Here is a 144,179-nt window from a genome sequence, read left to right as displayed (position 1 = left end):
GATACGTGGGCAGAGAGAGGGTGTTGATATCATCGGCTGTGCTGACGGTTTTCTTGGTGTCGGTACCGATTTAAGTGAGAAAGGCCTATAAACAAGTGAATCTGTGAATCGTCTAACGCCAAACAATTTTGAGCGTTGGTTCGGTGGTGTATGTGACCATGGACATCGCCTGTTGTTTCGTCCCATGGGTAATAATTGAGTCTCCACCGGTTGTGTAATCTCGGTGTGCTGCTAGCCTGTGAACTGCGTGTGGGAAAGATACTTTTGCAGCTAATGAAAAGTGGGGAGAACGTGTGTCCATAACTAGTTATACAAATGACTTACACTTTGTATGGAGATAAGCAGTCACTGATGGGTTGAAGTTTGTGTACTGGGCTGCTGTCGTTTTGGTCTCGAGAGACACTGAGATGGTTCAAATGGCTCTGAGCACTGTGGGACTTAACATCTGAGGTCATCAGTCCCCTATTCTTAGAACTAGTTAAACCTAACTAACCTAAGGACATCACACACATCCACGCCCGAGGCAGGATTCGAACCTGCGGCAGCAGCAGCAGCAGCGCGGTTCCGGACTGAAGCGCCTAAAACCAATCGGTCACAGCGGCCGGCAGAGACAGTGAGATTTGTGAATAGTTGCTATTGTATTTGGAAGCTGAGCATATTTTGTTTACGTGCAGATGCCTTTATTCCCCCCCCCCCCCCCCCCTCTCTCCCACCACGCCTCCGCGTTCCTGGGTAGCACTTGACCAGATTTGTGATTTTTATTGTGTACTTTGGCACCGCGCCCTTCAGGCGCGCTTAACCATGTGCCGTTAATTCTCAAAACGCAAGAGTAACGGTTGCGGTGTAAAGTGCCGACTGGTAGTGGTATGAGACTGGGGTGTTGTTCAAATAAGGATGTAAGCTGGGTCTTAACCAGCGCTCTGCTCTTGCATTAAATCTTGGTGTGGTTCTAAGTAACTGATATTTTACGAGAGAACTGTGGCATATACCCTAAGTTCCATTGAGACAGTAACTGAAGCTGGAGGGCGAGTAGAGTTGTACTTTTGAATTAAATTTTGAACTGATTCTAGTTAATTCCACCCTTAGTGGAGCACATTCGTACGCACCCTAAATTCCACTTAAACATAATAATTGAAGCTGGTGCTCGACCAGCATTTATGTCATTTGGTAGAATATTGTACTGATTTCTAGACAGCTTAACTTTTACTTCAGAATTTTTATATGCACCTTAAGAGCGATTCAAGTAGTAACTGAAGCTGGAGATTGACCAGTGTTTGGTCCAATAGGCTAAGATTTGTATTGATTTATGAGCTTCTTATATGTGAAACTGTGTCTTGTGTAACATTGTCAGTGACCGTAGAATGCTGAAATTTTTGATTAAATAGATTAAGAGGATAATTATATTGAGGAACTGCTATGTTTATAATAGTAAGTGGGTTCACACCCTTTTCGGGATATAATTTTTATGTCTGTTTGTGAAATAAAGATAATCTTAAAATGCGTGCCCATCTCTGAACTCACCACCACAGTTCCCCAGTGACCATTTCTGTTACACCTCTCTCTGTACCTTAACTGCCTCTAGTGAGAAAATTAGTAATCAGCCATCAAATAACCCGTGCATAAAATCTCTATTATATACATCATGCTGCTTCTTGCTTGCATTCTTTAACGTCCTCTGCCTATTAATTGTGTGAGCGGTTCTCCAGACTGGTGACTATTCGTCTGAATGACTTACCTTTCAAAGTCTAGTGTTCTACGTACCTGATTTTCTTATTTTGTTAACCTCACGCTTATAAGTTCATCTTATTTTGTGTTTACTCATTTTTCTCCAGTGTATATGTGTAGACCTATCGTAATATGAACCATAATTAGCTGGTATTTCTTTCATTATGTGTGAACATGCTTGTTTATAGTCTAGTGCCCACGCTAGTCCCACAAGTAGTTCTCAGCATCTCTCACAGTTACCTTCGTACAGCCCCTGTTAATAATTATTTTTTTTAAAAATATTATCAGTTATAACTTAGTTTACTTGACAAAAATGTATCTTGTTCAATATTCACACATTTTTCTAGAATCTTGTGTCACTCTTGCCATTTTAGAAATGGAGGTAGTTAGAGAAAAATTGGCTTTACCCTTTGAAACATTTAGGAAGAGAATAAAATTGCCTAGTGATACATACATCTAAATTGGAGGAATATCGTAAGTAATTCGGTACTTTGCAGTCATAAAGTATACATTTTTAAAGTAAAAAGTCCCTGACGTTATCAGATTGACAAGCCATGACCTAGAAGCCTCCTGTTACTACCTTCTTTCCAGTTTAACGTGACGTGTATGCCTTTGTGTTGGTACCGCCTCATTTTTTACTCCAAGTTTGCCTAACGGCTCTGCGTTCAGTACGCTTGGTATTCATACTTTAACTAGTTGGCTATAATAGGCATCCTACTGTCCATTTTACAGTGAAAATATCTCAGATCGAAATGAAATTTTCTTCTTTTCTCATTCCATTTGGTTTTGCACAGATCTCTGCAAATTTTTAAGTAAAATGGAGGTTTGAATACTGTTTTCACACTGAAGCATTGCTGTATGCGAAAGCTGACTATTCTCAATTCATTTTTTATTTTCTCTTAACGGAACATCTCTAACCATTGAACCAGCAACTTGACGTTCGTTTGCTTAAATGACTTCTTGATTATAAGTAGATATCGTTTGTGACACGGCATCTTCAAGACAAATTGAGTTTCCAAAGTGATTCGCTTTCTTCCCAGTTCTTAACTCTTTTTTCTCATGAGATGCTGGAACTTCTTTTGTTTGGTCAATAGGTTCATTATTTGTATTATCTTAGACTTATTAATAACTGCTGCCCAACTATTAATTAGTTATAATTTTGTTCAGTAATCTAATTCTTGAATTCTTGAAGGTTTTTCTGACATTGTTCGCAAGATTTCCCGAATTCTGTTCTCCATTCTCTTTATTGCACTTAGCAGTACTTGCTACATAGCTTTCATGAACCATGTTTAAAAATGAGATTGATATTGACTACTATTGAAATGTATTACACTTCCGTTCTAAGGTTGCATACCGCTCTACGTTGCATTGTGGCGCTCTGTCACTCTACAGGCCCTGGGGCACTTAATACAGAGAGAGATCGGATAAGCGTACCATAAAATTTACGATGTCTCCCTTGCGCACTAGAGCAGCGAGTTGTCTTCCTCTCTCGACTTTCTGCGGTGTCCCTCTGGTGTGAAGACTGTCCGCCAGTCCGTCTGCTAGCTACTGCGGCATGCCGTGACTTTGACCCTGCTGCTGTGCCGCCTGTCTCATGCGTTGCACCACGAGAAATTTTTTTTTTGCCCGTCTTTGATTGCTTCCCACATTAAAAATCTATTGCAATCCACATACATTTCACAAATGCAACAACAAATGTCACTGAATCACTGTCACATTTATACTGCTTAATTTTCGACCATAAAAAGTTTTCATAGTAACTTTCATCGAACATCAGCAACAATGTACCATTTAGGAAATATACTCTCTTTTGTGCAGTCATTGTAGTCAGTGTTCAGCCCCTTACAATCACTGTTCCAGTCTTTACGTCAATGTTGTTGCAAGTCGACTGTTCATTTTCACTAAAATACTTCACTGTCACAGATGTTCAACATCGTACCTACCAGGGATCTCATACACAACACCTCCATAACTTTCAAAAACGTGTCCAACTAGCGGGGTGGTAACAAACTTGGGAGTACACTCGAGGGCTTCATTTGGAAGTGTGCAACATCAGTCGCACCTTGCAATCCCTGGTTCTTCGAAAGATGATGATGTCCCGTCCACTGCAGAAGATAATGCTCGGTCATAGTTTCAATTGTGAGGTCGTTCTAGGATAGTGTTGATTGTAACAAGAAAATATCGGTCTACTTCTTCGTAAAGAGGACTTCATTTTAATTATACAGTACTGGTTTTATCTCCTGCCGCAGATCTCGAAAAAGCAGCATTGAAACAGAGAATGCCTATATTAAATGTTTACACAACATGTCGGTGGCGTAAATCTCCGCCACACGAGTCCGAAATTCGTAAACAAGAGTCGATCATAAATATTCTGTACAGAGAACCAAGTTATGAGCAATATAGGTTAAATTCTTAACGAACATTACAGTCTCGGCAGCAGTTCGGTTCAGTCATGACATACGCATCCTTTCTCACCAATGGCCTGCACCCACTTTAATAATGCAGTATTTCTTTACAGAGATCTTGAATGTGCGACAGCGTTCTGCAGCTGCTGCCACTTGACTCTATAGATACACCATTTAAATAAAAATATACATAGTTTGAACAAACATTATTAACTTGTGCATCAGCAACAGACTAAGGCGTCACATACATGAGGACTCATGACGGTGGTCTGCGTCGCCCCACTTTTACGAACAATGACGTCAAAGCTGCTGCCTCCAAACTTTCAGGCGACGAGAGGCCAGGAGAATTCTCACTGCCTCATAAGGGGCGTGTCACCTGAGCCAATATAAAGCGAAGATGATGACGCCACAACTCGCCATCAGCACTCCTCCACCTCTTAATTTCTCCCAGACTATACAGGTTGCTACATATTGCGCGATATTGACATTTTATTGATACTAATTTGCGGTTAATGTGACTACGTGATGAGTTGCTTGCCACAGAATACGTATACACCAACCTTATCATATCTCTCTCAGAGTTCCAAAATCATTAATGTCATCATTAATAGGTTATTATTTTTATTCACAACACCCGTAACTCTGTCACGTTACAGGCGGATCTAGTTAACACTCCGCTGGGGTCCGTCTTCTCTGAGGATATGCTTTGTGATTAATCTTGTTATCTCTCGCGCATTGCAATTAGAAGTACGTCCGTTTCTTGATTTCAAAACGTGTGTGGAGCAACGTCAACTGATTCAAAAAATTTGCACGCCCATAATGTTTTCTGTTCACAGTCTGAAGTGGTATCTAGAAAATGTGTTGTGGATTGGCAAGAGGGCCAACCCACTAATGTAAGAGGAAGCCGAAAGGCACGCGTTTTAGCTCACGCAGGCTGGCGTGAGGTCTGGAACAGGACAAGGAAGTTAGACTAGAAAAAAAAGGATGTAGCTGGTGGAATACTTAACTTTAATCCATTAATGTTGAACGTAGCTCTTGTCTGTACATTCTTTACAATATCAATAGCAACTGATAATGGCGCCTTGCTAGGTCGTAGCAAATGACATAGCTGAAGGCTATGCTAACTATCGTCTTGGCAAATGAGAGCGTATTTTGTCAGTGAACCATCGCTAGCAAAGTCGGTTGTACAACTGGGGCGAGTGCTAGGAAATCTCTCTAGACCTGCCGTGTGGCGGCGCTCGGTCTGCAATCACTGATAGTGGCGACACGCGGGTCCGACGTATACTAACGGACCGCTGCCGATTTAAAGGCTACCACCTAGCAAGTGTGGTGTCTGGCGGTGACACCACAAAATGGACGTTAACAGCTAGTGCGATTGTGTAGCCCAGAGAATCCGAAGACGGTTAGAGCATGTACAGCGCATCTGTCGACCCAGTCCCATTACAGAGGGAGAGAGTGTGTGTCAAATAAAACTGTAACCTAGTTACCAATCGTAGGTTCCGAATCTTATACAGGTCAGAGTTAAATGGTAGGAGGCATGCGGCTGCACACTAATTAATTTTAAAAAAATCATTTAGTTTAGTACGAATTTTTCACTCTACAGCGGAGTGTGCGCTGATATGAGAGTTCCTGATAGATTAAAACTGTGCCCGACAAGGACTTGAAAGTAGGACCTTTGCCTTTCGAGGACAACTGCTTTACAGACTGTGCAATCACGGAACGACTAATGAATCTTCCTCACAGCTTCATTCCCGCCAGTTGATTCCTGATCCGACATACAGTTTTAATCCACCAGGAAGTTTCGGCTAATTCAGTCTTCTTTTATATATCTTAAACTACAGTCACCGGTAGCTTGCCTAAATAGAGGTTTCTTGAATGGAGGCTGCAGACCAATTATCTTGGTCAGCAATCATTTCATTCATAAAATAAACAATGTGAGACACATATGAAGAAGTTTCAGTGGCCGTTAGTTTCAAATTCCAGTCAAGACAACAGAGGTGCGGAAGGAGTCTTATCCTTCCCGCGGTTAGGTAACTGAGAACATCCCACGAGCATCAATCTGTGCATGGTCGGTCGGAATTGATCCTCGGTAGAAACCCTAAGTGATCATCGGCATTTCCATCCGCAGCCAAGTTGGCACCACGAACAGTTTTGTTATCAAGGAAGGTACAGTTGTGCAGAGCCCCACGTAAGAAAAATAGTAACACATGCCGTCTTGGTCTCAGTCTGTTGCTGTCGTTGGTAGGCACCATTTCGTTACTAACACTATTGTGATAGTTGCCGCATGTTTTGCAGTGCACGCGTAGTTTTCTATTACTTTGGAAGCAGCCAAGCACAGTTACATTTAGCTTTAGTCATGATATTCACGGTAGAATATCACATGCAGAGCTATAAATTAGCATCATGTTATATACAATGCTAGAGCGGAAAACTTGTTGTGCAGCCCAAAATCTGCGTCTCTCAATTCATGATTAGTCCTGGCTCATTACTTTCATTCTTCATTCTAAATTCTATCGCTCTTCTTTGATTTTCTAATGATGCTCTCTCAAGCGTTTGAACACATTATTATTTGTAATGTTTATCTGTTTGTTTTCATGTACAATGTGTTAGATCCACTGCAAGCTTGCGGATCAGCACATAGTCCAAAATTGTGGGCTGTCAATTTCCCACTTTAAGGAACAAGACTGCCTCTCATCTCTTCGTTCCATTAGAAATATATCTTAATTAATTACAATTTTCTGTATGTTCTGATCTATACTCTTCCCCCTATTCCCTCCATTAACCGATTTATTAACTTTTCTCGGCATTTGAATCACCTGCAGCAAGAGAAGGAATCCGCTGCCTTCACGGTGCAGGAAGCAGAAAATTATTAGGAGAGTTCAAGTTAATCTGATGGGAGGGAGCTCAATGACAGGCAGAGGTCATTTATTTCTCGCAGTTCAAGTCCTCCAACTCCAATCATCTACGATTACACTCGTGCATATATCATGTCGGGGATGCCATTGGTTGTGGACCTATGTCTATTAAGATTATATGCTTTTTTTATTGTCTTCTGCTCCTCTTTCGATTTATCTGTAATTGACGCTCTGTATAGTAAACTATACTTCGAACATTAGCATTAGCATGAAAATTAAAATCTCGATATTTTTGGTTTGTGACATAGAAATGAGCTTTTTCTGGGTATATTAATACTTAATCTACTTAGTCCCCTATTAACGATCCAGTTTTTCAAAACCGTAATATCCACTTTGTTCAATTAACTCAAATGAATAGTTTCGATTTCTTTATTTTGCTTGTCACACATCAGAATTTCAAACGTAATCCTCAACAATCATGTTAAAAAAAATCGATGTTTTGTTTCATTTACTTTTGGCATAGCTGAACTAGTCTTCATCGAGATAAATTACATCCTTACATTGTTGTTTTATCATGATAGAGTGAAGTAATGAGTTCTGAATTCAAGATTATTTAACAGCTTGCTTACTAACACGCAAATATAAGTTAATTTACTACAGATTGTTTCTGAACTGAAACGTGACTACATTGCTCAGCATGATTGGCAACTAAGTAGTTTATGGTTTAAACAACATAGTAGTTTGCGACAGTATAAATCTGTTTTCCATTCATTTGCAACTTACGTAACATTACTTTTATAATTATTTGTTTTATTTATCAGCAATGATTTTCCAGTAGGTTTGAAATTTACGAATTTTGTTTTTTACAGTACTATTTTTAGCAAATATATTATCATTGCGGCTCTTTCTACTCGTAATGGATAAATTTCTACAAATATTAACGTAATATTTAAGTTGCTAATTTGATTTGGGAAGCCAGACTAATGAAATTCTATTTAATCTAAAATACATAAATCAGTAGAGCTATTCCTCGAAAACCATTACTTTAAATAATTATATGGAAATACTGTCTCTTACCAACACTTTCCATGTCTTAACAGTAATAAACTTTAAGTATGTGGATAACTTGAGAATACTACAGTTTCTACAAAATACGTTAGTACAATTGGGTTGCTTTCCTTTACAGACTCAGTAAATATATGTCAGTTTAATCAACAGAATTTTCTTCCATGAAATACGAAACATGTATTTTTTTGTGAAATATTGTTTGTTAATCTATTACTGATTCATTAAACTGTAAGATGGGTTTTAAGGCTAATTTAAACAAGGACATAGGTCAATTATGCTCAAAGCTAAAGTTCGACTTGGCGAACATCGCTCTGGTCAACACACTTAAAATAATTGACCGACCTAGGTCAATATGTAGTTAAAGAACTAGTATAAATTATGGGAGAATGACCGGAAACGGTTAAATTATGATGCTATTTGGGGAGCAATGCGACAAGGACACCTTTAAAAGGACATTTAGTAGGATCAATTCAAACTGATCCTGCTAATCTGAACCAAAACTTCGTATCCAGTAGATTGTGGCAAGAGAACGAGAGGGAAATATCCCCCAGGCTGTGGATAAGCCATGTCTCCGCAACATCCTTTCTTTCAGGAGTGCTAGTTCTGCAAGGTTCGCAGGAGAGCTTCTGTAAAGTTTGGAAATTAGGAGACGAGGTACTGGCAGAAGTAAAGCTGTGAGGACGCAGCGTGAGTCGTGCTCGGGTAGCTCAGTTGGTAGAACACTTGCCCGCGAAAGGCAAAGGTCCCGAGTTCGAGTCTCGGTCCGGCACACGGTTTTAATCTGGCAGGAAGTTTCATATCAGCGCACACTCGGCTACAGAGTGAAAATCTCATTCTGGAAACATCCCCCAGGCTGTGGCTAAGCCATGTCTCCGCAATATCCTTTCTTTCAGGAGTGCTAATTCTGCAAAGTTCGCAGGAGAGCTTCTGTAAAGTTTGGAAAGTAGGAGACGAGGTACTGGCAGAAGTAAAGCTGTGAGGACGCAGCGTGAGTCGTGCTTGGGTAGCTCAGTTGGTAGAGCACTTGCCCGCGAAAAGCAAAGGTCCCGAGGTCTCGGTCCAGCACACAGTTTTAAATTGCCAGGAAGTTACATATACGCCCTTTTCCGCAGTTATACCTTTTATTTCACTTTACTAGTAAATTCAAGGTCAGGAGTTAAATTCCCGTCTTGTCCCAGCAAGTCACTATCATACAGTTTATGCGCAGGCGCAAGGCATTGTGTCCGCCTAGACGGGCCTCATGACGCTACAGTCAGTTCCAGTACAGCACTCGTGGCTGCCGCTTCGTGGCCGAGAAGTGGGGCCGAGGCAATTCCAGATGAGTTTTATAGTCTGACGATAATTTATTGATTTGTATTTTTAGCTTGACGTTGTCCTCTATGGACAAACGGTAGTTACTGTTATTCTGAAGAAGATTGGGTTATCCCGACTGAAACCTAGGTAAATTCTAGGTAAACGGTGCAACTGAGGCTGTTGATTACTAAAATTAACATTAATATTTATACAGTTGCTGACAGCGGACGCGAAATGTGTAAGATAGTTAGATCCTGCACTGTTTATCATCGCCCACCCTCTTACAGAGAATACCACTCTTAACAACATACTCATCCGACAGCTATCCTGCCAACACAGGTTGCTCAATGGGGGTCCAAACAGTGTCCTGATCATGATGTTGAGCCTCATCTTCAAACAAGAGGAAATTTCACACAACATCATACAATTAAGACTGTTTCCCTTTACCTGCTGGTTTCTTTCACTAGGTGTAGTTTCGGCGAACATCCGGCTGAGGAGCCCTTCACAGGTTTAACTTCAAACTGAAATACCGAAATACGTACTGCCCACCTGGCAATACGGCCAGATTTATGCGGCCTAGCTAACACCCAGCTCGAAGCCTGATTGTCGGTTTCTAATTGGAAAACCCGATGATCAAGGTAAAAGCGGTACTTCTCTAATGCAAATAAAACGGCCAAAGCCTCGTACTCGTAGATGGAGTACTTGAGTTCGACATCAGTTAATCGACGAAACCCCTAGGCAAATGTCTGTCTCTATCCCTCAAACTCCTATAGGAGAACAGCCGAAATACCGGCTTTAGAAGCGTCAGTTTGAACAACAAACTTTTTATTAAAATCATGTACCCCAAGAACCGGAGGATTGCCTATTGCTGCCTTATTTATGCTCAAAGGCAGCCTCCTGGGCGAGTCCTCCATTCCGGCGTAACTGATTAAGGGTGCCGCCAAATGAGCAAAATTGGGAACGAAACGCCTAATTTGCCATGCCTATGAATTCAGCAATTCCCCGCTTATCATTCGGCGGAGGCAAAGCCCATAAGGCTTTAGTTCGCTCTTGGTCAATGCGAATACTCTGACCCAACACTATATGCCGTAAGAAAGATATCTGCTGCTTGGCTAGCGTCGTCTTACTAAGCTTAACGGCCAGTCCGGCTCCCTGTAATCTCAAAAGAACTTGCTGGATATGCACCAAATGATCCACAAACGAACGACTTTAGATAACAATGTCGTCCAAATAGTTATACACACAGACTAACTTCATGTCGACAGGGATATTATCCAACAAACGAGTAAGCTCGGCCGCTCCAGTTGCTAGCCCAAAAGGAACTCTGTTAAACTCAAACAAGTTCCAATCAGTACAAAATGCGGTAACATGTTTACATTCTTCAGCCAATGGAATCAGAGAATAGGCCTAATTCAAATCAAGGACCGAAAGCCAATTAGTGCTGGCAGACTAAGTAAAAGAATTATGCAGATCAGGTAGGTGTACCATTCAAGGACAACCTTAGCGTTTAAACGGCGGTAGTCAACCAAAGGTCTGAAATCACGCCCCTGAACTTTAGGTACAAGAAATATTGGGGAAGCATAAGCAAATGTAGAAGGCCTAATCACTCCTTGTTGGAGCATCTGAGATATTTTAACCTTGAGTATGTTCATCTTAGGGGATGAGAGGCGGTATGGGAACTGCCTAACTGGAATATTGTAGGACAGACGGATATGATAATGAAGAACGTCATTAACACCCAGGTTATCACTAAAGAGCTGGGGAAAACTGTGCAACAAATCGCGTAACTGAAGAAACCTGGTGGGGCGAGAGATGGGCCAGATTAAACTCGTTAGCTACGGCCTCAACGGCCGACGCCCAACAGTTGGATGCACAATAGGTTTAGCGCATTCGCAAAGGCCAAACTCGTCTTCAGGAGCGAAATTAAAGGAAAAGATGTGTCCGGAATAATCCAAGACCAACCCGGTTTTATTGATGAAATCACACTCCAAAATTAGATTAACGGGCAGTTCCTTAACCGAGGCTAAGGACATAGGCCAGGAATAATCGTCTACCGATATACTCCCCCGGACCCAACCATACAGAGGCAACACCTGGCCATTAGCCACCCAATATCTCTGCACCGGTGAAAGAACCGACCGAAGTTTCGTATGCCCAAATTCCAAAAAAACACTTGAAGCTCAATAATGATAAGGAGCTACCAGAATCCAAAAGAGCACAAACCGGCTTGCCACCTACCTGAGAACAAACGTAAGGCATGTGGGGGGGGGGGGGGGGGGGGGGATGGCCGATGAAGCAGCGGCGACAACCCAGGTACACCAAGGTCTGAAACTCCAACCCGAGTCTGCAGCCCAACTCGGCGTCGTCTATTGGCTCTGGGTGCACAAGGCTGATCACAAGAGGGCACCAAATGAGCCATACTGCCGCACCTGAAACTACGCCGGGGTCCCCATTTGATAACTTCAGCGGATATAGATACTCCGGAATCAGTGCCCTTAACCTCGTGACGTACATGGTTCTCAAGTGGTAATGTGTATGCTGCTACGACCACGTCACGGAGCTCTTCGCAGGTTGAAGGCTGCTTACAGAAGACAAAATGCGACTTATCCGTCACACGTATTCCCCTAAGAACGATAGAGACCAATTCTTGTTCATATATTTATATGGATATGGTGTCTGTTCTTTTGGCCTTGTCCGAAAGAACAGACACCGTATCCATAAAAATATATAGTTCTGACAATACTGGCCATGACCTTCTTCTTCTGTGCGGATGCACACATAATACCCGAACTCTTACGGACTTGGTAAGAATGTCTTCCACGAGCAATGAGTGTGTTGGGCAGGGACACTACAAACGTAGTGTGTGGACATGTAAGGTGAGAATGTGGTCTCGCTTGAAGCGTGCGCCAGATAGTCCCTGCAGTCGCCCTGTCCTCGGTTCCCTCGGTGGCTCAGAAGGATAGAGCATCTGCCACGTAAGCAGGAGCTCCCGAGTTCGAGTCCCGGTTGGGTCACACATTTTCACCAGTCCCCGTTGATGAATATCAACGCCCGTCAGCAGTTGAAGGTATTCATATATAATTCTAATTTAATTCCTGTTCAGTTAAATCAATTAGCAAGGTCAAAGTGTCTGTCTGAACTCTATGGACATACTGATGTAAGTGCTCCTCGCCCAGCTGCACTTCGCAAATGTAACAACACTCAAGCTGTTTACGAACCCCCGTGGTCAACCTTTCCCTAATTACGAGCTCTCTTAATTGCTGCAAAGAAAATCCCTCCGCCATGGCTGGCGAGAAGGTTCTGCAACTCATATCTAGCTAACAGGTACAACAACTACAAAATTACTTCGTGCGAACGCGAAATGTGACTGCGTGTTGTTCTAGGTGAACCAATAATCACAATAATTTTTCTACCTAATCAAGTCGCTCCACCACCAATAAAGTAATATCTCGCAAGAAATAGGTCAGAGCATTAGGCAACTTGCGAAACGGAGAATCTAACTTGACAGAAGATGTAACAGTACCACCCCGGGGCTGCCTCTCACCCTCTCCCTGACAGCGCAAGTCGCTATCTTCAACCTTCCTCCCATCCAACTCCAAACACGTAAGCTTAAACTGTAATGTGATCACCAAAGTTCCCAACTCATCGGTTGATTTTTTGTGGTGCTCCTCCAAACCTAACGTGCTTAAATCCGCTTTACGACTTGTTAAATGCACTAGCTGTACCCGCACCATATGCAGCTCACTTTCACTAGGTTGTGTTCCCTCCAAAGGACAAATAGTGTCCTCAAGGCCTTTAAGAGCCTCAAACAAAAATTCTATTGCCGCTCTAGTCTCACCCACCACCGCCGACGTGACGTCAACCGGCTGAAGAACGGCACCACGCAAACGGGCTATCAGTTGCGGAACAGTGTCCTCAATCGGTTGGTGCCTTATTGCCAACTTGTAAACAAGAAGGTCCTTTCTGAGCAGTCCGGTCCCCGGACACTGTCTGACTGCCATTACAATAAGCACCAGAAACAAGTAACAGCCAAAACAATATCGTGCCACAAAACACAAACCAAACAAGAATGACAAGCACAAGCGCAACCACGCTCTACTACCAGTGAGACGCTCTGCTAAACCCGCAGGACAGGACAGGTAGTTTAAATTGTGGAAATGGGCCAAAATGAGCGGCTGTCAGTTACACTCGAAAATACAACTTTATTTATTTGACCAAACATTACAAGAGCCAAGAAATTTAAAAAAAAGCATAGCATTAACTTTTGGATCTTAATAACTAGCTGAATACGCCATATAATCTCATGCCTTAAAGCTAAGACCACTTTAATTTAAAATCGGCTGAAAGCCAATAACTTAAGACTCAAACAAAAATCAGAATTTTTAAATGGCCAATGGCATTATATTAAAACAGTTCCTTAATTAGCCTGCAGGCCCAAACAATCTGACACCTTAAGGGGCTCCGGAAAGGCTCAAAATCATGAAAAGTTCAATTTTTACTTTTTTGCGTTTTCTGAATCTGCAGACTATTACCTTTTAATAGATATATAATTTATTCAATTCCGAAGACTACAACTATTTTTAATTTTTTTTTGAAATGTGTTCTACATGGGCGTGACCCACTGTGGCGCTGTTAAACTGCTGTCAAATGGTGTTATTATTAACGTCCGTGTTCATCAGGTACATTATAGTGATGTGAGATAAAAAATGTGTTGTGGCTAACCTGTAATGGTTCAATATATATCGCTGGTGTGATTGTCGATTGTTTCATGTTTATTTACTCTGTCGTTATCTCGAAAATATTCGTAATTAATTCTGTTTCTTGAGTCTCTGTTTTGTTGAAGTATAATAATGAGTAAAAGTAAAGTTATTAGAAATCCTCTGAAGGCTTTTAAGAAAAGGAGAAATGTTGGAAAGCCAAAGGTATGTGTTATTACTGTAAACAATAAAGACGATAACCAAGTGAGATAACCTAACCTCTCAAGTACACCTGCCCATAGCAGTCAAAGTGGGAAAGAAAATACTTCACAGAAGAAGCTTGGTTCAATGAGTGAAAACTATGAATGTTTTATGGGCGAATCGGATGTGAATGAAATATTTGATATGTCGGTTCTCAAAGGAATTTTTTCAAACTGTGTAAGATGTATTCATTGTAGTGAAGTTGCTCTGGAACTCTCCATAATAAAGCACGTAGGACTTGCTAGTCAAATACAACTGAAATGTGATAAGTGTTCATACATGACCACCTTTTGGATCAGTGTTGCAGTAACTGCAACTGAAGAAAATGGTAGCAAAATCTACGAACACAACAACGAGCGATGCTTGCTTTAGACAAGGAACGCCTTCGGGCTGCAGACAGGGTTGTAAAGAGTCTAGAAATACAAGCAAGAGTAAACAGGAGGAGGAACAAGAGGAAGCTGGAGGAGGAGTTTGCAGAGGATGAAGATAATCCATCCTATGGACCTGGAATGCACTAAAAAGTTAATCCAATCTTTGTCGCTCGATTCCCAAAACTTTTATTTTCTCATACTAATTACATGTTTTCTAAGGATCTTCCAAACATATTTGTTTCAAACTTTCAGTAAATGTTACACAGTACCTTCTGCATAATTTAACACAGCCTTTTTCCAAAACACTGTATATTTCTGAATATATAAATAAAAAATTGCAAAAAAATGTTGTGAATTTTCATTACAATTGAAAAAAAAGTCATCTTTAATAACTGAACTAAAATTTTGTAAACTCCCTGTGTTAAGTTGTAGCCCATATTCCAATAAATAATCTGTAAAAAGTTCAACTTCCTACCTCAAATACTTTGTGAGGAAAGATGTAATTTATAAGCGTTGTTTTAACATTGCAAGTATAGGGCGTTCCGGAGCCCCTTAAGAGCAAAAGAACTTTAATTCAAAAACAGCTGAAGGCCCATCACTTAAGACTCAACAAAATTAAATTTTTAAAAAGGCCGAAGGCCTTACTTAAAACAGTTCTTTTAATTAAGCTGAAGGTCCAAACAATCTTAAGCCTTAAGGGCAAAACAACCTTAATTTAAAAACTCGGTTGGAAGCCGTACAAATACAAACAACAAGAACAAATAAGAAAAGGCAGTATACCAAACGGCGCGCAGAAGTTACCGAGGGTTCGCCAGGAATGCAAACACAATTGCTCGCTTAGGTGAGACAGGCAGTCGGCCCAACCATTCTAATCCGACGACAACGCAACCAACAGACAGCCAACGGACCCACTGACAAGACAACTTCCGCTCCACCCGACCAGCACACAACAGGGAGTTCAATGGAGCAACGTATAAGGTATTGGAAGCCACAACCAATTATACACTGAGCTGTCAAAGTACACACCATGCTGGACAGCGACAACACGATAAAGAAAATACACTGCCTGAATTTATGTCAACGGACAGAGCAGGTAACAGGAACGTTAACGGCCAAAAGGCAGAAATTTCCACTGGCCCACTTCAATTAAAAATAGCCAAGTACAGTTACACTACACCATAGGGTGGCTAAAATTTGCCACCTTGAAAACACACGTTGTTGCTCGCTGGAATGTCTCAGCAGTCGACAACGACATCCAAACGACATAATATTAACAGTCGTGACTTGCTGGTAGATTAAGTCTAAACTCAACTTTCGTGTCCAAGATCGGTGAGCCACGGACGTCGTAGCAATGGGAACAGCACCACACACTCCGACTGCGCGTAGACGCTACCAGCAGCCCTGGCCAAACTACGCGCCGCGGAGTTTCCTCCCTGCTCTATTCCAACCGCCCAACTGGTCGCACACAACACAGTCGGAAACTACACTCCTGGAAATGGAAAAAAGAACACATTGACACCGGTGTGTCAGACCCACCATACTTGCTCCGGACACTGCGAGAGGGCTGTACAAGCAATGATCACACGCACGGCACAGCGGACACACCAGGAACCGCGGTGTTGGCCGTCGAATGGCGCTAGCTGCGCAGCATTTGTGCACCGCCGCCGTCAGTGTCAGCCAGTTTGCCGTGGCATACGGAGCTCCATCGCAGTCTTTAACACTGGTAGCATGCCGCGACAGCGTGGACGTGAACCGTATGTGCAGTTGACGGACTTTGAGCGAGGGCGTATAGTGGGCATGCGGGAGGCCGGGTGGACGTACCGCCGAATTGCTCAACACGTGGGGCGTGAGGTCTCCACAGTACATCGATGTTGTCGCCAGTGGTCGGCGGAAGGTGCACGTGCCCGTCGACCTGGGACCGGACCGCAACGACGCACGGATGCACGGCAAGACCGTAGGATTCTACGCAGTGCCGTAGGGGACCGCACCGCCACTTCCCAGCAAATTAGGGACACTGTTGCTCCTGGGGTATCGGCGAGGACCATTCGCAACCGTCTCCATGAAGCTGGGCTACGGTCCCGCACACCGTTAGGCCGTCTTCCGCTCACGCCCCAACATCGTGCAGCCCGCCTCCAGTGGTGTCGCGACAGGCGTGAATGGAGGGACGAATGGAGACGTGTCGTCTTCAGCGATGAGAGTCGCTTCTGCCTTGGTGCCAATGATGGTCGTATGCGTGTTTGGCGCCGTGCAGGTGAGCGCCACAATCAGGACTGCATACGACCGAGGCATACAGGGCCAACACCCGACATCATGGTGTGGGGAGCGATCTCCTACACTGGCCGTACACCACTGGTGATCGTCGAGGGGACACTGAATAGTGCACGGTACATCCAAACCGTCATCGAACCCATCGTTCTACCATTCCTAGACCGGCAAGGGAACTTGCTGTTCCAACAGGACAATGCACGTCCGCATGTATCCCGTGCCACCCAACGTGCTCTAGAAGGTGTAAGTCAACTACCCTGGCCAGCAAGATCTCCGGATCTGTCCCCCATTGAGCATGTTTGGGACTGGATGAAGCGTCGTCTCACGCGGTCTGCACGTCCAGCACGAACGCTGGTCCAACTGAGGCGCCAGGTGGAAATGGCATGGCAAGCCGTTCCACAGGACTACATCCAGCATCTCTATGATCGTCTCCATGAGAGAATAGCAGCCTGCATTGCTGCGAAAGGTGGATATACACTGTACTAGTGCCGACATTGTGCATGCTCTGTTGCCTGTGTCTATGTGCCTGTGGTTCTGTCAGTGTGATCATGTGATGTATCTGACCCCAGGAATGTGTCAATAAAGTTTCCCCTTCCTGGGACAATGAATTCACGGTGTTCTTATTTCAATTTCCAGGAGTGTATAAGCGCCATGCCAAAGATACTTCAAGGTGCGAGTATCTAAACACAGCGCTTCTGCGACGGCTCACTATTGTAGTTGCTGCATACGTTTTACTCATTTTTCTGTGTTTTCATACATGTCTGTATTGGTTTTATCGGTCACATTTACGCGTTTTGTTGTAGTACGTAGTATACGGCTTAAGTTTTTGCGTCCAGCTCTAAATTCTAAGCGTCAACTAATCACAGGTAGGAGGTTCGTCCACTGTTGGTTCGAGGTGCGTTAAAGGTGAAAATTTTAAATCTGACGGCTATCAACCTCGGAAACTGTGTTTACATTCAATAAGACGTCATATTCTGACGAGGCCAAGAAGAAGTGCGTGTTTATTTCGGTGTTACAATTATTACTGAACAAAACTGTAGCAATTTCTTAATTATTTGGCAAATTTACTTGTGGGAGACATCGTGTTTAATGTTCTTTCGGTGTTCGTGGGCAGACCCTGACGTGCTTACATTCGTTAAATTGGGAAATAAAACAGGTTCTTTTGTATTTAATTAAACAATCGAAATTTAAAGTCAAAGTTAAGTAAAGTATTGCGCAGATAACCGTTTTCATCACATATATCAGATGTGATGTGACAGGACAGTGTAGATTTAGTGCTGTCCCGACTGGATGTGTTAATTTCTGGATATATGTCCGAAAGTTAGTAATAAGGATGATTTGTTGTGATTGGTTTGTATTAATTACAAAATGACGGTTAAGGAGGAAAAATATTGTAGCTACTTTCCACACATGGGGATGTGAACAGGTGGTAGATAAAGATACAGGACCTATGGCGGAAAATGTAGAAAATGAATTAAGAATTATCTTGGAACGAGGCGCCAAAAGAGAAGTAGATGGGAAGGGGAGATTAGAAGTTATCTTTGCATTGCTGTTAGCGAAAATGGAGGAAGGACAGAGAGAATTGAAGAAAGAACTGAGTGGGCCGCTAGATAATTTTAGCAAAAGGTAGATGAATCACAAAAGAGAATGTGAAACAGTAGATCAGACACTGAAAGAAATTAAGAGCACAATGTATACAAAACGAGCTAAGTCATACACATAACTGAACAAAATTAAAGCCACTTCCTTACTTGGTATTCGTTGCCAAACCCTAACGTGGTAAAGTTCGTTAAACTGGCAGATAAATAGGGTTCTTTTGCGTTTACATAAACGAAATTCACGATCTAAATTACGCAAAGTAGAACTCTAACGTTTCCTTCACACAACCATCCACAGGTAATGACACTATTTATTAAGAATCAATAGCGCCGTTTCAGATTTCGAACTGAAGGCTCACTTTCAGACTAATATTCAAGTTCATAATAACAATTATTTTACTGTGTACGTACGATGTGGATCGTGTTTGTTTGTGCACTAGTTCCTTCGGATGGGGCACCTAACTTTTTAAAATGATGGACTTGTGTAAGTTAAAGCAGCAGTTAAATTCCTACGATAAGACCTGATTTCTTTACTTACATTGCAATTCCTCCGTCGTTCTATTGCATTACTGACTGCTTTTGAAAAGGTTTTTCCGCGGAATATGAAGTGCTTCAAAAGCAGTAACAAGCCTCCATATGCTCTGCCACACCCGTTCCATGAGGGACAGCAGCACAAAGCGTATCATCTTCGGCCTGTAATCTCATTGAGTGGAGCAGAATTATTTTCCGTGGCAAGTCCCGCTTTGAACTAAGTCCCGATGACAAGTGACGGCTCGGAGAGCGTTAGGACAATAACCTGACCATCACCCGCTTTACGGCACGGCAGCCAGTAGTGATAGTATGGGGCGGCATTTCTTTTCATAGTAGGACCTCTTAGGTTGTCATCCGCGGTACACTAACAGTCCTAAAGTCCATCTAACGTTGACGATATTCTACGCCGCAGTTTGTTGCCATTAACAGCAAACAATCCTGGGTTTACATTTCAGCCCTCACACGGCGTGAGTTTCTATTGTATCTCCTCGTGATTGCAAATCCCTACCTTGGCCAGCAAGGTCACCGGATCTCTCCGCAACTGGGAATGTTTACAGTGTTTTGGGCCGGGCCCTCTGAACAGACTGGGATTCTGCTGACTCAACCTGCCAATTCGACAGAATTGGAGCGCTTCCAACAACTTTGACAGACAAATTCAATCCGAACATCTGCTTGCATAAGGAGCAGAGGTGACTAACGTGTTATTGACTTGCTTAGTTTATGAATCTCTTTCTCTTGAACAAATCACCAATTTTTCCTGAAATTGTCAACATTTATTTGTCTCTTCTTTTCATAGTATCTGTCGATTTCCGTCACATTCGTATAATTCGAATGGTTCAAATGGCTCTGAGCAGTATGGGACTGAACTTCTGAGGTCATAAGCCCCCTAGAACTTAGAACTACGTAAACCTAACTAACCTAAGGATATCACACACATCCATGCCCGAGGCAGGATTCGAACCAGCGACCGTAGCGGTCGCGTGGCTCTAGACTGTAGCGCCTAGAACCGCTCGGCCACTCCAGCTGGCATTCGTATAATTCCTTCATGGTTCGTCGGTTTTTGTATTACAGTGTAATTTACTTTTATTTTAGAAGGTGGTAGGTTTCTATCTCTGTCAGGTCATCTTCAGACGAATTACTCAATAGTGACTGTTGGAAACGGTAGCAAGAAACAGTAACAGCTGTGGGAAGGCGTGAAGGTCAACTGTTAATCAACTATAGATGATCTTCACATCTTCTCACGCTACCAACAGGCATCATCAAGTAAAACTGGTCTGAATATGTTCTCACACGATTTGAAAACTGTCACCTTTTAAAATAAATATAAATTATTTACCTGTCAAAACTATTTTGTACTATAAATTTTAATAGGCCAATGACAGCCTGCGGGAAGTGGCACACTTATGCTAATAAATTAAGGATAACTGCAGAATGTGGTGCCACACAACGTGGCACTACAAAAAACTGACGCTAATAGCATAAGCACATACGGAACACACACGACACAGATCTGTAAGTCCACGGTATTGGTGATAAGTTGAGAAAATCGTCCCGAAACACATGTGCTACAGAACGCCACTGTTTCCTGCGCATGTACCGCGACATCAATATGGGATATGATCACCATGCACAAGTATACAGGCCACACAACTGGTTGGCATACTCTGGATCAGGTGGTCGAGAAGCTGCTGGGGTATAGCGTCCCATTCTTGCACCAGTGCCTGTCGGAGCTCCTGAAGTGTCCTAGGGGTGTGAAGACATGCAGCGATACGTCGACCGAGAGTATCCCAGGCCTTCTTGATGGGATTTAGGTCTGGAGAACAGGCAGACCACTCCATTCGCCTGATATCTTCCGTTTCAAGGGACTCCTCCACCATGGCCGCTCGGTGGGACCGTGCGTTATAATCCATCAGGAGGAAGGTGGGACCCACTGCACCCTTAAAATGCGGACATACTGGTGCAAAATGACGTCCCGATACACCTGACCTGTTACAGTTCCTCTGTCAAAGACATGCAGGGGTGTACGTGTACCAATCATAATCCCACCCCACACCATCAAACCATGACCTCTATACAGGGCCCTTTCAAGGACATTAAGGGGTTGGTATCTGGTTCCAGGTTCACACTAGATGAAAACCCAGCGAGAATAAATGTTCAGACTATACTTGGACTCGTTCGTGAACATAACCTGGGGCCACTGTTCCAATGACCAGGTGCTGTGTTCTTGACACCAGGCTTTACACGTTCTCCTGTGACCAGGGGTCGGAGGAATGCACCTTGTAGGTCTCTAGGTGAATAAACCATGTCTGTTCGGCAATCTGTAGACTGTGTGTCTGGAGACAACTGTTCCAGTGGCTGCGGTAAGGTCCCGAGCAAGGCTATCTGCAGTACTCCGTAACCGTCTGCGGGCACTGATGGTGAGATATCGATCTTCTTGTGGTGTTGTACCCTGTGGACGTCCCATACTGTAGCGCCTGGACACGCTTCCTGTCTGCTGGAATCGTTGCCATAATCTTGAAAACACACTTTGTGGCACACAGAGGGGCCGTACTACGACCTACTGTGTTTGACCAGCCTCCTGTCGCCCTAGTATTCTACCCCTCATAATGTCACCGACATGTGTTCTTTGAGCCATTTTCAACACACAGTCACCATTAGCACGTCTGAAAACGTCTCACTAGCTGCACCGTACTCTGACATGCACCAACACACTTCTGCACATGTGGACTGCTACCAGCGCCACCGTGCGACGGCCACAGGTCAAATGCACCATATGGTCATACCCTGAGGTGATTTAAAAAAGCAAACCACCCACCAGAGTGTTGTTTCACCATGTATCAGCATTATCCCTAATTTATAAGCATGAGTGTAAATTGTGATATATAATATTCCTTGCCTGTCTTCTTGGCTGCTCTGCTTGTGTGTTTCTCCTGATTCCCCCGTTCACTGGTACGCAGCAAAGTGATATCTGCTACTCTTGCTCTTTCAAAAAAAGCCGTTTGTCTTGCATTAACTGCATGAATTTCTCTGCTCGGTACGTTTACTGCATTGATTGTAGGCCACTAAGGGAAGCCAATCAGATGAGATCTACTTAGTTCTGAAAATCCTTCACCTGTACGGTGCTGACAGGATCGTACCGACTGAGGGAGGAAGAGCCATGTAAACTGGACATCTGATATGGCATCCAACATTTTTCAACCTTGCACATCTATGAAAACTAGAAAGGAAAAACGACTGCATCGAGATGGTTGTGTGTGAGAGTGACTGAGATGAATTGCTTAGCGCAGATTGGAAACGATGGCGGACAATCGAAAGATTTAAGGGCACACATATCGGACCGGTTATTCACTGATCGAATCTACCTTTATGCTTCTTTGCTACAGCATAGCCGCACGACGGGGATGCCCCACAGCTCTAGAAGGGACTGGTTGGCAGCTAGAGATACTTTAGTGCGAAGGAGTAAGTTAGTAGCGCCAGAGCCATCACGCATGTAGGAAGCGTATGAATTTGCGAAAGTCGTGGAAGTTGTGTGTATTATGAGAAAAAGCAGACTGTTTGTATGTTTGCCACTATAATCATCTGTTCATATCTGAACACATGAGTGATACGTACCTTTGGCTAAGAGAGGTGGAGTTATTCAATAGAGCCCCGGAAAGTAAGTGAATCAACTGCAGAGAGGGAGAGTTGCGTCGCGCCTGAGTGGGGAGTTTGGATGTCAGATGTGCTGCACAGGTGGTACGAGAACGGCGCTCACAACCCGAACCACACGCCACTGTTAAGCACTAATGAAAGACTTGGTCGCTTAATTCGATTGCACATAATTCATTAAGGTCATCCAACACATTTATTTCAAATAACATAAATGAAGTTACATTTGACTCTGACATTAAACAGGAATAAAAGAAAACGATTTCAAAAACAGCTGATTTAATGCGTGAAGCGCAAGTTAAGCAAATAACGAGATAAACTGAACAATTTGCCGTAATTCAAAGAAAGAGAAAAACAGATTTGAATCAATACACCCCACTGAAAAATATCTAAAAAACCTGCGACCGTAGCGGCCTCGCAGTTCCAGACTGACGCGCCTAGAACCGCACGGCCACACTGGCCGGCCCCGAGGCAGGATTCGAACTTGCGACCGTAGCGGTCTCGCGGTTCCAGACTGTAGCGCCTAGAACCACATGGCCACTCCGGCCGGCGAATTGCAGTGTCCCAAAGAAACAGGCGCTTATTCCGATAGAACAATTTTTCTACATATGTTTAAATTACAGCATTAAGGAATTCCAAATCTCTCCCCTTTCTAGGCGGAGGCTGAGCCAGAAACACAGAGTGCCACAAAAACACAGTTTTGCTGTGAAATCTTACAGGACACCCGGAAGCAGTAAGAGACAAGGGGTCGGCACCCCACAAATAACACAGGCTAAGAGTCAGGCTGAGATCACATCCTACGAGAACTTGTTCCCATTATGCTCACCACAAACTGTAGACATTCCGGACGAACATCCGCCTGCGGTGGCTGCCAGAAGGACGAAGCAACCAACAGGCCCACGCCCTGCTTCTCACACAGGCACCTCAATTTGTACAAACATCTAACACTAACACTAACTCCGTACTCCCCTCTCACTGCCAGGCTTGGCACATTTTATATCAAATGCCTTCCAGGCAGGAGTTTCACGATTAGCAAACAGGCCCAGCGTAACAGACATCACACATATGCTTACTCCCGAACCACCACTCCGCCAGTCTCACCGGCTGCCCCAAACCGACTGTCTGTCGTCGACCCGCGCGCCCCAGCCGAAAACGCAAAGATGCACATGCCCGGGGACGCGCCAAAGATAACAAGCCGATCGCTGATGATCGACCAGCGATCTGGCTCAACAGGGAAAGACTTTTATTTGAGATGCTGCTGATGTATGATTAAGAATAAAGGATGATTTTTAAGAGGTCTGTATAGAGACACAGCACATTTCGTCAAACGTGATCTGCACTGAGTATATTTGCTGCAAGCACAATCCGAGAAATTACTTTAGCGTAAAAGTTTCATTGTGTAAGAATGCAGCGTGAATTACACGTTAAGTTTATTAATTATCTTTCTACCACTACGGTTAGTTAAAAAGATGTCATTAGAAATGCAAATAGAAGGTTTTACGTTATTTGAACATTGTGTGTAAAATTAATTTTTATAATGTATGACAATACTGAGGAGTAGTAAGAATTCATTTTAGAACGGTTCACTTTAATCTGATATTAAAATACACTTTATTTATTTACAAATATTTTACTGAAGTTGCGTAATTCATACTATTAAATCAAAAGCAAATACGGTAAGAATTTCACTACTATGCCTTGCCCTATTGCATGTACAGTGAGCTGCATTTTTATAAATAGAACAAAAGTTTGATTTAAGAAAGCAGCCAAAGGTAGAAAAAGGTAGTGTGCCATGCAGTGATTTATTTCAGATCATGAAGCTCTGCAATTCCCATTTTCGCAGTATGGAGGCACAGTAGAGCTGAATTATTCGAGGCAAAGGTGAGAAATAATCCTACGGCCTAAACGAACTTTTATAGAGAAAATTAGGAACAGTATTCATTTACAAAATTTCAAATAAATTCAGTAGATGCCTTTTTAACAGGGCGCAATTTTCAATACGTAATCGATAGCCATGGTGTGTGGATGTTTCGTATCAAAGCCTATCTGAGTATTATTGATGACCATTCCTTATTTTCGGTTTCATTTACAGATAGATGCCGTTCAGATTCATTGGTATCACAATCATCAGAAATAATTTGCATAAATATGTTCGTGTTCAAAAGCAGATTAGCTAAGGCTGTTCTATATCAGAATACGTAATCCGAATGTAAAGGACGCGTTTTCACATTGGTAATTAGAGGTCCTGTCACACACATAGTTTCCTATTACTAAGCCAAACTTTTAGAAAGTTTCTAGCGGCTGTGGTTAAAGCACTAAATTTGAAAATTGAAATTTTTATTTTCGTGTCGAGCGAGTTGTTATGCTATTAAAAAGTTACCTTACTGTGAGGAATCGGCAAGGGGAAACTCATATAAGCCCGTAATAAATGACTGACATTGTAGTGTGAGTGCGATCACAGTAATTAGGGATGTAATACTTGACATTAAAATAAAATAAGTTAGATATGTCGTACAAAGGTGTTCACATAATACAACCTCTTCACTAGTATTAGAATATTTGCGTTAATTGACTGTTTCGTCAGCTCATGGTAGAATATATTATAAGTTATGAATAAAACACACACAACAGTTGTGTAATATTTTACACTAATTGTTACTGGTTTCACGAACCGGTTTTCGGTTGTTACGCCTTCATCTGGTAAAACGACAACTATGTGGTGTATAGTGTCTCCAATTCCAGAGATGAAAAGTACTGATGTTAGAATTAGAAATAAAATAAGATGGATTATTTCAGTAAAATTCGATGTAAGATTATTTAACTAATATAAAATACTTGATATTAAATAGACAAATTACAAAAACTGTACATAAAATAAAATAATTGAACTATAAAATTTGTTATCATATGCCAAAGGTGTGGCTTACCAACTTAAAAAAGGCGACTACTTTTGCAGAGAACCTGCATAAAGAAGGCAGTAGTTATGAGTGGAACATGAAGTATTACCTCACATTCATAAAGCAAGGAAAATGAACTATATTGAAATAATGGAAATTAATAAACACATATCCTCCAACCCAAGCGTAATTGTTCACACAAAGTTCCGTTACTCGCCACTTCTAACTGCAGTTGCTGCTCATAATCCCATCCAGGCCATCTGGTAAATTACCTGTCTTACTCACATGCCACATTTCCTTCATTTCACGTACTTTCTCTCTTCCTGTTAAAAAAACTACTTTGTGATATCGCGCTCGATTCACTCAGTGGTTCAATATCACTATCATATTTTATCTGTTTGTGAATTAGAACCTGTTAACGACAAGACAAGTGTATTTTGCTGAGCCACGTCTTTGGAATATGTCAACGAATTTTTTGCTCAGTTATTTACCTCTATGTAATTTGTCTATAGCTCATTGTGTAATGTGTCAAATGTTTTATTTTCGTTAAATAATCGTACATCGCATTTACACTTAAATAATCTCTCTTGTTTTATTCGTGATTCTAACATTAACAGTTTTCACCTAACGAAATGGAGATATCTTGTACGTGCAGTAAGTTTAAAATCTTTAAACTAATAAAATTTCACGGCGCCACATACTTATCTTTGAATCTGATGATGGTGTAACAGCCGAAAACCGATTCGTGTAATCAATAATAAGTACTGTGGAACATTACACCATATTGTGTGTGTTTCATCCATAATTAGAATGTTTTGTAATTGATTGGGTTGTAGATCAGTGTGGAATATAGGGTATAAGTCGTGCACACGGTCAGAACTCTAGCTATCGGTGCATGTACCTTGGGAATAAGATCGCCTCTCCAGAACTGGCTAATTATGAATGTACTACACCAAATCCCCCCCCCCCCCCCAACCACACTACCGCACTAATAAGTATAAATCAGCAGATAATACGGAATCACAGCTCACAAGGTAGATGACGTAAATTAATATAATTGCTTATCTTCACTTACTTTTCAATCTTCATCTTTTATGAATACAATAAGGCTATGAGCTTAGATCAGAAATCTTGTAGTAGGAGACAAAGTCCTTATCGTACGCTGCAGAGAACACACGTATATGGACAAACGACCTGTCGTTACTGGCGCCAGTGTTTGTACAGAGTGGGAATCGCGCTATGAGGGTGCGCAGCCATTTCGTGAGAGTAGCTATTCCCGGCACCTCTGTCCCGTGCTGTCACATCGTCCTTTGTCGTGCGCTGAGAGCTGCTGGGGGTTGGTGATGGGACGGGCCTTAAAGGGCGACAGATAGCCGTGGATTAATGCAGGCTCCAGATAACGTCAGCTACAGCCGTACGGCGGCGCTGATTGCTGACACGTGTTCCCAGCCCTCACGCGAAGGGCCGTGTGACTGTGACTGCCAGCTACTGTTGACACACGTGTTTCAGTTTGCAGACTTCGCTGACAAAGATATTTTAGTTTATTGTCTTCCGAATAACCTTATAGTTAGGGGTAAAGGGAGATATTTTCGTGGTACAAGTAATTTCGTGATAATTTGTGCAGCCGACATCCCTATGAAAGAAGGTTAGCCCTTGTTGTGATAGTTCCGTGCTTCCCGCCAGATGGCTCCATATGCCTGTTTCTGTTTCACCACGTTAAAGTCAACAATACACAACTTTTTGTCATTCTTCGTGCCGTTTCGTGAAATACTATGGTGGTTATTGCATGGTTTATGTATTTTTGATACTGCGTAGAAACTACTGAAGATAAGCCATTTATTTTACGGTAGGTTATAGTCATTGATACAGTGAACGTGAAAATCCATTGCAATTACTCGTGCGGCGGAAGTTACGGGTGACAACGCTTAAGGGAGACAGTGAATTTTTTATCAGATTCCTCTCAACAGACTGGTGTCTTTGCATGCTAACTTATTTTGCGCAATTGTGGTTCAAATAAAATGGCTCTGAGCACTATGGGACTTAACATCTGACAAGGGAACCTCCGCATCGCACCCCCCTCAGATTTAGTTATAAGTTGGCACAGTGGATAGGCCTTGAAAAACTGAACACAGATCAATCGAGAAAACAGGAAGAAGTTGTGTGGAACTATGAAAAAAATAAGCAAAATATACAAACTGAGTAGTCCATGCGGAAGATAGGCAACATCAAGGATAATAAGAGCTGAGGAGCGCCGTGGTCCTGTGGTTAGCGTGAGCTGCTGCGGAACGAGAGGTCCTTGGTTCAAATCGTTAACCTTCTTTATTTTCATTTTTACTTTCTTTATTTTCGCAAAGTTATGATCTGATGTTAGCAAAAAGAAATGAACTAAATGGATGCGATGCTCTTTTTGTTTAACACCATACCATGCGCTCTGCCAGCATTCCGGCGCAAAGGAGGACGTTTACACGTGCGACAACTGTTCGAGGATTCTGACACCGTAGGCATCAATGCCTAGCAGAATGTTATAACAACAATGAAGACTATTTTCATCTGCATGACCATTTGTATTGTTAGTTTGTAAAAAAAAAGATGTAATCCAATAAATTAGTTGTGAAACTGAAAGAAATTATGATTTTTGACGAAATTAGATTACTATTATCAAAACATTACGTACCTATGTCATGATACTGCATAGTTTTTATCGTTTGGAAGTTCTCGCAATTTTTATTCAGTAGCACTATTTAAATAAGAAATACAGTTTAAAGCTGTTCTGTTACGTCCGATTCGTAACAGGCAAGTATTCATAAAAGATTAATTTCATAAACATCAGAAGTAATTAGCAAAGTAACAAATTTATCACGAATATATCTCCCTTTACGCTATATCTCCTATAATCCAGCCATGGCGTGCTTGTTATCAGTCTCCCTGACGGAACGGAATCGCCTCCACATATATGCACACTCAAGACAGTTGATTGTTCGTGGCTTCTTACTCTGACAGGTAAATAGAACAGTTCGTACTACTTGTAATGTATCAGACGGGAAAACTTAATGTGGGATGAAGGCTGCTTTAAATTAATGAAATATCCTGCTGTGTAGTTAGCTAAATTTGAGACGTGTGTTCTTTATCTTTCAGTTTGGATTTCTTACTCTGTGATTTGTTCACTCTCGTTCTGCCCTGTGATGTGATACCCATGATCTTCCCTTTCGCCTTTCCTTACTATGTCCATTAAATTTTATAATTGTATCACAAGCCTAAGAAAACGTTTAATCATAATGTAAATAATGTTCCCCCTTTGCTCACTAAATGCGTAGCATTGTTTGTAAGGTGAGGACTACACGCCTCACGTTTTTGCGCCAGAAATTTCAGTCAACATTATCATCAACATCCTTCTCACTGTCGGATCTCTTTCCCTTAGACAGGTATCTTAACTAACAGAAACATGAGGTCATGAATTTTACAATTTGACGTCTTAGAATGAAAATTATTATACACTGCTACACTGAACTGCACCAAAAAAAAAAAAAAAAAAATAAAATAAAATAAAATAAAATAAAAATAAATATATAATTTCGTCTTTTCGCAGGTGGTAGACACTGCTAGCCTTTAACTAGACTAGCTACTGTACAATGAATTTGCAGCTTTTAATTATGGCTAGGATGTCGTAGTACCTTCTATCGTCTAACTTGACAAGCACAAAAGATCTTGCTACAGCGTAATGCAGTCCGTAAGCCAGCATACGACAACTACAAACTGGCCCACAATAATATACAGGGTGCTTATTTACCTTGACCTCCCTAAATAACTGTTTGTCCAGATTAAAATTACAAAATGTTGCTAGCAAATGTTCTTTAGCCGTCAGGGGAACATCAATTAGCATGATTGCCTTGGTTGTAGCTTTGTTTTTTACATGCATATGAACAGCAGTATGACTTTTTAAAATGGCATCCTGTATTTTTTATTCGGTAATTCATTTCCTCTCCTAACGACCTATTCAAAAAGTTCGATTGGCGAAGATTTGCTGCTGTGCCCACTGACAGAACTGTACAAGATTCTAGAAAGAATTCCCATGCATTTCTTGATGTAGGTGTACATGGTAAGGATGGAACCAGTGACTTGTAAGAATATGATGTACACTGGTTTTAGGAGTGCCAGTCTCATGTTCAAGCTGTCGTGTGCTCACATGTGGGTTCATAGCAACGAAAGCGAGAACAGTAACTTCGGCAGCTTCGTCTGTGCGAGTGCTACGACGATTGCGTTGTCGTGGGTTGAAATTTCCCGTTTCCTGAAGCGTCACAACAAGACGAGAAAACCTCCGTCGGGAAGGTGGGCTCTTGGCACGATATCGTTCTCTGTACAGTTCCGCTGCCTGCGTAGCATTTCCCCTACCTTCAACAACAACAACAACAACAAAAAAGGACAGCCTTTACTGTATGCCTGCTCTACACAACTGTATCAACAGTATTTAAAAGGACTAAACCACTGTACTAAATGTACCCGTTCATAAGAAAACAGTATTGCAATTACTGTTCTGCTAACTTACATTCCCCATAGATGAGTAGCATTTCCACCTTCTCTCCGTTGATGCACACTCAACTCTCACAACTCTTCAACCGACGAGGGTTGACGGAATGACAGGAGTGCATTCTACTTATGTTTACATTTTTCCTCTGTCAACGTCAGCAAATGGATGTGTTCCATTACCCCCAGTACCTGCACTAAGCGCTGGTAGCGTCAACGTCAGTGTTGTGTTATGTAATTAATTACGTCGTGTTTCAGTGAATGGTACACCGTGGTACATTTTTGAATAGGTCGCTAGGAGAGGAAATCAGTTACCGAAAAAAATACCGGGTGCAATTTAAAAAAGTCATACCGCTGTTCATTTCTTTTTAAAAAAACTAAGCTACAACGAAGGCAATCATGCTGACTGCTGTCCCCCTGACGGCTAAAGAACATTTGCTTGAAACATTTTGTAATTGGCATCTGGACAAACAATTATTTAGGGCGGTCAAGATTAATGGGTCACCCTGTATAGCCACCTCTTTTTTCTTGGACAAAAGTTGCTTAAAACATTGCGAAATAATAGTAGCAACTTTACCTCGTCCATACAAGGCTTATATAACAATTATGGTCAGTTTTTCCCACCACAACGTAATATATGTGTTCGCCATTTCACACGTAGCTCGAGACTGTCTTCCACTTCCTCTTAGAGGATGTTCTAGTGAGTAAAACAGCGGGAAAATCTGCTGCCAAAACCCATCCGCGGGGAAGTCCCTACAGATTATGTCTTAAAACTAAAGTCTTGACCCTGTACATTCGTTTTTACTTAAGTCTATGACAATTACAACTATGAAAGCGGTTTCACAAAATACATATAACAATACAAAAGTCATTACTTAAACAGTTAAGTTCGGGAAACATATTTCTACGATTTAATATTTATCATTTATCTTCATAGCGGCATAACCGACTGTTGGGTGTGCTCATTTTAAAACTGTTATCGTTAGATGGCAGAAGCGTGCCGTGATTGCCCCAACACCTCACCGTATTTTGTATATTGTTACGCACTACGAATGGCTAATTCTCGAAATAACAAGTTTCGATAAAAAGAATTATATTGTTGAAATGAAACACTATACAAAAAGGTAATTAATGGTACGTGTACCGTTAAAATTCTCGTACTTGTCGGTTCTTGCATTTTTGGGAATTGTGCTGATGTATTTCCGAAAGTCTGGTGGTATATCATCAGCCGCATCATTCTACACACCGACGTTAATAATCGTTTTGTTACCATCTACCTCAACGATTTTAGAAATCCCTATGGAATACATTCTATCACACGTTCTAAAAACAAACGCAAGTAATCGTTTTGTCGCCACTTCCCAGAATGATTTTAGAAATTTAGATGGAATACAATCTATCCCTTCTGCCTTATTTGATCTCGTCTTCAAAGCTCTTTCAAATTCTAATTCTGATACTGGATCTCATGTCTCGCTTCTGTTGACTTCTGTTTCTTCTTCTATTACAACAGATACCTGTAAGTCCTCCCATCTCCCCTCCATAGAGGCCTTTATCGTACTCTTTCCACCTATCCGTTCTCTCCGCTGCATTTATCAGTGGAATTCCGGTTGTCCTCTTAACGTTACCACCATTGCTTTTAATTTTACCGAGACTATTTTGACTTTTCTGTCTACCGAATCAGTCTTTCCGAAAACCATTTCTTTTTCTGTTTCTTAAGATTTTTCATTTAGCCGTTTCCACTTAGCTTCCCTGCACTTCCAATTCCTTTCATTAAAAAGTAACTTATATTTATGTTTTCCTTAGTTTCCCTGAATCTTTTTGTAATTTGTTCTTTCATCGATCTCTTGAAGCATTTCTTCAGTTACTCGCGGTTTCTTCTCAGTTACCTTCCTTGCACCTACGTTTCTCTGTCTTACTTGTGCAACTGCTCTGTCCTAGACATGTCTATTCCTATCCAAACTGCACTGCCTACTGGTCTATTCACTATCACGATATTTATAGCCTCAGATAATTTCAAGTATATGTCTCCATTATTTAGCACTTCCATATCTCAGTTATTCGGGCACGGATTCTTCCTGTCTTAGGCTTCAGCCCACTCTTCAGCATTGCCAAATTGCGATCCGAGTCTATATGGCCCCTGGGTACAACTTATAATCCAGTATCTAATTTCGGAATCTCTGCCTGACCACGATGTAATCTAACCTAAATCTTCCCGTATCTCTCAGCCTTTTCCAACTATACCTCCTCCTCTTGTAGTTCTTGAACAGTGTTCGCTAGTAGAATCGGAAATTTATTGCAGAACTCAATCAGTGTTTCTCCTATCTCATTCCTACTATGAAGCTCACATTGTCCCGTGACCCCATTATTATACTCTTTTTCCTACAACTGCCTTCCAATTCCCGACGCCTATTACATTTTCATCTGCCTTTACGTACTGTATTACCCGTTCAGTATCTTCATATATTTCCCTTATGTCTTCATCCGTTTTGAAAAGGCCGTACGCAGAGTGTGACTTCTTGTGCGTGATGTCTTCGGCCTCCATTATTGATGATTTTTATTCAAAATTTAAGCAGCGGCTGGGTTCAAACGTGGGAGAGACGCCGTTTTCATCACTAATCAAAGACGCCACCATAGACCACGGAATCAAGCTTCTATATAGGAAAGTGAAAATAAAAATATATGGTTCAAGGGGCTCTGAGCACTATGGGACTTAACTTCTGAGGTCATCGGTCCCCTATAACGTAGAACTACTTAAGCCCAACTAACCCAAGGACATCACATACATCCATGCCCGAAGCAGGACTCGAACCTTCGTCCGCAGCAGTCGCGCGGTTCCAAACTGCAGCGCCTAGAACCGCTCGGCCACTCTGGCCGGCTGAATATATTTCAGTCCCATCAACGCAAACGTTATTTGCTACGGAGTACTGGGGAAGGATGGGAAGGGAAGCGACCGCGCCCTTGAAAAGGGAACCATCCCAGTATTCGGCTCCAACGATAATGGAAAATCTAAACCTGGATGAAACGACATCAGCATCCTACAGAATGCGAACACACCTCATTCTATTTTTCATGAAATTTAATCCGACCACTGCGGTTGTCACTAATCTAATCCTACATGGACGTGAGAAGGAGAGATGAAAGTATAAATATACTGGGAGTAGATGAACAGTAATGATGGACTTCGAGGGACTGTAGACGGTATCTTTGGGAACAAATAGAGTCTGCTAACGTAATTATGCCACTTACACTGCCACTGCTACGTAAACAACATTTGCTTGGCACGTTTTCTTTAAGTTCCTCGACAAAAAGTTATTTGGCGTGGTCAAGATAAATGGGACCTCTGTACATTTCTAGCGCCTAGAATGTTAACATTCTTCGCTTAATTTCTCTCCTCTTGTTATCTAGCACCAGTTTTTCTTTCCCACTTTGTTAAAGACTTTGAATGTGTTGGTGAGCTACCTGAACAACTTAGGAAATTTTCTCGTTTCAACACCTCCAAATCAGTCTCGTGTAAACCTGCAAAGTAATTGCTAAGACTTCAATTCTGTAGTCCAGAATTTCAAAAACGTATCTCATTAGTAGCCTCTCATCAAATCGTTTGTTATTACAGTACAACAGTTTTCTTACTTTTCATCCTTAATGGCGTTTTACATTCCACTTTGTTTTAGTAACTGTACTGAAATGCCTTCATGCACTGTAAGTGTTCAGCCACCTACTTCAAATATATTTATGTGAATGTGCAGGATGTTTCAGTGGTCCCAGACACTGGATTTAGGAACTGTGGCGTTATTTAAACATTTCTGCCAAACGTTTACCCTTTTAAGTAGAATATGGAGTCACGTTTTTGTACCAGCTGAATCTGTTCCGCTGCTGTTTGAACAATTGTAGATTAAATTGTCAGATCACCAATGGAGGTAAGATAGCTCTTTGGTTTCAACTCTTTCTCTTTTAGTAGCAGCTTGGATAAGAAATACCCACTAAAAAATTTTATTCTTAGATAATCTTCATTAACGAATGCCTCAATATAATTGGTAATTCCAATACAAAGTTACAAATACTTCCGACGTTTCACACTCTTGCTTTCTTTCAAAATTCCACTGTACGCTTCCATGTCAGCTGCTTGAAAGCCGCAAAGAAAAGAGAAAAATGTGAGAGATGTTTTTGAGCACTCCTGATTTCCGCAGGTCTTTCCTTCCTGTAACCCTCTTGATTAAACCTGTACGATAATATAATACTCCTTCTCCAAACACGACAACAACTCTGAAATTTTCGTTTCGACAATATTGTTACACTCACTTTCTTTCGTCGAAAATGGATCATCTGTTTCTCTATTATTTTCTATCAGAACACTGTCGTGGTGTGACATTACTAACTAAGCTAATGCTATTGTACATGTGAATACACGCTCATCTGTCTTTCTTCCTTTCACATTTTTAGATTGAGAATAACGAAAGACTTCGCTGTGTACACTTTGTTGCTCTTTGCTGACATTCTCATCCATGTCTGCTTCTTATCCTCTTACTCTAGTGTGTCACACCTGGACCTCAAACAGAAACTTCATCATCCGCTATACCAATGGCACAGTACTGTAATACTGTAAAATGACACGTAGCCTACTCAAAAGACAGTCCGTGATCAAAAACTGCATCAGCATTGATTTCCCTCTGCTGTAGTTGAAGGGAGGCGTTAGGCTATTCAGGCAGAGAAAATCTACATAGACCGGTACCCTGAGGAGAATCAACCTCCTCGACGTCTGTTTTCTCGTCTTGTGACGCATCAGGAACTTGCATCCAGAGGCAATGGTCGTACAACTCAAACAGACGGAGCTGCCCAATTTAATGTTCTCGTTTCTGCTGCAACGAATCCACACTTGAGCAGTTGACTGAAACTGTATGCATTTTCATGTGTTTCCATTTACATACTGTCTACTCCAACAAGTGGAGGAGTTGCGCTGCCCTAGGCGACTACCGTGTCACGTAATATAACAGAGTCAATGTAAGTTTTGGTTCACGTTTGTATTAAAGCCATATTATGTAAATGACGCATTACGCTAAGTTATTGAACAGATCTTGAGGGGAGGAAATGGATTAAACAATAAATAGTATAGGGTCCCATAAAAAAAGACCCACTGCTATGCATATCGTCATAACGAACAAAGTTACAAGAAAGGCATTAATGCTGCTTCATGTCCTGTTAAAAAAGCAGCATTTGATTGTTAATTATTTTCATTTTGGGTCTGGATACAAGGTCGTCTGTGTTTGGCCAAGATAAGTGGAACACTATATCGTTTAATGATTGCCTAGACGTCATCGTGACCTCTAATGCTCTCACATGCTCCAAAACATACGCACACCAACTGTCTCTCTCTGTCTCTCTCTCTCTCTCTCTCTCTCTCTCTCTCTCTCTCTCTCTCTCACACACACACACACACACACACACACACACACACAGAGGAACATGGTGTTTATGACGGACTACTGCATTCTCTTTTGTCCTGAAACTGTTAAACAAGAGTAGAGACGGAATGTAAAACATGGCGTGGCAGAAATATTCGTATACTGTGGCGCAACGTAGTGTAGCGACAAATGAGCAGGACGTGTAATTTCCAGACAGGATAGGTCACGTTCCCATCGCCACTAGCGCCGGCTGCTGATGCCAATTCGCGGCTGCAGCCACACAGGAGTCGCCGGGCAGCCCAGCCTAATTTACAGGCGCGCGTGTGTTTACTCTGCTTGCTTCGGCGAACGGCGTTGTCAAATAAATACCACACACACGGCCCCTGCCGTGTCAGCGTTATTTGTGTTCACACTGCAAATAGGGCAACCACGCCTGCTGTTAACAAGAGGAGATCCGAACGATAGTGTCCCATTACTTACGTAATTCTACTAGTGAAATGGAAGTGCATACTGAACATTGGACCATTCGCATATCGTTAACGAAATTGCAAAGCAGTAACACTGCGTATAATTAGTTTTCATGACGTTCAATATTTTAATATGCTTTCGACAACCACTGCGGTAAAAGCGTTCTAGGAAGAACTATTCTGTGTGTCAACTCACTTCGTAACTACATGAACCTTATTGTGGACCATCTGCTTCCCTTCTACATTTACATAGATACTACACAGACCACCGCACAGTACACGGCTTAGGTACTTTGTACCCAGTCATTCCCAAGCTTATCCGTATTCCACTGGAGCAAAGGAGAAACGATTGTCAACATTATTGTTATGACGTGACCTACCACGAATACCTCTCCTGCTCAAACCTCTTCACTTCAGAATAGTAATTCTGCAGTATGTCACCACTTATCTGCTGGATGTTTTTCAGTCTCTGTTTGCCCCTACAGTTTTTAGTCTCTATAGTTCCCTCCAGTACCAGCGAAGTTAGTGCCTGATTCCTTACATCTATCATTCTGTTCCTTCTTCTCACAAGGGAATCTCCCCATCGCACCCCCCTCAGATTTAGTTATAAGTTGGCACAGTGGATAGGCCTTGAAAGACTGAACACAGATCAGTCGAGAAAACAGGAAGGTGTGGAAATATGAAAAAAATAAGCAAAATATACAAACTGAGTAGTCCAAGTGCAAGATAAGCAACATTAAGGCGGTTGTGAGCTGAGGAGAACTGTGTCCTGTGGTTAGCGTGAGCAGCTGCGGCACGGGAGGTGCTTGGTTCAAGTGTTCCCTCGAGTGAAAAGTTTAATTTTTTATTTTCAGACAATTACTATCTGTCCGTTCGTTCATTGACGTCTCTGTTCACTGTAATAAGTTTAGTGTCTGTGTTTTGCGATCGCACCGCAAAAACGTGCGATTAGTAGACGAAAGGACGTGCCTCTCCAATGGGAACCTAAAACATTTGATCGCAAGGTCATAGGTTAACCGATTTCTCCACAGGAAAACACGTCTGATATATTCTATACGCCACTGGTGATGGCATGTGCGTCACATGACAGGAGTATGTTGTCGACCCACCTAACTTGTACACTTGGCGAATGGGTAAAAAGATTCTTCTACCTTGCCCGATTTAGGTTTTCTGGTGGATGTGATAATCACTCCCAAAAAAGTGATCGCATCGAACGGACGGACAGATAATAATTGTCTGAAAATAAAAATTAAACTTTTCATTCAAGGGAAGACTTAAACCAAGGACCTCACCTTCCACCGGACCACGGCGCTCCTGAGCTTACACTATCCTTGATGTTGCCTATTTTGCGCATGGGCTACTCAGTTTGTATACTTTGCTTATTTTTCTCATACTTCCACATAACTTATTCCTGTTTTCTCGATTGATCTGTGTTCAGTTTTTCAAGGCCTATCCACTGTGCCAACTTGTAACTAAATCTGAGGGGGGTGGGATGGGGAGGTTCCCTTGTCAGTGACTTCCCTGTGTTCCTTTCATCACCGATTCTGCGAAGAACGTCCTCACTTCTTATCATGTTCAACAATCAGCTATAGTATCACACCTCACATGCCTCCATTCTCTTATGTTTCGGTTTTCCCATTTTGAGTGAGTAACAAGCACACAAAGCTGTGCTCCAAACGTACGTCCTCAGAAATTTTTTGTCATAATTAAGGCTTACGACTTCTCTTGGGCAGGTATGCGCTCTTTACCACTGTTAGTTTGTTTTTCTTGTCCTTCTTGCTCGTTGCGTCAAGTGTTATTTTCTTTCCAAGGTAGCAGAATACCTTGGTTTCATCTTTTCCGACGTCATGAAATTTAATGTTAAGTTTCTCGCTATTACATTTCTGTTTTGTCTCATTACTGTTGCCTTTTTCCGGCTACTCTCTCCATATTCTGTACTCGTTAGACCGTTAGTTCCTTTCAACAAATCCTATAATTCATCTTCACTTTCAGTAATGACAGTAAAGTGACCAGTAAATCATATCATTGATATCCTTTCACCCTGAACTTTAATCCCACTCTTGAACTTCTATTTTCTTTCGGTCATTGCTTCTTCGATGTGGTGAGTGAGCAGCAGAGGCGAAAGATTGCACCCTTGTCGAACACATCGTTCTTGTACATAGTGTTCATTACCCGCTTTGACCTACACCTTACGCCTATTTTTCTAAGGATATGGAACATCCTGCACTATTTTGTGTTGATAATTCTATTTCTAGGTCGCAAAATTCTATGAGCGTTTCTTCAGTATCGTTTTGGTTAACAACCGCAACCTGAGAACTGTCTGTCTGGTGCCTTTACCCTTCCTAAAGCCAAACTGGTCGTCATATAACAGATAATGTTTTCTTTCCAGTTCTTCTGTATACTATTCTTTAAAGCAGCTAGGATGCATGAGCTGTTAACCTGACTGTGCCGTGGTTGTGGCATTTCGCTGCTCTTGCAATCGTCGGAATTTTGTGGACAATATTTTTTCCGAAAGTTTGATGGTACGTCACGACACTAAAACATTCTACAAACGAACTTCTCGTTTTGTTGCCGCTTTCCTAACTGATTGTAGAAATTCCGATGGTTCATTATCTATCCCTTCTCTCTTACTTGATCTTTAATTTTCGGGAGGTTTTTCAAATTCTGACTCTAATACGCGATCAGGATCCTTTACGTCTTTGATGTCGGCTCCAATTGCTTCTCCTATCACGTCCTCAGACAAGTGTTCCCCTCATAGCGGCCGTCAATGTACTCTTTCCACCTATGCGTTCTGTTCTCTGCACTGAGGAGTGAGATTCCCGTTCCAGTCTTAACGTTACCATCCTTGCTTTTAATTTCAAGTAGGGACGCTTTTACATTTCTATATGCTGAGTCAGTGCTTCCAAAGATCATCTCTTTTTCCATTGCTTCACATTTTTTCTGCAGCCATTTTACCTTGGCTGCTCTACACATTCTAGTTTCTAAGTGTTACATATTGCTGTACTCATCTTTCCCTAAACATTTTCGTTCTTACTTTGTTATCGATCAGCTGAAGTATTTTTCTGGTGCTACGCCTTTAGAAGAACATACGGTGTCAGTTATGTTCTCACTGTGCACATGTAGAGAACGATTGGTTCTGTCGTTACACATGGCACGTAACGCACTCATAAACTTGGGTAATTATACATCTTTATACCATTATGTGGAACAATAAGCAATGCAGCTTGTACCAAACTGTGACTATGTGTGCGGCCACACTTTGTGATCTCAAATGACTAATTTAGCCGAAAGTCATATCAGTAAAAATATATATTTGCGATCTTGACTAATACAGAGATTTTTATCAATACACAACTTTCAAGGAACTAAGCAGTATGGGGAGGCACGAGGAGAGACCCACAGTTAATTCTATGATAGAAAATATGATTGAAGAAGGCAAACCTACGTTTATGGCCCTTGTAGATTTAGAGAAATAATTTAATAAATCTGACTGGACCACACTCTTGAAGAGTTTGCAGGTAACAGGGATAAAACGTAGGGAGCCAGACTGCACAGGATTAAGAAATAAAATCTTTGAGGTTTGGTGATGAGGCGACAACATTCAAATTCTGCTAGACATGGAAGAGGATTTGGAAGACCAGTTGAATGGAATAGACAGCGTCTTGATTAGGTATTATAAGATGAAGATCAACGAAAGTAAATCCAAGACAATAGAATGTAGTCGAATTATATCAGGCGATGCTGAGGAAATTAGATTAGGAAATGAAAGTGTTAGATGATTGAGATATTTGGGCAGAAAAGTAACTGATGATGATCGAAGCAGTGAGGACATAAAATGCAGACTGGCAATAACAAAGAAAGCATATCCGCAAAGAGCACTTTGTTAACATCTAATATGAATGTGTTCTTTTTCTGAAGTTATTCGTCTTTAGAATAGCCTTGTATGGAAGTGAAAGCGATTAGTTAGCACTTCATATCAGAAGAGATAAGTAGTTTTTAAATCGTGGTGCTGCAGAAGGATGCGGAAGATTTAACAGGTAGATCAAATAACTACTGAGGAGGTTTAGAATAGAATTGGTGAGAAAAGAAAAGAGTGTGTCAGTTGACTGGACGCATTGTGATGTATCAGTGAATAGTAAATTTCGTAATGGAGAGAAGTGTATGTCGAAATCGGGGTGGGGGTAAAAATTGTAGAGGGGGACTTAGAAAGTAATATAATAAACAGGTCTAAGTGAATTTAGTTTGTAGCAGTTATTCAGAATGAGGTAGCTTTCACAGCATAATCGGTTAGTTTAAATATCATTTCTAGTGGAACGTACAGTAGTTATAGTTTTATTTCTCAGACAGTACTGACTGCCGGCTGTGATTCAAACCTGCACATTTGCCTTTCGAGAGCCAGTGTTTTACCAACTGAGTCATCCAACCACGGCTGGCGGCCCTTCCTCACAGCTTCACCTCGCCAATTACCACTTCTCCCACCTTCCTAACTCCACAGAAATTCCTCTGCGTACCTTAACACACTAGCATTCTTGGAAGAAATAATAATGCGGAGAAACAGCTTAGAGATAGCATAGCAGATTATATATATATACAAGGGCGGTTCAGAAAGTAACCTCCGACTGTTTCCAGAATGAGATTTTCACTCTGCAGCGGAGTGTGCGCTGATATGAAACTTCCTGGCAGATTAAAACTGTGTGCCCGACCGAGACTCGAACTCGGGACCTTTGCCTTTCGCGGGCAAGTGCTCTACCAACTGAGCTACCGAAGCACGACTCACGCCCGGTACTCACAGCTTTACTTCTGCCAGTATCTCGTCTCCTACCTTCCAAACTTTACAGAAGCTCTCCTGCGAAACTTGCAGAACTAGCACTCCTGAAAGAAAGGATATAGCGGAGACATGGCTTAGCCACAGCCTGGGGGATGTTTCCAGAATGAGATTTTCACTCTGCAGCGGAGTGTGCGCTGATATGAAACTTCCTGGCAGATTAAAACTGTGTGCCCGACCGAGACTCGAACTCGGGACCTTTGCCTTTCGCGGGCAAGTGCTCTACCAACTGAGCTACCGAAGCACGACTCACGCCCGGTACTCACAGCTTTACTTCTGCCAGTATCTCGTCTCCTACCTTCCAAACTTTACAGAAGCTCTCCTGCGAAACTTGCAGAACTAGCACTCCTGAAAGAAAGGATATAGCGGGGGGGATGTTTCCAGAATGAGATTTTCACTCTGCAGCGGAGTGTGCGCTGATATGAAACTTCCTGGCAGATTAAAACTGTGTGCCCGACCGAGACTCGAACTCGGGACCTTTGCCTTTCGCGGGCAAGTGCTCTACCAACTGAGCTACCGAAGCACGACTCACGCCCGGTACTCACAGCTTTACTTCTGCCAGTATCTCGTCTCCTACCTTCCAAACTTTACAGAAGCTCTCCTGCGAAACTTGCAGAACTAGCACTCCTGAAAGAAAGGATATAGCGGAGACATGGCTTAGCCACAGCCTGGGGGATGTTTCCAGAATGAGATTTTCACTCTGCAGCGGAGTGTGCGCTGATATGAAACTTCCTGGCAGATTAAAATTGTGTGCCCGACCGAGACTCGAACTCGGGACCTTTGCCTTTCGCGGGCAAGTGCTCTACCAACTGAGCTACCGAAGCACGACTCACGCCCGGTACTCACAGCTTTACTTCTGCCAGTATCTCGTCTCCTACCTTCCAACCTCCGACTGGTCACAGTGCGGGTTGTGGGGGGAGTAGCGACGCCATCTGTGCGTTCACGCACTCAACAGGTCAGTCGGCATCAAGCCGTGGTCGAGTGAACGTCGTACCTGTGCTAGTTTAGTTTTTGTGGCAGTTTGAAATGTGTGCTGCAATAGAAAACCCCGCCAAATGTGAAGTGCTTGCTGTCATAAGGTTTTTTACAGCCAAAGGATATTCTGCAGCAGCTATTCATCGTGAGCTTTGTGCCGTGTACGGACCAAGAGTTATGAGTGAAGGAGTTGTCCGTGAATGGGTACGTTTATTTAAAAGTGGACGAGAAAACGTTCATGATGAAGAGAGAAGTGGTAGACCATCATTGGTGACTGACGAACTCGTTCAGACAGTTGATGCAAAAGTTCGTGAAAATCGACGTTTCTCAATCTCGGAGTTGTCTACTGGTTTTCCACAGATTTCTAAGACTCTCTTGTACGAGATAGTGACAGCAAGATTGGGTTACCGTAAGTTCTGTGCACGATGGGTGCCCAAAATTCTTACCGACCACCACAAAACTCAAAGAATGGCCTCTGCATTAGACTTTATGTCACGTTATGAGGACGAAGGAGAACCATTGTTAAACAGAATCGTGAACGGTGACGAAACCTGGATTAAGTACGTGAACCCTGAGACAAATGAACAATCAAAGATGTGGGCACATTCAAATTCGCCTACCAAACCAAGAAAAGCCTCGCAAGATTTTTCTGCCAGAAAACTGATGGCAACGGTATTATGGGATGCCAAAGGGGTGTTGTTGGTTGAATTCATGGAACGTGGTACGACCATTAATCAAAACGTGTACTGTGAAACAATAAAAAAGTTACGACGGACTATACAGAACAAACGCCGTGGTATGCTGACTTCCGGTATCGTTTTTTTGCATGATAACGCCCGTCCTCACTCTGCTCGCAGAACAACGGCCCTTCTTGAGTCCTTCAAGTGGGACGTTATCAACCATCCACCTTACAGCCCACACCTGGCGCCAAGTGATTATCACCTCTTCATGCATTTGAAGAAAAGGCTCGGGTCACAGCGGTTTGATGACGACGAAGAGCTCAAAGATGCGGTCACAGGCTGGTTCCAGGCACAAGCGGGTGATTTTTATGCAGAAGGAATTTCAAAGCTTGTGAAGAGATACGATAAGTGCCTCAATCGCTATGGAGACTATGTAGAAAAATAGCGCAAAGATGTAGTTGTAAGATGTATATATTACAATATTTTTATTTAACTTGGTGTATTTTTTTAAATCAACCGGAGGTTACATTCTGAACGGCCCTCGTATATATATATATATATATATATATATATATATATATATATATATATATATATATATATTGAATAGCAGGAAGTTTCAAACAAACCATACTCCATGGATGCCCATTCTCGAATCCTAATTGCTGGTTAGTGAATCCTGACCAAATGCACATAAGAAAATAAATCCCTTAGATAACTATGTAATTTTTGGAAATCAGATGTGTCTGTGTCGATGAAACTCGTGCCCACCACCTGATGCCAGATATGAAACAGCAAAGCAGTAATTGGAAGCTGATATTTCTGCGCCAAAAGAGACACCATCAATTTCATCTGCCAGGAAGGTAAAACTCAGTCTCTCTAGATTCTAAAAAGGGACTCTTTTTATTGATTACTTTGAAAATAGTAAAATAGTAACTGCAGAATATCTCTCGAATTCTAAACCCGTATATGAAAAATTCTTGAGGAGTAAAGAAGAATTGCAAAAGATTGAGAAAGTCCTTACCGACGACGCACATGAGGGAAAACTGATTTGGCAGTGACAAAACGGAAGGATTAGACTCACAAAAAATGTCTACATAGATCTTCTGTCACATTTGTCCACGTCTCATATCCGTTTACTACGAAGCACGTGAGAGATGTATGATGCTCTGAAAAACGTTGTCCTACTGACGGGGTGGGGGGAGGTGCGTGTATAGAAACATACTCCTTAACTTGAAAAGGCATTGTGTATGACAGGCAATATTTCACTTTATCTTGCTTTCTGTACACTTGGGAGCACATGTTATTTCAATGTACAAGTATGTTATACTTGACAGGATCTGGACAGCTTTACGTTGGATCAGAATATTGTTTCCTCGGGGCACATTGTTATTTCATCGCAGTAACTTGTAGCACATGGAAGCATCTGGACAGCTGCAAAACAAAGTATTCAGTTTCAGTGTAAATTATATCCTTGTCATTAAGGTTTCTTGCTTACTAGCGATTAGCTAGTGTATTACGCGGAAGTGCAAGTCACCGGTACTGGAAAGGGTACGGAGTGATAAATACGGTAGGACTCACCTAGCTTCTGGGCCAGTCAAGAAGGCATCAACATACTGTGTCAATTACTAACATCTGATGTATCCGTGCATCTCCATACTGAGCAGGTGGTGGCGATAGGCGATAGGCGATGACCTACGCTGGTAAGGTGGAGTTCTCACATTTTGGTCCGAATAAATTCTTCTTTGATTTGAATGGTTGTTACAGCTTAGACCGGCCTCCCTAAAATTCTCTTTCTCACTGAGTGGCATTTACTTAACGGGAAGGGGGAGCGGGTAAGGGGCCATTCCCCCACGTTCATTTTAATTTTTATTTCCTGATTCATAACAAATGGTTCAAATGGCTCTGAGCACTATGCGACTTAACCTCTGGGGTCATCAGTCGCCTAGAACTTAGAACTAATTAAACCTAACTAACCTAAGGACATCACACACATCCATGCCCGAGGCAGGATTCGAAACTGCGACCGTAGGCGTCACTCGTCTCCAGACTGCAGCGCCTAGAACCACACGGCCGCTCCGGGCGGCTGATTCATAACATCCAAAGTATGAATGCATATATGTAGACATGGCGATAATAGTTCTTCAACATTAAAAATATTGGAAAACCATTTTTCATCAACATTTGGGTGAAATGGGATAACTGAAAATAGTATCACAATATTTCTCATTTTCCCCGTAGTCTGAACAAACTGAATCAATACAAGAAGAAATGGAAACCAGCAGAAATGAATTCGTCTAGACGTGCCACACAGTCCATAAAGTTAAAGTAATCGAAGGGCTATATCTGCTGAACATGAAATTATGTAGCCTTTCGCCGCGTGCGGTACAAAGCATTGTAGGCAGATATTTCGAATTATGAATTTTAAGAATCAAGTAAAAGGATGAAATTAAATTCCATGATAACAGTCACCTTAGTTTACAAATAAGACGACGATTTATGACGTTAGTGGTAAGAGAAAAAAAAAGACTAAGGAAAGGTCGATCTATCAGAATGAAAGTCACCAAAAGCTAGTGTTCAACTAGTTATTCGAAAAGGTTTTTATCTCTCACCTGCACTTGACCATTTTATTCATAAGCTGTGAATTAAATGGAGCACGTTACTGACCGAAGTACTACTCAGTCTAATTTTGTGGTCACCAGATGAAACACGGAAGAAGACGGAATCGGATTTCGAGACGATCCCTATCGTACACGACTAACAAAATGGTATCCAAAGAGTTTAGCATTTCTATCAACCGGAGCGATAGCCGATAATCAATGGGACTCAGCCAACAAGACTGAAATGTAACCCATGACAAAGATTCGCAGTGTGGTGAATAGTAATGCTCGTCTCATTCCCAGAAATATCCTTGTGATGCAGAGAAACTTCAGAGCAAAAATTTGTACATACCACCATTGTGACGATCGCAGCTCCGGAAACGTCCTTTAGCAACCACAGCAGTCATAAGGCAGGCAGGGGTGAAGCGGCAACTGTAGACAATAAGAAGCTAGGGAGCTCTTCTCCTTAATTAAGGCACCACAGCTATAGTAAACTATAATGAGCAAACAGAAGAAAAATGTATATTGTTTACCGATTACAAACTACGAAGAATGGGAGATATAGCATGCTTCTGGGAAATCCTGTTTCACTTTCTGCTTGCTTCTTTATCTCTTTATCGAAACACATAGCGCAATGGAGCTTACAAAGTTACTTGAGACTACTGATGTATTGAAGGTTATAGACATTGGATGTTTCGCATCTGGACCGGCGGTAGACGTCAACATTTTTCAATGTTGTGAATTTGTTGAGGGTTGGTATATTGACTTTAGCCATAGAGTAATAATATTGTAGCACGTGAAATTCATGAACGAACAGGGGCGGAACAAAATACTGACTATATTTATTTTGTTTCTATATGCTTTTCTTGGAATATGGATTATGGTGATAAAAGGTTCTGAAGAGTACACTGATGCCACAGTCATGTTGGAAGGATAGCGTAGCATTAGTGGGAATTCCATTGTTTGGCCGATGAAACCTACTGAAGAAAGTTTTCGGGAAGTCATATTTATGGATTGAGTGCTAAACATTGAGAATATGTTCCTTGTTTGAAAAAAAAATTGTGTACAAATTAAAAGCATAATGTGTCAGTAAAGAAATCCATCATTTAGTGAGAAGTGGAAGGTTTTTAAACACCATTCCAATTCTCGTTCATCGCACATGTATTGCATTCTAATAAAAAATAGTTACTGCTCAGGGCTGAACTTAACTATAAATCAATTTAAAGCTTCGTCATTTACAGTTAAGTACGAAACATGAAAAAGAGGTTCAGAGTATATCATTCTGAGCTCCAGGGTGTATCTTTAATTACTGTGGTGCACAATTCCTTCTAAGTCGACAAATGTAGAACCAGGAAAAATGAATTACTGAATATAAACGCGCATTGGGCTTACACTCGGATAGATAGGGCCTATCCATATGATATATCACGCGGCTGATGAAAATAACGATGAACGCGATACTGAATTGCAGATAACAGAATTTTCGAGAAATTGCCAATAAACATGCGTTTAATCACGTGAAGCATTTAATCAGATAAATAGCACAGTCCTGACAGATTTATGCGTTGTGAAACTCGAATTGAGCTCTGTTGCTTCATTAAGCTTTAATATCAACTAGAATCCCGTGGCTTATGTAAACAAGAATCGTACAATCAGATCCTCATCTGAATATACATGAACCGCTTCCAGTACATTAACATACATTGGCCGCTTGAAGACTGCAACTCTTGGTACGGAAAATTAAGTGACTACAATGAACTGGCTTTGGTTAGTCCACCAACGTAATTAGTTTGAAACAGAAAAGGATATCTGAATGAGATATGGAAGTCGGAGCACTCAGGAATAAGTTACTAACAAGACAATAAATGTTCTACCAGACAGACCACTGACAACTGGAGCAAAAAGAGTCATTGTGAGAATCGCTGGTGAACACAGGAATTCCGTTGGGGGAGAGGCGGGGGTAACTTTAGTAAACTAAAGTGGTTACTTACTCGATTATGATAAACGTTTAAACTCAAGGAGGAAAAAAAAGCTAAGCGATGTTTTTAATTGCTAACAATGAGATATATATGTAGAAAATGGAGCCAGAAAGTGGTATAATATACTGTTAATACGTTAAATACGTTAAACACGGGGGTAGACCCGTGGTCTAAAGGTTAAAAAGTGGCAACGAATAGCCCTAAAAAAAAAAAAAAAAAAAAGTGGTAGCTTCTTTGTTTCATAATCAAAACGTCTTCGGTCCCGGGTTCGATCCCCACCACTGCCTAAATTTTGATAAGCAATCAGCATTGGCGGCCGAGGACTTCCGGCATAAGAAGTCAGCCTCATTCTGCCAACGGCCTTGTCAAAGAGGGCGGAGGAGCGGATAGAGGTTCAGGACACTCTCTTGTCCTAGGGGTGGGAAATTGCCCCTAAAGGCGGAAGAATCAGCAATGATCAACGACATGAGGATGCAGAAGGCAATGGAAACCACTGCATTAAAGACACGTAACGTGCATCCACAGGAAATGTGGCCTGTATTTGAAGAAGTGTCATGATGATCTCTCCATTGGCAAAAGATTCCGGAACAGTCCCCCATTCGGATCTCCGGGAGGGGACTGCGAAGGGGGAGGTTACCATGAGAAAAAGATTGAATAATCAACGAAAGGATAACGTTCTACGAGTCGGGGCGTGGAATGTCAGAAGCTTGAACGTGGTAGGGAAACTAGAAAATCTGAAAAGGGAAATGCAAAGGCTCAATCTAGATATAGTAGGGGTCAGTGAAGTGAAGTGGAAGGAAGACAAGGATTTCAGGTCAGATGAGTATCTGGTAATATCAACAGCAGCAGAAAATGGTATAACAGGTGTAGGATTCGTTATGAATAGGAAGGTAGGGTGGAGGGTGTGTTACTGTGAACAGTTCAGTGACCGGGTTGTTCTAATCAGAATGGGAAATGCAAAGGCTCAATCTAGATATAGTAGGGTTTAGTGAAGTGAAGTGGAAGGAAGACAAGGATTTCTGGTCAGATGAGTATCGGGTAATATCAACAGCAGCATAAAATGGTATAACAGGTGTAGGATTCATTATGAATAGGAAGGTAGGGCAGAGGGTGTGTTACTGTGAACAGTTCAGTGACCGGGTTGTTCTAATCAGAATCGACAGCAGACCAACACCGACAACGATAGTTCAGGTATACATGCCGACGTTGCAAGCTGAAGATGAACAGATAGAGAAAGTGTATGAAGATATTGAAAGGGTAATGCAGTATGTAAAGGGGGACGAAAATCTAATAGTCATGGGCGACTGGAATGCTGTTGTAGGGGAAGGAGTAGAAGAAAAGGTTACAGGAGGATATGGGCTTGGGACAAGGAATGAAAGAGGAGAAAAAGTAATTGAGTTCTGTAAGAAGTTTCAGCTACTAATAGCGAATACCCTGTTCAAGAATCACAAGAGGAGGAGGTATACTTGGAAAAGGCCGGGAGATACGGGAAGATTTCAATTAGATTACATCATGGTCAGACAGAGATTCCGAAATCAGATACTGGATTGTAAGGCGTACCCAGGAGCAGATATAGACTCAGATCACAATATAGTAGTGATGAAGAGTAGGCTGAAGTTCAAGACATTAGTCAGGAAGAATCAATACGCAAAGAAGTGGGATACGGAAGTACTAAGGAATGACGAGATACGTTTGAAGTTCTCTAACGCTATAGATACAGCAATAAGGAATAGCGCAGTAGGCAGTACAGTTGAAGAGGAATGGACATCTCTAAAAAGGGCCATCAGAGAAGTTGGGAAGGAAAACTTAGCTACAAAGAAGGTAGCTGCGAAGAAACCATGGCTAACAGAAGAAATACTTCAATTGATTAATGAAAGGAGGAAGTACAAACATGTTCCGGGAAAATCAGGAATACAGAAATACAAGTCCCTGAGGAATGAAATAAATAGGAAGTGCAGGGAAGCTAAGACGAAATGGCTGCAGGAAAAACGTGAAGACATCGAAAAAGATATGATTGTCGGAAGGACAGACTCAGCATACAGGAAAGTCAAAACAACCTTTGGTGACATTAAAAACGACGGTGGTAACATTAAGAGTGCAACGGGAATTCCACTGTTAAATGCAGAGGAGAGAGCAGATAGGTGGAAAGAATACATTGAAAGCCTCTATGAGGGTGAAGATTTTTCTGATGTGATAGAAGAAGAAACAGGAGTCGATTTGGAAGAAATAGGGGATCCAGTATTAGAATCGGAATTTAAAAGAGCTTTGGAGGACTTACGGTCAAATAAGGCAGAAGGGATAGATAACATTCCATCAGAATTTCTAAAATCATTGGGGGAAGTGGCAACAAAACGAGTATTCACGTTGGTGTGTAGAATATATGAGTCTGGCGATATACCATCTGACTTTCGGAAAAGCATCATCCACACAATTCCGAAGACAGCAAGAGCTGACAAGTGCTAGAACTATCGCACAATCAGCTTAACAGCTCATGCATCGAAGATGCTTACAAGAATAATATACAGAAGAATGGAAAAGAAAATTGAGAATGCGCTAGGTGACGATCAGTTTGGCTTTAGGAAAAGTAAAGGGACGAGAGAGGCAATTCTGACGTTACGGCTAATAACGGAAGCAAGGCTAAAGATTCTGAAAAAAGTAGGGGTAAGCTATAGGGAGAGACGGGTCATATACAATATGTACAACAACCAAGAGGGAATAATAACAGTGGGCGATCAAGAACGAAGTGCTCGTATTAAGAAGGGTGTAAGACAAGTCTGTAGCGTTTCGCCCCTACTCTTCAATCTGTACATCGAGGAAGCAATGTTGGAAATAAAAGAAAGGTTCAGGAGTGGAATTAAAATGCAAGGTGAAAGGATATCAATGATACGATTCGCTGATGACACTGCTATCCTGAGTGAAAGTGAAGAGGAATTAAATAATCTGCTGAACGGAATGAACAGTTTAATGAGTACACAGTATGGTTTGAGAGTAAATCGGAGAAAGACGAAGGTAATGAGAAGTAGTAGAAATGACAATAGCGAGGAACCTAACATCAGGATTGATGGCCACGAAGTCAATGAAGTTAAGGAATTCTGCTACCTAGGCAGTAAAATAACCAATGACGGACGGAGCAATAAGGGCGTCAAAAGCAGACTCGCTATGGCAAAAAAGGCATTTCTGTCCAAGACAAGTCTACTAATATCAAATACCGGCCTTAATTTGAGGAATAAATTTCTGAGGATGTACTTCTGGAGTACAGCATTGTATGGTAGTGAAACATGGACTGTGGGAAAACCGGAACAGAAGAGAATCGAAGCATTTGAGATGTGGTGCTATAGACGAATGTTGAAAATTAGGTGGACTGATAAGGTAAGGAATGAGGAGGTTCTACGCAGAATCACAGAGGAAAGGAATATGTGGAAAACACTGATAAGGAGAAGGGACAGCATGATAGGACATCTGCTAAGACATGAGGGAATGACTTCCACGGTACTAGAGGGAGCTGTAGCGGGCAAAAACTCTAGAGGAAGACAGAGATTGGAATACGTCAAGCAAATAATTGAGGACGTAGATTGCAAGTGCTACTCTGAGATGAAGAGGTTAGCACAGGAAAGGAATTCGTGGCGGGCCGCATCAAACCAGTCAGTAGACTGATGACCAAAAAAAAAAAAAAAAAAAGAAAAAAAAAACGTTAAATACGTCACAACAAAATACATCAGTCGAAAATAGGTATGGAATACCGCAAATTATAAGATGATGTTCAAATAAATGTTCCTATGAGCTAACATATTGAACACTTCATCAACCTCCGAGTCTACCTTAAGATACATATTCGTGAGTGCCAGAATGGTAAATCTAATTTCGACTGTCGTAGTCCTTAAATATGTTTTCAGTCTTCTCAGTGCGCTGTACCTCCTTTCTGGTAACTCTGTTGTCACAGGAATCACTGCTTGTACTCTAAGAAGCTCGTCTATGTTGGAGAACATCTCTTCTTCACATATGTTCAGCATTCCAATAACTAATTTTTTATTGCCTGAAAACTGCTTCATTCCTCTTTTTCAACGTAAATATTCACCTTATGCTTGTACATTGCTGATGAAAACACAATTTGCAAGGTCATTCTCATAAAAGTTCATCACTGTTCGAAAATATTTTATGGTTCCTGAAACAGACTTCAAACAGGAAAAAGAAAACTGAATTCTTTTACGAGAAAAAAGTTACTCTTTATTTCTGGAATCATCGCACCCAAAGTGGAAAGATATATAGAAATAGGATAAAACGATACGGGATCACCAAAATTTACGTCGGACCAACCAACTTACCATTTACTAGTGCTAGGAATAATGCCTGCCAATTCATGTTTTTAAAACATTGCTCTTGCTTAGCTAAGAAATTGATCAGAATGGTCATCTGCTCGTATGGTAATGCCCAGCAACTGCTCTTGAAAAATTTGCTAATGTTTTGATGCGACATAGATTTTGTAGATATCTGCTTGATAAAACGATCTTGCTAAAAATGAAATTGTAAAACGTGAGCAGTAATTTCACCGTGCGGATGGAGTTCAGTTATCTAGTGTCACCAGTCGTCTTCTGACGGTCAGTCCAGTGGCTAATATCACCCAAAAATTAGTATACAGCATCCAGGAATTAGAGAAATGTAATTTTAGAGTTGTCCCTGTCCGCGCATCTAGCTGTACATATTTTCTTTGAAAGCATTTTTTTCCCGTTTCGGGAAAAATTCATCGATCTGCGTTGACGAAATTTCTTGCTTGTTCTTTGCAGTGTGAAGAAATAAATGTGTTCCCTCAATGATCCAGAAATAGTTTTTGATGTCTTGCACTCAGCTAGGTTCTCAGGTTACAAGATGTAAGCAGTCTGACATACAGTGTACGTAAATAGCTTTAGGTTGTAAGTGAGCGTTATGAGCTTGTGTCCCTTTAAACTCTTCTTTCATAAAACAAGCGTCATCTTAACCTAGTCACCAAGGTACTTGACATCTACACCCAGCCCTTTCAAAGCTTTAAAAATGGCGTGAAAAACACTTGGCGCAGCTGCAGGCGTAAGCTGAACGAAATACAAAATATGTTCAGATATCTTCATCCGCTCCTTGTCGGAATACCTAAGGCAGGGAAGCATTTGGTCGATAGGGAAATATTTAGATTTTTTAACTTGTTATACAATATTTGTTTCTATAAGAAAACCGCGAGTTTCAAGTATTTCGTTTCTTTCCACAGAACCTGTACAGAGTGCATTTTTCTTTGCAATTCGTAAATGGGTATCCACAAATTTGTCTCCACGCTGAATGGCAACTCTTATACGAGGTCCGTAATTTCCGGAATTTTAGAGTTTTCGAGACAAAATTACTGTTTTTACTAAGCGTTTCAATTGTCATCGCTTCTCTTCAGCCTCACTGATTTTATTTTGTTGTTGTTTTTTCTTAAGCTGGTGTAGTGTAAACATAAATTTTTGTGTTGCTCCAGCACATTTATTGAAATATTGTAAGACATGTTTCTGTTTCCTGAAATTTTCCTTCACCAAATAGCCCATAGACTTGGAAGATGTGAAGACACAAGCGGCATGTCAGAAAAACAATGAGTCTAACAACTCAGATGGATCTGGCAACGCTGTTTTTTCTGCTTGAGTAGATCAGTGTACGTCCATCCCTTCCAGATATTCAGGCAGTATTTCAGCTCCATACAGAAACCGCGTGATACCTGAGAGCCCCTTAGTGAGGTTGTGCCTTTAACCGTATATCAAATATTCACCAAAGTTTTGCACACTCGAATGGTTTTTTCCAAAGTGGTACCGATAAACCTCACAATTAAGCAGAAAGACAATCGATGAAACGTGTGCTATGATCTTTTTGAGAGGGCTGCCAATAGCCATGAATGGTTCAGTTATGTGATCACAAGTGATGAGTCCAGGATATTTTAGTACGTTTCTGTGGCAAAGTGAGGAGTGGCACACTAGGCATCTCCTCGACAGGAAAAAAAACTCGAATTAGGAAATCAAAAGATCAAAACAATGTCTTTTGTGGTTATTTGACAGTAGGGGTTTCACTCATAAGGAATTTGTTCCTCCAGGACAACGTGTCAACTAAGTGTTTTGCACAGATGTCCCTGAAAGGATCAGAAAGAGAGCGAACCAAGGGAGACCACACCTTGCAGACAAGTGGATGTCCCATGTCACACGGCCACTTGACCTCAAAAGGAATTCCTATTCTTACACAGCCCCCCTAGCGCCTGACCTGAATCCTTATGACTTTCGTCTTTCCCTAGAATTGAAAAATATCTTAAAAGGGCGTCATCTTCAGATTCTGGAGAACATTCAGAAGAATATGAATTGCATGTTAAAGGCCGTAGCAGCTGAAGGCTTTCGCTGCTGCTACCAACAGTGGGAACAAGGACTCTCCCGTTGTATAGTTGCCTAAGGGAATTACTTTGAAACGGACATATTGTGTTGTATAAAAACTTTGGTAGGCAAAAAAAAAAACAAAAAAAAAAATCTGTTTCATTACTGTTCTCACAAACCTCGTAAGTCCAATACAATGCACACCAAGAAACACACATTTGCAATATTCTCCATTTTCTGCTTTAGAATACGCCAGGCAGAGACACTTTTCAAACCATGCACACTGAAACATTCTGGAGAAGTTCTCACTTGGCAAACTGATTCACACAAAATCGTAATTTTCGCATGGTTTTCGTGTAAGTTCTAATAACTTCAAATAATCCGAGGCCGTGCCGGCCTCTGTGGCCGAGTGGTTCTAGGCGCTTCAGTCCGGAAACGCGCTGCTGCTGCAGTCGCAGGTTCGAATCCTGCCTCGGTCATGGATGTGTGTGATGTCCTTAGGTTAGTTAGGTTTAAGTAGTTCTACGTTCTAGGGGACTGATGACCTCCGATGTTAAGTCCCATAGTACTCAGAGCCATTTGAACCCACTATCCCGGTATCTGTACATGAGACAGGAACTACTTCTTTTACCTAAATGAGCCCAGGATTGTACGACAAAACTAGACAAGATAGAGAATATATGCCAACTTCTAGAATTAAAGTAATTCCACCAAAATCTACTCCGTTAGTGCATCCTTACGAGATTTATTTTTACATATTGCTGAAGAACCTCATAAAATTGCTACAAAATAGGAAATACATCATCGGACAGAGTAAAGACATAGCTTTAAGATAAGACTGCATAACATTTCATTCAGTCGCACAGCATCCGTTGTCCATACGAATATCTGGTACCATGCTTCAGTATGCATGTTATGCCTTGAAATTGTGGTGGTTACCGAGAACCATTTACAAATGTAAACTTAGTCTGTTTAGCAATACACACATTAAGAAAACAATGTATATGAAAAAATTCGCTGTTCATTACATAAGCAATATGTGGTATAACTAATGTTTTACGTGTTTCTACGATCGATATAATCCTGTTTCGTGCTTTACTCAGTAGGTTACGCGTTATCCTTGTCTCAAAGGTAGATACAAGAAGGTAAATAAAATGACTGTACCGATTAGATAGAAATTTTTCGTAGATCCTTTCCTTTGTTTCCAGCCTCTTATGAAACTTTTTCTCCTTCCCTACCGATAAGTATTTTGAAAATAATCAATGAATAATTAATAATTTATTCATAATTTTTACATTCGTTATCAATAAGTTGGTACAATGACATGGGAATGAAGTAAAATGTACCAACACATTGACTCGATCCAGAGACTTCGAGCTGATGAAGCGAAGCTCTTACTAATTTGCACGGCCGTAATAAGTTGTTACAATGGCATGGGAATGAAGTAGAATGTACCAGTACATTGATTCGGTCCAGAGACGTCGAGCTTATGAATCTAAGTTCTTACTCGATCGTCTACAGGCTCTTTGAATACAAAGAATATATGCACGCCAGAAATTTTCGAACTCGATTTTCTCGAAAACGGTTTCGGGTAGCGTCATCCTGTTTAGATATGTTGAATCCTAGTCGTACCTTGCACATCCTATCGATACGAATAAAATCCGCAGACAAACTCGGCGTTGAGCGCCCTTGAGCACCAACCAACCATCGCGAATCAAATCTTTGATGGGAATTTCGTTCAGTCCCGTTATTAGTGAAGGTGATGACTAGGACTGTTCCGTGTTTTGTATGAGAAACGTTGCATGTTATCGAAATGGCCAGCACTGCTATTATTATGTTAATATTTTCGTATGCATCTGATGATATGTCACCGCCATTGTACCTTCCTCTCTGTTTGGTTGTTGCAGTATGAAAGTGTAGACACTACACGCATAACAAAATTTTGAGGGCACAGCAAATTCTCCTTCTCTCATTGTCATTCGTACCATGACCACCACGGTACATGGAACTAGGTATGCCGTTAGTCGTTACCGTAACACAGCTATTAGCTACCAATAAAGAATTATTATGATCACCAATCCGACTACAACGACAATTCCTGATTCCTTCGGCCTATACAGTGTTACGCTTTGATCTTTTGCCGTGGAAAAAATTGAGCAGAGAAGTTTGCTTTATTTTTCCCGTATCTGGTTTGTGGACTCTGGAATAATGAAAATAAGCTAATATTGTCGATTACAATAAAGTAGCTATAAACACAAAAAGGGAAATGTAATGTTTGAGGTCACTAACAAGGTCACAGTCAACACTGTCTTCCTTCATTGTTAGAAATTTATTTAATGATTTATACCTGTTCTATACGTTGAAATGAAGATTTGTTATTAATAAGAGACCCACGGGGACGTAATCTATCAGTGGTTTTCAAGATTATACAGCAGCGGTTACTCCACACGGTAGAATAATGCAACACAGTTGTCAGCTGGGATCAGAGACAAACTGTTTACAAAATATACCAAATGAACTGTTTTAGAGTATGTACTGTGCACACAGATTTTATAGACTGTCAATGAATTTAAAGGAAAATGGAAATGCGGACGTGCCAGTTCCGGTTGTATTTTATTTGCAGTTTGCTCTAGCAGCAGAAATGAATAAATAGGAACTTAATACTCAGGCAACCACTATGGAAGAAAGAATGGGCAATTACTAAATACGTAAAACACATCAACCTTACAGACTTCACAATGGTCACACTATCAATCAACCAGGACACTATAATAGGTTCTATACTTTACTAAAAACGCAATGAAATAACAGTCTGTATTCCTCGAGCTGTCACATGAGGTTGGTAGCATACAAAGAAGATAATGACTTCAGTGCTGTGACGAGAGGTAAGATGGAGGAGTATTTTTCCCTCTTTTGCATTGCTACTAACTCCGATGCCGTGTATCGACTGGCTGCAGTGGTTGAAAACACACTTGGAAGCAACGAGTTTTCGCGAAAGCGCTTTATAGACACGATTAAGGTTAACTGGGTTCAATATGTAAAATTAAATTACGCCTGTTGTAGCACATGCTAGAACTGTTACCTGTAGGTGGTAACAGTCGAAAACAAGATATAAGAAGACTGTCTACATGTCCTTATACGTATTTATGAGAAAAACGGGGCCGAGCAACCACTCTATGGGAGCAGAAAGTATACTCTACTCATCCTTAGTTTAACCATCATATCAACAAATGGAAGTTGGACTATTGGCCAACGATCATAGTACACGATCACCATGGGTTGTTACGTACTAGAAATAGGTTTTGGTAACCTATCAGCTTTTCTATTGTTAGTCTATGTTATTGTGAATGAAACTTAGAGATATTTTAAAGGACTAAAAGTCTTCAAGATTTCTGCTAATCGCTTTTTTAACATTGAAATAGTTTACTTTTTATTTGAAATCTCATTGTTCATTGGCGTTCATTGAAAAGTTAATACATCATTCGCAGAGAACAGGCAAGCATATTTTGATCGGCAGAGGTTGGTAGAGGTTGCCAGACTTCTAACCGAGTACCGTTACTGACGACACCAGCGGTCAAATGATTAGTTGCGTCACAACAGGCTTAATTTAACTTGATTACCAGATTTGAACGTGAGCGTCGTATATTACGATTTCACTAGATATTGTTATGTCCGCCTGTTATGTCTGGCATCGCAGATGATCGATACGATGCGTGAAGCTAGAGTAGTTTCACCACAGCATAGTGAAGCTGTTTACTATAGTTTGGTGGAATTAAAAAAGAGGTAACAGCTAATGCAGAAGAATTCAATGTCTAATGCTAGCATTTTCATCAAATTTACAATGAAAAGGTATAGTAGCCAGGAGGTACCTTCGACCCTTTCAACGCTACAAGTAGAGGTTACCTGCTTACCACTAACGAAAGGTTTCGAGACTTTAGTCTGAAAGCTATGCATAAAATACTAATTTTTAGCAAATTAAAAAGAAACTGATGTCCTTCTGGCTTTTTCACTGGTACGGTTAGTATAGTTATAAAATACCACTGTATCATTATGTATATATACTGAAGTGTTTGGTTAATTTATGCAAAACAAAGAAATACTGTATTAAATTCTAAATTAGGCGTTAAGCAAGGATATTGCTACTTAGTTTTTCAACGGTTCAGATGAGTGATGGCTCAAAAATGGCTCTGAGTACTATGGGACTTAACATCTCAGGTCATCAGTCCCCTAGACTTAGAACTACTTAAACCTAACTAGCCTAAGGACATCACACACATCCATACCCGAGGCGGGATTCGAACCTGCGACCGTAGCAGCAGCGCGGTTCCGGACTGAAGCTCCTAGAACGGCTCAGCCACAGCGGCCGGCTTCAGATGTGTGAAACATGTACAATTTCGTTGGCAGCTATCTTATGTGACACGTTACAAAAGATTCGTATTAATGTATAGAGGCAGCGTTATGTAGCGGCAAGATAGTTTTACATTTTTCTATCAAACTGCATGTCGGATACGAACGACGTTGAGGCAGTTGCTTCAGAAATCTGGAGAAGCTACGTTTAAGGAGGAAATAAACTTTCATTAGATGTGTCACGGCCAACTATCATAGCTCGTTGAAACTTAATCCATACATTGAAAGATCTGTAGTACAATACAGTACAGTAGAGTACAGAAGGTAACTGAAAGATATGCGCAATGAGACGAACAATAACAACTTATTCGAAGGCAGTAATTACACTGATTCGCGACGGTCGCCTGTGCATTACAAAATGGGTGACTTGGTTCTCAATATGGTGTGTGATCAACATGGATGGCAATGCAAACGTGCTCACATGCTGGCTGTTCCATTACACTTAGAGAGCGGTTGATAACTGCTGCATGGTCGTTGGTGCATGTGAAGGTGCTGCAGTTCGGGATCCCAACACATCTCACACTCGCTCGATGGATTTTAATTAAAGGATCGGGCAGACGAGTCTGTTCGTCAAATATCCTCTCATTCCAAAAGCTCCTCCACGTGCACTGTTCGACGCGGTCACGCATCGTCATTAATCACAATGAATTTAGCGCCGAATGCACCCATAAAAAGACGCACATGTGGAAGGAATACAGAGTGACATTGAGGGTGAGTGGGCGGTGTTCACAGATTCCGACGTCAATGAGCTCATGCAACACTATGCCTCCCCACACGGCAGCTCTGACCAAAAAAATGGTTTAGAGGTATTCCCCAATCTCTCTGTTACATCTCCATCTACACTGATACTCTGCTGATCACATTTAAGTGCCTGGCAGAGGGTTCGTCGAACCACCTTCACAATTCTCTTATTCCAATCTCTTATAGCGCGCTGAAAGAATGAACACCTATATCTTTCCGTGAGAGCTCTGAATTCCCTTATTGTATCATCGCGATGTTTCCTCCTTACGTAGGTCTGTGTCAACAACATATTTTCGCATTAGGAGGAGAAAGATGGTGATTGGAATTTCGTGATAAGATTCCGCCGCAACGAAAAACGTCTTTCTTTTAATGATGTCCAGCCCAAATCCTGTATCATTTCAGTGGCACTCTCACATATTTCACGATAATACAAAACATGCTGCCTTTCTTGGAACTTTTTCGGTGTACTCCGTCAGTCCTATCTGGTAAGGATCCCACACCGTGCAGCAGTATTCTAAAAGAGAATGGACAAGCGTAGTGTAGGCAGTCTCCTTAGTAGGTCTGTTACATTTTCTAAGTGTCCTACCAATAAAACGCAGTCTTTGGTCAGCCTTTCGCACAACATTTTCTGTGTGTTCCTTCCAATTTAATTTGTTCGTAATTGTAATACCTAGGTATTTAGTTGAATTTACGGCTTTTAGATTAGACTGATTTTTCGTGTAACCGAAGTTTAACGAGTTCATTTTAGCACTCATGTGGATGACCTCACACTTTTCGTTATTTAAAGTGAACTGCAATTTTTAGTCGGCCGGGGTGGCCTAGCGGTTTTAGGCGCTACAGTCTGGAACCGCGCGACCGCTACGGTCGCAGGTTCGAATCCTGCCTCGGGCATGGATGTGTGTGATGTCCTTAGGTTAGTTAGGTTTAATTAGTTCTGAGTTCTATGGGACTGATGACCTTAGAAGTTAAGTCCCATAGTGCTCAGAGCCATGTGAACCATTTTGCAATTTTTCGCACCATTCAGATATCTTTTCTAAATCGTTTCGCAGTTTGTTTTGATTTTCTGATGTCTTTATTAGTCGATAAACGACAACGTTATCTCCAAATAACCGAAGACGGCTGCTCAGATTGTCTCGCAAATCGTTTATATAGATAAGGAACAGCCGTATAACACTACCTTGGGGAACGCAAGAAATCACTTCTGTATTGGTCGATCGCTTTCCGTCATTTACTACGAACTGTAACCTCTGACAGGAAATCGCAAATCCAGTCACATAACTAAGACGATATTCCGTAAGCACGCAATTTCACTACGAGCCGCTTGTGTTGTACCGTGTCAATAGCCTTCCGGAAATCCAGAAATACGGAATCGATCTGAAATTCTTTGTCAATAGCACTCAACACTTCATGTGAATAAAGAGCTAGTTGTGTTTCACACGAACGATGTTTTCTAAACCCATGTTGACTGTTTCAATAGACCGTTTCTTCGAGGTAATTCATAATGTTTGAACACAGTATATGTTCCAGAATCCTGCTGCATATCGACGTTAATGATATTGGCCTGTAATTTATTGGATTACTCCTACCACCTTTCTTGAATATTGGTGTCACCTATGTCTTTGGGTACCGATCTATCGTCGAGCGAACGGTTGTATATGATTGTTAAGTATGTAGGTAATGCATCAGAATACTCCGAAAGGAACCTAATTGATATATAGTCTGGATCACAAGACTTGTTTTTATTAAGTGATTTAAGTTGCTTCACTCCTCCGAGGATATTTACTTCTACGTTACTCATGCTGACAAATGTATTTCGGTTTCTCGATCTCCAGCAATGGCAGAAGAACTAAATCTTACTGTACTGAGTGGTTTCTATGCTGTTAACCATAATAGGATGAACTGGGGAAAATATATTTTTGAGTGAAGAAAAGCCAACTGACATAGTCCTGGATGAAATACATAAAACACAAAGGAGTTTTAAGAACATGTGTTTCTACTACATGTGACGAGTCACTCACTGTATTGAAATGTTAGTGATGTGAAGATAATTGCTTGAACAGCTGAAGCCGGTAATATTTTCGCAAATATGTGATCGAAACAAGTAACACCGCTTACTCCACAAAATTAACCATGTTTCACAGATCTAAACAACATTAAGTTGAAAAGGTATTTTCGACAAAGTAATTATTCACTATCCCCGTAACCAAACAGATCAACCAGTCTGACGGCTGTATGCAAGGCTTTCCGCATTTCTTTCAGTTCTCATGGAGAGATAAGGACTCAGAACTGAGGCCCTGTCACTTGTTCTGAACTTGCAGTTACTTGTTGATGACACTAGTCTTCTTACGTGATTATACCACAGATTCTTGAGGGCATCAACTGTGAAATGTACTAAGCAGATTTCCTCTTATCGGAAATAAATGTTTTCCCCAGTCATTGCATCATACTGTCAAAAGGGGCAAATAAAGCTATTAGAAGTATGGTAAAGAGTAACAAGTGTAGCGAATCACTCTTCAGAGAAAGAGTAGGCAATTTTATGGTATCGTCTGCACAGGCTAACAATTGAAGAAAAGCTCTTAATCAAAATTCGTTAGGCTATATGTGTTTACTGAGCTGGAATCTAATAACAAAAATTCCGTATTGTCCGCCGCTCTGCCTGGTCGCTGGCCTATCTTAGTAACAATGCAGCCTTTATTTGTAATATTTGCTCCTTCATATCTCTCTAGCAAACGTTGCAATGCAGTAAATTAGTATTATATACCACTTATCGCTTCGAATAGTGGGATAAACATAGTCAAACGAAGCGTAAGAGGTGACAATATTGCTAATTAACCACACAATCTGTAAATGTGGAAATAGACACAAACTGCATATCTAGCAGTGCTCGGTATGTCACCAAAAACTATGATTTCCTATAGTATTCCTTAGTAACGGCGCTTTTTAGTTATGTGTCTAGTATTGAAGGAGGAGTGTTATCGATATTAACTAATTAGAAGCAAACCAGATACAAGCTGTTTTTCAATCAAAGTTAATAATCTATTAAAGAATTGTGTACAAGAAGCTCCCTTTCACCTTGACGCCGGTCATTTCTGTGTTAGCAAAGGTAAAAGTACTAAACAAAATAAAAGAAACAGACTTGTAGTGCTTCACATAAGATAAGATAATCGTAATGGAATTCCTGCGGGAAATTTAAAATCGCCACTTGTTGCTAATAGCAACTTCTGATACTATTGTACCGAATGTAAATGCTAGAACTGTTGGAAACGTGAGGCTTCTTGAGCGAGTAATTGATAAATCATTGGTCACAATTATGTAGAGAGATAAAACGACAGAGAAATAGATTAGCTAACAGATAATAGTGATAATGCTGTTACGAGTGTTGTGATTATGAAATTGATGCTATTTGGACAAGGCGAGTTCTCAGATCCATTAAAACTGTAAGAAGCGACCACGAGGACGAACCGATGGACAGCGAGTGGATAATATTATAAAATGAGCAGGCGCAGCATCTGGATGCATCTGGTTGATGAATGTCAAATGACTTCTGAGGCTGAAAAATATGATGAAACACCAACGCGTATGTTTGTCAGTGCTGGTCTCATAAGTTAGCTGCAACAATTTTCACTTACGTCATACGGAGCGGATAGATGGATCAGTTGACTATGGTTTTTCAAACAGAGAAAAAGCGCAAAATCTCTATCCAGAACAGAGTTTTCATCCATCAAGAGGTTTCCATAAATTAACAAGTCGGTGCTGTGTTGTATAACATGGCAGCGAGTCCAACTGAAATGTAATTACAATTTGTCAAAAGGAAATACATAACTAAATCCTGGCGTTAGCTAAGGGTAACGAAACACGACTACAGTCGGCTGAAATGAAATTTCTAAGCGAAGTAAAAGGATACATTCTTATAAATCAAATATACAACGATTTCACAAAAAAGAAGTTATATATTGTATGAATGAATGCGTAGAACAAAGATATATAGAGTCGGAACAATATATGAGTGGGGTCAGAGGACTTTTATGGCGAAAGAAACAATTAATTACAAACGAATGGAAAGGGAGATGCATTTTGATCGATCAACAGGTGGCCCCAATGTAGGCAGTACTAGCTGTAGGTATCCATCATGGAGTGCAGAAGAAGAAGAAGAAGAAGAAGAAGAAGAATAAGGGAAGAAGATTAAGAAAACGCCTTTATTCGCTGTAGATGTTACTTTGCAGAAGATTAAGAAAACGCCTTTATTCGCTGTAGATGTTACTTTGTAAAATGTACATACCTTTTGTTGTGTCTAGACAAGACAGCCTCGACACAATGAGTGGAAGGCGAAAGGCACGCGCTTAAACTCACGCAGGCTGGCGTGAGCTCTGAAACAGGATACGTAATGAATGCTATAAAGAAAAGTACGTAGCTTCTGGAATACTTAACTTTAATCCACATTTGTAGAACATCGCTCTTGATGATACATTACTAGAATCTCAATATCAATTGAATACGGCGCCTTGCTAGGTCGTAGCAAATGTAGCTGAAGGCTATGCTAACTATCGGTCAGTGTAGCTTTTGCTATGAACGTCGGCTGTACACCTGGGGCGAGTGCTAGTACGTCTCTCTAGACCTGCCGTGTGGTGGCGCTCGGTCTGCAATTACTGACAGTGGCGACACGCGGGTCCGGCGTATACTAATGGACCGCGGCTGATTTAAAGGCTACCACCTAGCAAGTGTGGTGTCTGGCGGTGACACCACACCTTTCGTTTGAGGACTTCACGTCGTACACAGTAAACAATAAAAAAAATGAAAATACAATCATAGGATTTTTTTTTATATTTGCAGCACTACTTACGTGTATACATTGCACAGAATCATATATCACCAATGTACAGTTCCTGTCATCTGTTACAATAACGCTCGATATAATACGGTTACATAAACAAATTAGAAAATTGCATATAAGAAGTTGGTTTTTCTTTTTTTAAGCCGAAAATCAGTCTAACTGATTAAATAGAAACAGAGAAATGCCCGTAGAAACCGGTTCACATATGGAGACTGTTCTTTCGGTGAACATATGTCTGGTTGCGAAAATGTGGAGGCACATGAGTGTGCGAATGTAAATTTTATCTCTTTGTATTCAGACTGATCGGGGACGGCCATGTATGATTCATACTCGGTCACGTCCCTAGAGCCAACGTTTCTGCAAGTTTAATGCCACATCTACCGGCAAGTTCTCTCCTGACGACGTACAATAACACGGTAACGTGAAATTATTTACGCTCTCCGCTCCATGTGATACGCGTTGCAACAAAAATTCTGTTTCAAATGGGAAAAACGTTGTTGCAGCACTGTACACTGCTCCTCCTAATGCTTCTCAACCACAAGAATTTCAGCATAGTACTGATGACCCCTGCAGTGAGTAGAAAGAGTTTCTGTTGCGTCCTCAGATGACAACTTGCGAACGTTAATCGCTCTTGCTAATTTTCGTTGATGATTACAGATGCTCTATAAATATTTAAAAAAATGGTAAGTTACTGTTATTCAAGATCCAGCTTCAAATAGGAATATTTCATTCAGTTCACAATTACGTTATTTATAACGTGCAGATCAATCAAACAATTTAAAATCAGAGATGGAAAAATAGTCTATATTAAAACTGAGTGAAAGTCGAAACGCGTAATAGCTGTTTATGTGTTTTCACTGTGTGATTACTGGTTTGATACTCTAGAGGTATATCTTTAGGTCATATAAGACTAATACTGCACGAGCCACGAATTCCGGAGTACAGTTGCGCGTAAAAACAAGTCACTCCTCAATAAAACCTTAGACGAAACGCCAGATGGGCATTAAATCCGAACCAGTCATTTATATCCCATGTGGTTTTCTAAGAATAAAAATTGAACATATCTTGTGAAGAGAATAATTTAAAGAAAATCACTCTACCCTCTGACTGTTAGTTATAAAATACGATTGAAACACAGATGACAGTCAGCAAACTGAATACGTTGTGCAATACAGAGGGTAACGTAATGCTGGGAAAATAAAGCAGAATGCCGTTGAAGCTGCGGCTGTAATGACACAGCAAGATGTATCACAAACGTGGTGGCTTTGATATTGATGACGAGCTTAGAGGTGTTACACCGCATGACATGAGTGTTTCGTGTGGTGTAGCATATGTTTTTATAATCGAAGACGAGCTACTGCAAGTGACTCAAAACACGTGATATGTTTGATTTCTGCAGCAGATCTTGGGTCTCCACAGAGCGTCTCAAAGATACGTATCACAAACGAGCTCCATACACTCGCTTGAAACCAGTGAGCGAGTTTTAAACTCTTAAACAATTCAGCTTGGAGAGGTTGAAAATATCTCCCAAGCCGCTGAAAATGAAGTTTTATTCGGATATTTGACTTAGATTTCGACTTTTTCAAAACTGTCCTCTTTAGGAGGTCTAATACACCGTAAAAATTACATTACTCGTTACAAGAATACTTTAATCAAAACAAACAAGTATAAACTATGGACAAAAAATTGAAGATAAATATACTCCCTTGTTACTTACATGCTGATAAAGAACATTGAATAAAGCCAAGCAGTTCTTGTCATATGATACATCCATCGTAAGAACACAAAGAAATCACAACCCAGAAGTGAGACTGCAGCAGCATAGTATTTCTGGTGTGAAGATTGAATGCCAAATGGCCCATTGACATAATACACTTGTCGACGAAAAGTTAACTTATATACAATAAAAGACATTGAAGCCACATGGCTTACGACTGTAGGCATACGAAAAGTAGCAGAAATCAACTGCCCAAATGTTCAGGATCCACAACTAACGAAAGATACAAGTACAGGGCAGTACATGTGCGCTCACCAGAAATTCACCTGGAATGCATAAAGTAGTCTACGTAAATTAAAATAAAGAACCAAAATCGTGTCTCATGTACGAAATCGTACTATGAATCCTCTCAAGAGCACCATGCACTGTGACGAGTAAGTGGGTGGCTGCACAAGGCTGGAAACAAAGGATGGCTGGAAACAAAGGTTGTGCCAATGAATAATTAATGATTATGAAATTAGGCAATAGGTTCCAGACCTTTTGAAAAGAAATAAACCGCTGTTCTATGCTAATTTGCATATAAATTTTATTGATGGATTTACAATATTATGAGGCAGGAAGTTCCAACTCACCACATAGCGGAGATGCTGAGTTGCGGATAGGCACAACAAAAGGACTCTCACAATTAAAGCTTTCATCCATTTAAGCCTTCATCAACAATAGACACAAGTACACACACATACACACTCAGGAAAATGCAACTCACACAAACGACTACAGTCTCAGGTAATTGAAACCACACTGCAAGCAGCAGCACCAGTGCATGATGGGAGTGGCGACGAGGTGCGTGTAAGGAGGAGGCTGGGGCAGGGGGGGAGAGGGATACAATGGTGGGGGTAGTGGAGAGTGAGATGCTGCAGGTTAGATGGATGGCTGGGTAGAGGGAGGGGGGAGAAGTAAAAAAAAGGAGAGAAATAAAAAGACTGGGTGTGGTGGTGGAATAACAGCTGTGATGTGCTAGAATGGGAACAGGGAGGGGGCTGGATGTGTTGAGGCCAGGAGGATTACAGTAACATTGAATGTATTACAGGGGAAGTTCCCACCTGAGAAATTCAGAAAAGCTGGTGTTCGTGGGAAGGGTCCATATATCAGTCATTGAAATGAAGGATATCGTGTTTGGCTGCATATTCAGCAACTGGATGGTCCACTTGTTTCTTGGCCACAGATTGTCAGTCGCCATTAATGCAGACAGACAGCCTGTTGGTTGTAATGCCTACATAGAATGCAGGAAAATGGTTGCAGCTTAGCTTGTAGACTACATGACTGTTTTTGGAGGTAGCCCTGCCTTTGATGGGATAGGTGATGTTAGTGACTGTACTGGAGTAGGTGGTCGGAGGATGTATTGGACAGGTCTTGGATCTAGGTCTATTAGAGGGGTATTAGCCATGAGATATGGGATTGGGAGCAGGAGTTGGGTAAGGATAGATATTTGTAGGCTTGGTGGACGAGAGAGTATCACTGTGGGAGTGGTGGGAAGGATAGTGGGGGATAAGTTGAAGAGGTTGTGGAGGAATATGGTTGGGGTGTCCTCAGATCCTATCCAGATTGAAAAAATGTCATAAGTGAATCTGAGCCAGGTGAGGAGTTACCGATTCTAGGTTTTTAGGAACGATTCGTCTAGGTGGCCCATGAAAAGTTTGGCATAGCATGGTGACATGCATGTGCCCATAGCCATACAACGGACTTGTTTGTGGGTAATGCCGTCAACGGAGAAGTAGTTATGGGTGAGGCCATAGTTGGTCATGGCGACTAGGAAGGAGGTTGTTGGTTTGGAATCCTTTGGGCGTTAGGAAATGTAGTGTTCAATAGCGTTAAGGCCATGGGAATTAGAAATGTTACTGTACTGGGAAGTGACATCAAATGCGACAAGCAGAGCATCGTGAGGTAAAGGAACTGTGGAGAGTCAGTGGAGAAAATGGTTGGTATCTTTTATATATGGGGGTAGGTTCTGGGTAATAAACTGAAGTTGTTGGTCTATAAGAGCAGAGTTTCTCTCAGTGGGGTCACCATAACCAGCCACAATGGGGTGTCCTGAAAGGTTTATTTATTGACTATAGGAAGCATGTAGAAGGTAGGAGAGCAGAGAATGCTAGGGGTGAATAGAGAGATGTGCTCTGAGGTGACTTTCTGGGGTGGGCCTAAGGGATTGAGTAGTGACTGGAGATCCTGCTGGATTACTGGAATGAGGTCACTGTGCCAAGGTTTGTAGGTGGAAGTATCTGGTGGAGTCCTTCTGCCAGGTAATCCTTGTGGTTCAAAACAACAGTGGTGGAGCCTTTGTCTGCAGGTAGGATTATAACTTTGGGCTCAGTTTGTAGATGGTGAACTGTGGTTCTATCTGGGGATACAAGTTTAGTTTGCATGATGAGGAATGATGGGGAATGATGGTGAGCAAGGTTTGAGGTTAAGAAACTCTTTAAAGTTAATAGGGGTTGGGTAGGGGGCAGGGGGGGGGGGTGGATCACAGTTGGAAGGAGGAGGAAACTGAGCTAGGCAAGATTTAATATTGGTGGCGAAAGTGTTTCCACTGTAGGGCCTAGAAGAAGGAGAGAAGGTTTTTAACCCTTTGACTGCTGGGGACATTAACTCATACCTCTCTGTTCCCTGGATTTCCCAGCGCGTTTAAGTGTGGCTCTTGGGTCTTTCCTACAGAGCTAAGGACATGTTGATGGCTAACATGCCACTGGCCTTTTCACCGTTAGGGAGGAGTTAGACACGCTGATTCACAGCTACCTGAGCGCGACAGACGTGTAAACACACAGAGATGTCTTTCCGCCCTGCTCTGCCAGAAGCTGTTCAGTGGTGTGACTGCATTGTTCGACAGTGCGTATATGTTTGGTTCTGTGTTGTCTTTTCTCAGAATTCGCTTTCTCTTCCCGTATTTCGTCAGTTTTCTTTTTTTCTGCTGGAGAATTGTCGCGTCGCCGTGGTTGCACAGATAAAGAGATCCTGGATATGCTTACTAGGAGCGACAGTGAGTGTGAATTATGTTAGTAGCAGTGATGAGCCTTCAACAGAATCTCTAAGCTGTAGTCCTCAGCCCTTTACATCAGAGGGGAGAGCAAAACTTACAGTCAGCAGCTCCTCTGACTCTGAGGTACCTGGGAGTCACAGAGAAACAGTTCGGAAAAGAGAGCGCTTAAGTGACACGTTTAACTGGAAGGAAACCGATTTCCAGCCGTTAAACCATTACTTTGACATAAATGTCAACGAAATACTGACCCAAGCATTCTTTCATTTCTTGTGATATTTATGTCTGAAGACTTGCAATTTATTGCAGACGAAATAAATCATTTTTACGTTTACACCACGGAAAACACTACAGAATCTATGAATCTCGACTATCAATGTGGAAAGATACTGGATTTGAGGAAATTTATTGTTTTGTTGCTATTTGCCTTCTAATGTCGCAAGTTAAGTAGTTAAGATTAAGTGATTATGGTGCAGAGATACACTTTTGAACACACCAGTTTTCAACTAAATTGTGTCCCGAGACCGTTTTTGTCTACTTCTGAGAATGTTACACTTCAGTGATAACTATGTGAGTACTGGAGGCGATAGTCTATTTAAAATTAGGATGATCGTTGACAAAGTTCGTAAGACGTTTCGTAATTCATTTCGTCCACATCACAAGCTTTGTATAGATGAAAGTCTCTTACTGTTCAAAGGACGATTATCTTTTAAGAAATTTATTGCAACCAAGCGAAGTATATTCGGAATAAAGACGTTTGTACTCTGTGACTGTCAGAGTGGGTATATTTTGGATTTTACTGTACAAGCCCAACAACAGGAATTTGGTTCCACAATTTAGGAAAAAGTGGCGATGTAGTGGCAACTCTTATGGGACCGTATTTGGAACAGGGTCTTTTCTACATGCAGATAACTGGTATTCCATCCCGGACCTGTTCCTCTGGCTTCACAGCCATGGAACATCCGCATGTGGCACTGTTCGTAAAAACAGGCGCAACACGCCAAAACTGCAGAAGAAATTAAAACGAGGAGAAACCGAGTTTAAGTCCAGTGACAAGATTCTTGGTATCAAGTGGTGCGATAAGAGAGGTGTACATGTTCGCCACAAGTCACACAACACAAATAGTTGAAACAGAGAAGACTGACAGAAATACTGGCGAAAAAATCAAGAAACCGCACTGTATTAGAGATTAAAATTGGAGTATGGGTGCAGTTGACGGTTGTGACATGTTAATGAGTTCAGCGGGATCAGAGCGTAGGACTGTGAAATGGTGGAAGAAATACTTCTTTTCACATTCCCAATTTGTGCATTCGAAATGCTCATGCTATCCACTAGTCGGTAATGGGGTGAAAAATGGCACTCGCAGAGTTTCACCTTGCTCTCGTAAAGGAGACTGTAGAGAAATATGCAACAGAACGGAAAAAAGCTGGTAGGGGAAGGCGCTACAATGACGAGAATCGTCTGCGATTCACAGGGACATTCCCAGAAAAGTACGCTAATGCACAGATGCGCAGTTTGCACGAAACAGAAAGTGCGCTGGGAAACCAGATACCAGTGCAAAACTTGGAACGTTCCATTGTATGTTGTACCCTGCTTTGAGACTTGTCGTACAAAGAAGCTTTACTAATCATTGAGAACTAAATCTGACAAAATTTATTAACACTTTTGAATGAAGTATTAAAAACTGGTTATATATCTATTTTTAACTTCGACAGTGCCAGTCCAAAGGCCGGATAGAAAAGAAGAACGGGAAGTAGACGCAACAAGTATAAAATAATTGAAACAATTCTTGACTTCTACATAATTTGTCAGTTGACTGGCAAATGAACGGACTTGGTGATTGATATGGCGCAATATCTGTACTGCGCAAATGTAATTACACTGAGTACATTGCGCCAGTATAAAGAAACACATGTAAATAACCCACGTACGGTACACTGAAATTAATGTCACGTAACAAAGACAGTTACCACTATTTTCTTCATTTTCATCATGGCAGCGACACCAGCAAACCGTTATGAAATTGTCTCGAATGAAAAACAGCCCACAGTTGCACTTAATTCTGTTTATTTTAAACCTTCACCATCGTTTCTGCTATAATAATATATCCATCTTCAGAAGTCACACTAATAAATGAAAAATGTCTTCGCCCAACAGCTGCATCAAGGCCAATAAAATAACTTCAACAGACATAAGCCTCGTTCGAACATAAATAAAATTACATACGTTGCATGTTCGAAACAGGCTTATGTCTGTTGAAGTTATTTTATTGGTCTTAACAAAGCCACTGGGCTAAGACATTTTTCATTTATTGGTGTGACTTCTGAAGAAGGCTATATTATTATAGCAGAAACCATGTCAAGGTTTAAAATAAACAGAATTTAGGGCAACTGTGGGCTGTTTTTCATTCGAGACAATAGACAGTTATATTCTTCTCTCCTTAGAAGTGCAAATATAGATCACATTCTGTCTGCTTGTACAAAACTTGTTTTTCATAACTGAATTCAAATGCCTTTGACCAATGAGAAATAACATGCAAAAGTTAAAATTCTGTTCTCAGTGCGATGTTTCTTGCTACTTTGCCTCTGTTGTTAGCCAATATTGGAAGTTAAACTCACTGTTTTGGGGAGGGTGTGGGTGGGGGCTCAAAATTTCTTCTTCGAATGGGACTGACCTTGAAGCATTAGTAGAATACAGTATTTGTAAAAGAAGTATCGAATATACCCTGCTTTCACTTTGTCATAAAAATCAACATCTTTTCAGCCAATTTGTAAAATATTGGAAAATAGTAGGGGAATAAAAATTTTTATTCCATATCTTTGTGCTATCAATTTATTGCGCTCTAAATTTCATGTTCATCATACATTCACTCTACTGGATAAGCGAATCTGAAGATTACATTGTTTTTGGGCCCAATTTCATGACCAACCTTCATTCCAATTATACAGCATGGAATGTTTTATAACACACAGTTTTTTAGCAAAATCAGAACGAAAATACAGCATTTTTGACATTTTTATAAAATCTTCAATTTTACACTTAATCCACTCAGTACTGGAAAGGACTACGCAAATGAAACTTTATACTGAAGAACCTTGAGTTGTTAGGTTACTACATGCCAATTTTCACGTTCATCATAGCATTAGACCAGGATATTCAAAAAGCCCAACTTCGAAATTTTTTTGGGCGCTTATTTTTTGGCCGGTTTTGCCTACAATTCTCTGGCTCAGTATGGCTAATAAAATTCTTTTCACTATTATTCTGAAGACAACGCATGATGTTGTACAAGATGGCCAAATTTGCTTTCTTTACAAAAATTTCTAAGGTGGTGTGGTCTCCCGACCTTCATTTCTTACATATTCCGTCCTCACAATCATATTCTACACATCAAGACGCTTAATTCAAACCCAAACTCGATAAGGTAAAGTCAATTTTGTATGAATTCATGTAAGTGATATGCAAATCTAATAAGTAAATCGCAAGTGCGCAGTGAGGTTGAAAAAGTCGAGGCTGGTGTACACAACATGATGGCCACAGGAATTTTTGTTTTAGAGAGGCAACCAACCCACTAGGAGGCCCGTCCCTTCAGAGGGGTGAGTCAACACCCACCTACTTTGGCCAGAGCGACCACCCAGAGAGAGGACAGATTTTGCCAGAGTGAAGGGGTAACGACCTGTGTGTTTGACTTAAAAGCAAATTCTGCTACATTGTGTGGGAGCGCCCAGAAGACGCATTTTTTGACAGACCGACTGTGTAGTTATGGAGTTCTCACAGAAGGACAGTATATGCCTAACAGAGATGCTACATATTGCCGCATTGATCGACTCAAATGAAACGTCTTTCACCCATTTAAAAGAGCAACGCTGATTGGCGGAATATTTCTTACACAAAGAGCCAGAGAAATGAGGGAAGACAGCGAATGACATACCCTTGCAATTTTTCCAAAAAAGGAGCCGTTCCGTTGTCGCTCTTGGAGCGGGAACACGTAATGAGAGCGAGTCCGCTCGTACACGTACGCAAAGAGCGAGGAACAAAGTCTCTCCTCAGTACTTTACTGGAAGAACACCTCTGTCGTTAGCAAGTTGGAATATACTCTATATTGAGTCGCTCACGATTAAGCGTTGTTCACTGTGTTGGCTGCCACACTTATTGTGCAGTGTGAATGCGGACAGAGTACTAGTTAAACGCCTGCGAGCAAATACTGAGTGGCATCACAGTGGACTGGTTATATGACATGTGTACCACACCAATAGTTAGACTAGGGGTGGATAGGAGTCCTTGACTTCATCAAGGTGTAGAGAGAGTTTGATTGGCGAAGGTCAATCAAGATAGAAAGAGATAGTTTTGTTATTTGTCAGCAGTGAGCGGTGCTGGCAGCAGTCGTCGCAGCTCATGGTATTGTGCCCTACAGCATATGCGGACCCCATTTTTCCTCCCTAACAGTACACAGCATTACATTTCTCATACAACAGCCTTGACCATACCTAGAAAAGTTAATCAAGTTATGTTGGCGCCTCTCTCAGCCATTTTACCGAGTAAATAACATTCTTAAAGAAAAGGGAGAAAAGAACCTTTCCATACTTTGTAAAATAATAAGATTCCTATCAATAAGAGGCAACCTACTGTTCCGAACAGAACCAAGAAATTTATTAATTTATAAGAAAAAGTTTCACTTGATTTCTCAGAATTTTTTTGCAATAAATAATATTTTTCTTTCTTTTAATGTTTTTCTTACACTAACTAGCAATACTCCAGTACCCAAGTATTCCACTAGTTACATAAGAATATAGAATGTTTTTGTGTCTTTTCCTTACAGCAGATGACTCCAGAAGATATTTGTTGCTGAACGTTTTCCAAGGAGTTCTTGTTGGTGCATTAGGAGCATCTGTCTGACTTCTGTAGTACTGTGAGGTGCAAATTGTTTCTCGCAGGAGCAATCCACTGCACAACTTGACAAAATAAAACCCACACACTCATAAACTATTTCCTGAGACATTACAGCTCAAAGTCATCAAATTTCACGTTGACTTTGCGCAATTCATAATCAGTCCAGAAGTATTCAGCACGGGTGGGTTGGGAAGCGTGGGACGCAGTGGTCACGGCTACAGTTCTGAAGGACAGGCAGTTGGCGCAGGTAGCAGGATGACGCTTCAGGCTGTGGCACCTCAGAGTGCCAAGTAGATGGTCTGCCTGCAGCAGTCAAAGGGTTAACGAGTCCTGCATGATTGAATTTGGGAGTGGGGCAAAAGGTGTTGCCTTTGGAAGGGACAGATAGTTCTGTGTGGCTGAGGCTTCTGGAGGAAAGGTTCATGACTTTGCTATGGGTCTATTTAGGATCTGGATTGTGTGCGTTGGTGGAAGGGAATTTTGGAGGGTGGAGAAAGGGTACTAGCTCAGCGAGACAGGGTTTGTCCCCTATGAGGGGAGGTTTGGTGGTTCTTGTAGAGGTGGTGGACAGTGGTACTCCAAAGTGCGAATAGGAAGTGAGCATTTTGGGAAGGACGCTGTGCACGTTGCCCAAGATCCTGCATGGCTAGTTTTTCAGTGTGTGTTGTGGGTTCCAGGAATTTAGGATTGCGTAGCAGGAGAATTTTTCAGATGGAGAGAAGGTACTGCAAGGAGGTTTAGGCTTGTTTGATATGGTTTTGCAGCACTATGTTGTTGAGGGCTAAAGACATGCAGAATCTGAACTGATGGAGGTCATTATGGAAGGAGGGATGGCTAACAGAGGTGGGTACGCAGAAACAGTATGTGGGAACGGGATCTGGCTAGGTAAAAGGAAACTTTTCTGTATTGACAGAAGGAGCCACAATGGTGGTAAAATGCGAAAAATTACTTAAATAATGTAGAATTATGTATGAAAATTTTTACAAAAATACAAATAAAGTGTGAAAAATCACAAAATGGATGCAGAAGTGGGGGTTGGATTGTTTTGGGGGTAGGAGACCAGACGGCGAGGTCATCGGTCTCACCGGATCAGGGAATGAAAGGGAAGGAAGTCGGCTGTGCCCTTTCAAAGGAAACATCCTGGCATTTGCCTGGAGTGATTTAGGGAAATCATAAGGCCATTGCAGCATCCCTGTATATGGAAGTTAATAGGAATATAAAAAAAGGGAGGAAGGTTTATCTGTTTAGCAAGAGTAATAGAAGGCAGATTTCAGACTACCTAACAGATCAAAACGAAAATTTCTGTTCCGACACTGACAATGTTGAGTGTTTATGGAAAAAGTTCAAGGTAATCGTAAAATGCGTTTTAGGCAGGTACGTGCCGAGTAAAACTGTGAGGGACGGGAAAAACCCATCGTGGTACAACAACAAAGTTAGGAAACTACTGCGAAAGCAAAGCGAGCTTCACTCCAAGTATAAAAGCAGCCAAAACCTCTCAGACAAACGGAAGCTAAACGATGTCAGAGTTAGCGTAAGGAGGGCTATGCGTGAAGCGTTCAGTGAATTCGAAAGTAAAATTCAATGTACCGACCTGACAGAAAATCCTAGGAAGTTCTGGTCTTACGTTAAATCAGTAAGTGGCTGGAAACAGCATATCCAGACACTCCGGGATGATGATGGCGTTGAAACAGAGGATGACATGCGTAAAGTTGAAATACAAAACACCTTTTTCCAAAGCTGTTTCACAGAGGAAGACCGCACTGAAGTTCCTTCTCTAAATCCTCGCACAAACGAAAGAATGGCTGACATCGAAATAAGTGTCCAAGGAATAGAAAAGCAACTGGAATCACTCAACAGAGGAAAGTCCACTGGACCTGACGGGATACCAATTCAATTCTACACAGAGTACGCGAAAGAACTTGCCCCCCTTCTAACAGCCGTGTACCGCAAGTCTCTAGAGGAACGGAAGGTACCAAATGATTGGAAAAGAGCACAGGTAGTCCCAGTCTTCAAGAAGGGTCGTCGACCAGATGCGCAAAACTATAGACATATATCTCTGATGTCGATCTGTTGTAGAATTTTAGAACATGTTTTTTGCTCGAGTATCATGTCGTTTTTGGAAACCCAGAATCTACTCTGTAGGAATCAACATGGATTCCGGAAACAGCGATCGTGTGAGACCCAACTCGCTTTATTTGTTCATGAGACCCAGAAAATATTAGATACAGGCTCCCAGGTAGACGCTATTTTTCTTGACTTCACGAAGGCGCTCGATACAATTCCGCACTGTCGCCTGATAAACAAAGTAAGAGCCTACGGAATATCAGACCAGCTAAGTGGCCGGATTGAAGAGTTTTTAGCAAACAGAACACAGCATGTTGTTCTCAATGGAGAGACGTCTACAGACGTTACAGTAACTTCTGGCGTGCCACAGGGGAGTGTTATGGGACCATTGCTTTTCACAATATATATGAATGACCGAGTAGATAGTGTCGGAAGTTCCATACGGCTTTTTGCAGATGATGCTGTAGTATACAGAGAAGTTGCAGCATTAGAAAATTGTAGCGAAATGCAGGAAGATCTGCAGCGGATAGGCACTTGGTGCAGGGAGTGGCAACTGACCCTTAACATAGACAAATGTAATGTATTGCGAATACATAGAAAGAAGGATCCTTTATTGTATGATTATATGATAGCGGAACAAACACTGGTAGCAGTTACTTCTTTAAAATATCTGGGAGTATGCGTGCGGAACGATTTGAAGTGGAATGATCATATAAAATTAATTGTTGGTAAGGTGGGTACCAGGTTGAGATTCATTGGGAGAGTCCTTAGAAAACGTAGTCCATCATCAAAGGAGGTGGCTTACAAAACACTCGTTCGACCTATACTTGAGTATTGCTCATCAGTGTGGGATCCGTACCAGATCGGGTTGACGGAGGAGATAGAGAAGATCCAAAGAAGGGCGGCGCATTTCGTCACAGGGTTATTTGGTAACCGTGATAGGGTTACAGAGATGTTTAACAAACTCAAGTGGCAGACTCTGCAAGAGAGGCGCTCTGCATCGCGGTGTAGCTTGCTCCCCAGGTTTCGAGAGGGTGCGTTTTTGGATGAGGTATCGAATATATTGCTTCCCCCTACTTATACCTCCCGAGGAGATCACGAATGTAAAATTAGAGAGATTAGAGCGCGCACAGAGGTTTTCAGACAGTCGTTCTTACCGCGAACCATACGGGACTGGAACAGGAAAGGAAGGTAATGGCAGTGGCACGTAAAGTGCCCTCCGCCACACACCGTTGGGTGGCTTGCGGAGTTTAAATGCAGATGTAGATGTAGAAAACCTAAATCAGAATTGACGGACACTGGATTGAACGGTCGTCCTCCTGAATATGAGTCCAGGTACTAACCAGCAGGAGGGGGAAACAAGATGAAATCTGAGGGAGTCGACGATAGCGAAAGGCGAAAACTCACTAAAATTGACGAGAAGTCACAAGCATCAAAGTACACAATAACTAATAAAAAATATATATAATACCGGGGGTAGTAGGTCTGAGGGTGGATAAATGTGAAGGAGAATAGCATATGGGCTGGATGGTGGAATTAGTGGGTGCAAACTGGGATAGAACAGAGAAAGTGCGGGGGTGTGGAGGGGTTCATAGGATGAGGTACAAGATCATTTGCCAGAAAGGTGCGGGAGTTAACACAACAATACGGGAAATGACACAGGGAGAGTTATCAATTTGAAAGTATAGGATTAACTATATCGGCTGGAGAAATGTGGGGCATATGATATGGCACCAACAATCAGTGCGTTTTATACAGTGTGGCTCGTATGTAGAGTGTGCAGTGCGGTTTGTAAGGTGACAAGGGAAACACAGGAAAGAAGAGGAAGAAGGACAGACATTGAGTACAGTGATGCTAAAGAAAATAGAGGACAGCGCCGGGTTAGGATCGAAGAAACACTATCAGGCAAAAATCAAACAATGGAAAATCGAGAATTGAATGTAACGATATTATGAGAAATAAAGTTGCTTCTCACACTATAGCGGAGATGCAGAGTCGTTGGATAGGCACAACAAAAAGGCTATCACAATTAAAGCTTTTTGCGATTAAGGCTATTGTCAACAATAGACACACATTTGCACACACTCATCCACCCACCCACACTCACACACACACAAAAAATCACACACACACACACACACACACACACACACACACACAAGCAAAGGCAACTTACACACAACTGCAGTCTGACCCAACTGAAGCCACACTGCAAGCAGGTGCACCAGTGCATGATGGGAGTGGCGACTGAGCGGAGGTAAGAAAGAGGCTGGGCTTGGGAGGTGGAGGGATAGTATGGTGGGGGTGATGGACAGTTAAGTGCTGCAGGCCAGACCATGGGCTGGGGTGAGGTGGGGAGGGGGAGGAAATGGGGGAAAAGGAGTGAAATAAAAAGGCTCAGTGTGGTGGTGGAGTGACAGCTGTGTAGTGCTTGATTAGGAACAGCAAAGGTGCTGGATGCATGAGGACAATTACTAACGAAGTTTGAGGCCAGGAGAGTTATGGGAACTTAGGATGTATTCCAGGGAAAGTTCCCACCTGCAAGTTCTGAAAAGCTAGTACAGGTAGGGAGGATCCACGTATCACAGGCTGTGAAGCAGTGATTGAACTGAAGTATATCATGTTTCGCAGCATGTTCAGCAACAGGGTGGTCCACTTGTTTCTTGAAACAGTTTGTCAGTGGCCATTCATGTGCACAGACAGCATGTTGGTTGGGTTGTCTACATAGAATGCAGCACAGTGGTTGCAGCTCAACTTGTAGACCACATGACAAGTTTCACAGGCAGCCCTGTCTTTCATGGAGTAGACGTTGGTGTGAGGATGTATTGGACAGGCCTTGCGTCTATGTCTATTACAGGGGTATGAGCCATGAAGCAAGAGGTTGGGAGAAGAAATTGTGTAAGGATGGACGAGTATATTGTGGAGGTTCGGTGGACAGTGGAATACAACTATGGGAGGGGTGGGAAAACTCTACATAGTTCCTGTCCCTTTACCACACAGTGCCCTTCTTGCCACCATAGAAGACACCTGACTGTACACTATCATTCCTAATGCCCATGGCTTTACTACTATTGAACACTACCTTTCCCAACACCCGATGGATTCCTAACCAACAACTTCCCTCCCTGTTGCCATGACCAACAACTATACTCTCACCCTCAATTATTTCTACTTTGAAGGCACTACCCAGAAACAAATCTGAGGTACAGCTGCGGGCACCCACATGGCACCATCCTATGCCAACCTATTCATGAGCCATCTAGAGAAATCCTTCCTAAAAACCCAGAACAGCCACCAACAACACCTTCACTTCAGCTGCTGCCACCCATTCCACACCCAGAAGTCCCTTCTGTAGAACCTATCCACCTGTAGTTATCGCATCTGCAGTGATGTACAGTCCCTCTTATAATGTACTCAGTGTCTCACTGAAGCCTTCTATGATACTAATTATCTTCCCACCTTTGTACGAAATAAATCTCCCATGCCTTACTTTTCCAGTCTCCCACCACCCCACAAAGTCGCACCGACCAGCCATAAAGGAGCATTCCCAACGTAACTAGGAACCACCCAGAGCTAAAACAACTTAATTACATTCTCTGTCAGGGTTTATATTACCTCTCGTTGTGCCTTGAAATGAGAAATGTCCTGCTCACTATCCTCTGCAACCCTCCCACATTGGTATTCTGTCGTCCAACGAACTTACACAGTATATTCGTCCATCCTTACACAACCCCTGTTCTCAGTCCCTTATCTCATGGCTAATACCCATCTAATAGACCTAGATGCAAGACCTGTCCCTTGTATTCTCCCACCACCTACGGTCAGGTCACTAACATCACCTATCCCATCAAAGGAAGGTTACCTGTGAAACCAGTCATGTCGTCTACAATCTAAGCTGCAACCAGTGTGCTGCATTCTATGTAGGCATGACAGTATCCATGACAACCAACAAGCTGTCTGTCCCCATGGATGACCACTGTCAAACTGTGGCCAAGAAACAAGCTGACCACCCTGTGGCTGAACACGCTACAAAACATGACATCCCTCATTTCAATGACTGCTTCACAGCCTTTGCCTTATGTATACTTCCCACCAACACCAACTTCTCTGAATTGCACAGGTGGGAACATTCCCTGGAATACATCCTACATTATCATAATCCTCCTGGCCTCACCTTCGTTAGTCACTCTGCTCAACCATCCAGTCCATTACCTGTTCCCATTCCAACACTACACAGCCGTCACTCCACCACCAGACCCAGTCTTTTTTATTTCTCTCCTTCTCCACCATTTTCCTGCCCCCTCCCCACCTCTCCCCAACCCACAGTCTAACCTGCAGTATTCACTGTCTGTCACCCCCCACCATATTGTCCTCTCCACCCCAACCTACTCCTTACCCCCATGCAGGCAGAACGATGTTTTTCGGACCTGGAGGAGATACAGAGAGACAGGACATGCTTCGCTCAGACCGCCCTAGGGCTACTAATGCAATGGCTGAGCGCTATCTAACGATTATGGCTCGGAACAACACTGACAGAAACGCCACCATGTTGATTAATGCTTTTCATGCTACGACTCAAACTGATCGCAATAGGCTGCATGATGTGTAACTTCACTCTCGACGTCCATGGCGAGGTCCGTCTTTGCAACCACGACACCACACAGCGCGGTACAGATAGGCCCAACAACACGCCGAATGGACCGCTCAGGATTGGCATCACGTTCTCTTCACCGATGAGTGTCGCATATGCCCTCAACCAGACAATCGTCGGAGACGTGTATAGAGGCAACCCGGGCATGCTGAACGCCATAGACACACTGCCCATCGAGAGCAGCAAGTTGGAGGTTCCCTGCTGTTTTGGGGTGGCATTATGTGAGGCCGACGCACGCCGCTGGTGGTCATGGAAACCGCATTAACGGCTGTACGATACATGAATGCCATCCTACGACCGACAGTGCAACCATATCGGCAGCAATTTGGCGAGGCGTTCGTCTTCATGGACGACAATTCGCGCCCCCATCGTGCACATCTTGTGAATGACTTCCTTCAGGGAAACGACATCAGTCGACTAGAGTGGCCAGCACGTTCTCCAGACATGAACCCTATCGAATATGCCTGGGAATGACTGAAAAGGGCTGTTTATGGACGACGTGACCCATTATCCACTCTGAGGGATCCACCTCGAATCGCTGCTGAGGAGTGAGACAATCTGGATCAACAGTGCCTTACAAAACTTGTGGATAGTGGGCCACGACGAATACAGGCATGCAACAATGCAAGACATGCTACTGGGTATTAGAGGTACCGGTGTGTACAGTAATCTGGACCACCGCCTCTGAGGTCTCGCTGTATGCAATGCAATGTGTGACAATGTGTGGTTTTCATTAGCAATAAAAAGGCTGAAATGGTTTATGTTGATCTATAATCCAATTTTCTCTACAAGTTCCGGAACTCTCGGAATCGAGGTGACGTAAAACTTTTTTTCATGCGTGTGGTTTAAGATAGACGCCGAGATAAACGAATTTTATGGAGGCCGTCTGTGGTAAATAGGGTTTCCACCCAAAATCCGTGGAAGTAGTATATCCTGAGTCCCAAGTAAAGAGCCATATACAATGGAGTTGTTTAGAGATTTCACGGTTATTAAAGGGAAGCTTAAAGACTCTGTCGAACTTGAATACGAGCTGCCATTGAGAGAGAATATCTGTTCGGTTAACAAACATATGAAGACCCTGATATGACATATAATCCATTACAAATGGTAGTACTGTAAGCATATTAAGAGAAACAATTGTTATAAGAACTTTGAAATGACTTGTGATCAGTTCTTGTTGATATTCATTAAGTAGCAGGGTTGAACTAACTGTGCGAGGACCTTATGTCAGGAGTGTTGTGACATCAACGAGGCAGTTTAAAGGCTAGTGCAGACGGTGAAGTGCTAAGAACCTCTGAACGGCAGAACTGACGCAACAGGGAGAGTGAATGGACGCCGGTGTGACATAATCAAGGACGCGTCTCAATAGGCCTGTTAGTAAACATATTACAGGAAGGGTATTGACCTGGAGGAAGAGAATGAATGGACGCCTGTGTGACGTAATGAAGGATCCGTCTCAATAGGTTAGTAAACTCATTAGATAAGGGGTATTAATCTAATGGAAGGGGTATAAATAAAATTGGTGAATACAGTTGTTTCATGCTTGCGATTAATAGTTAAATGATCATTAAAGAGTAAAGTAATGGAACCAGTGTTCAGTACACTTAAAATTTGAAAATCATTTTAAGAAACAGTGAAAATAGTAGTATTTCATCTGGTGACTTAGTTGTTTGTTATGAACTAATTTTCAGTAAAACTATATTTATAAACAAAATAAATTCACTTATTAATAAAACCTGCAGTTTGGAATTCTTTTTGATGATTTTGTTCAAAGCTATATTTCAGCATCTGCAGAATACTTCAATAAAGATAAAAAGTGAGTCGTCAACTGCACAAGAAAACCTTTATTTTGTTCATTTTAGCGGTTTAGACAGTTTAATCTGACGTCTTCAAAAGTGAAATAGGCATAAATCATTGGCAATCTAAATTGAAAATAAGAATCGTACAGTTGTGTCCTTTGCTACAGAATGAATAATTATACTGATAGTATGTTGGTTGACTTTCATCGCACGTACTATGTGCGATGTGAGATTTGACAGTTAACTGTTGCTACTCATTGCACATGTCATATATTTTTAACGTTGTCACTCTATTTTACTGATTATATAGCAAAGGACACTACCATCAGGTTCTTATTTTGATGCTGCTTATCGATAATTTCACATTTATGCATATTTCGCTTCTTAAGATGATAGTTTGATCTGTCGAATCCGATAAAGTAATCAAGATAAATATTTTCTTTTCCTGCTGACGACTGACTTCTTATCTTCTTATCTTTCTTTGAATTTGGCACTTGGCCAGAGTAGGAAATACGATTATCAAAGTATTTGATGTATGAGAAATGTAAACTATAGTTGTTTTGTTTCTAAAATATGTGGTTTTGCTGCATGTATTCGTAATAAATGTAATGATGGTTGGAAATGGTGGAAAATTTGGAGAACACATTACTAGATGACATGCACTGAGGACCGAACCCGATGAACAGTCAGCATCCAGAGACGCAGCTGATAGATGCGCAAATGATGGGTGCCGTCCAGGAAACACAATCAAAACGTGCAGCTTAGGACCAGAAACCCCGACAAGGGAATAATAGTGTTTCAAGCAACATAATTATCAGTGTCACGAGTTCTGAAATAACGACTTTGAATAGCAAGCGATTCCTAAAGAATGTTCGGTGAACAGTAATGCTCCATACAACGCCAAAAAGAAATGAATTTCCTATGTGTATTGTGAATAATGTGTTTGTGCTTTTCTGCCTACATTGTGGTTATATAGTGTGAAATGTGAAAAAATGCCTCGATGGTTTTTTCGGGACAGCCAATTAGGCACTGGAAAATGTGAGAAAAATTATTTTATTGTTTCTAAAAGCATATAAAATCAAACAATATTTTGATGATGTTGTGATCACATTTTAAGTGGATAATCAGTATTGTAAAACTTAAGATTACTATTCTTGATGTTGTATTTGAAGTGTTATGTTTGCTACGTTATTAGTATTCAATGATTTTCTGTTTGGAAGAGTGATGCTATTCAATTTTACGAGAGCATAGGAGGTAAATTTCAAATGTTTTGTTAATACAATTAATCAGGGAGCTAGGAAAAGCAATTTATTACCAAACGTAACAATACCTCATGCACAACAAGGTTTTGTGCTTAAAACATCTCATTACGAAATACTATAATTAATCTGATGAAGAAAGAAAAATACATAAAACAACTGGCGTAAACAATGAGCTGATCGAAACTCCTACAGGCTGCTCCTAAGAGTTAGTGTTTTAAAAATTGCTATTGTGTCGGGAAGAAAATTTTGAAAAGAAATTATCGAAGGGGATCTATAAAGTAACTCTTAGGCTGAATCCAGATTTTATTTCTTTATCTGCCAGTTTTGTGAAGTTATCTGAAAGAACCAGAGGTTGTAGAGAGTTTCAGTAAGAGCATAAAGGAACAATTGACAAGAATGGGGGAAAGAAATACAGTAGAAGAAGAATGGATAGCTTTGAGGGATGAGGTGGTGAAGGCAGCAGAGGATCTAGTAGGTAAAAAGACGAGGGCTAGTAGAAATCCTTGGGTGACAGAAGAAATACTGAATTTAATTGATGAAAGGAGAAAATATAAAACTGCAGTAAATGAAGCAGGCAAATAGGAATACAAACGTCTCAAAAATGAGATTGACAGGAAGTGCAAAATGGCTAAGCAGGCATGGCTAGAGCGCAAATGTAAGGATGTAGAGGCTTATCTCACTGGGGGTAAGATAGATACTGCCTACAGGAAAATTAAAGAGACCTTTGGAGAAAAGAGAACCACTTGTATGAATATCAAGAGCTCAGATGGAAACCCAGTTTTAAGCAAAGAAGGGAAAGCAGAAAGGTGGAAGGAGTATACAGAGGGTCTATACAAGGGCGATGTACTTGTGGACAATATTATAGAAATGGAAGAGGATGTTGATGAAGATGAAATGGGAGATATGGTACTGCGCGAAGAGTTTGACAGAGCACTGAAAGACCTAAGTCGAAACAAGGCCCCGGGAGTAGACAACATTCCATTAGAACTACTGACAGCCTTGGGCGAGCCAGTCCTGACAAAACTCTACCATCTGGTGAGCAAAATGTATGAGACAGGCGAAATACCCTCAGACTTCAAGAAGAATATAATAATTCCAATCCCAAAGAAATAAGGCGTTGACAGATGTGAAAATTACCGAACTGTCAGTTTAATAAGTCACGGCTGCAAAATACTAACGCGAATTCAGTACAGACGAATGGAAAAACTGGTAGAAGCGGACCTCGGGGAAGATCAGTTTGGATTCCGTAGAAATATGGGAACACGTGAGGCAATACTGACCCTACAACTTATCTTAGAAGCTAGATTAAGAAAAGGCAAACCTACGTTTCTAGCATTTCTAGACTTGGAGGAAGCTTTTGACAATGTTGACTAGAATAATCTCTTTCTAATTCTAAAGGTGGCAGGGGTAAAATACAGGGAGCGAAAAGCTATTTACAACTTGTACAGAAACCAGATGGCAGTTATAAGAGTCGAGGGGCATGAAAGGGAAGCAGTGGTTGGGAAGGGAGTGAGACAGGGTTGTAGCCTCTCCCCGATGTTATTCAATCTGTATATTGAGCAAGCAGTAAAGGAAACAAAAGAAAATTCGGAGTAGGTATTAAAATCCATGGAGAAGAAACAAAAACTTTAAGGATCGTCGATGACATTGTAATTCTGTCAGAGACAGCAAAGGACTTGGAAGAGCTGTTGAACGGAATGGACAGTGTCTTGAAAGGAGGATATAAGATGAACATCAACAGAAGCAAAACGAGGATAATGGAATGTAGTCGAATTAAATCATGTGATGCTGAGGGAATTAGATTAGGATATGAGACACTTAAAGTAGTAAAGGAGTTTTGCTATTTGGGGAGCAAAATAACTGATGATGGTCGAAGTAGAGAGGATATAAAATGTAGACTAGCAATGGCAAGGAAAGCGTTTCTGAAGAAGAGAAATTTGTTAACATCGAGTATAGATTTAAATGTCAGGAAGTCATTTCTGAAAGTATTTGTATCGAGTGTAGCCATGTATGGAAGTGAAACATGGACGATGCTGAAGATTAGATGGGTAGATCACGTAACTAATGAGGAAGTATTGAATAGGATTGGAGAGAATAGGTGTTTGTGGACATGTTCTGAGGATGAAGGGATCAAGGGATCACCAATTTAGTATGGGAGGTCAGCGTGAAGGGTAGAAATCGTAGAGGGAGACCAAGAGATGAATACACTAAACAGATTCAGAAGGATGTAGGGTGCAGTACGTATTGGGATATGAAGAAGCTTGCACAGGATAGAGTAGCATGGAGAGCTGCATCAAACCAGTCGCAGGACTGAAGACCACCACCACAACAACAACAACAACAGTTTTGCAGCTTTGCATGGCGTTTGCAGATATCATGTAGCATTTAGTTAATAAAGCTGTACAGCTGAACGCACACACTTGAGAATAACGTTTCATTTTACACGCTGGCTGTTGGAGCCTGTGGACGACATGGCGTTGGCAGTGGACGTTAATGTGATTCGCCGTGGCTAGACATGAGAATGCCCGTTGCGTCAGCAGCCAGATTCGTAGGCAAAGCATTCTGGCACGAAGCAGTTAACTTTGTTTAATAAATATTTGCAAATAAAGGTCGCTTATAACAATATTAGAACGCTGGAAATCGATCATTTTAATAAGTTAATGAATAATGTTTAAGCTAAGGAAAATGTTCGCACGGCTACGAAATATCACGAGTGCAAGTACGAGTTACAGACTGTGCTCCGTAGTCTTCTGTAGCCTATGGGACGCCTTCCGATTTAGTTCTGTCTAAAGACCGTGTTCTCAGGATATTATTAGTTTTTAGTTAAATTCTTATCAGTTGTGAAGACTGTCAGTTTATGGTTTTAATGGTATCCCTTTTGAACGTTATTCCGAATAATATAGCTTTTCGCTTCATCGCTTAAAATGTGCGCTACGAAATGGTGCTGATACTGCCTCTGAGAGGGACGTAAACTTCGGGAGGTTTTCGGTACAACAGGTAGAAAGAATCCTACACTATGACTCACTAAGATAGTTCAAGGACGAATAGTCTTAATATTCTCAAAACTCGGATGAAAACTCGTGGCCAGTCATACTGTACGCACTTTTTACCATCGTCTATGTACTCATTGGCTGAAATGATACATTCGTGGTTTAGTGCACATGGGGGCTCTTGAAAGGTTTAATATTGCACTAGCTTTTAGTGAGATTGAACCGAATAAACATTAACAAATGTACCAAGTACTATCAGTTACGAAAATGAACGTAATTTTTAGTTTGGGCTTGTTGGCAATAAGTTTGACTTTTCAATACGAACATACAGAACACCTGTTCTTTGTAGAACTTACCCTATTTACCCAGTAAATGTAGATGTAATGTGAAGAACTGATGTACAGCAGACGGTCGGCATTATGCAGATTAAGACATGAAAGTATCAGCCAGTACTTCAATGGTTTTTGGATGTTCATGGATCTAGACCCGCGAGCGGGTTTGTGAAACTTATACACGTAAGAGAGAGCACGGAAGACGGCCAAGGCAAATACACTCCTGGAAATTGAAATAAGAACACCGTGAATTCATTGTCCCAGGAAGGGGAAACTTTATTGACACATTCCTGGGGTCAGATACATCACATGATCACACTGACAGAACCACAGGCACATAGACACACGCAACAGAGCATGCACAATGTCGGCACTAGTACAGTGTATATCCACCTTTCGCAGCAATGCAGGCTGCTATTCTCCCATGGAGACGATCGTAGAGATGCTGGATGTAGTCCTGTGGAACGGCTTGCCATGCCATTTCCACCTGGCGCCTCAGTTGGACCAGCGTTCGTGCTGGACGTGCAGACCGCGTGAGACGACGCTTCATCCAGTCCCAAACATGCTCAATGGGGGACAGATCCGGAGATCTTGGTGGCCAGGGTAGTTGACGTACACCTTCTAGAGCACGTTGGGTGGCACGGGATACATGCGGACGTGCATTGTCCTGTTGGAGCAGCAAGTTCCCTTGCCGGTCTAGGAATGGTAGAACGATGGGTTCGATGACGGTTTGGATGTACCGTGCACTATTCAGTGTCCTCTCGACGATCACCAGTGTTGTACGGCCAGTGTAGGAGATCGCTCCCCACACCATGATGCCGGGTGTTGGCCCTGTGTGCCTCGGTCGTATGCAGTCCAGATTGTGGCGCTCACCTGCACGGCGCCAAACACGCATACGACCATCATTGGCACCAAGGCAGAAGCGACTCTCATCGCTGAAGACGACACGTCTCCATTCGTCCCTCCATTCACGCCTGTCGCGACACCACTGGAGGCGGGCTGCACAATGTTGGGGCGTGAGCGGAAGACAGCCTAACGGTGTGCGGGACCGTAGCCCAGCTTCATGGAGACGGTTGCGAATGGTCCTCGCCGATACCCCAGGAGCAACAGTGTCCCTAATTTGCTGGTAAGTGGCGGTGCGGTCCCCTACGGCACTGCGTAGGATCCTACGGTCTTGGCGTGCATCCGTGCGTCGCTGCGGTCCGGTCCCAGGTCGACGGGCACGTGCACCTTCCGCCGACCACTGGCGACAACATCGATGTACTGTGGAGACCTCACGCCCCACGTGTTGAGCAATTCGGCGGTACGTCCACCCGGCCTCCCGCATGCCCATTATACGCCCTCGCTCAAAGTCCGTCAACTGCACATACGGTTCACGTCCAAGCTGTCGCGGCATGCTACCAGTGTTAAAGACTGCGATGGAGCTCCGTATGCCACGGCAAACTGGCTGACACTGACGGCGGCGGTGCACAAATGCTGCGCAGCTAGCGCCATTCGACGGCCAACACCGCGTTTCCTGGTGTGTCCGCTGTGCCGTGCGTGTGATCATTGCATGTACAGCCCTCTCGCAATGTCTGGAGCAAGTATGGTGGGTCTGACACACCGGTGTCAATGTGTTCTTTTTTCCATTTCCAGGAGTGTATATGGCGTCGAATGGTCCCACATAAAAAGTTCATATTTTATTTGAATCTTACATTAATACTGACCACCCTATTCAGCATCACCTCATATATCACCACAGGGATGGGTTAGAACCATCTAGGACAGCTCCACAGATGCATGATTGCCATTGGAGCTTGCTTAACATTACGAGAATTTGACAAGGAAATGAAAAGATCATTCCACCTGTCCTCTCCAAGCCCGCCAAAATATTTAAAAAATATTCATTTCAAAAACTTTAAACTCACCCAAAACCTACAGTACGTATAACTAGTATCATCCCGCATTTTCCCACAATTGTAGGTCAAAATCACTCCGGACAAGACCGTAACTAACTACGAGTACGTTCATCCGACAAGCTGATGCTTCTTGAAGATTATTGTTCGCTTTATGACAACTGTCCTGCTACGAAACCCAAAACTTCGGATTCTACCACGTTGTGTCACATAACCATTGCTGCCCACACCGTCTACCATTCGAAATGTAAAGACAGCCTCCTACTAGAACTAACCACATTTTGTTTTTGGACACCCTTTCGCGTTACTCAAGCTAATTCCCTCCGTAAAAATCACATCAGTACTAAGTAATTCCATAAACAAAAACAATCAGTATGTCGATCAGTGGAGCTCGTGACCGGGTCCCCGAATACAAATGACCGTTAGCGCTGAAATTAATTTCCATTCAGCGCGTGTCTTCATCCTCCGGGATATATTTCTCAGCCGTCGTGAATTCTCGCATCAGCACACGTTATTGCTTTGATTTGCCTTTCGAACGCCTCCGTGATAGGCAGCTATCGACGCAGAATGGACGAGCAAACAGCCTATACGAGATTTGCAGGCCTGATAGGAAAAGTGGACAGACAGCAGTTTGTGCTAAGTCCTCTGTTTCTTAGCGGTATAATCACATCTCTCACTGATACTCTAATAGGATAGTTAGAGAGCAGAGAGATGGACTAGACAGAGCAGAAAACTACTCTTTATTTTCTTTTACTTTTATGCTAATGTTTCATCTTTGTTTTTGTCAATGAGGAGGAATGTAAGAAGTCGAATGTGGCAGTGATGAGAGAATTGTCCCTAAATTCATTTGCGTTTATAAGTGAAGCTGATGAGACTCTCTGTTGTGATGTCTGTGAAAAGGATTTAAACGAAAACTTTAGACTATTTGATATTTTTTGTGTATCCCGCTTTTTCACGGATATAAACGGCTAACATATTGCTTTCTCGAAATGTAGCGCAGATAGTTAAATGAAAAATACTAGGGTTTCTCTTTCAATAACAGATAAACAGTTTTGCTCAGACGAAGTCACGTCTCAAATCAATACAACGTTAGAACCGGATATATATTCATATAATCAGAAGTACTTCAAACAATACAACTAGAAATTGTACCAAACATTAGTATTTTGAAAGAAAATTTCAATAATTTCTGTAAATGCCACAGCAAACCCTACACAATTCTCTAGGAAGAACATATATGAGAGGACCAGGAACAAAAGTGGGAAACAGCTTATACTGTCAAGTCGATCGAATTGTAAATGCAGCTGTCATACCGAACCCCTCAGTACCGTGTTTATTTTTCATTTTTAATTATTCTGTGATAATGCATTTACTTCCAGAGTGATTTGCAAAAGTATTTAGTATTTTTTTGGTAGTCCCTAATGCAAGCTTAATTTGAGCCAGTCTTGTGTTCTTAGGATCATACGTTGTTCCAGCTTGTGAACAGGTTCGAATGTAGTGTCCCACATGTGCCACATACGTAGGATCATGATCACAAGCAGACACGGCAGAATAAATAAAGGAATGAAGTAAATAACAAATATACAAAAATGTACATGCTTCAAACTAATAACAAATCAACATAATGCTAGGAATATGTTAACCACAATGAAACGTCAGAACATGGTAGTTCCCGGTCCGTCGAACGCTTTATCATTAGTCTCTTTCGATTGAAATCCATAATTCTGAAATAAAACGGCTAGACATAAATGAGGAATGATTCTAATATGCGACAAAAACGGTACAGAAATATCCTAAATCCAACATCACTCTTCCAAATATGGAAGACGTTCTTCCTTAATTATTCGACTCTGCAGCCATTTCAGTATTTTACGACCAGTTTGATCATTGTAATTTTCACTATCAGTAGAAGAAGACTTGTACGACAATGTGTAAACGAGAGCGTGATTAAATGTAGCAAAACGGCTACGAAACGATCCTAGCATTCAAATCAAATAAAACTAACCTTTAATCCCTATTCCTTAAACGCAAGTATTTCATTTATATGACTTCGTAAATTAGTCTAAATACACTCTTTTATGGCAGAAAATAAGGTAAAATGTGCCGAAAGTATTTACTGTATGTAAATTCATAATACCAGAAGCTTCCTTGTGCGAGACGAACTGGCGACAGAGCGATGAATTAGCTGATGATTCTTTCCAATATTGTACTCTGTTCATGTGTTCCCGCTATCACACGGAGCTAACACAACCTTCTTCTGATGTTTAGGTGAAATTGTCAATGTCGGACATGTAGGTTTGTGAGCAGACACTGCAGGTTGCTACACGTAACTCAGAACTTGTGAGGTACCACTGTGGCCTACGGATCTCTGTGGGTGTAGAGGATATTATGGGTAAAAGTACAGATATTGTAATAATTGGTATCATAATATGCATCAGCTTCAGTATGTTACCTGCTTTTTTCCTCTGCATCTAACAGTCTTCCCGCAAACACTCCGTATAATTTACTACCAGATATTTTTTGCATGTTCGTAGCTGCGTCACTAAGTGGACTACACCTATCAATATAGACTTACCGTTTTGCGACTACCCGTCCACTCTTCGGCATCTGACCTGCTGTCCAGATGTTCTGGCTACGAAACTTATGAACCCGCATGGTGGCACGAGACCTACTGGAATGGGCAGTGGGATCAGACAGACGAGCGTCATTCGCATATAGCATCGACATACATATCGCGCTTATTATCTGCCACTGTCCACCCCCGGTAGCTGAGTGGTCAGCGCGGCGCCATGTCATACCTAACGGCCCACGTTCGATTCCCGGCTGGGTCGGAGATTTTTGTCCGCTCAGGGACTGGGTGTTGTGTTGTCCTTATCATCATCATTTCATCCCCATCGACACGCAAGTCGCCGAAGTGGCGTCAACTCAAAAGACTTGAACCAGGCAACCGGCCTACCCGACGGGAGGCCCTAGCCACACGGCATTTCCATTTCTATCCGCCACTACGTCAGGCACTCGGAGAACGTGATTACAAGCGTCGTACAGAATTTGGCCAGTTTCCTCTGCAGCACCTGGGAGACAGAAATACGTGTTTCCAAGGTTTATGAGCTACGGTAATGTAGATCTACGTAGCAATCATTAAAAGGCAGCTGACGACCCACATGGTCTTCGTCAGTTACAGCATCAAAGACTGTGGAACATGAACGTATGGTATGACGTAACACACACTTACTTCATCCCAGGGACATCGGATGGAAATACGTATCACTCCTTCCTACGAACATTCCACCTGTCCTTAGAGAAGGGTTACCACTGGGTAAGCGACAGTATATGTTGTTTCCACACGATAGCTGCCCAGCTCATTCTTCTCGCATTGCAACACAAAAACTGAATGAAAAGAATCCTTAGCGCTGGGTGGGACGGCATGCTGCAGTACAATGCACGGTCAGGAGCGCAGATTTGACTCTTCTTGATTTTTTTTTCTACGGGGAGCACTGAAAGATGCGATCTATCGTGAAACACCTACTTTACGGGACGATATGAGCCGTCTGTACAACCCAGTCGTGCACGTGTCACACTATGGCAAGATCACCACGCCCCTCTTATCCACGTTCCACCCCTTCGGTTGACGCTCTGTGACGAAGGTCAGAACAGTGAAGTCCGGTTTTCAAATCGCCCTATTTTATTATGGGTAGCTGAGGAACTTGACTAGAAGAAGGTATCGGTTGGTAGGACATGTTTTGAGGCATCAAGGGATCACAAATTTAGCATTGGAGGGCATCGTGGAGGGTAAAAGTCGTAGAGGGAGACCAAGAGATCAATACACTAAGCAGATTCAGAAGGATGTAGGTTGCAGTAGGTACTGGGAGATGAAGAAGCTTGCACAGGATAGAGTAGCATGGAGAGCTGCATCAAACCAGTCTCAGGACTGAAGACCACAACAACAACAACAACAGCTGAGGAAAACATTTCAGGTACACCGTCACTCATATCCGACACGGAAAGGCCTTTGGAGGTGGTATAAGTGACGATAATGGAAACACCCCTTTACTTGGGGCGTAGACCCTTACACATTTCGCGGTCGAAAAGGACAGTGCGATGAGCCACAGGACGACGTTCATCACAACGTTTGACACTTGCGGACGCTTCAACCCATGTCCAAAGAAACTCTTTGACTAAATTTCGATTGGACTTGATTGCTCTCCTTTAGGGTGTAATGTAACCGCAATTTGTACTTTCGCGTACAGGCTGCTACAATTAGGAAGAGGTCACAACAATTCGACGAAATGTGAATGTGATCCAAAGCAAAAAAGGGTTCTTATGCATTTCCAACCCTTTTGCATCATGGTCGCCGGCCGGAGTGGCCGAGCGGTTCTAGGCGCTACAGTCTGGAGCCGCACGACCGCTGCGGTCGCAGGTTCGAATCCTGCCTCGGGCATGGATGTGTGTGATGTCTTTAGGTTAGTTAGGTTTAAGTAGTTCTAAGTTTTAGGGGACTGATGACCTTAGAAGTTAAGTCCCATAGTGCTCAGAGCAATTTGAACCATTTGAGCCATCATGGTCCCTTGTGGCGTGTTCATGGCAGTGTGTGACACAGATAAATGCGTGAATAGAGCGACAAAGGGTCCCTCTATGACCCCCCCCCCCCCCCCCCTCCAATTCGGGAGTACTCTCGGCGGCACCCACCCACCTACAATGAGAATTTTTGAAATGCTCATGTGAAGAAGTCCTAACTGCCTGCAGGTGGACCTCAACATCCCTCCGATCCCAGATGCCTGCCAGCAGCTGCCTCAATAGAGGTATGTTTACGTCCCACCCCATTGTGATTATGCCGCAGGAGGACACGAAGCAGCAAAACTGAAAATGCAGAAGCACGCTTTTGCTGCTTCGGATGGCGTTCAAATACGGTAGAACGCTTTTGAACGTTCTCACCTAATTCCAGCCTGATACCAGCCTGGACACGAGGGCAAAAAATACGTCCGCTCTGCCCTACAAAGAGGTGCGATCAAGGGGGATGGTGCCCCGCAGTGCCCTAATAAATAGATTGAAACGTCCGGAGTTGTCAGGAGTGTCAAATTTTGTGAATAAAGTCGTCCAAATTGTCATAAAAATGGGAACTGTATGCGAAATGTAGGGTAATCAACCTCCTCCAAGGAAAGGGGTGATTCCCCTGACGTCCTTTATGCCACTCCCAGACGCCTGTTCGTTTCGATTCAGAACGGCGGTGTGCCTAAAATGATTTCCTCGACCACCATTTTAACCCTGAGTGTCTCGTTTCTGACCTCCATCAGAGGAATGTTGAAAGATGAGGTGAAATGAGAGGAAGAGGTGTTGTGATGGCCGCCTTACAGTGTGATACATCAGTGGTGGTGTTTGACAGAATTGGAGTGAAATTTGGTGCGAATGCGACATCATTAATCCACCTTAGATGTCAAATGAAGTGAAGTCTAGCATTTTCTCGCATGTGCCCATCTTAGTGTTTTTAGTGTTTTCTACGTGGTGGAACCTGAGAGTGACGACGCATGTTGTGTTAAATGGAGAGCTGCCTAACGTAAGTGCAGTTCTTTCCAAAAAATCCAGAAAACGTACATCTTTTGAAATAGTTTTCCCCAAGCACCATCTGATGGGTCAGAAGGTAGCATATGCTGTAGTCCGACGTACACAAATCGTAGATGATCATGTGTCTATGTCGAATAGGAAATTAGATTTTATGTTAGTAGCGTGGGGCTGTCTTGCTGCATATAACGACAGAACCTGGTATGAAAGCCCTGCTTGAAGGTGTTTACACAGCCCTACGCTCCAATTTTATTACATTTCTCAAATTATTTTCCAAAAGTTTTCAGCGTCAATATTAAAAAGCTTTGTTTTGCCTTTGCAAGTTGTGTAGGATACAGTTATGAAATATGTTTCTATTAAAATAAGCATATCGTTATCTCGGTTTTGTAACAGAGTTCTGGGCATATCCATACAAAGCATTACGTGTCCCTCAGCATATTATCAATTGCGGAAAATCTCGTTTCGATATTTGGAACCGCTCACGAAATTTAACGTTTGTTCGGTCTTACTTGAATACACGAAAAACTATCAGCTCAAATAAATTTTATGTGATTCAGCAGCAGCAGTAATGCCTAACCGTTTCTATGAGGGCATCCTTTAAAAACAGTTTGCGGGTTGTCAAAAAGGTAGAGAGGACTCAGGATGTCATTCCTGAAGATGTAGATCTTCTATCATTGCTCCCCAAGAAAGACACTTGTGTTCACCAGTGGATCCACAAAAATTTCCTCTAAAGCGCTGTGACCACCACAGCGCATTTACTCTGAGCTCGGGAATGCATTATCCTCCGCAACATTTTCTTAGGTTTTGTTTTTCTGCATTCGACAGACAATTGTTTAGTTCAGTTGTCAGACAGTATTTTCTCTTCCACTGACGTCAATGACTAACAGACCGATACCACACGGTGAGACTTCCACCATTATCTGACGATGTCCTCCACCTTTCGTATTGGTGTCGGTGGGGCGAACAACGGATCTTACAGCAGATATTGTTAGTTGCCCTCTTCGGCAGTGACAATGATCGTCAAACCTGGTACGACCAAGGTTTGTTACCGCTCTGCAGCCAGACGATCCATGGAACACGAAACCGTTTGGCATCTGAAAGGATGATAGCTCGACAGGGGCGCGACATAGGCCCGAAAGTCATTTCCGATCTGAGTAGCTGTTTCAACTAATGTGTATTTGTGACAGTCAGAGGTTACCTCATAATGTCGTGTCGGACCTCTTTTTAAGCGAGGTAGTGCAGCATATCGACAAGGCATGGATTCAATAAAGCGTTGGAAGACCCATGAAGAAATATTGAACCATGTTGCCTCTATAAACTCCCAAAATTGTGAAGGTGTTGCCGGTGAAAGATTTTTTGCACGAACTAACCTGTAGATTATGTCCCATAGATGTCCGATGGGATGCATGTCGGGCAATCTGGATGGTCAAACCACTCGCTCTAATTGTCTAGAACGTCCTTCACACCAGTTGCGAACAATTGTGGTTCGGAGACAAGACGCGTTGTCACCCATAACAACTCCATCTTTGTTTGAGAACGTGAAGTCTATGAATGGCTGCTAACGCTCTCCAAATAGTCCAACATAAGTATTTCCATAGACTTAGAGAAAGCTTTTGACAATGTTGACTGGAATACTCTCTTTCACATTCTAAAGGTGGCAGGGGTAAAATACAGGGAGCGAAAGACTATTTACAATTTGTACAGAAACCAGATGGCAGTTATAAGAGTCGAGGGGCATGAAAGGGAAGCAGTGATTGGGAAAGGAGTGAGACAGGGTTGTAGCCTCTCCCCGATGTTATTCAATCTGTATATTGAGCAAGCAGTAAAGGAAACAAAAGAAAAATTCGGAGTAGGTATTAAAATTCATGGAGAAGAAGTAAAAACTTTGAGGTTCTCCGATGACATTGTAATTCTGTCAGAGACAGCAAAGGACTTGGAAGTGCAGTTGAACGGAATAGACAGTGTCTTGAAAGGAGGATATAAGATGAACATCAACAAAAGCAAAACGAGGATAATGGAATGTAGTCAAATTAAATCGGGTGATGCTGAGGGAATTAGATTAGGAAATGAGACACTTAAAGTAGTAAAGGAGTTTTGCTATTTAGGGAGTAAAATAACTGATGATTGTCGAAGTAGAGACGATACAAAATGTAGACTGGCAATGGCAAGGAAATCGTTTCTGAAGAAGAGAAATTTGTTAACATCGAGTATAGATTTAAGTGTCAGGAAGCCGTTTCTGAAAGTATTTGTATGGAGTGTAGCCATGTATGGAAGTGAAACATGGACGATAACTAGTATGGACAACAAGAGAATAGAAGCTTTCGAAATGTGGTGCTACAGAAGAATGCTGAAGATAAGGTGGGTAGATCACAGAACTAATGAGGAGGTATTGAATAGGATTCGGGAGAAGAGAAGTTTGTGGCACAACTTGACTAGAAGAGGGGATCGGTTGGTAGGACATGTTTTGAGGCATCAAGGGATCACAAATTTAGCATTGGAGGGCAGCGTGGAGGGTAAAAATCGTAGAGGGAGACCAAGAGATGAACACACTAAGCAGATTCAGAAGGATGTAGGTTGCAGTAGGTACTGGGAAAGGAAGAAGCTTGCACAGGATAGAGTAGCATGGAGAGCTGCATCAATCCAGTCTCAGGACTGAAGACCACAACAACAACAACAACAAGTATTTCCAGTCAACTATCGGTTCATTTTGGCCTAAGGATCCTGTCTATTCCATGTAAACAACGCCCACACCATTATGGAGACCCCATCTGCCGTTCTTAATGCCTTGTTGACAATTTGGTCCACGGCTTCGTGGGGTTCGTGTCACTCTCGAACCCTACCCTCAGCTCTTATCAAGTCGAATCAGGACTCATCAAGACACAGATTTCCAATCGTCTATGGTGCAACTGATATGGTCATGAGGCCAGGAAAGTCACTTCAGGCGATATCTTGCTGTCAGAAAAGGCACTCTTGTCGATCGTCTGTCGCCATTCCCCATTAACGGTAATTTGCCGCAGTGTCTTGACGGATACGTTCATCGCAAGTCCCACAAAGACTTCTGAGGATTCCCCCCGCAGTATTTCTAGTCTTTTAACACGGAAAATTCTACGTAAATGCTGTTGTTCTGCCGGCCATTGTGGCCGAGTGGTTCTAGGCGCTTCAGTCAGGAACCGCGCGACCGCTATGGTCGCAGGTTCGAATCCTGCCTCGGGCATGGATGTGTGTGGTGTCCTTAGGTTATTTAGGCTTACGTAATTCTATGTTCTAGGGGTCTGATGAACTCAGATGTACGTCCATAGTACGTAGAGCCATTTGAGCCATTTTTGAGCTGTTGCTCTTGGTCGTTACGTCAAGGATGTCGGCAACTTCGCTGTCGAGGTGAGAGGTAATGCCTGAAATTTGGTATTTTCTGCACACTCTTGACACTGTAATCGGGGGAAAATGAATTCCATAACGATTTCTTAAATGGAATGTCCCATTCCTCTGGCTCGAGCTGCCACTCCGCGATCAAAGTCTGTTAATTCACGTTGTGCTGTCGTAATTAAGTCGGAAGCCGTGTCACATGAATTCCATGAATATTTATGACAGCTCTACCAACGCACGGCTCTTTCATGCCCTGTGCTCGTGCAACTCCCGCTATTTGTATATGTGCCTGTCGCTATCCCATGACTTCCTTTAGAAGTTATGTTGAGGTACGTAGTTTCATACGAGAACATAGGTCATAACATCATGCTCTTTGGTCAGGGCATGTCAGATTCGTCTGCACTTACTTTAATTGTAGGTAACGATAACGTCACGTTGCCGTATGACAGCTTTCGATTGCAGGACCTAACCTTCACGCAGATAAAGTTTCCTACATTACCTGTTTAGGACTGGTGCCTTTCAGGCGACATCCTACAGATCTCTCATGTGTACAACTTTCCACAATACATAGTTTTTAGGTATATTTTTACTGCGAACATACAATGAACTACGTCATGGTAAGGTGTATTCCTTTAATTTTTTGTGTTTGTTGTATACAGCTTGTGTCTTACGTTAGGTGCCGTATTACAAGTCACGGTTATATAACTTGTCCACACGTAATTATGATAAAACAATACGAAACACATGAATGGCAAACTGAATGGGTCCAGCTGCTCTACAACTATCCTAAAAGTCCATAACTATCTGTCTCTGGGCATTAGTCGACTTTCCTCTTTCTGTGGGTATCCATCTGAGAACTTTTTCTTTATAAAAAAAAGAAAAAACCATTATGGTAACTAGTACGGTCACCAGACATCTCCAGAAATTAGCACCTAGGATACTGCTGTATGCTGATGAAATTTGGGAATTTGTGGTAAGTTCCTATGGGACCAAACTGCTGAGGTCATCGGTCCCTAGGCTTACACACTACTTCATCTAACTGAAACTAACTTACGCTAGGGACAACACACACACACCCATGCCCGAGGGAGGACATGAAACTCCGACGGGGGAAGCCGCGCGTCCGTGGCAAGGCGCCCAGACCACCCGGGTGCCCCACGCGGCTGCTGTTGATCTCCTACTTGAAACTAAAAATAAAAGCGGCCTTCAACGACAGATCCAAACAAGAAGGTACCTCCTTGAACATTCCGCACTATGCCTCCATATAAAAAAGACTGAATACCTTTGAATAGTTGCCAATACTACTGACACCATGAGGAACAGTGAATTAGATCTGCACAAAGGCGAATATCTTCACCTATCTTTGCTAAAAAATCACAGTTGACTATTTTCTCGTCCCCGCATTTACAAATCTCGTTACCAAAGTGCGGCTTAAGTGGTGGAAAATGACTGATATGCTTTGCGATAATATCTTGACGCAGTCGATTGAAAGCTGGAGTTCTTCCCAGCCACAAATTTGGATGTTATTTGATGGTCCACCTACGGTAGATGTCTTTCAATTAGTTATTAGGGCATGTACATGAGGTGCTACTACTGCTAGATTTCAGATTCACTTGATGATTGGGCTAAGACCCCGAAACCGTGGTTTTGCGTAGCGACGTCTGCCGTGCAAAACTTCAGTCAATAAAGTATTTTACAACTGTGGCGGATTTGTTTGCTGTGAACATCGGTATCAAAATTAATGTGTATGGGTCTTCTGGGTAGAACGGGTCACACACGTTTAGATGCTCCGAGGTGGAGTGAGGAACTGTGACAGTGCAAACAAATTTGTGGCACACAAATATACACTTTATTGCGCCGCGTTACTTAAGTTGCACAGCAATTCAGTGGATGTTCTTACTGACAGATACAACTAATCTCTGGCCTGTCAAGGCGCAGGTTGCTGAATACAATGATAAAAAGACTATGTCCCTCCTGAGCGCCACACTGCAAATCAGTGTGGTAAACACTGACTGGAGGTTAGAGGGACTTCAGCTGTTCACTTTGTAATAAAATGGAACACATGTAGTCGTCCTTACGATGTTCTGTATTACATGGCTGCCAGTTTTGCTGCTGTTGGAATCGTGTATACGATTGGAGTTAACACGCTCAACGATAGTTAAGGCCTGAGGATTGTATACTGAAGCACCGCAACTGTTAGCTATATAATGAATAACATCATAAGGATGGTTGTAGGTTTTCGATTTTATTACGTACATTAGTAAACACTTGTTGCAATGCAAAGGCTATAGGAGACTCCACTTGCAGATGAAGTCTCGCAGGCTGATCTCCACTACGAAGTATAGCTACGAATTGCAACCGTACAACTCCATACTAGAACTGTCGTATGCCAATGCCAAACACGAATCTCCGTTGCTGCTTTTGGCCGCCGCTTATAAAAATGCGGGAGTCCATCTCACTGACGGCTGTGCGAAAATGGCTGATTGTTCCACGTTTGTGGTTGGCGGCGAACTTCAAAGTGCAGCCCTTGGCACCAGTCGGAAACCGTCTCAGCGCGCTAGCTCCACTTGCGTCCATTGGCAAGGACACAACAAAAATACCGGGTGATCAAAAAGTCAGTATAAATTAGAAAACTTAATAAACCACGGAATAATGTAGATAGAGAGGTAAAAATTGACACACATGCTTGAAATGACATGGGGTTTTATTAGAACAAAAAGAAAAAAAAACAGAGTTCACAAAATGTCCGACAGATGGCGCTGGACAGCGAAACTGCTACCGTGACGGGTGACAGGTACGCCGATATGTTACAGAATCGCATCATCCCCAGCATGGCTGATAAAGACCTGCTGGATCGTTCGATGTTTATACAGGATGGCGCTCCACACCATATTGCTAGACGCGTGAAAGATCTCTTGCGCGCGTCATTTGGTGATGATCGTGAGCTCAGCCGCCACTTTCGTCATGCTTGGCCTACCAGGTCCCCAGACCTCAGTCCGTGCGATTATTGGCTTTTGGGTTACCTGAAGTCGCAAGTGTATCGTGATCGACCGACACGTCTGGGGATGCTGAAAGACAACATCCGACGCCAATGTCTCACCATAACTCCGGACATGCTTTGCAGTGCTGTTCACAACATTATTCCTCGACTACAGCTATTGTTGAGGAATGATGGTGGACATATTGAGCATGTCCTGTAAAGAACATCATCTTCGCTTTATCTTACTTTGTTATGCTAATTATTGCTATTCTGATCAGATGAAGTGCCATCTGTCGGACATTTTTTGAACGTTTGTATTTTTTTGGTTCTAATAAAACCCCATGTAATTCCAAGCATGTGTGTCAATTTGTACCTCTCTATCTACGTTATTCCGTGATATATTCAGTTTCCAAATTTATACTGACTTTTTGACCACCCGGTACTTCGGTAGACGACTGACCTGAAACCTTCAAGTGTGGCACCTATCAGAGAGGTGATCAGAAGTAATCTATGCTGGAATGAACACATACTTCGAGAAGTAAGAAACAATTTAAAAAAAGATCTTGCTCGTTGAAACTGAATGGTAAAGATTCTATTAGGAGAACGAAACAACGTTAGCTAGATACCCTACAGATGGACTTGAAAGTAGTATATATCCAATTTTATCAAGAAGAAAATGTTGTTTGTCTGGGGGTATCGAAGAATCTAAAGGACGAACACTGCTACATTTTTAAGGAGAATAAGAAGAAGAAGACTGGAATCCCTGTACATACCTCACTTTCGGATTAATCGATAGTTCACGTAAATAAAATCAAAAATAAATAACGTTTTAAGAATACCTCCATGGCAGGTGAGAGCTGAAACAATTGAATTTGGGGGGGGACTGAAGAACGGGAGGATACAGCCAATGGGCTTTCACCAATGACGTCGTAGTTTATTCGTAGATATTAATGTCTTTATTTTCGAGCCATAGATAATAAATCGGCTATCTTCTGTGGCCAGGCGTCATCATTGTAAATTGAAATAAAGGAATGTGTTTTCAAAAGACAGCGCTAGACATTGTGTACAATTTCCGTCGCTTCTATTAATTTAAATAATTTGTTCATTCCGATTCATTCGGTACTTATTTTTATTCTTAGTGAGTCTGACTTATTTTGGAAGAATAGTTTTTCGTTCTGGACAAGTTTTACTTTCTCATGTTCGTTTGTAGGTATGGGTTCATCTAGTCCTATGAATATGGAAGACTTGAAGCCGGATTCGTCAATAGTATGGAATACTAATTCTACGGTTGTCGCTTTTTTCCGCCTTCACTAGCACTAGTATTACTACGATATCTTGCACTCGATACCAGCACCATCGTAGTCGAAAATACCGACACATGACAAATTTTTGTCCCGTACTTCAGTTCACCTATAAAGGTCAACTGAAATACCGGATTATAGTACCAGAAAAACCAAAAAAAGCGACATGCTGTACGTAACATTGGCATCCTGCACCTCAGTTAAAATACGGAGGTAGTATCCTGTTCTTAAGTTGACCTATATAGTTCAACTGAAGTACGGGCTACAAATTTTACGCATGTCGACTTTTACGCCTTCGTTATCACTAGTATCCTATTCTTCAGCTGGCCTAAATGGTACAACATAAGTATGGGATACAAATTTCACTGTTACAGGTTCCTTCGCCGTCGCTAGTACTATTACGATAACTTTCAGTCGACACTATTAGTATCGAAGATGAAAAAAAAATTGTATCCCATCTTCACTAGCATTAGTATCCTATCCTTCTATTGACCTATATAAATCAGTTACAGTATCAGACACAAATTTTACGTATGCCGTTCTTTCTATTCGCCGTCGGTAGTACACTACTGGCCATTAAAATTGCTACACCACGAAGATGACGTGTTACAGACGCGAAATTTAACCGAGACGAAGAAGATGCTGTGATATGCAAATTATTAGCTTTTCAGAGCATTCACACAAGGTTGGCGCCGGTGGCGACTCCTACCACGCGCTGACATGAGGAAAGATTCCAACGAACTCTCATACACAAACAGCAGTTGACCGGCGTTGCCTGGTGAAACGTTGTTGCGATGCCTCGTGTAAGGAGAAGAAATGCGTACCATCACGTTTCCGACTTTGACAAAGGTCGGATCGTAGAGTATCGCAATTGCGTTTTATCGTATCGCGACATTTCTGCTCGCGTTGGTCGAGATTCAATGACTGTTACCAGAATATGGAATCGGTGGGTTCAGGAGGGTAATACGGAACGCCATGCTGGATCCCAACGGCCTCGTATCACTAGCAGACGAGATGACAGGCATCTTATCCGCATGGCTGTAACGGATCGTGCAGCCACGTCTCGATTCCTCAGTCAACAGATGGGGACGTTTACAAGACGACGACCACCTGACGGACAGTTCGACGACATTTGCAGCAGCACGGACTATCAGTTCGGAGACCATGGCTACAATTACCTTTGACGCTGCATCACAGACAGGAGCGCCTGCGATGGTGTACTCAACGACGATCCTGGGTGCACGAATGGCAAAACGTCATTTTTTCGGATGAATCCAGGTTCTGTTTACAGCATCATGATGGTCGCATCCGTGTTTGGCGACATCGCGGTGAACACACATTGGAAGCGTGTATTCGTCATCGTCATACTGGCGTATCACCCGGCGTGATAGTATGGGGTGCCATTGGTTACACATCTCGGACACCTCTTGTTCACACTGACGGTTTGAACAGTGGACGTTACATTTCAGATGTGTTACGACCCGTAGCCCTACCCTTCATTCTATCGCAGCGAAACCCTTCATTTCAGCAGGATAATGCACGACCGCATGTTGCAGGTCCTGTATGGGCCTTTCTGGATACAGAAAATGTTCGACTGCTGCCCTGGCCAGTACATTCGTCAGATCTCTCACCAGCTTAAAACATCTGGTCAATGGTGGCCGAACAACTGGCTCGTCACAATACGCCAGTCACTACTCTTGTTGAACTGTGGTATCGTGTTGAAGCTGCATGGGCAGCAATACGTGTACACGCCATCCAAGCTCTGTTTGACTCAATGCCCAGGCATATCAAGGCCGTTATTACGGCCAGAGGTGGTTGTTCTGGGTACTGATTTCTCAGGATCTATGTTGTCCAATGAATACCCGTTTATCATCTGCATTTCTTCTTGGTGTAGCAATTTTAATGGCCAGCAGTGTACTAGTATCAGTTGAAGAGTTGGATGCTATTAGTAGCTGAAGCGAGAAAAGAAGCACCTGTAAATGTTGTATCCCGTACTTTAGTTGACCTACATAGATCAACTGAAATGCTAGCGAAAGTGTAAAAGTCGACGTATGCTAAATTTGTATCCCTTACCCAGTTATCCTATACAGATCAACTGAAGGTCGGGGAACAACACAATATGTCAACTGACGTACATCCCATTCTTCAGTTGAGCTATACAGGTCACCTGAACAATAGGATACTAGGACTCAAAGAAGCAATATACTTAACATTATTTTCGAAATATGAATGTAGGTGATATATGTCTACTATCTCTTTTCTCTGTACGGCATCCTTTGTTTCTCAACATTCGTCTTTGCTGTTAAATCTGTGCAACACATCGTCTCTGATAACTTCTGACGGCCATAGTCAAAGCCAGTTGGTTGTATCCCATTCTTCAGTAATCCCGAATTTGGAATTGCATTCCCAAACTGCGAATACAGTACCACAATAGCTACACAAATTGCTGGAAACAAATGAAAATTTGTACTGGACTGTGTTTCGAACCCGTATTTCCCTCTTTACGCGAGCGGTCGCTTCGGCCTTCCTTAGCATGCTTCACGGACTGGCCGCGAACTTCGAAACGTTCTGGTGTCTCGTCCCATAGTGCTCTTAAAGTTACGTGATTTCCATACATTGAAAGACATTTACATTTCTCGTCAAGTCACATTTGGTTTGCACGAAGTTCATTAGTGTTGTGTCTGCATTTGACAACGCCTGTAAAGTTGAAGCCATATTATATCACGAAATGTATCCACTAACTGCGAACATCTATACAACTTCTTAAAGACAAATGAATATTTGTACAGGACCGGCACTCGAACACATATTTCGAGATAACCGCTTTTTTCCTTTGTTTTATGAGTCTTTACTGGGAGCGATCACCTTAACCATTTTTAACCAAACTAAGTTTTCATGCTAATATGCGCTGTTATCAACGACAGCGGAACAAATGGTGAAAGGTTAAACTACGCAACCGGACCCCGGACCGCCTTTTTTGTGCGTGCAACAAGAAGTTCTGTGCGTGAGAAGAGTAACCATAAAAGAGTGTCACATCGATGAGGAAACAGCAACAAAAACAAAGAAATAAGAAGGGAACTAAGAACGCCCTCCTAGCGAAACACATGAAATGGCATTCGAAAGCCACCAACATGTGGATAGATGCTATCAGAATCCGAAGTCCATCAAATGTCTTACGTGCACGTCTACTGGAACATATTCAATTATCCCCATTCACTGATCCAATTCCTGATACTACACATTCCCATTGAAGTTGTCTTCTCACACCCAGCACACACCAGCTGGTGGTGCTGGAAAGTTCCTCTGGACCCAAATTCGTGAAGTTCAAGAAGACGATACCCAAAACACAGGCATAGTATCGACAGTAATTGAAGTTTTCAGCTATGTGGCTAATTACCATAGGATGAAGATACCACGACTTCTAAAGCGACCTCAAATGGGAGTTCAAATCGACCTCAAATGGGAGTTCAAACACATGGACCACCCACAACTCAAGCCGACATGCTTCCCACATATGTCGCCGATGTGTCCATCCATGTGACGGAACTTCAGACCACTTCCAGTTGCACATAGAGTTCTATATTTCGTCGTTAATCAGTTTAACGCACACCACACAGCTCAGTATTGCCAGGTGGATGCTAACAAGGTTATTATAATCCTTCTTTACTTTATCTCTGATGAACTGTTCGATTACAAGTGGCTTTGGTCGATCTACATTTCAAACTCTTCGATTCTCTTCTTTTCCAGTTCTCAGTTGTACATGATTTACTAACACCCAATGCTGTGGTCCCAACATACATACTCAGAAATTTCCTCCTCGGGTTGATATATACCAGTTGACTTCTTTTGGTCAGGAATGCCCTCTTTTCCAGTGCTAGTCTCCTTTTTATGTCCTCATTGCTTTGTCCGTCGCAGGGTATTTTGCTTCCAAGGCAGCAGAATTCTTCATCTGCTTCGTGATCACCAATTTTGATGTTAAATTTCTCGCTGCTCTCATTTCTGCTACTATTCATTATTTTCGTCGTTCTTCGTTTCCCTCCAAGTCTACATTCTGTATTCATTTGACCATTCCATTCAGAATTCAGCAATTCTTCATGTCTGCTGAGTGTAGCATTGTCATCATAGATATAATTTAACAGAGAATTCAATCCCAATACTGAACACCAGTGGCGAAAGACTAAAACCCTGTCTCATACCGTTTTAATACAATCAATTTAGTCTTGGTCCCCCAGTCTTGTACCTGTCTGTCGGTTCTTGTACAAACTGCATATTACTTCTAGTTGCACATAACTGTTCTATATTTCGTCACTAATCCGTTTAAAGGACACCACATAGCTCAGAATAGCCAGGTGGATGCCAACGAGTTTATTATAATCCTTCTTTACTTTGATAATCTGTTCAAGTGCCTTTGGTGGATCATATTCAGTCAAAAAGCCCATGTTCAATGTGATTTGTGTAGGGAATGAGCCATTCTCCTACTAAAATACCTGAGCACGATTCTCAAACGCCGGCCGGTGGTGGCCGAGCGGTTCTAGGCGCTTCATTCTGGATCCGCGCGACCACTACTGTCGCAGGTTCGAATCCTGCCTCGGACATTTATGTGTGTGATGTCCTTAGGTTAGTTAGGTTTAAGTAGTTCTAAGTTCTAGAGGACTGAAGACCTCAGCTGTTAAGTCCGATAGTGCTCAGAGCCATTTGAATCATTTGATTCTCAAACAGATCCAGATTTCCATATGTCCCTGTGTCTGTTTCCCATATTGCTTGTACAGAATCTGATTCCCACCTATAACTTATTTCACTTTCTCATTAGGCCTTCTAGGTTTTGAAATGAAGCAAGTAGTGCAGAATCTACATTTGACAGTGTCTGTAAAGTTCGATAGAATGGTCCTTCGGACATGCATGAATGTCGTAAGGAACGGACAGTGCTGACGATTTACAGCACTGCACCAACGTTTTTCATAACAAAACCGAAGCAAACTTATATATATCGTCCTCCTCCTGTGCATGAATCGCATAATTGTGCAAGCGCTACGGGGAGCAGGCCATGGGACATATGGAAGTTCGAGTCTGTCCGTGGAGTGTGCTCGGATAGCGAAAACGACCACTCGCGTAGAGCAATAATCTGGGTTCGAGTCCGGTATGGCAGAAATTTTCTTTCTTTTCCGTTAGTTGTATAGCTGTTTGGGAATGCATTTCACGGTTCAGTACGGCTATAAATCGTAGGCAGCGTCCGTTCACTCGGAAATGCATGCATACCTCAAAGAACATAACTCAGAACTTTAAAGACACAGATACTGCAATATGTTGTTGTTGTTGTTGTTGTTGTTGTTGTTGTGGTCTTCAGTCCAGAGTCTGGTTTTTATGGAGGTCTCCATGCTACTCTATCCTGTGCAAGCTTCTTCATCTCCCAGTACCTGCTGCAAACTACATCGTTCTGAATCTGCTTAGTATATTCATCTCTTGGTCTCCCTCTACGATGTTTACCTTCCACGCTGCCCTCCAATACTAAATTGGTGATCCCTTGATGCGTTAGAACAAGTTCTACCAATCGATCCCTTCTTCTAGTCAAGCAGTGCCACAAATTTCTCTGCTCCATAGTTCTATTCAATACCTCCTCATCAGCATACATTTCAACATACAATGAAGCGCCAAAGAAACGGGTATAGGCACGTCTATTCAAATACAGAGATACGTAAACAGGCAGAATACAGCTCTGCCGCCAGCAACTCGTATTTAAGACTACAAGTGTTTGGCGCAGTTGTTAGATCGGTTACTGCTGCTACAAGGGCAGATTATCAGGGCTACGTGAGTTTCATCGTGGTGTTATAGTTGGCGCACGAGCGATGGGACACAGTATCTCCGAGGTAGCGACGAATCGGGGATTTTCCCGTACGACCATTTCAGGAGTGTACCGTGAACATCAGGACTCCGGTAAAATATCAGATATCCAAAATTCTGCTGCCGGAATAAGATCCTGCAAGAACAACTACATCTACATCATACTTCGCAAGCCTCCCAATGGTGTGTGGCGGATGGTACTTTCTGTACCACTATCTGATCCCTCCAACACTATTCCACTCACGAATAGTGCATCGGAAGAATGAGTGTCGGTAAGCCTCCGTACTGGACTGGCTCGAATATCTCGAATTTTTCCTCGTGGTCAATATGCGAGATGTATGTGGGGAGACGTAATACGTTGTCCGACTCCTGAAAAATTCTGTCCAATAAATTCAATAGCCTCTCTTGTAACGTCTGCCATTGGAGTTCCTTAAGCATCTCCGTAACGCTCTCTCGCCAGCTAAACGATGCCGTCACGGAACGCGCCGCTCTTCTTTGGATCTCCTCTATCTCCTCTATCAGTCCTACCTGATAGTGATCCCAGATAGATCAGAACATTGGAGAATGTAATGACAATCTGTTGTCTTCAGTGATGACGATTGACATCATTACACATTGCCTTTTAGTGAAAAAATTACGAGCGTATCGAGTATTGAACCAGATTTTGGGCTGGCCTGACGACTTCCTCACATATATATCAGATCACCTTGGTCTTAGCGAAACAAAATCGACAGATGTAAATGTTATTTCCGCACTACCCCAAAGAAATATCAAAGGACCTGTTTCTTTTTAAAACGTATATAAATGATCTATTAGAGTGCCTCGAAACCTCTTCCAGGTTGTAAACAGATGGCACAGCCATACATAAAAAGTATCAACCGCAGTTGACAAAAACTATTTGCAGAATGGCGTCGAGAGGACTGATGAACTGTGCAGGTGCTGGCAGTAGACCCTGGATCTAAATGAATGTAACATATTCCTCATACGAGGAAAAGATATCGAGGTTTTCACAACTACATCTTTGATGACAAATTTACTGGAAACAGTATCCAGCGAAAACATCTAAAGCGACTTCAAGTGAAATGACCTTATAAAGTAAATACTAAGAAACTCAGACTCCAGATTAGGATAGATAGGAAGAATCTTAAGGAAATGTAATTCATCCACGAAGGAAGTGGCGTACAAGAAGATTTTTCGACCGATTCTTGAGTATTGTTCATCATTCTGGGATCCTTACCATCTAGAATTGATCGTACCGAGTGTGGCACGTTCCCTCACGGGGTCATTTAGTCGCTGTAAGAGCATTATAGAGATGGTCAACTATCTCTTGTGGCAGTCGTTCGAAGGGAGATATTGTGCATGACAAGGTGACGTATTACTGAAACATCGAGAGAGCGGTTTCCAGAAAGAGTTGAACAATGTATTAGTTCCTCCCACATGCATCTAATGAATTGAACATAACGGAAAAGTACGAGAAATTACAGATAGTACAGGGCCAACGGTCTTGCAGCAGTGGTAACACCTGTTCCTGTCAGATCACCAAATATTAAGCATTGTCGATCTTGGCTACCACTTCGACGGGTGACCATCCAGGTTGGCAAGTGGCATGCATCGTCCCTTGTGAGACTAACTGAAGAGCTACGTGTCTGACCATGAGAAGCAGCAGCTCCAATCACGAAAACTGACAATGGTCGGGCGAGCGATGTGGTGACCACGTGCTTCTGCAGCTTCCATATCCGCGTCCAATGATGTCTATCTTCTGAGGATGACACAACCGTCAGTGCCTCTGGGGCTTCCGATGCCAATTTCGACGGAGAGAGCTAGTACCGAGGTATAACGACAACACAACCCACTTGCCATTCGCGAGTAAGCAGGGAAGGGTGGATCAGTTCGTCGTACCAGAAGAACCCTCCGCCACACTACGTGAAGTGGTTCAAATGGTACAAATGGCTCTGAGCACTATGGGACTTAACGTCTGAGGTCATCAGTCCCCTAGAACTTAGAACTACTTAAACCTAACTAACCTAAGGACATCACACAGATCCATGCCCGAGGCAGGATTCGAACCTGCTACCGTAGCGGTCCCGCGGTTCCAGAATTTAGCGCCTAGAACCGGCTGGCACCGTGAAGTGCCTTATGAAGTTTGATGTATAGGTAGATGTAGAGAGTAGTTTACGACTGTATCCGAGTGATCATGTGCACGTGTGTGGCGTAGACTTGGTGCGCGGCCTATTACGAAGTGCATTAGCCCACGACACACAGGTGTGTCGTACTTTCACATTTATGAACACCAAAAGTGTTCAACACGCTGGTGCATGATTTACGGGATAGACCTGCACATCGGAGCAACTTGTTCCGGCCACACAAGCAGCTGGCGTATCTTACACGGACGCGCGCGCCGGCTTTGCCCGGTGCGGGGCTCGGCGGCGCCAGATCCTCGCCTGCACTCGCCCCGCAGCGCGCGGGGCTCAGCCGCAGCCGGCAGTTCCGCGCCAGCTGCTCCGCTCTGCCGCAACGCGATTACCGCGGAGGCCGCCTGAGCTGGGGCGGAACACAGCGCCGGAGTGCTGTCGCCGCCGGTAGCACTCCGGCAGTTCCACTGTGGACCCCGCAGGCGACACCTCACAATAGAAGAGACTCCGTTCTGCACTGGCGTCAACGGAGCTGCTTCTAATCCACGACCGTCCACAGGGTGTAAACACTAGCAAACGAACACCACGACCATTTCTTGTCGTTGATGCCCTTCTACCATGGCATACCAAATTTGGTAATCATTATTTCAGGAAAGATTCGGAGTAGGAATTAAAATCCATGGAGAAGAAACAAAAACTTCGAAGTTCGCCGATGACATTGTAATTGTGTCAGAGACAGCAATGGACCTGGAAGAGCAGCTGAACGGAATGGACAGTGTCTTGAAAGGAGGATACAAGATGAACATCAACAAAAGCAAAACGAGGATAATGGAATGTAGTCGAATGAAATCGGGTGATGCTGCGGGAATTAGATTAGGAAATGAGACGCTTAAAGCAGTAGATGAGTTTTGCTATTTGGGGAGCAAAATAACTGATGATGGTCGAAGTAGAGAGGGTATAAAATGTAGACTGGCAATGGCAAGGAAAGCGTTTCTGAAGAAGATAAATTTGCTAACATCAAGTATACATTTAAGTGTCAGGAAGTCATTTCTAAGAGTATTTGTATGAAGTGTGGCCACGTATGGAAGTGAAACATGGACGATAAATAGTTTGGACAAGAAGAGAATAGAAGCTTTCGAAATGTGGTGCTACAGAAGGATGCTGAAGATTAGATGGGTAGATCACGTAACTACTGACAAGAAGGGGAGTTTGTGGCACAACTTGACTAGAAGAAGGGATCGGTTGGTAGGACATGTTCTGAGGCATCAAGGGATCACCAATTTAGTACTGGAGGGCAGCGGGGAGGGTAAAAATCGCAGAGGGAGACCAAGAGATGAATACACTAAGCAGATTCAGAAGGATGTAGGCTGCAGTACGTACTGGGAGATGAAGAAGCTTGCACAGGATAGAGTAGCATGGAGAGCTGCACCGAACCCAGGGTTATTGTGCGGTTCGGCCCTCGGTGGACCCCCGAGGGAATGTCTCACTCTAGACGAGTGTAGCCCCTATGTTTGCGGGGTAGAGTAACGGTGGTGTACGCGTACGAGGAGGACTAGTTTGCGCAGCAGTCGCCGACATAGTGCAGTTGAGGCGGAATAAGGGGAACCAGCCCGCATTTGCCGAGGCAGATGGAAAACCGCCTAAAAACCATCCACAGACTAGCAGGCTCACCGGACCTCGACACAAATCTGCCGGGCGGCTTCGTGCCGGGGACCGGCGCTCGTTCCCTCCAGGAAAGCCGTACGTTAGACCACACGGCCTACCGGCCGAGCTGCCTATTCATACTTGTGTACATTCCTGGTTCGCCATATAATCAAGTTGCTTCATTAGAGTGATGTGATTTACGTTTAAGTAATGTCTTACAAATTTCATAGCTGCTTCTTAAGTTCCAGCAACTGCAACGAAGGGGATGGGCAGGAATTGTGCAGACGGGTTAATAGGTACATGAGGACGTAAATACATTGAAGGAAATTATTTGGTACTAATAGTCTTCACATACCTCTTTCTTTAGTCAACAGTATTTATAAGTCATCCACCACCAATTCCTATCTAGTGTCAACATTTTCATCGTGGACCAAAATTTGTATCCTTTTTTTGGGGGGATGGGGGTGATCTTCAGTGATTTGATTGCTTTGATATTACCCGCCACTACTTCCCGTCCCGTGCTTACCTCTCCAATAGCACTCTCACCCAACATCCTCACTTATTTGCTTGATTCATTCAAATCACAGTCTGCCTCTACTGCCCTTATCCTCCACTGTTCCCTCTATTACAATGGAATCTATTTCTTGATGTCTTACGTTCTGTTAACCTGTGCCGCGCTGGATTAGCCGAGCGGTCCAATGTGCTGCAGTCATGGACTGTGCGGCTGGTCCCGGCGGAGGTTCGAGTCCTCCCTCGGGCATGGGTTTGTGTGTTTGTCCTTAGGATAATTTAGGTTAAGTAGTGTGTAAGCGTAGGGACTGATGACCTTAGGAATTAAGTCCCATAAGATTTCACACACATTTGGACATTTTTGGTTAACCTGTACCTTATTCTTGCCAATGTGCTCATATTTGTATCTTCGCACTCCTGTGGACAATCTCATCATTCCTTATCAGACCACCAAATTTTCAGCACCTTTTATAGCTTCACATCAAAAACGCTTCTGTGAATAACGAAACCTATTGCCTTTCTTCCTTTAAAAGCGTCGGTCCTCTTCTGCTTAACTCCTGCAACACTCCATGATTCATTTCCATACATTACTTGGCTCCCAACCTACACTCCCATATTTTCTCAGATTAAAGCCGAGGTCTGATACTAGTAGATTTCGTATGGCCAGAAATATCCCCTTTAAATATTATAGTCTGCCTTTTACGTCCTCCTCATTTTGTGTGTGGTGTGTTATTTTTCCCCTGCGTCTACTCTCAATCTATATTCTGTACTCATTACAATGTACATTTCATTTAATAGTTCTTGTAATTCCTTCACTATCATTAGGCATAACATTGTCTCCAAAAATATTGCCACAGTCGTCTTTTACCTTACGATTGAATTCCAGTTGTTGATTGAACAGTACGAGCGAAACCTGCATGATTTTCTTACAGCCTTTTTCATCTAGAGACTATGTTCATAGTCTTCCATTCCCACAGTTCCCTCTTGCTTCGTCTACGATTGTGTCCCTATAGCTTACTTGACGTTTCTCAAAATTGGAAAATCTTGTGCCCTATTACACAGTTGAAAGTCTTTTGTAGTGGACGGTTCCAATGTATGCGCCTTGATTTACCTTAAGTCTTCCTTCCATTATCAAATACAATGTCAAAACTGCTTCTCAAGTGTCGTTACCATCTTTTCTAAAGGTTAACTGATCCTTATCTAACAGTTTCTCAATTTACTTTTCCAATTCTCTGTCTATTAAATTTATCAGTATCTTAGATGCACATGACATTAAGGTAACCGTGCGGTAGTTCTCACACCTACCTGGACTTGCTGTTACCGAGCGAGGTGGCGCAGTGTTTAGCACACTGGACTCGCATTCGGGAGGACGACGGTTGACTCCCGCGTCCGGCCATCCTGATTTAGATTTTCCGTGATTTCCCTAAATCGTTCCATGCTAATGCCGGTATGGTTCCTTTGAAAGGGCACGGCCGATTTCCCTCCCCATCCTTACCTAATCCGATGAGACCGATTACCTGTGTTTGGTCTCCTCCCCGAAAAACAACCAAACCCAAATTCCTGTCTTTGGAAATAGGTAAATGTTATTTTAGAAAAAGTCTGATTATATCTTACCCGACTCATAGATTCTACATACCAGTCCGGATAGTTGTTTATTTGTTACTTCCCTCAGTCAGTTCCGAAATTCCAAAGGAATGTTATCTGCCCCATCTGCCTTATTTGATCACAAATTCCGTAACATGGCAGGAAATTTCACATGCCGTTTTCATTTCATGCGAGGATAATACAGTAACCGGTGGTGGCGGTGGGGGGGGGGGGGGGGGGGGTAGAAGGGGATAATAACGGTGCAGATTCGAACAGTAATGTTTTTATTGAAGTATCTCCGATGACTGTGATTGTCCATACTGAGTTCTTTCTATCCTTATGTCATTATGTCATTACTTTCTGGATTCTCTTTTTCTTCTGGATGATTTCTATGTTCGTGGGAAGGCCAGAACACTGGATTTGGGACAGCCGTGGGAGAGTATGCAAGGAAAGAACGGCCCCTTCCCTTCAGCTCAGACTGGAGCCTCAGATGCTACTGCAACGGAAGTTGGGATTGCAAGACTAGCCCTGGGGTTAGCGGGCTATTATGTATTTTACAACCAAGCCCTGCCCAGCGAGCAAGCTGAGGCTGAAGGGCGACTGTAGTAGCAGTAGAGCAGTACTATCCCACGTTTCGGAGAAGGCCCATACAAGATCACCATCTTACACTTTTCAAAAGCACAACTTGCAGAAAATAATGGCCTAGCCTCATGAGCAGCTTTCTAACGTTGGAGGACCTCTGGTGCGAGGTTAGTTACTGGGCGCGGAAACGTGTCATTAGTAAGTTTATTTGTGCCATCATATAGACGGAGCTGAAGTGGCAGTTTCCTGGATTTAGAAGTGCGTATAGTAAGGTGGCTGGTGTTTTATCGGAACGCGTTGTCTCGTCGGGATTTAGTGTTCTTGTTGGAACCTCACTAAATGGGCGTGTCCTGTTTGACAGAAAGTAATAGCAGAGTTTGAGTTTAACATAGAGTTCATATCAGCCACATACCTTGGAGATGGACAGCGATGTACATCTGTGCAGATGCTTGGGGCCCAGGGCTGTTACGGCGGCAGCTCAAGCATTTTCCTCTACCAAACAGGCATTCACATGACAGCGGAATTCTGAGCAACAGTCAGTGTATAATTAGAGTGATCACAACCAGCAGAACCAGTGTAATAGGGCTTGCTTTTGAAGACATAAGGGCTGGGACGTTTCACCATCTAGAAATTTCCAGAACATTCCAGAACATTCGAGAGTATTCGAGAACATTGCAGAACATTCGAGAGTACTCGAGAGCATTCCACAACATTTCAGAATGTCCGGATTGTTCCACAATGATCCGGGATGTTCTGGAATGTTCATCAATAGTTTGTAACATTCTAGGAGTTCCTAGAACTTTCGGAAACATCGCGGAATAATCTAGATCATTGTGGAACGTTCCAGAACACTCTAGAATGTTGAGGAATGTTCTGCAATATTGCGGATCATTGGAAACGTTTTAGGTATGTTCCGAAATTCACCACTTTCTGGGGCTACCCATTGATACGGGTGTATAAAGTAAGCCAGGTCGTGGGTTCGAACGTCAGTCTCATACCAGTGACGAAGGGAGGAACCGAAAATGTAGAACAGAGAGTGAATAGAAACAGTGAAGGGTGAGTAGTCAGAATGCTACAGTGACTAAAAGTAAATCGAAAATAAAGTGTGAAAAGTTTGTAAAGTGTAGTTAGTGCATTTGTTAATAAGAAAGCTGATTTAAATTATATTTTAGACAATGCCGAAACGTAAAAGAGGATGAGATGTGGCCAGTTCTTAAGAAAAATGGAGAAAAAAGAAAGTTCAGCTAAAAAACGAAAGAGACGAAGAGCGTGAAGCACGTTTAAGTTCCAAACGAACGACAATGAGCACAGTGAGAAGCACAGAAACGTTCCCAACGAACGACTATGAGCACAGTGAGAAGCAGAGAAACCGAAGAACAACGAAATGAATGGACTGAAGAATCAACAATTGCGACACAATCTTATAATAAAAGACTACGAACTCAGTCCAGTCATGAAAATATCACACTGCGAGAAGTACAGACAAGGACAAGTAAACAGTAAAACCTAACAAATGAGTTATCCCACTACGACCCGACGAAAGAAAATAAGAAACAGAAACACGCCGTAATCGGAAAAATGGATATCATCTGGCTATTTTGCAACGAAAAATTCGATTATTAGCGCTGCAAGCTACTCCACAGGAATTTTCACATTACTTGACAGGGGGAGCTCCAGAATCAAAACACTTTGTTCAAAACATAAAAGCGTACAATGTCTGCTTCCAAAATATTTCTTTCGGTGTTAGTTCGATCAACACTAACAGAGATGAAATCGATTATGTTTCCTTCCATCCTAGGACAGATCTATCACAACATGGGATTGTTACTTCCTCCACCAAACGAAGTCCACTAATTTCTGCAATTATATTTAATTGAAAATGAAGAAACAGAAATTGATCAACGATGCACAAATATCAGTGGATTGAGATGAGAAGTAGTCCAAGATGTACAGAGGATCTTACACAAATACAATCAACTCATTCACATATTTGAAAAACCGGCCGGAAGGCCGAATGGTTCTAGGCGCCACAGTCTGGAACCGCACGACCGCTACGGTCGCAGGTTCGAGTCCTGCCTCGGGCATGGATGTGTGTGATGACCTTAGGTTACTTAGGTTTAAGTAGTTATAAGTTCTAGGGGACTGATGACCTCAGAAGTTAAGTCCCATAGTGCTCAGAGCCATCTGAACCATTTTTGAACATATTCAAAACAGCACAAGACCGAATGATTTCTAATTACTACAAAGTTATAATTCAAGCTGACAAAAGACCACCTACAGAACACGACTCAACGCACCTCAAATAGACGGAGTTACCATCTAATTACGGACAGTGAAAACACAAATTGTGACATAATTGCTGAACGAAAAGGAGGACTACAACGCATTCCAGAGTCACACCGTTCATATGATGCCCTCCATTATCCATGAATATTTCTGCACGGAGAGGACGAATACCATTTTAATGTTAAGCAAATCCAACCTGAAACAGGCGTAGAAACGAACAAAAAAGTCGCTTCCAAGGAGTTGTATGCTTATCGCTTGATGATCAGAGACAATGAAACATACAATCATATTCTCAACACTCATTGTTGATTCAAACAGTTCCTAGTAGATCTGTATACAAAAATAAAAGTGGAACGGATGCTTTACATAAGACTGAATCAGGGCAAACACCGCACGGAAGAATTGATCCACCTTACAGAGACAATCATAAATGACGGAAACATCGAATAATGGTAATCTTACCACCACCGTACATAGAAAGTTCGCATGAACACACTAAAGATGCGATGACCTACGTAAGAAAATATGGTCGACCTGACCTCTTCATAACATTCACATGCAATTCGTCGAGAACAGAAATTAAAGAACAGCTAAGATAAGGACAAGCTTCCATTCATCGACACGACATAATAGCCCAAGTTTTCCGACAAAACCAAATGGGATTTGTTAAACTCATCACAAAACCCAACATTTTTGGAACCGTTAGATGCTGTTTGTACACAATCGAATGGCAAAAACGAGGACTGACTCACTCACAGAATCTCACATGGCTACACGACAGAGTTTATCCCACGTATATTGACAAAATCATCCAACTTGAATTTCCAAATCACAAGAAGATCCAGAACTGTACGACATAGTAGTGAAAAACTTGATCCACGGACCATGTGGGCAATTAAATTCCAATTCACCGTATATGAGTGATGGAAAAATGTACAAAGAAGTACCCAAAACCGCTCCTGGACCACATACAAACCGAAGATGATGGATACCCGAAATACAGAAGACGATCACTCAAAAACAGTGGCTTTACAGCAAAGATACAATTACGAGGCAGCGACGAATTGGAAACAGGTAATCAATCGATACTACCGTACAACACACTACTTTCCAAAATGTTCCAAGCACACATAAACGAGCAATACAGCAACTCAATGAAATCCATCAAATATGTCTGTAAGTATCTGAAAAAAAACAGTGACTTAGAAGTATTTCAAATAGCCAAAGATAGCTAACAAAAAAAAAAAAAAAAAAGACAGAAATGACCAGATCCTCACGTACGAAATGGGAAGATACATCAACAGTGACAACATAGCGCGGCGGATTTTCGGTTTTCCCACACACGAACGCGAACCAACTGTGTAACATGTAGCAGTAAATTTGGCGAGTGGACAGAGAGTTTATTTCACAAAAGACATCGCCAGAACAATTGGCAAGCGAACCACCTCAGAACACAACATCAGCTTTTTACCAACTGTGCCAAACGGATGCATTAGTGAAACCATTACTATATGTCACTGTCCCTATCTACTATACGTGGGACACAACAAGAAAAATCTTTCAACAACGAAAACAAGGGACTGCCATAATGCCATCCAGAAATAATGAAAACTGGCATTCTAGGCTGAGTATGCACCATACATCCGCAGAATGCCGATTGTCTCTATGTCAGTATGTTACTACAAGAAATAAGTGAAGCAAAAAGTTTCACAACTTTCAAGACTGTTGACGATTACCTATGCCAGACGTACAGAGAAGCATGCTTAGGACTACTGCAAATCGACAACCACTGGGAATTAACAGTACAAGAAGCCTCACTCACACCTTCAGCTGAATAAATGAGAGACTTGTCCGCCATAACTGTAACAAGAAGCAACCCGTCGAATCCAAAACAGCTATGAGAGTTCTTCAGAGAGTATGAGTGATGATACACTGTGCCAAATTTGACAAGCTCGTCCTGAACTGACCATCGAATTCAATGGCGTCATCTTCAATGAAACTCTTTCTCTCTCTCTCTCTCTTTTTTTTTTTTTTTTTTTTTTTTTTTTTGTCATCACTCTTCCGACTGGTTTGATGCGGCCCGCCACGAATTCCTCTCCTGTGCTAACCTCTTCATCTCAGAGTAGCACTTGCAACCTACGTCCTCAATTAATTGCTGGATGTATACCAATCCCCTGATGTCTTAACAGATGTCCTATCCTCCTTTTCATCCCTTACCTAATTCTCAACATTTGTCTATAGCATCACGTCTCAAATGCTTCGATTCTCTCCTGTTCTCGGTTTTCCCGCACTCGATGTTTCACTATCACACAGTGCTGTAGTCCAGACTTACTTCTCAGAAATTTCTTCCTTAAATTAATGCCGATATTTGATATTAGCAGATTTTTCTTGCCCAGGAATGCCTTTATTGTCATATCTAGCCTGCTCTTTATGTCCTCTTTGCTCCGTCCTTCACTGGTTATTTTACTGCCTAGGTAGCAGAATTCCTTAACTTCTTCTACTTCGTGACCATCAATTCTGATGTTTTCTAGCCTTTCTCGTTTCTGCTAATTCTCATTACATTCTTCTTTCTTCGATTTACTCTCAGTCCATACTGTGTACTCATTAGACCGTTCATTCCTTTCAGCAGATCATGGAACTCTTCCTCGCTTTCTCTAGGATAGTAATGTCATCAGCGAATCGTATCACTGAAATCTTTTCACCTTGAATTTTAATTCCACTCGTGAACCTTTCTTTTATTTCTATCATTGCTTCCTCGATGCACAAATTTAACAGTAGGAGCGAAAGGCTACTACATCCTTGTCTTACACCATTTTTAATACTAGCACTTCGTTATTGGTCCTCCATACTCTCGGCTGTTGTACATATCGTATATGACTCGTCTCTTCCTATAGCTTACCCCTAATTTTTTTCAGAATTTCGCACATTTTTCACCATATAACACTGTCGTAAGCTTTTTCCAGGTCGCCAAGTCTTATGAACGTGTCTTGATTTTTGTTTAGTCTTGCTTCCATTATTCACCGCAATGTCAGAATTGCCTTTCTCGTGCCTTTACTTTTCCTAAAGCCAAACTGATCGTCATCTAGCGCGTCCTCAATTTTCTTTTACATTCTTCTGTGTATTATTCCTGTAAGCAACTTGGATGCTGTAATGAGACCTAACAACTGTGTGGGCGAATAAATTATAAACGCGAGGAGTAAACGGAGGACGTAAAATATCTGTGTATAAATTGATTCGAGGTTGTTTAGAAGTTACGGGCTGATCAAATGGCAGTCATGCCATGACAGTCAGGAGGCAACCCAAGCACCGCCAGGTGCCGGGGGCTGAACGAACCTATTCTCATATACAAGACACGCGACCGAAAATATTTCCGGATAAATCCTAGTGCCGACTGGTATTTAGAGCAGCGCTCGGGCCAATACGACCAGTTCACTCCGAATGAGGCAGCTGTCGATTGAGAATCGTGATTGATGGATCAAGCCGGCCGCTGTGGCCAGGCAGTTCAATGCGCTTCAGTCCGGATCTTCGCTGCTGCTACTGTCGCAGGTTCGAATCCTGCTTCGGGCATGGAAGTGTGTGATGTCCTGAGGTTAGTTAGTTTTAAATACTTCTAAGTCTAGGGGACTGACGACCTCAGTTGCTAAGTCCCATAGTGCTTAGAGTCATTTGAACCATTTTGAGAATTCTGACTGGACAGCTGCCTCCACGATGTCACTGCATATCATGTTTGACTTCATGAACACAAGACCAGCCAGCTCTGGAATTGGTGTGTTCGTGGCCTCCCCACTAAGGAATATAATAATTCTGTCGCCTTTGCAGTCTTGCGGGCTTGTAAATTTATTCCTACACGCCAAACGTAGACTTCACTTTGCACTTACCATGGAGCATGTTATAAGGCTCTGACCTTTATAAAGTGTATGTTTAATGAAGTTAGACTCGATGGCAATACACCTGGCCTTTAGGCAGCAGAGGAATTATTTTGCTATTTCAAGAGGAGCTTTGAAAAACAACCTTGTTTAACCATTGCTACGTGCATACGTTATGTGTTACCGTTGGTAGATTGCAGCGGGATTTTGTGTGGCCACGAAAGCTTTATCAATTTTCATCCGAACCATGGGCAAACTATCCTTCACGCATAGAGCAGCACTTCCTGGTGCATGGCATTGCAGGTAACGACAAATAGTACGCTTTACTTTCGGCATATGTAGCCAAGGACCGCGCGACTGCTACGGTCGCAGGTTCGAATCCTGCCTCGGGCATGGATGTGTGTCACGTCCTTAGGTTAGTTAGGTTTAAGTAATTCTAAGTTCTAGGGGACTGATGACCTCAGTTGTTAAGTCCCATAGTGCTCAGAACCATTTTTTTGTAGCCAAGGACATTTATCACCTATTAACTAAGCCTTGAAGTGGATCCCAAAGCCCTTCTGTATGACAACGTGAAGACCCGTTCTCTTGAATACCTTAACGCTCAACTGCACATAGCGGCAGTCTGCCATAAGTTCTTTAGATGTGACGAACTCCAAGGACATTCCTGCAGAGAGCCCGCATCTCGTGGTCGTGCGGTAGCGTTCTCGCTTCCCACGCCCGGGTTCCCGGGTTCGATTCCCGGCGGGGTCAGGGATTTTCTCTGCCTCGTGATGGCTGGGTGTTGTGTGCTGTCCTTATATTAGTTAGGTTTAAGTAGTTCTAAGTTCTAGGGGACTGATGACCATAGATGATAAGTCCCATAGTGCTCAGAGGCATTTGAACCATTCCTGCAGAGAATGGATTTCCCTCACGGCTGACAGTTTCAATGCTGTAAGCCCGAGTGAAAGCAATCATGTCCCACCTCTGTGATTTGTAATACGATTTTAGTGCAGGCTCCAGATGAGAGTCTTAGAAGTGAAAAATGGGCTCTTCTATAGACACTTGTCTTCTCATCGACAGCGAATTCAAACAATCACTTCAGTCTTGACTACCCTACAGAAATCCTCACAAGCGTCTTCGGCACTGACAATACGTCGTCCTCAAACCCAGGTACAGCCACTTTCCCCGTCACATTTACAAGATTCAAGCAAAGAACAGCATCCTGGTACCAACTTCAACGACGTCTTTCCAGCAGCTTGTGACTTGTAAATTAGCAGCGACATCTGTGCCATTACTGGCGAGTAAACTGCAACTCTTGGAAATTCGTACATAGGGATAAAGTGTGGGAGTAAATTCGATGATGGGAGTGAACTGCACTTGTATCGATTCCTCAGACGTGAGAGAAGTCAACATAGATGAGCTGTACCCAAACGTACCACACATTCAGTCAGCGTTCCCACACTGTACCGGAAGTCTCTGATTAACTGCTAAAAATAATGTACCCATTTCCTTGCAGATAGATTCGGGGTTAGCTGTGACCATTATCAACTGGGAATCGTATCATAGTGTTGTGTTTACTACCCTCTAACCCTCTGACACTCCAGTGGAAAAGTATAGCAATGACCATATAAAAGTTAATAGAAAATTGATGACACAAGTACAGTATTGGTCGCACAACATTACGGTGAGAATTTTCGTGCAGGATGCCTGAGAACTGTACCTCTGTTAGGCATGGGTCTTTTAAATGCACTTGGCTCAGAATCTCATAAACCACCACCACAGTCACGTCCCTGGGCACAAACTCAAACCCTCAAAGATATGTTTCAAAGTCCATATTTTGAAACCCTGCTCAGGTGTTAAACGAATTTTAGCCGGCCGCGGTGGTCTCGCGGTTCTAGGCGCGCAGTCCGGAACCGTGCGACTGCTACGGTCGCAGGTTCGCATCCTGCCTCGGGCATGGATGTGTGTGATGTCCTTAGGTTAGTTAGGTTTAAGTAGTTCTAAGTTCTGGGGGACTGATGACCACAGCTGTTAAGTCCCATAGTGCTCAGAGCCATTTGCTAAACGATTTGAAGCCCATATAGCCCGCCTTCCATGAGCAATGTGAAGTATTTTTAAGGTTGGAAATATTGCTTCAGCGCCCAGGTAGAATTACAGCGTTGTGAAGATGAGGATACCCTCACTCCAGTCCCAAGTCCACGCCCATTGTCAGTGCTGGAAAAGCAATTGGAGCCTTATGCATTTTTGGAGGTATTAAGACGATTGTCAACGCTCAGTCAGTTACTGATGCATACCAGATACCTAAGGTCATGGACCTCATGGCCTGTGTAGCGGATGGAAAAATGTTTCCAAAAATTGACCTGAGTGATGAATACATCCAACAGCTGCTGGGTGCAGGATTCAGTTGTATCCTAGTCGTCAACACTCTCTCCAGGTTATACCACTACAACAACTTTCCTAAGGTAGTCAACACCTCAGTGATTTTTCAACGATATCCGGAGCATCTCAATCATGAGGTACTTGGGACAGAAAATTAATTAGATGACATTCTCATTGCAGACAAAGATCCTTAGGACCCAGCCAACAGCTTGCACGCTCTGCTTATGGTCCCTTAACAGGTCAATCTAAAATGCAAAAATTACAAACATTATTTCTTTATTAGTCAAGCTGAATATCGAAGACACATTTTCAATGCTCCCAGCATTACTCTCATACGTTAATGCGTATTGGCAGTGAAATAGCTTTCGACTCCTGTGAATACCAGCCTTATGAAACAATGTTAAGGACAACTGAATTACTACTAAAAGCTTATTCAACATGCTGCCACCACTCCTGAACCACTAGACGATGGACTGCGGGAAAACGTGTGTGTGCAGTGGACACCAGTGTGTGACTAAGCTTTAGATATTTAATAAAGGCCCTTCTCCCTCTCTCTTGTCCCACATTATGTGACACAGCAAAACTTCTTATCCTGTAAGCAAATGCGTCAGATTACCATGTGGGGACAGTCCAGCCCCACATAATTAATGGTGTGGAACGTCGAGTCTCGCTTATGGCCAAAGCCCTCACTGCATCTCAGGGAAATTATAGGCATGTTGAGAAAGAAGTATTAGCCATCATTTATGACGTTAAACTTCAGTCCTTCTGTGTATGGTACGTACTCCAGGCTACTCACCAACCATAAGCTTTTGCTTCCCCTTTCCAAGGTCTGAACCAACATTGTTAATCGCAAGCTGCCTTCAGCAATTGGCCCTGCTCCTGTCGAGTTAGAAGTTCGATATTTAGTATGATTCAAGCACACAACATGGAAAAGCTGATCTCTTTTCCCAATTTTCCCTGGCTCACGACCCAGTCATAGACAAGGACCCTGATGTGTATCTCTATCCAGACTTCGCTGCAGAAGAAACAGTGTCCAATTTTCCACTGGAAGCCATAGTTCACCACCAGAGGATCTTGATGTGTGTTTCTACTTCACTGCAAAAGAAATCGTGTCCAACCTTCCGCAGGAAGCTACAGTTGGCTACCAACCGCAGACAGATCCAGCAATAGGCTATGCCGATCTACTGGCACTGTCAGAACGAGCTATCAATACTGAATGATGTGCTGTTGTTCGAAGAAGAACACAGCCACACCCAGGTGGTCATCCCTGCACCTCTGCCGCAGCACGTTGTGTCACGTCTCCACATTGAGCCCTGGGGTATGGTACTCATCATACACCTAGCCTGTCACCATGTCTAAGTGTATAACATGGACTCTGCTATTACTCAAATGGTACCATAATACACTGCCTGCCAGAGCAAGCAGGACACCAATCCATGCCGTTCCATTGGACAGACCCTTCCAGTAGTTAGTCCGAGCTTCACTTGGAAATTGCCAGACTTCGCTGACTGCAAGTTTCCATACACTTCTCAAATGTCTGCCACACCAGATAGTCACTCTATTCAAACCTTAAGTTTTTTCACTCAAGGACTTCTTGAAATCACTCTCACAGATAATGTTACCGCATTTGTATCTGTAGAGTTCTCAGCTTTCTGAGACAGAAACGACGTCGCCCTAGTTGACAAGGCACCCTTCCACCCAACCTCAAATTTACTAGCTGAAGGTTTCGACTTCACTAAAATACCTAGATGTCTAAAATTCACCATCTCCATTCTCCAGACGAGCCTTTCATCATATTTCTTACATCCAGCAGGTCAACTCCACAAGAAGGCTTATCTAGTACTGAGAAACTTCAGGTCTGATTTCATTGGTCGCAACTTTCTATCCTTTACCCCACAGTTCACAGACCACGTACTCTGTGGCCTAGGCACCACTGATATTCAACTAAAGACCCAGTGCAGCATTTCTCAAATTAATAGAAAGGACCATGACTGATATGATACATCAGGACAGCCGCAACCGTATCAACCAGTTATAACCTCGCTGGGGTCTCATACCTGGAGCCAAGAAACTATCATTTTCTTTTGTCCCAGAGATGAAGCCTCCTGCTGTCTTCATCCCAGACACTGCCAGTGCATCTGAGGCAATGCCAGCGGCCAGCTCACGTGAGGCGCCTTCAGCAGCTCCACATGCCACGTCAGGACCAGCACCAAGAGGTGCGTATATTATCCCCCAATCGCCCCAGCCACCAGTTCAGAACCTGCCTGCAACAGAGTCGTCGAGATGAATTTCACCATTTTCTCACACATCGAGATGAGTTTCACCGTTTACTACCCACTCTATGACGGGGAGGGGGAGGGGGGACATAGGCGGTACAGAGGCTTAACGCCTGCAGCATCAGCAATCATCACTAATCAGTGCTTCGAAGATGCCTTACCTACAACAGAGGACAATGTTCCATAAGAGGTTCCCGTGCCGTCCACCAGGGGGCAAACCAAGCTGCAGAACAGGTCATGGAGATGTGTGATTGGAAACAGGCCCATCTGTGTCCTAGTCACGGGTGGTATTTCGGGCAGCAGTCTGGCCACAGCAGATCAGTTTTCTCTGGGTGAGTTTTCCTGGGCCATCTACTTATTCTGCAAGGATTCCACCAATCAGGTTTCTTACTCTAGAGCTACCTCCACGATATCGCTGTAAATGACATATTTCTTCATGAACACAGGAGCTACCAGCTGTGGACTTAGTGTATCTGCGACCTCCACACCAACAAAGATAGGGACTGTCTCATAGTGCCAGACATGTAAATTTATTCCTATTAACTTTCAGCCGGCTACACGCAAGACATGAACAATTTTGTCTCTTCTGGGACTTAACCATTGTTCATTGAGGTTGTACGCCAACACTGAGGAAGCAACTGGTCTTTATAAAAGTCATAGCGTGTTTAATAAGCTTAGTGGAAATCTAACCGGCCTACAGCTGCCATTAGTATTATCGTTGTATTTCAATAGGTGACTAATTTTATGTTTTGTTCTATTCCACGTTGGAATCGACGTGTTACTAAATTTCGATAAATAACTTCACTGCTCCCTGGAAGCTTTTGTGCCGCCGTCAATGTACACATCACATTCTATTTAACATATTTTGAAATTTTTCTTGGGTTTAGCAGTGTCTTCGGCGAATTTTGTCGTTATCATCGTTTCACAACGAATATTAATCCGACAGCGAAACAGCCCTTTTATTTCCCTCATTGGCTCTTCGACTAACAGGTTTGGCAGTAGAGGACAAAGGTTTCGTGTTGGCATTTGTACATATTTTATACTGCAGCCACCCAGACAGCTACTTTCCATTACTCTATTTGAAGTATGTTGCACCATTGTCTGTTGCCGAATACACTTCTACATTGGTAAATTCTACAAAAGTGTCGCGATCTTTCAATAATATCTGTCTGGTGCCCTTACTTCACCTTTAGCTAAATTAAAGTCAGACTAGTTTGATGCGGCTCACAAAAATTCCTCTCCTTTGCCAACCTTCTCATCTCAGTGTAGCATTTGTAAGCTACGTCCTAATTAATTATCTGTATGATATATACCAATATCTGTCTTCCTCTAAAGTTTTTACCCTCTACAGCGCCTTCTAGTATCACAGTAGTTATTACCTGATGTCTGAACACATGTTTTGTCGTCCGGTCTCTTCCTCCTGTCAGCGTTTTCCATATACTCCTTTCCTCGGCGATTCTTCCGAGAACCTCCTCATTCATTGTCGTACACACACATTGTTATCTTCCACCTAATTTTCAGTATTCTGCTGTAGCACCACATCGGAAATCTCTCTATTCTTTTCTGTTCCGGTTTTCTCACTGCCATACAGTGCTGTGTTCCAACAGTACGTTCTCAGAAATTTGTTCCTCAAATTAAGGCCTGTGTTTGATACTAACAGACTTTTCTTTGCCAAGAATCCCCTATTTGCCAGTGCTAATCTGTTCTTACGTCCTCTTTGTTCTATCCGTCATGGAATTTTTACTGCCTAGATAGAACAATTTCTTAACTTAGTCTTCTTCCTAATCCTCAGTTCTGATGATAACTTTTTCTCTGTTCTCATTTCTGCTACTTCTCGTTACTTTCGTCGTTCTTCTATTTACTCTTAATCCATATTCTATACTCACTAGACTGTTCATTCCATTCAAAAGGTCTTTTAATTCTTCTTTAATTTCACTGAGGATAGCAATGTCATCAGCGAATCTTAACTTTGATATCCTTTCGCACTGAATTTTAATCCCACTCTTGAACCTTTCTTTTATTGTCGTCATTGCTTCTTCGACGTATTGATTGAACAGCAGGAGTGAAAGATTACATCCCTACCGTGCAAGCAGTTTAACCCCTGCATTTCGTTCTTGTTTTTACATTATTATTTTTCCCACTTTTTTCTTGTGCATATTGTGTCATCTAACCGATCCTTATTATTCCATTAAACCTCTTTGAATTTCTTGTAAACAACTGGGACGCGTGAGGTTTTAAGTTAATTATGGTTGAGATGTCACTCTTATTTACCTTTACTGCCTTTTGGATCGTCTGACATTCTTCCAAAAGTTCGATGACACATATGCAGCCTTATAGATTCTACATATTAACGTGAAAGATCGTTTGGTTTTTACTTTCCCCAGTGATTTTATTATTACCATTATCCTTGATATGTTATGTATCTGTCTGGTGTGTATCATATGTCTCCCAAAGCTTTAGGTCTAAGCTCTGTGAAACTGGGACTCTAATAGTGATTTCGACCATACGATCATTTATAAAACATGTTTCCAGTTCAGCTGCTATTTGTGTAGTACATAAATGTTGCGGTGTGCGACCCAGTCCCAAAACGACTTAAATTGTTTACTATAACTTTGGGTCGTACATGGCCCACTTCACTTTAACTGCTATTTTCAAACTTTTGTTGCAAAAGGCAGAGTAGTTTGCATTAGACGGTGACACTGCAGCATCTCCTACGGAAGGAGAAATTGCAATATAGTGACAGGCGCATCTTTAAAAGATAGTGCTCCTAATCTGCGTCTGCATTCAGTACTCCACCTTACGGTGTGTGTGGTTAGACAAGTGACACCGGCAGTGGAATACAATCTCGTAATATACCACTTCACATTACGAAAGTTGTTATCAAGAACCGCATTCGATTCCAGTAAGTTTTAATTAAAATTATAAACTGACAGTGACTTAGGATCTAGGCTTCACCGTGGGAAGCTGATTATTACCACATAATTAGCACCTCAAACCTGTCAGGGACGGCTATTTGTGCGGCAACATCCCTATTTGAACCATGCATTCCTCAGATATAGAGCTCTGTATCAGATATGTTACCTCTCTTGGACAAAAAAGAAGTCGATTACAACAGCCCTCAGCCGATATAAAACAACACAAGCTGTTAACTGTCATTCAAAAACCTTTGTCTTTGTGAAGTTTGCTGCTTTCGTTAGTTCTCACAGATTGCTATTATTTGCGGTGCGAGGCAACGTAAGTCAGTTCAAGCATCGTTGAAAAATACGAAGTTGCTACCATTTTAAAATGCTATGCTCACACTGGATTTGTTAAGTGAAACTAACGATGAAACAATTCAAGTATTCCAATAGTGATACTAATATTTCGTTTAGCGTTTTTCGTTTCCCGATGATTTTCCTAGCTGCATAGGCCATCGTGTCAGCTTGCAATGGATATCGATTTACTTCTTAAGCCACTTTCAACACTAGTATTTATAGTTTGGGAGAGTGCTGCACCTAGCAGATAGTGCGTACCAAAAATCACACATGATGTTTTTTACTTGGTACTCCCGTCTAATCAGTGATTATAGAATCAACAGGAAGTAAAGCACACTAGATACCGCCATAAGCAATTTCCACCATATCCTACAGTTTTTGTTGTTTTTGTACATGAGGTTCCATTTTGTGCAGCGACTGTGAATATTTCACGTTCTACACTCGTAAGTGCTGTACTGTAGCTATTTGGAATATACTGGTAACATTTCAGGTACAGAACTTTATGTTCAGTAAAAAGGAATGTTCCTTTCCTGAAAATGTAAATTCGGGTTAGTTTCCAACAGCTTGTATTTCACAGTGTGTTTAATTTGTAACGTACTTTTTATAATACTTCTGCTTAATTTGATTTCATTGGTGTGCAGTAGAGTAATAATGCAATAAATAGATGGCTGTCAAAATTTACTGCAGTGAAATGCTTTTAAATTTCAGTACAATACTTGTTACTCCGTACATGAACCGTGTTATACCGTGGAACATGTTTTCGCGTTTGTAAAAACTGAATTTTCTGCAGTAATTTTTGTAATTTCACATAACGATTAGAAATAAAGAGAATACCATTATTTAAAAATGGAATACGAAAATATATTAAATTTCAATTACAGAGCTGACTAGAAGCAAGTGTCTGAGAACCATGACATGGTACAGCACTCTCTCCTAGTCGTCATTGATGTTTTCCGGTTTGTCGGCTATAACTCTCTTTCGGGTTAGACAGCATGTAGAGAGCAATACGTGCAACAGAAGCATGGATATTTGCATAGGCGGGTGTTTGATGCGCTTCAGTACCCCGTTACACGTAAACAGAAAACTCACTAGGGACGAAAAAGAAAACGGGAGACCAATTTATAATCTCCCTAAGGGCGTGTCTGACAAGCTTATCAAGGCTACAGACTGCAGTTGTTCAAATTGTCACTGAAACACCGCATCAGCCATTTTTGCCTCACTGGAATTTTCTCGGAATTCACGTGAAATTCGAGGCTGAAGAGTTCCCTATTTAAATAATTGAATGAGCCAGCACTCAGATTTAGTTCACCGAATTATTGGAAGGGCCTCGGCCTCAAAGCAACGCGCCTGTCCTTTGCAGTGAATATTCATGTGCGCTATCTGGGCGACTCCTGATGAGCGTAGCTCCACACAAATTGCAAACCAGTTTATTTGGACCGCCTTTGCTATTTAAAAGTATGAATCTCTAATGGTACATTGGCTCGATTAATATAGAGTCGTTTAATTCGATTACGAAAAGCCTTATTTCTTCCTCGAGAACGATGAATTAACTCAAGTGTTGCGTCAGATAAAGTCAACAATTGAGTTTCGTTGAAAAGGGGTATTTACGTATTAAATATCATTTGTAGGTTTCTGTATTCCAGTCGATAAAAACTGAACCCTTAAATGATATTGCTGTCGGTCTGTCTGTCTGTTCGACCGTCAAGACCCCTCTTTTTCAGGAATGGGTACATATATGAAGTTGAAATTTATGTCACATACTAAAGTCTACGGTCACTTGGCGATGTGAAATATTTAAGCTTCTAAGCCAATTCAAGAAAGAGATACGGCCATTTACATCACATCATCTGACCCTCGCAAACTCACTTGTGAACCGCCATCTCTTAGGAAACGTGATCCTTTTGTTATGATAATGAATCAAACACCGTCTGGAACACAACTTTTTAAATAAAATGTTGGGTTCCACAGAGTGTATATCACACATAAAAACTTCCCGTTTAATTAGAATCATAAAATTTGGCAAGAAGCAAAGTTTTACAGTACAAGTAAAAGAAGAAAACCCTAAAATCATTAATTAGTAATTATATCACATAAAAATATTTATTTGCACGTTTGTTGTCCGTCTGTCTGTCTGTCCGTCTGTTAAGACCACTTTCTTTTAGGAACACTTATAACTATCAAGTTGAAATTTGTGTCAAATATTGTGTACGGTCGCTTGACTGTTTAAAAGAATGTAAACTTCTAAGTCACTGGAATCGGAAGACACAACCTTACCTAAATACCACTTTTTCTCAGGAATGGGTAGAGGTCTGAAGTAAAAATCTGTGTTAAATACTATGGTCTACGGTCCCATGGCGGTGTACGTAATTTACGCTTCCGCGTCAATGCAGTCACACATTTTGACAATCGTCACCTCACTTATGAACCCCGTATATATAAACTACCTATGAGTGTATACACGTTGGTCCTGGTGGCCTGGTGGTAAAGCACGTACCGGGAAATTGAGAGGTCGCGGGATTGAATCTCGGCCGAACCACGGCTTTGTCAGTCTTCGTTTCGCCCTAGCCATCACCTCTCAAAGATACGAGGAACAGCCAGAAGCAATACGTGGTCCGGACTCCGTGTGTTAACCTGCAGGTCGTGGGAACAAATTTCGGCCTTTCCAGTGCTTGTTTTAACCAAGCCTTCACCTCTCAACGATGCGAGGAGCAGAAAATTGTGGTTCGTATTGCACGTTAAACTGTATGTCTCCTTTCCCCAGTAACTGGGATAGGTTAGCGACATGGAAATCACTGAAATGGAGTCTAAAAGAAGACTTGAACCAGGGAACTAACGCACGCGAAATTGTTATCTATATATACAGAATTAAGTTTTACGCAACCCGCAGGGCGCAAGTTCCACTGGCAGCTGTCGGTTTCGTATTTCTGCGCAAATCCGTCTTTGTAGTCCTGTTAGAAACCTTATTAGAAAATACTTTGGACGAAATAAAGAGAAAGGCAACGTAGTTCTGAAACATCTACATCTACATCTACATTGATACTCCGCAAGCCACCCAACGGTGTGTGGTGGAGGGCACTTTACGTGCCACTGTCATTACCTCCCTTTCCTGTTCCAGTCGCGTATGGTTCGCGGGAAGAACGACTGTCTGAAAGCCTCCGTGCGCGCTCTAATCTCTCTAATTTTACATTCGTGATCTCCTCGGGAAGTATAAGTAGGGGGAAGCAATATATTCGATACCTCATCCAGAAACGCACCCTCTCGAAACCTGGCGAGCAAGCTACACCGCGATGCAGAGCGCCTCTCTTGCAGAGTCTGCCACTTGAGTTTATTAAACATCTCCGTAACGCTATCACGGTTACCAAATAACCCAGTGACGAAACGCGCCGCTCTTCTTTGGATCTTCTCTATCTCCTCCGTCAACCCGACCTGGTACGGATCCCACACTGATGAGCAATACTCAAGTATAGGTCGAACGAGTGTTTTGTAAGCCACCTCCTTTGTTGATGGACTACATTTTCTAAGCACTCTCCCAATGAATCTCAACCTGGTACCCGCCTTACCAACAATTAGTTTTATATGATCATTCCACTTCAAATCGTTCCGTACGCATACTCCCAGATATTTTACAGAAGTAACTGCTACCAGTGTTTGTTCCGCTATCATATAATCATACAATAAAGGATCCTTCTTTCTATGTATTCGCAATACATTACATTTGCCTATGTTAAGGGTCAGTTGCCACTCCCTGCACCAAGTGCCTATCCGCTGCAGATCTTCCTGTATTTCGCTACAATTTTCTAATGCAGCAACTTCTCTGTATACTACAGCATCATCCGCGAAAAGCTGCATGGAACTTCCGACACTATCTACTAAGTCATTTATATATATTGTGAAAAGCAATGGTCCCATAACACTCCCCTGTGGCACGCCAGAGGTTACTTTAACGTCTGTAGACGTCTCTCCATTGATAACAACATGCTGTGTTCTGTTTGCTAAAAACTCTTCAATCCAGCCACACAGCTGGTCTGATATTCCGTAGGCTCTTACTTTGTTTATCAGGCGACAGTGCGGAACTGTATCGAACGCCTTCCGGAAGTCAAGAAAAATAGCATCAACCTGGTAGCCTGTATCTAATATTTTCTGGGTCTCATGAACAAATAAGGCGAGTTGGGTCTCACACGATCGCTGTTTCCGGAATCCATGTTGATTCCTACATAGTAGATTCTGGGTTTCCAGAAATGACATGATACGCGAGCAAAAAACATGTTCTAAAATTCTACAAGAGATCGACGTAAGAGATATAGGTCTATAGTTTTGCGCATCTGCTCGACGACCCTTCTTGAAGACTGGGACTATCTGTGCTCTTTTCCAATCATTTGGAACCCTCCGTTCCTCTAGAGACTTGCGGTACACGGCTGTTAGAAGGGGGGCAAGTTCTTTCGCGTACTCTGTGTAGAATCGAATTGGTATCCCGTCAGGTCCAGTGGACTTTCCTCTATTGAGTGATTCCAGTTGCTTTTCTATTCCTTGGACACTTATTTCGATGTCAGCCATTTTTTCGTTTGTGCGAGGATTTAGAGAAGGAACTGCAGTGCGGTCTTCCTCTGTGAAACAGCTTTGGAAAAAGGTGTTTAGTATTTCAGCTTTACGCGAGTCATCCTCTGTTTCAATGCCATCATCATCCCGTAGTGTCTGGATATGCTGTTTCGAGCCACTTACTGATTTAACGTAAGACCAGAACTTCCTAGGATTTTCTGTCAAGTCGGTACATAGAATTTTACTTTCGAATTCAATGAACGCTTCACGCATAGCCCTCCTTACGCTAACTTTGACATCGTTTAGCTTCTGTTTGTCTGAGAGGTTTTGGCTGCGTTTAAACTTGGAGTGGAGCTCTCTTTGCTTTCGCAGTAGTTTCCTAACTTTGTTGTTGTACCACGATGGGTTTTTCCCGTCCCTCACAGTTTTACTCGGCACGTACCTGTCTAAAACGCATTTTACGATTGCCTTGAACTTTTTCCATAAACACTCAACATTGTCAGTGTCGGAACAGAAATTTTCGTTTTGATCTGTTAGGTAGTCTGAAATCTGCCTTCTATTACTCTTGCTAAACAGATAAACCTTCCTCCCTTTTTTTATATTCCTATTAACTTCCATATTCAGGGATGCTGCAACGGCCTTATGATCACTGATTCCCTGCTCTGTACATACAGATTCGAAAAGTTCGGGTCTGTTTGTTATCAGTAGGTCCAATATGTTATCTCCACGAGTCGGTTCTCTGTGTAATTGCTCGAGGTAATTTTCGGATAGTGCACTCAGTATAATGTCACTCGATGCTCTGTACCTACCACCCGTCCTAAACATCTGAGTGTCCCAGTCTATATCTGGTAAATTGAAATCTCCACCTAAGACTATAACATGCTGAGAAAATTTATGCGAAATGTATTCCAAATTTTCTCTCAGTTGTTCTGCCACTAATGCTGCTGAGTCGGGAGGTCGGTAAAAGGAGCCAATTATTAACCTAGTTCGGTTGTTTAGTGTAACCTCCACCCATAATAATTCACAGGAACTACCCACTTCTACTTCACTACAGGATAAACTACTACTAACAGCGATGAACACTCCACCACCGGTTGCATGCAATCTATCCTTTCTAAACACCGTCTGTACCTTTGTAAAAATTTCGGCAGAATTTATCTCTGGCTTAAGCCAGCTTTCTGTACCTATAACGATTTCAGCTTCGGTGCTTTCTATCAGCGCTTGAAGTTCCGGTACTTTACCAACGCAGCTTCGACAGTTGACAATTAGAATACCGATTGCTGCTTGTTCCCCGCATGTCCTGACTTTGCCCCGCACCCGTTGAGGCTGTTGCCCTTTCTGTACTTGCCCAAGGCCATCTAACCTAAAAAACCGCCCAGCCCACGCCACACAACCCCTGCTACCCGTGTAGCCGCTTGTTGCGTGTAGTGGACTCCTGACCTATCCAGCGGAACCCGAAACCCCACCACCCTATGGCGCAAGTCGAGGAATCTGCAGCCCACACGGTCGCAGAACCGTCTCAGCCTCTGATTCAGACCCTCCACTCGGCTCTGTACCAAAGGTCCGCAGTCAGTCCTGTCGACGATGCTGCAGATGGTGAGCTCTGCTTTCATCCCGCTAGCGAGACTGGCAGTCTTCACCAAATCAGATAGCCGCCGGAAGCCAGAGAGGATTTCCTCCGATCCATAGCGACACACATCATTGGTGCCGACATGAGCGACCACCTGCAGATGGGTGCACCCTGTACCCTTCATGGCATCCGGAAGGACCCTTTCCACATCTGGAATGACTCCCCCCGGTATGCACACGGAGTGCACATTGGTTTTCTTCCCCTCTCTTGCTGCCATTTCCCTAAGGGGCCCCATTACGCGCCTGACGTTGGAGCTCCCAACTACCAGTAAGCCCACCCTCTGCGACTGCCCGGATCTTGCAGACTGAGGGGCAACCTCTGGAACAGGACAAGCAGCCATGTCAGGCCGAAGATCAGTATCAGCCTGAGACAGAGCCTGAAACCGGTTCGTCAGACAAACTGGAGAGGCTTTCCGTTCAGCCCTCCGGAATGTCTTTCGCCCCCTGCCACACCTTGAAACGACCTCCCACTCTACCACAGGTGAGGGATCAGCCTCAATGCGGGCAGTATCCCGGGCAACCACAGTCGTAGTCCGATCTGGGGATGCGTGGGACAAGCTGGCCGTCCCCGACAAACCCCCATCCCGACCCCCACAGTGATGCCCATTGGCAACAGCCTCAAGCTGTGTGACCGAAGCCAACACTGCCTGAAGCTGGGAGCGAAGGGATGCCAACTCAGCCTGCATCCGAACACAGCAGTTGCAGTCCCTATCCATGCTAAAAACTGTTTTGCTAAGAACGTCTGAACTAATCTACAGAGAGCGCAAACAAATCGACAAAATTTAAACGGTTATTAAAATACAAGATTGCCTAGTAAATGCAGTAATGCTGCTACTTGCGCACTGCTGACACTGCTCGGCAGCGGAAGGAGACTAAGCGAAATTACACTATTCAGGTACTAAAACACGATGCTACACTCTCAAATACTATAATACGCCCGAAATTTATGAATTAAACAATGCAAGAACCAAAAACACGCAAAGAAATTAAGAATTAAACTATGTAACAAATGAGTGAGCTAGGAGTAAACGACTTGCTGCTCAGCTGCTTATCCAACGGCGGCAGGGAGCACACTGACTGCGACCAACCGACACTGGCCGTTCAAAACAAAACAGTAGACAAACGACTACGCGAATTTACACTATTCAGGTACTAAAACGCGATGCTACAACTCTCAAATACTATAATACGCTCGAAATTTATGAATTAAACAATGCAAGTACCAAAAACACGCAAAGAAATTAAGAATTACACTATGTAACAAATGAGTGAGCTAGGAGTATACGACTTGCTGCTGCAGCTGCTTATCCAACGGCGGCAGGGAGCACACTGACTGCGACCAACCGACACTGGCCGTTCAAAACAAAACAGTAGACAAACGACTACGCGAATTTACACTATTCAGGTACTAAAACGCGATGCTACAACTCTCAAATACTATAATACGCCCGAAATTTATGAATTACACAATGCAAGTACCAAAAACACGCAAAGAAATTAAGAATTAAACTATGTAACAAATGAGTGAGCTAGGAGTATACGACTTGCTGCTCAGCTGCTTATCCAACGGCGGCAGGGAGCACACTGACTGCGACGTTTTAGCCAAGTTTCATACCCTTTACCGAACAGTTTCCCGTTGGTAACACACATTTCGATATTTGCAAGTTTAAGACACAGCTGTTTCTACATAACATAGAGACGTCTATAACAAACGGAATGTTACGTCTAGCGTACAGGAAAGAATAGAAGACCTCGGCTGAAAAACTTGACAAGGGACAAGCTGGTCGTTTTGAAAAATTTCACAGTAAAGTTTTAATAAAATCTCACAAGCAAGATGTTGCAGGTAAATCAGAAGTAATTTTTTTTATCCAGATGGCTCATTATTTTTAAATAATTCTAGATAATGACATATTTTTAAATTCGGTAAATCTATCCAAAATTTTGATCTTAAAAAAGCGTCAGTTCGTTTTTGACACGGTTCATTTGCAACTGAGTGTATTTACTTGCTAAGCGAGTTAACGGAACGTGAAGTAATAAAGTATAATAATCTAAGAATAATTTTGTTTCAGGACAATATAAAATTATTTACTGTCGCTTGACTGTAGCGCATAGACAATGCTATTGATAGCCAGTTAACGTGATTAAGGGACTGAGGCGTTCTCAGATGGATTTATTGAAGACAATAAAGATGAAAACCACAGTGCAGTAAGCTAACGGTAAAAGTTCTAACTGGAAATAACTCAAAACGTGTTATCGACGTGTAACGGCGTGTTTTAAAGTCTCTTGAATATATTGAGGAAACAGGCCGTAGGGAAGCACCAGTGCAGTTTGGGAAATGTTCAATATGGTAAAAAAAAAAAAAAAAGAAAATGACCATCGGCCGTCTGTTGGTTCGTCTACACACAGAGAAGTGAGCGCCAAGGTGATCCAGTGTGTCGGCTCTACATTTAGCATTGTTGTAGTCAGTTATCGTGGCTGGCTTCCCATTTTCTTTGCTCACTTCTTGATCGCGGTGCACTGCAGGCAGTATGACAACTGTCTAATTCTTTTGCAACTCCAGCTGTGATGTATTAGATTGTGATGGTCACTAACAAAAAGGCCTAAATTCGGTTACTATAATATTCTAGCATCGCAACCACCTTTCAGACTGGACCTGCGGTTGGATCTCTATAACGAAACAATATCAAGCTCCACCAATGCCATATCTATGATAGGAAGTGCAGTTTAGAACTCTTGTTCCTCCTTTAGCAACGCCACCTGTGGTTTCGATCCTAATTCCTTCACCTGCTCCAATGACTTGAAGAAAGTTTGCTGGGGTTTGGTCACTCTATTGTAATCGCTTGTGATTACCATCAACTCCTCCTTATAGAGATAACTAGAGATTTCATGAATCCATCTTGGTACCATCTTGTAAATCTTACCGACTTGACAAAGTACATAGTCCATATTTTCAATATGAATCCAATGCCACTGTTGTATAATTGCAGCAGAGAAGTGTTTACAGAAGATTAGTTAATATAATAATTATAGTAATTTACAGTGTACACGACTCACTAATGATGTATTCCAGATTTATAAGTAGTTATTTAAAAAAATAGTAATTCATTAATGTACTCATGCATACGAAATGGCTGATGAAGTACAACAGCTGTATGTAATGGTTTGATTAAACACAACTAATATTTACATCGAACACACTAGTTACTAGCAGAAACAGTAAAATTGGCAGAGAGATACTCTGATTGAATTTCACCCATCAAATGTTTTGGGTAACTTTCATTTATTTCTTGTGCCTTTGCATTTCTTTCCTCATCAACATTGCTTGACTAGCTCACTCAGTATAATAGTAATACTGAACATACTAATTTATATTCTAACAGCAGGCCTAGGGTGATGTAAATTATTATTATTAAAGGAAATAAGAACTCTAAGGTAAACATATAATTTAATGCTTCTATCTACTTGTTTCTTAGTAGTAGGATCTTAGGTATTTATATGAGCACTCAATCATGTTTTATTATTGTAAAAATTTTCTAGCACCGTGTACTCATACTAAGGTTGGAGTACGACGTCTGATTATAAAGCATGTCTCTCAGTGTCTCTCAGCAAAAGTTTTGGCATTTAGATATTGTTTCAGAAGACACTCAGTTAGTTTCTTTTTACACAAAGTCTTCTACATGGATCACAAGTTAAAGTAATAGTATTTAAGCTGAGATAATTAAATAATTTTTCTTAATTCTATTTATTTATTTATTTACTTTTTTGTACTTGCAGTGTAACACCTAAATACTTTCCATTTAAGAAGTAATACATTTCCATTACAGTACTGAAGATCATATGATGCTAAATTTGTTAGTTCTGAAAGAGGTAAACTTTAGAGTTAGTAATGCGAAAACGTTCAGTGTATGAGTAACTTATTTTTTGACTATGTGTAAAAGAAAACAGAAAACAATATTACTTGAAAGACTTATTACCTTTAGCAGAAACAAACTTATGACTGATTAATTATATATAAATATTCATTATATCTGTTGTTTACACAGTGATTAAATATTTGATTAATGTTTTCAGCAATATTACAGTTTAAAACATGACTGTGAGACAGCAACCATACAAGAATATGATAAGTATAAAAAAGGCAACTGGGGCAACGATGATTTGCTATTGATATGAGAGATAAACACTTACGCGCTATTTAAAACAGTTTTCGTATATTAACCAGCTGGTATCTTCGACTATTACTTGATGGCGTCACTTGTTTTGTGACCATGATGTGGCCACTTCGACCTGTGAGACTCTTAGTCTGATCCAACCTGAATTGACTATTTCCTCTTTCAACTTTTAGTGGCTTGTAGTGTGGTACTCTACATACCTGTACTTTTATTTGCAGTTACAAGCTTTACGTCAGTTTCAATGACTTTAATTTTATGTCGTTTTAAAATACTACATAATGAAGTATTTATGAGAGATGAGAGTATTGCTCTTAAATTTGCTCTTATAATTATTTTAGGTAATGATTGGTTTTCTGATGAAGATATCCATAGTCAGTGCAGAAACCTGATAAAATGAAATTTTTGTCGCAACCGGTTGGCTTCTTTGTGCTTACCATACCGTTGTCAGCAGTGTTGCTTTATCTTTGTATATTAATCAACGAATTGCATTAATTTTTACTAACACAGCTTTCACTAAACTGTAGATGCAGTTTCTTTCTTTGATAACACTGCTATTGAGAAGTGCTTGTTGAGCTGTGCATGGCTCGTATTTATCACATTTATTGTTTGTCATCTTCTATTACGGTACTGCGGTCTCGTTTTCTTAATCCATTTACTGACGTCACTAACTTCCAGCCTTACTTTTCCATGAGCGGCAGCAGCAGCGCTCATCGGTAAGTGCCCTGTGGTACCATCTCTGGAGCGACCGATAGTATTTACAGTTCGTCGTGTGTCTGGCAGTCTGTTCCAGACGGACCAGCAGTGCAGTCGGGACACAGCAGCTGTGAAGTCGGGGACGGAGCGCCGGTGAGGAGCCGACAGCCAGTGCTCGCCGACCGCTGGCGACACACTTGAACTGTCCGACGGACGGAGATTGGAGCAGGACGACCGTTGGTTGGTCGTTCGGTTGGTCGTCACATCGGCTAACGTATATTTGGTCCTTTCACCATTTCTGGGCCTGGGCAGTTGGTCGGTTGGCGTGGAGCAGTAAGGAAATCTCCACGGCTTGTAGTTTGGCCGAGGCCATTGGCGGCGTCCTCGCGCGGTCGGAGTGTGTGGTGCTGTTGCCATTGCTACGAGGTCCGTTGCTCATGAATCCCGGACACAAAAGTGGAGTTTTGACTTAATCTACCGGCAAGTGACGACTGTTCACATTGCGTCGTTTGGATTTCGTTGTCGGCTGTTGGGACTTTCCCGCGAGCACCAACGTGCGTTTTCAAGTTGGCAAATTTTGGCCATCCTCCGGTGGAGTTTAACTGTACTTGGTTATTTTGAACTGAAGTACACCAGGAGAATCTTCTGCCTTGTGGCCGTTACCATTCCGGTTACTTGCCCTGATCGTTGCCGTAAATTCAGGGTGTGTATTTTCCTCATTGTGTTATCGCTGTCCAGCATGGGGTGCAGTTTGACAGCACAATGTATAATTGGTTGTGGACGCCAGTACCTTCCACATTGTTCCATTGAACTCCCTGTTGTGTGCTGGTCGGGGGAATGGAAGTTATCTTGTCGGTCGGTCCGTTGATTGTCCGTCGGATGGGTTGTCGTCAGATCGAGAGTGGTTGGGACGACTGCCTCTCTCCTCTAAGCGAGCGTTAGTGTTTGAATTCCCGGCCGCCCCTCGGAAACTTCTAAGCGGCGTTGGGTGCACTGCCTTTTCTTATTTGTTAATGTTGTTTGTATTTGTACCGCTTCTAGCCGATATTTAAATTAAGGTTGCTTGCCCTTAAGGCGTAAGATTGACTGGGCCTTGAGCCTAATTTAAAGAACTGTTTTAAGGTAAGGCCTTAGGTCTATTAAAAATTTATTTTTGTTTGAGTTTTACGTGATAGGGCTTCAGCCGATTTTTGTATTAAAGTTGTTTTGCTCTTACGGTGTCAGATTGTTTGGGCTTTCAACGTAATAAAAGAACTGTGTTAAGTTAAAGCCTTTGGCCTTTTAAAAATTCATTTTGGCTCGAGTCTTAAGAGGTGGGCCTTTAGCCGATTTTTTAAAAGTTGTTTTGCTCTTAAGGTGTGAGATGGTTTGAGCCTTCAGCCTAATTGAACGAACTGATTCAAGAAAAGGCCTTCTGACTTTTAAATTTCTAATTTTGGGTTTGACTCTTAAACAAATGGCTTTCAGCCGATTTTAAATTAAAGTGGTCTTGAAACATAAGGCATGAGATTGTATGGCGCATTCAGCCGGTAATTAAGTTCCAAAAATTAATGCTATCTTTTTTTTAAATTTTCTTAGCTATTGTAATGTTTGGTCAAAAAATGAAGTTTTATGTTCAAGTGTAACTGACAGCCGCTTATATTGGCCCCTTTCCACAATTTAAACTACCTGTCCTGTCCTGCGGGTTTAGCAGGGCGTCTCACTTGCCCTATTTTCAAAACTGTTCGTTGTCTATGAGAGCATTTGAGTTTTGGTAATCTCACAAGAAAGGTGATGTGCAGCATTGACTCTGGCAACTATAGCTCAAACTCCAAAACATCACTTTGTAACAGGTAAGTATTATGTTAACTGTCGTGTGGCGTAAGAGATGGGGTGGTTTGTGGTCATATCTTTTATTTATGAACATTTCTTTCTACCTGTATTCAGATTTCACAGACATTTTTAGCAGCGACCCTCAAGACTGAGAGGTTACATAGTTTATTCAGATCCATTCTTTACCAGTTTCCTTCAATATCTTTCGCATTATAATGCAATGCAGACGAAGCACGTTATGCGCCAGCGTCACACCAGCAATGTATTTGAGGCTGACTGGAATAGTTAGAAAGACGTGAGACTGAGCTGATCGAATAATAACAGCGATTGTACTGTTTGGTGTAGACAATGTTGCATGTACAGGGTCCGGCAAATAAAAATGGTCAATGGAGCACAGCTCCAGGGTACACAGAAACATACCTGAGGAAAAACAAATATTGTACTAATCTGACTATGGCGGATGTTGAAAGTGACCGCCAGTCATTTCGTGGCACTTTTGTAAGCTGCTGAAAGCGGATTGAAGCTGGACTGCTGGAATTTCAGCAGTCTCATCCGAAATGCTCTGCTGCAGTTCTTGAAGACTATGAGCGTTGTTAGACTTGAGGGCTCCCCATAAAAAATAATGCCACATTGGTAGGTGACTTGGGTGGCCAGCTAGCGCCGACTACACTGACATCTGGTGACAACTCCGGCAGGCGTGAAGACTGTGTAAATGTGCTCCAAGGTTGGGCCGGCTGTATGAACAGTTGCTCCATCCTGTTGAAAATAATTGTAGATCTTTTTCCTCCTCCATCAATAATGCCTCAATGTTTTATCAAAACGTTGGCAGTGTAATGCGTCGATCTCGGCGTTTGACGAGAGAAGATGGGATCAATAACGCAATGTGCAGACATTGCACAACATACCCCATTCTTCTGCTCATGCAATAGTTTTTTCGTGGAAGTAATGCCGATTCTCTGTTGCCCAGTATCTATGATTCTATGAGTTGACATGACCACTCAGGTGAAACCTGGCTTCATCAGACACAAAGAACAGAATCATGCCCAAGCCATTCACTGGATGTGCTGAGAAGCATCTGCTGGTTTTAATGCATAAACAACAGATACTCGGTAGGGATGCATGTGCAATTTCAGGTGAAGTATTCTTCCGCATGATCGAAGTGATATGTAGGTCTCTTGCGACTGGCGTCGGATTGATTTGGTAAGACGCTGAAGCATTTTCTGTTGAAATGCAGCTACATTTTCTGATGGGGGCAGGGTTCGGAATTTGTTTTGGTTGTTCAAGACAGATCCTATCTCACACCATTTTCGGATTAAGCGTTGCACGGCACTCTCTGCTGGCGCATTAACAACATCAAACTTGAGAGCAAACAACTGACCACACCTTTTCCAGGACTTCGTTGTCATGTAAGTTTCCACAACGTACGTTCGCTGCGCCACTGTCAGTTCCACCATCCCATTTGCACTGCTCCATTCACACGGACACAGCCCGCACTACGCTATGAACCGGTGTGGATCACGTCGCGGGTATATATGTGGTGAGTGCGTCACGGTATGTTTATATGCATACATTCACATATGCTACCATCCACTCGTCCGGGCCACTTTTATTTGCCCTACCCTGTATAATATCTTAATTCCGCACTCAATGCGTAAATATTTACGCATTTCACGGCATGCGGTGATAAGTACAATGTGTAAAGAGGAGGTTATTTCGTTACGTGGTGTAGACAATGCTGCACGAATAATCTCTCAATTGCCCACTGAACATGTAAATGTTTGTGTAGTGCAGTTCTGCTTGCAGTGAGGAGCAGAATGGGTCAAGTGATTTCTGTAAAGATCATTGTTAATTGTCTGAGTTTTATTACGTGTGATTAAACAGTTCGTGGCTTTGGCTGCTACGTTATTTTCGGTCATTAACAGTCGCTGGTATCCCTAAATTTTAAAATTTAGCTTTTCAGTTAGTACTGTTGCCTTAGACCATTCCAATTAAGTTTTATTGTAGCCTCACAACAAGGGAACCAAACTCATCGACCTACGCACTGCATCAGCACAGGGACTTCAGTGGATGGTATCAATTCTACTGGAAATTAGAACTTTTGTGTTTTGGGTTGTTGCGACAGAGCTCAGATATGACCCCTCGCAAATTGTGCATTTATGTATTCGTGCATATTTGAACTGCCTTTTGTATTCCGGAGTGAAACAGACGAGGGAATACCCACGACGCGTGGACCCTGGTTGCACCGAACACCGATTCCAGTTTCCGTTCAGCTGCAAAGGTTCATTAGTTTCTACACAATTAGCATCCGCTGCCATTTTGGTACACTGGTAATAAATAGTCTCTCAACAGTCATAAGCCTTAACATTATCACTGCTGTGTAAGCACCCTTTAGATGAAATTCATATCGTCATTATTTTTCTTCTACAGTGATAAGTAAATGTTCCTGTCTATACTGTAATTAGGTGGACCAATACTTAAACTATTATAGTTGCAACGAGTACCCTTCTGGAGCAAACCAAGTAATTCACCGTTGTACCGGCGAGTATTTCCGTCCGGCACAACAGTTACGGGGTAAGTTATAAAAACAGGGCCGAACAGACCATAAAGGCCCAACGATACCTACCGACTGCCGAGTCCTCCTCAGTCCGAAGGCGTCACTGGATATGGATATGGAGGGGCATGTGGTCAGCATACCGCTCTCCCTGCCCTATGTCAGTTAAGAAGACCTGAGCCTCTACTTCTCAATCAAGTAGATGCTCAGTTTGCCTCACAAGGGCTGCGTGTACCCCGCTTGCCAGCAGCGCTCAGCAGACCGGAGTGTCACCTATCCAAGTTCTAGTTCAGCCCGACAGCGCTTCACTTCGGTAATCCGGCGGGAACTGGTGTTACCAATGCACCAACACCGTTGGCGGCAAGTTATCCTCCATCAAAACAAATACCATATATGTCTATGAAGGATTTTAATATGCAGTTATACAGAAATTTCTGAAAGTGGTTTTCATGTATTTGTAACTAATGAAGAAAATTACATTACACAGAATATTGTACACTTCGAATTCCAAACGCCCCTTTGAACCGAGTTACTTCTAAGCTCCTCCAACATTCGATATTGAACGACATCATATGATTAGCGAACAAAGTAATCAATGACAATAAAAATAGGTTAATGCAATTTTACCTCAGTGTTACCGTTGCCGAGTTATTGTTCACTACCATAACAGCAAACTTCAATTAATATCGTTTTGCACATGTGACGTTACGCGGAGAATGACGTCACTATGACAACGTTTTACTAACTTCTGGCATTGGAGCGGTGCATATTCTGTATGCTGCATTACGCCTTTTGTCGTTATGCTTAATAGCCTTAAAGTAATTAATAATTTAATCTAATACCTGACAGGCAGTCTGCGTAACATTGTTGCGGTTTCCTGTTTCAGAGGAGTATATAACATGTTCAACATTTCAGTTTGAGTGAAAAGCGCTCCAGCAGATAATAAATTTAAATCTGTGTACACGAGACTCTACATCATGTGTGCACCTTAATCCCACTATTAGATAACTATAAACAGCCGTTTCTGAAACAAACGCATTTGAAAAATTTTTGGAGATTTAATACCTCGCTGGACACAGAATATTTGAAATAATTCTGATCTGTTGTGCTTATTCAGTTGGCAAATGTCAGTGACTTTAGGTATGTTCTAATTTTTTGATCAAAACTGATTCATTTTACCGAAAGAGGAGTTATCTGCTTGTTGTGCAATTGCCAGCCGGATGGCCGAGCGGCTCTAGGCGC

This window comes from Schistocerca americana, chromosome 6, assembly GCF_021461395.2.
Source record: "Schistocerca americana isolate TAMUIC-IGC-003095 chromosome 6, iqSchAmer2.1, whole genome shotgun sequence".
NCBI classification, from domain to species: Eukaryota; Metazoa; Arthropoda; class Insecta; order Orthoptera; family Acrididae; genus Schistocerca; species Schistocerca americana.
Note: the sequence above shows the minus strand (reverse complement) of the source record.